Below are 102,153 nucleotides of genomic sequence, written 5' to 3'. Positions count from 1 at the left end.
CGTAACGTAGTTGTTCATAATTTTGCGGATCGATTATTGATATGATTAAGGTGTACGACGCGTCTACACATACCTAGAGCTCAGACCTGTTATTTCTAAAAAAAAAAAAAAAAAAAAAACCAAACGAAGCTACTGACAGACCAATAATAGTAATTGTGTAACTTGTGTATAGGCAATACACAGAAACAGAATAAAATTATGGAACTGAGTTGCCTGCCTTGTTTTTTTCTCTACGCTACCTAAAGGAATTCTAATTTCCTTTTTACTTAACCCGCATTAAAAATAATCACATTTTTCATAAATATCCGTTTTTTTCACTCGAGAATGATTAATGAAATATTAGGTATGAACATATTACACCAAAATTGAAAAAATCACTACAGGTGTCACTGTTCTATGCGTACATTACGATATTTTTATAATATTACAAAAACCTGATTATAAAAGTTGGAAAAAGATAAAATATCACAGTGTAGTGTTTCTGTAATGTTTCTACATATAATATCATTGTTGAAATTTATTCATTAAGTGTCCCTATTTTTGGAAAAAAATGTTCGTGTTTTTTCCTCAAGACAAAAAATCGAATTTTACTTCCCGAGGAATTATTTAGATCATTTTGCCGATTTATATCTTGCATGACTCTCCATGAGCGTGTTTTGAGATCTGAGATTATATGTTCTGCATATAATTAGTTGTTAATAATTTAGATGAAACTACTCAAAGATGTTCGGAAACAGGAAAAAATCAATATGATTTTCGTGGTAATCAAGGAAAAATCTATGTTACCCGTTCAAAGGTATTCACCGTGTAGAATATTGGCAACGAATTCAAACGCATAGTTCAATTGTTTAATAACAAATGTTGCTGTAGTTTCGATCTGCAGCCGTCACTCGCTTGATGACCTTCAGTTACAAAATTATGACATATTTTGAAAAAATGACATAGTCATTAATGTTAAAAGTACTCCTTGTTTTCTACGTACTCGTGTTATCTCTTTAAAAATTAACCTTACAAATGAATTTAAAGTGTAAATTAAACTCAATGCGTGCTACACCAGCGCGTTTTCAACAACCTCAAGGATTACTAAATACTTCTGAAAATGCTGCCGCAGGTGATGCACCGCACGGCCAAATATCATCTGATCTACAATTTGATTCGTCGAGAGAAATACTTTCTATGGATACTTCGTTGATGCAAATAGTATCTAAAGACGACACAGAAGCAAAGAGCAGGTCTGGTGATCCTTCTACTTGTCCAATTAACAATCAGTCTTGGAGTGATGCAGTGGAAGCAGTTCATTCTGCCAGTGAAAAAGACTCCCCTTCTATCAAAACGATACTACCCGAAGTGTTTGAGAGCATTCTTGCCAAAGAAGCAAGGTCTGTCTCAGTTGATTACGTAGCAGATAATCAGAAGTATTATAAAAGTCTCCTCAGCAACGAGCGATGTGGCTTAGATGATTCTAAATCAATGAACATGATGATGCTGGATGAAAAGGGCAACGAACATTCTGGAATTCCTGGAAGAAATAGTAACGGATATACCAATGTGGAAAAAATTCTATCTCCAAATCATAAGATTTCAATGTTCTCTGCTGAGATTTGGACAGAAAAAGAACTTCCAATTGAGGCCTGTATTTACCCTGAACCAAAAATGATCGACAAGACGTACCTTGACAACAACAGAACAACGAATGAGTTTAATGGCTTTATAGGGTGCAACACTGAGTCCAGTGACGTACCACTGATACAGATGGATTTCGACCAAGAAGTATTCGGGCGAAGTACCATGATCAGTCCACCTTTGTCTGCTAGAAAGAGCAGAACGTCATCACCGGGTCGAAGAACCATTAATTTTGATGGCGAAATATGGCCTGTATGCTCAAACTTGATACCCAGTGGAAAAGAGTTGTCGTTTTTTACATTAGGAGATAAATCTGTGTCATCAACAATTTTAAACGAAAACAATGAACGAGCAGACACTTCTCTCGTTTTTAGTGGATGTACAGGTAGACAAGAAGCATCGTCGAGATCCAGGACAGATCAGTTAGTCCTGGAAGATAGTTCAAAGAATGAGAAGCTAATGGAACCAACCCATGAAATCGAGTATCAGAACTTCAGCGTGAATTCAGCTGAAACCCCACAGAGACATCATCATGATAAGCGCAATTGTTGCAACATCAACTCAGGCATAAGTAGACCAGACCAAACAGTGAATAAGAATTCCACGGACGTGACTCTAAATTTACAGCCACCCGTCGAAGAGTGGGGTAAACAAAGATCAGAATTAGTTGAGCAGAGGAAGCAGAAGATGAGAAAATGTGTATTAAATAATTCAGAGGCATGTGGAATAAGAAATTCGCAGAAGAATGCGTTAACTGAGAGTAAGAATGAACCAGAGAATATCGATCTGGAACATGTTTCGAAAGAAGAAAGAATCGATTCTTTATTTTGTGAAAAAATATCGCCTGCTGTAAAATGCAGAGTAAAAACATCCTCGCATAAAAATAAGAGTGAGAATTTAGGACTTACAACGAGCTACAGCATTTGTACAAGTGCCGACCAGACCACCTTTGGTCGGACCAATACTTATAAACTTTTTGAGCAACCGGAAAATTATAAAAGGCCGATAATTTCGTTACCAGTTTCCAAATTACCAGCTACAGAACTGAGAAATGTCAGCGGGAGCGTTAAGACACAAGGCTTTGTAGAGGACCGGGAAAACGTGAAGATATCTCATCTCAGAAAGTGTGGTAAACGAAACGATTCTCCAAAGAACATACTAGTAACACAGCAGGCCAAAAGTCTCACAGATGCAGTCAACGATGAAAGCCAAGACAAAGTCGAATTAGTTTTTCGCAATACCAGTTTAGTACCAGATTCTTTGAGCATCGGAAGCTTCGATCAGGAAATTGATCGGTTAGCTGATCAAATTTCTCAACAAGTCAAGATGGACCCAGCATTGAGTGATGTGGTTGATACTTTGGCAAAAATAAAAATGATCGTAGAGGCTAACCATCACACGATAGAAAGACTGCAGTACCGACATCAAAATGTTCTGATTCCGTGTTTGACGCCTTTGGATACTGGAAAATCATTAGCCAAGGCACTGACCAGGTTACGGATTAATGATTATGAGTAACAACCGCAAGTCTTATATCATTTGTGTATCGCTTTATCTTTTTTGCAATCACTCATTAGCGAGCGGTCACTTATAATTAAACCAACAATAAGGGTGAGAAAATGGCCTCAATAGAAAACACTCAATTTCACTAGCAAAAATGTTTTTCCAATAAACTCTGTAATTTTTAGATATTCTCAGCAATATTTGGAGAAAATGTAGAATTTATTGGAAAATTGTAAGTCGAATGATCCGCAAATTATTCTTTCAATTTCTCCGCACTTCTCGGCAAACATTTCACAGAATATTTCCGAAATTCTTTGATTTTTACCGAAAAATCTCCAAACACTCTAAACTTTATTGAAGTAAATTGGTACTGCAAGAATTATTTTATTTTCTCTTCAATTTTGTACTTTTTCATACAATTGTCGAATAGTCTCTGGAAATTCTTTTATGACATTTAGATACTGACGGACTATCTGTGACTGTATTTCTCCGCCAAATTTCTCCCAGTTTATCTGAATTTTTTTACATTACTCTTCAAATTTCCGATAACTGTAACTATTCCGACAAAGTTTCTGACGTTAGAAAGATTTTTGCCAGGATTTTCAGTTTTCAAACTCAATTTCGAATGCTAGCACCGCTTTTTAAATCTTAGTCCGAATGTTGAGAGTTCAATCTTAGGAGACACACATATACTTATATATATATATTATCTATTTCAGATGCAGAAATTATATTCGGAAGAATGGTGAGAGCTGTGAAGCTATTAACACCGTTAACAAATTATTGAAAAGTCCAGTACAGCACTTAAAGCATTCGGTGGAACGGCAGAAACTGGCACTGGCAAATTTAGGCGAGAAAATTTTTTAGCAGTATTAATTTATTTAGTATTCTAAAGTTCAATCAACTCACAACTTCTGTATATATATAACCCGTAACATGTATAAGTATTTGGTTCTAGGATGAATTAGATTCACCTCTAAACTGTTCTTATTCTAGCGTTTCTTTACCACAGAAAAATGTTCTACGGATCTGTGCCGTGAGAGCCATTCGAAGAAATTAAATCAGGAATATTTCTTACTTGCTAAACAATTACAAAGTGCGAATTCAAACGAAGCCAATCACGTAAAATATTTAATCACAAATATTCTCGTCATAACCGAGAAAATTATACCCAAGTTAAACGGAAGAAAAGTGGAAGAAAAATCGACAGCTGCAGGAAACTACTCGCCCAAAAGTGTGACAAACTTCAGTAAAACAGACAGGTTGGTTAGAAAAAGCTTTACGTGCACACGCTTTATTAAACAATCATATATAGAGGAAGAGTATAGAAGATGATAAATCTATTGGAGTCATCTCAGATTTATAACAAAGTGTCATAGGATCTGCTTTGTAGAAGGTCTTACTAAGCTATTTTACTCAGGGAGCAAGTTTTTTTGAACGAAACTCTAGATCGAACCAAAACTAGAACAGATCAAATCGCGTTTTTCGATCATGCTGGTTCATCTGGATATCAAATGATGAAATCGCTGTTTTACATATAATTCTTCCAATAATCGACATCGTTTTCACACACAACACATTGGAGAAACATACTCAAATGTATATCTTTACCAACACCATGTAGTGAATACGTAGAAAATATATATCCGGATTTTAAGATTTGCATCAATTTTCAGATCTTTCGTCGCTAGCCCTTTCAACAAGTCGAGCAAGACTTCAAAAGATCTGATAATTGGACTAACACAATCGAACAGAGTAGTGGAACCTCTTGGTAACGCAGAACTCAAGAGAGCCATTGAGCCATACGAATCGACGTCCGGAAACCCAATAGCAGAGATAGATCAAGGTTTACAAAACCACAGAAATTATGAAGCAATTACTGCATTTGAGACTTTGAAATTACCTATTTCAAATTCTGCATGTACTAAGAAGTCGATAAACCGCTGTAAAGCGATGCTCCGTAATTCCACTGTCAATAACTCGACGAACAATTCTAGATCAGTTGTATGTCCGCAGACTGTTATAAAAAATCAGAAGCTACCCATAAAAAAATATTGTGGTAACGGCATTGTTCAGTCGAGCATAAGCGATGCTTTGAACAATGAGAGAGTTTATTCACTGCCATTGTCCTCTCTAAAAAGAAAGAAGAACACTACTAGTGAACATGCAAGGTATGCACAAAATATGATTAAACGAGTATTCCGACTCCTAAAGTCACGAATCATGTGCTTTTACTTTGGTATGCTTTGAGGCGTAAGGGATTTCGTTTTTCTTTTTGCAGAAACAAAAAGTTACAATTGCCGGTCACATCAATGCCCAATACTGTCAAAAATCCCGCAAACGTAGTAACGAAGTCTGTAATAAAACCGTACGATACAACTTCACTTGTTAAGATGAAATCTTCCCCAACAAGAGAGCTGGGAACTGAAAAGTCAGAGATGGTGTTTGTGAATAGAAGCAATGTCCAACCGACAGCTGAAGTCAGCAAGTCCAAGGCAAGGAAACCAAGATCAAAATCGAAGACACGGACTAGAACTTTGAACAAGATTGGAAGAGTCAGAGTTACCGAAGTTCCATTGGAACACACCATTGATTATGCACCACTAACCGAGTCAAGGGTACCAATCAATCAAGATTTGCCATTACCTAAGAAAACATCTTCACCGAAGCATATTATTCAACTGCTTGAGGAATTAATCAAGTATTCAAACCATGAAACTTCAATCCCTAGTATCTATTCTGTCCCAGTTATCGCTCGACGTAACGGCCATGTGGAAGATACAAAAAATAGTATTTCTAATCTTGCACCTTCAAAAGTAAGACCGGAGACCAATATAAGATCTAATTCACAGCCCTCTGAGTTTACCATTGGCGACGACGAGGTTAAAGAATCGACAAAGGCTTACAGCGAAACTAATTCGAATGATGTTACGACAGGATACAGTAGAACCTCAATATTAAACATAGGATGCAGAGCACACTTGAGTGGGGATCCTAATTCAATGAGTTGCTTGTCTTCTAAATATTGCCAAGTCTCATCGACCTCACTTGCGAGTTACGAAATGTCAGAAGAGATTATTTCAAATCAAATTTCAGACTCCATATTGACGTCCGACGGTTCTCAGAAAGTTTTAAATGATTCCAACGAATACTTCGATATCGGAGAAAATACTCGACAAATTTCAAACAACCGCATCCAACGATTCTGTGAAGATGAAAATATAACAGTAAATAGTGATGTTATACCTAAAAAGAAATTTGTCAACAAACATGCTAGGGCTTTGGATATGCTTAAGAAAATTCTCAGCGATCATGGTGTGAGCAATGAACGTTTAAGCAGAGCCGAAAACAAGTCAAGGGACCGATGGGGATTTGATTCAATTAGAAAAGAATTGTCTGTGACGAAATCCTTAGATGCAAACCTCATAAATCAAGGAAATTCCGATAAAATAGTTAGCAGAATATCATCTTCTGACAGGAATTTTTCACGACTGCTCGTTAGTAAACTTGCTACATTATCTGAATCAGAAAGTGATCTTCATTACATGGAAGTTGCCACCATGACTTCCGTGAAGGATTTGGACGTAAAAACAAACGATAATACTAAGTTAAGTAGAATTGAATCCATCTTTACTAATAAAAAAGATGCAGATTTGAGTGAATTTGTGATAGTTGAAAATTCAACACAATTTGATATTATTTCAAAATCCGATAAGTCTTTGGGTGATCTGACGATGTCTGACACCTTGGTGTCTGGTGCTTTGCAAAGTACAAACACTTCGGTAGACAGTTCTGCGGCATCATATACTTCACCATCTACGTTCCATTCGCCAAGTACCATCCTAAAGGTAGTTACGCCAAAGATAAATGAGTTCTTAGAATATGAATTATCGAATGACATCATTGAAGCTTTCAGATTAGCTTCGATCAGAACCGCTAATTTATACGCCGCTATTGATCTATTAAAAAAAAATGTACCATCTGATAGTAAAACAAAGTCACATTCTCTAGCTATTCAAAATACTGATGATATTCCTACACGCATTCCCACCAATATAAATACGTCAGCAGTTATCGAAACTTTATGTAATGCCAATCGTACGGTGCCAGATCATATTCAAAACTCAAGTAAAGATTGCAGTTCTGACATCGGTAATAGATCGTTCATTCAAACAGGTAATTCGAAGACCATTCGAACAAAAATAAGCGAGCAGATAATGGCTACCGAAAAACCGGAAATTGATACTGAATATTCAGCGGTGACAAAAGTGCCGGAAAAAACTTTGAGCACCGTAAAAGTAGCTAAGGAACATACAACGAATGGTAAATTACAAACGACATATAACCATCACTTAGTTGATTCTACTCAGCCTGAAACGATCCCAAAAACCTGGACAAATAAACAACCCAAAGCAACAAAATTGGCTGGTGTGACCATTGATAGAAAAGCAATCGCGGAACCACAAGGCAGCAATCTGGGGCAATGTAGTACCTTCAAAGGAAAATCTATTCCGTCTGCAGAGATTCCTTCGGAACCATATTGTTTCGTGAAAGAAGCTAGTCAACTAGGTGTGAATGATAGATCTATAACTAACAAGTGCCTTGAAACGTTACACTTTGCCGGAAAAGCCTCAAATACGGGATCGAGACATTCGGACACCGAGTCCAAGCCGAAATGTTCGTTTCCAAACGCTAACACGACGTCGAAAACTGTAACGAAGGTTCAAGATTCAATTCCTGGATCTCGTATCAAAACTTTGTTAGAGAAAAATTTGCAGCATTTCAGTATAGCCTGTAATTCGATAGACGATGAAATGGTTTGCGAAAGTGAAGAAGATGACCGTTTCATCGAGTCAAGTAATGATGACGAATCGATCAGCACAAATTATTCCGATACAGCCACTTCGACAGCCTGCATATATTCGGCCAATTGCTACGTAATTCCAGAAGTTACGTGTGTTTTAGACGATCTATTGAACGAAGTTGTAAAAATCTGCGATCTTCTGTCATCAAAGGACCAAAACTCCGTGAACACCAAGTCAATTCAATGCTGTGATCTGAAAAAATCTCAACGAAAATCGAAAGTCTTCAAGTGCGGAAGACGCTCGGTGCTTTGTGAAAAATCTTGGAGTGCTGTTAGCGGTGCAATCGTGTCCAGAGAACGTATTCTATATCTCATTTACGCAGTCATCTGTTCATTTGTATTTTTCGGTCTGCATTTTTCAGTCTATTGTGAGCTTCAGTAATGGTTTAATCAGCGTTCTCCAAGCTCCTATATTTTATTTACCAAGAAGGAATTCTTGGAGGCTTGACGATGCAAATTCCAGACGTAACTGCAGTTGCCTATCTGCCAACGAGGCGTCGATCGCATCGTTAACCCTCAAGGAATCCTCCTGGTGTAATGTTATTTTTGTACACTAATAGATTATTTTGTCCTCTTACAGCAATAAATATAAATGTGTCAGGGATTTTAAAACACTCACGCGTTGAATGCTTTATCGGAATACGTATGGTAATGCTATTCGCTTTAACTTTTACTGGTTCATTAGCAAACTGGCCGATATCGTCCAATGCTTGCATCTAGTTGTTGATACTTACAATAAATGAATGAATGTGATGAACGCTTTCACTTTACGAGCACGCAACTGTATTAGGCAAAACAAAAATACAAAATTCTCTGTATTGGTTGCCTTATGCGGTGGTTAACTTATGAAAAAATTAACTGAAAATATTAACCAAAGTCTCACAAACAGTGTCCGGCTGGTGAGATAACTTTAGAGGACACGTTAATGAAACGCCAAACATTTTTGATAAACGTGAAATCTCTATAAAATTTGATAAAGTAACAATATCAAAATCAAGATAATAGATTACGACTATTTACTACATGTGAAACAGTCTGGTAATTTGTGGTAATTTATGGTATGGTAAATGACTACAAATGACTGTCCGAATTTCAGATAATCTTAAAGTTGCGAAGGACGATTTATTATAGAAAATTTATTTAGAATACGTGCAGACACAGATTGAACAAAGAATATAGAATCTGAATTGGTCCCTGTAAAAACCGGACTAATTCGCCTATGCGATAATCTGGTTAGGGATAGTAAAAACAGTTATGTAATTATCTATCGTAAGAACTGAATGAAATGCTGAAAAATATTACGACGAGTACCTATTTCAAGGCTCCTTTGTTCTTGCCACTCCATAGCGGATTATGCCTATGGATTTTGATGTAGATTCAATTTCCAGAAGCCGTGATCAACTTGCAGATGCCTTAATCTTTTACTTAAACTATGGAATACGAGCGTGACAGATTGCCCATTATAAATAGGTATCATCCTGACACTATATTGTTATATCCTGAATACTACCCCATTTATTCTGAGTGTGTCATAGAAGTATAAAATGTTACAAAAATCAAGTAATAAGAACTATACTAATATGAATGGAATTAGTGGAAATAGCTACATATTTAAAGAGCTAACATAAGTATGATCTGCGCTATGTACTACTATTTAATCGCAAAAATTAAGTTTCAATTACGCAATTTCTATGAGGATAGTATCATATCCTCTTACAGGATCAAAATTATGGCACGATTCGGTTTCCTAAAAATGAAACTCGAATATTTATACTGTACTTACTGAAATTGTTTATAAAAATAATCTGTCCCCTACCGTACAAAATTCCTGACTATGGGACACTGCAATTGTCGTAAGTAGTGACTTCTCAACAATCTGCCAAAATGTAGAAGCAATATAATATTCGCAGTCTATTGTTTTCGGCGAAGAAATTTTAGAGTGATAATACAATGCAGAAAAAGTTTCTTAATTCTAATACTTAATTTATGGTCTGAATACTGAGTAAATATTCAATCCTCGAATACTTCAACCGACTGTGAGCCTGTGACGTCAACGAGTTGCTTGGATGTGAAAGTAGCGATGATCGTTTGTTTCCCAGCCTTCTGCGGGATTAATTGATGTTCCACATGCACAAGCTCACCTGGAGCAACGTCTCTGAACATCAATGTCTTGTTTCTCGCCAATCCTGGACCAGCGTAGTTGAATTTACACTCTGTCAAGGTCTTCTGCAGCGGGTTTGTAAAACTCAACGAAATTGCTGCTGGCTTTCCAACTGAAAGCTCGTCTTGAATCTACAAAAGTTCATCAATGACATAATATTATGTATTATATATTTTATATTATAATAAGTAAAATATACACAGTTTGAATTGCTAAGACAGAATGTTATAGTTTAATGCGCATGCGCTACAATCCGCGCGAGAGCAATTATTTGCCATCGCAGCGAATTGATGACGGTTGGTCAACCTGGCAAACAGCTGCTCTTGGATCGTAGCGCATGCGCATAAAACTTGAGCAGACGACGGATCATTCTGTCGTTAGCAATTCACACTGTACATCCAAAACTGATGATTCATACAAAGTGTGAGTTCGTAAACCTACGCACGGTGAACAATTTAACTTCAACAACCTATACTGCGACATGTCAGGAAACTGAATACCCAAATGCGCATGCGCAAAATCGAGGGATTCTATTAGTAAATTCAACTTAGTCGTACCCACTTTTCTGGGAATCTATTTATCAGATTAGCCAAGTCTGTTACGACCAGACGCGAGTATCAATTCGCAGACGTCTCGAGGTTGTGTTGCACTAAGATTTTGAGCTAGCTAAAATGTGGCGGGTCTACATTTGAATGAACATAACCCTGAACTGCTCAAACGTATGGAAGGGTTGCGTCTGTGCGCAACGAGACAGAGTTGGTCAACCTGTCTAAACAGATAAAAAACTTAACGCATGATTCAATTTCGTGAGATTATCACGGTACAATTCTGTAAGGATATGGCATCGAATAGAGCCTCGACTATAGAGCCACGTCTGATAGATCGTAAATATTGTTAATCCGGTTTTCAAATACAAATAACTATAGTATCATTGGACTACTTTCCGTTCGTTTTTCCAATCAAAGCGAATTTGGTGATACGGCTCACGGAAATTCTGAAAGTCCTTTTTTCCTTAGTATAATAATTAGTTTTATATGTCATGTGTATTACTCCATTCTGTTTCGAACAGTCCGCACTAAAATTGAGGTCCACGTTACCTTAATGGTAATAGTTGGTTTCAAAACCTGGAAATCGTCTTCTTCTGCCCACGTTTGTCTTGTCTCTTTAACTGTAGCGATAGCATACAACTTCATGATGGCATACTCAACCAACTTATCCAGGTAGTCATCGACAGTTACAGTTAATTTCAATTGTTCCGCTGTGAAATAAGTACTACCGTAAAAATTCTTTCAATAATGTCAGATAGGTGAGAATTCAAATGTCAAACTTACTGCCACCGGGCTGAACGGTAAATTCGCCAGTTGCCCTTTTCACCAAATTGGCTTTTACTCCGGTATAGAAGACACTTCCGGCTGACAAAATCGCACTGATATTGCGTGGTTGGGTAGACTTGTTTTTAATGCGAACTGTCACGGCAAAAGGCTTTCCGATGTCGACTCTGTCGATCTCAACGAGATCAAATTCAACGTCTTCCTTAGCTGGATCTGGAATTGCGTAAAACTTCTTTGCCCTCTCCGTACCACGGACCGCCCTGTACAGAGTTAAGCGCTCCGCATCGCTACCTATAAGTGTTTCCACGAAATAAACTATTAATCACGCTGATCCGAAATTTGAATTACGAAATTGAATGAGACGAAGTACTTTCAGTGATTCGTGCATTGATATCTTACCTTCCTTGGCTTTGTAATCTTTAGTGATATCTTGTCTGTCTTTGTCACCGTTTGGGTCAAAAATATACGGTTGCTTGGTCAGAATCATACGTCCAATGCTGTAATTAAAAAAAATTATAAGTCAAGTTCGCTGTCAAGGTAACTCAATATACAAATTGAAATGTAAATGAATAAATAATATCGATAATGCACACTACGTACTGGTACTTGTTGCAGTCTATTTTACTCCAACCGAAATCACTTTCGCTATCTTCCTTCCACCGCATTAAGTCAGCGTTGACGGAAGCTAGCATGAATGGAACATCGTAATTGTATCCAACGGCACCTTGCCTGATTGCTTCAACAGAAGTTGGTCCACATTGATAAAATCCATCCGAAGTTTCCTGAGGCGTAGCATCAATCGCCTGCCAACCACCGTATCCTTTGGGAAGATCTGGTCTGGCCATCCACACGTCATTCCACACGTGGTAATTCCAAATTGAATCTTCGCCCAGGGGGTTCTCCGGATCGTATTCGAGCTCTTCATTATCAGCGTTATAATAACGATCAACGGACAAAGAGGCATTTGCATCGTGTGCAGAGACCATATTCGAGATGACCCTTGAAGGTATACCCAAAGCCCGACAAATGGTCGTCACTACTCCGGCAAAGACCCAACATTGTCCGTAGTTGACCGCTTCTCCAGTTTGGAAAAATTGCTCCAGGATTGGTACGCTGCCAGTCCATGCAGCGGGGGCAGTTCCATCGGAGTACTCTCCGTCCCATCGACCAGTAAGAACACCTTTATCATCGTTTGAATTAACCTGAGAATAGAAAATACTCGTTTACAGATTATGAACGCCATCGTACGTGAATTGTATGCAAACACGTTTTTGCGTGAAACAGTATTCGTTTTTGTGAGTGTGCTGACAACAATTCAACCTGGATCTACAGATCGTGAGTTAGATTTATCAAACCAAAAAATTCGTACAATACGCATAGCTTTTAAATCGATTACTTACAATTCTCGATATAGCTCTAGTCATTTTAATGGGATCTCCACGAGACATTGTCTTGATTCCCGATCTTTCAAGCAACATTTGACAAGCCGGAAGAACGCAGGCATCGAATTGACCGAAAACCCATTCTCTGCCACGACAGCTTCCCAAAGCACCAACCCAGACCTTTCCAGTGTCGTTTGTCACGTATTCGTCCAACAGTCTTTGATTTTCCATGTAGACAAGGTCCTCTGTGGATAAGTGAAAAATCTGGCTAATCTTATGCATCAAAAGAGAATTCAACGCTAGTCACATTGTCTTCTTGCACCTACCTTTTACCCATGGATTAAACAAGACATAAATATCTTTTCCGAGATCAAAGGTGTTGGGCGCTTTCTTACTCCCCAACGTCGTTGTTTCTATATTCATTTGCCAAATGCCAACTGGACTGTCAATGGGGCTTCGAACTTCGACGGATAAATCCTCCGCGTTGGAACCAACCATACGTACATCCCAGGATTCTAAATCATGTAGATAAGTATCTCTGTTGGTGACAGTGTTGACTCCTCTGGTTCCCTTTATCACATTAGGATTTGGACCAAAGCTGAACAACAAACGAACGATGTCCGTCGAGTCGACGTATGGTCGGTTGAAACGAACAGCCAAATTGAAGGGCTGCCCTCGTCGGAGAACCGGCGTTGGTGGCTCCAGATGTACAAGTTCGTAATTTCCTGTGTGATGCGTCACTGCATTTTCCTTCTCGTACAGGAAAACAGAGTCCACAACCAATGGCTCAGTAGACGTCATCTTGGAAACCCAAATTCTACGTAAGTATTGGTCACCGGTAGGCTATGGTTATAATTTCACTACCAATTACCTTCCTGAAAAAGAAAAATACGCAAGAGTTAGTCACGATCCTAGATACAATTTCTTCAAAGAATCTTCCACGGAGATTTGATATTAAGAATTTTTTTTCGAAGTCACAAAAACTTAGTGGAATTACTGCAAAATCATTCACTAGTCCTTGTCTGCCAGCATATTACTTGTGAAATTTCAGCGTGAGATCTGAAATGAGATCCACACAGACCGTACAAATTTGAGAACTGACATCAGTCTTAATGTCCGCTACACGAAATCAGAAAAACTGTGAAAGAATATGCGAAGCAGCTTTTAGAATTATGGAAAATGAGGCACAAAAATGAAATTTATACGTACATCATAAAATTAACAAAAAATTTACCGGACAGTGTTTATACGTGAAAGAGAGAATCTGGTTTTTTCCGAAGATATAATAACAAAATAATGTAAGCACTTCCAACACAGCCAATCTTTTAACCTTGACGTGATGCGTCTTGCTGTACCAGCTGGCTTACATCTACAACCCGCCTAAATTATTTATCGAACTTTTTAACTACGCAGTCTTTGTACGAAACGTATGGCGTGAAAAAAAAATTTAAAGCAATCAAGTACCGGTTTTTACAATTTTTAATGGTAAATACCTGTGATATTACAAACCTAAAATATTTTGTCTGTGAAATTGCTGTCAACCAAACGAAAATTCTTCACGGGAATATCTACCGACCTTCAAAGTCAAATATACGTTTAAATACTGATGATGAATTACGTTACGTAAAACCGATTAGAATGTACGACTTTTTGGTGGATAACCATTGAGCGGATCATTGAATGAATGACCTGAACGATAAAAACAATTAACCAGACGAGTGAAATGTGTGACTATTTTCTGAAAAATTATTGGCCACTCTCAACTTCACCCACTTCTATTTTTCAAATATACCCAAATGAATGAACTTATTAAAAATTTTTTTTTTTTTTTTGCTATGCTCGTTAATATTCGAGTTAATATTGATTCTATACTATTTATAAATTACTGTTTGAATAGTTACCACGTTTTCAAATGTTCGCTTTTTGTACCGTAGAAATTCTTTCAAACATATTTCATAAAGGAAACAAGATTTTTGAAGCTCAAACATTCTACGAAGAAGATAGATAACAAGCATAAGAACTTGAAAAGGACGCAGATTTTTCATCAATTTTTAAGTTCAATTAAATTAATCAGTTAAATTCTACATGCACGCACCGCCGAGTGATTTTCGCAGCCTAAAGTTTCAGAATCGAAACGGTGTTTAACAAATACTTGATGTCAAAATTATTCCGTCAGCAAAAATATTAGGCATGAAATAACTATATTATTACACAATTTATTTGATGTATTTAACATTATTAACAAAAAGTTACTATTCTTTATATGCGTCAGATGGATTCGAACTTTGATCAATATGGTTTTCGTTAGACACATTTGTAATTTTATTCCTACTCTAGACTAATTTTCGGAGCTCGTAGGGCGTTAAACGTTTAACGCCAAATAAAATGACAGCTACAGTAGCTCAAATATAATCTCACCTTCACAAATTTTAATCATTTGTATTCGTTTACATGTATTGAAAAAAAAAATGGGTTTGGTTGTCTAAATAGATTTCATACTTAATCACGATTATATTTCTGAGCTTTACCCTCTACAGTAATGACAGATTGACGATTAAAAACTAACTTTCATTGCACAAACTAGCAATGGCAAATATCTCACAGAAATTTTTAAAGCTTGAAACACTGTTTTGCGACGAAGATCTAACTTATCAAAGTTTAGTAATATATGAAGTGAGAAGACTATCCGAAGCTCAGCCGATTCTTCTCACGCACAGTGATTAACTCTGTACCTTTACATAAAGTACAAAGTCGAAGATTACTAAACTATAGATATTAGCTACGTGTGAGCGATCCATTACCCAACTAGCGAAACAGGAAAACTCGGGGACCGGTTTTATTCCTCTTTTTTTTCCGTCTTCTTCTTAACAATATATTTCACCTCGTGTAATTGTTTGTGTTTGTGCGAGTCCTTGACTTGTTCCAGTACATGGACGGTATATCCCAAGTTGGACACTAGCCACAAAAAACTTGTCTGTTGTTTTTTAGATTTGTCTTACAAAAATGCGGTAACAAATATTTGTGTATACACTAGTCTGATGCTCTACTGTTTATCAAAAATATCAATCTACAGTCTAGGAACAACTAGCATCCATTTAGGAACAGGAAAAGATTGAGCATTCAAAACTGCAGAATAAGTTGTAAACCGATTAGCAATTTTATACCATATCTTGCAAAATTTTGAATACTCCAAATTTTGATTGAGCGCAGACTAATTCCCCGGACAACACAAAATTTAAAGGTTATCTACGTGCCATTTTCTAGCGCCTAAAAAATATCTTCACGCCTGATAGAGGTCAGAAAATGGTGCATAAGACATCCTTTAGACGACTTTTTGATAACTTCAAGTTTTGTGCTGTCTGGGTATTTGCGGTCGGTTAAGACCGATGGTCTTACAATTAGACCATCTTAGACCAAAAATTTACATTATTTATCTGCTTGATTGATATGCTTACAAGATGGCGGACTCGGAGCTTTTATATGGAAATTAAGTGGAAGACCCCCAGACTGGAGATTTTCAGAATGTCGACCATTGGAGTTCCTAGTTACGAAGACCCATCGGTATGTACTTATGCGTAACTAGTTTCGTATTCATTTGAAAAAACAATTACCATAGCAGTATACGCACGAGCCAGGCGTTTTTTACTTTTCGTTTTCTGTTTGATGGTTCAACAGTGTATGTCAATAATTCTCAGTAAAATAAACATTGTTTTATTTGCAAAATACTAGACTCAGGTATTATCAGGTGTACTCAGGTAACATATAGATATGTCGAAAAGGTGGTTGATGCAAAAATGCGATAAAGCTTATAGAATTAAATTTTCGCAGCATGTCATGAATTCTCCATACATCATCCATGTTAGTTTTTAACTAACAATAACGTATTTATTGCTAAATCACAAGTTGATTGTCTGTAAATTATTGGACCAACTGTATGGATGATTTTGTTTAAAAAAAAGTATAGTAATGCTTTTCGTTAACAGGCAGTTTACAGTTCAACTTGAATGTTTGAAAATATTTTTCTGTATAACAAGGACTTTTTAAATTATAGGTATTCAATTTAATTAATTCAATTTCACTTTTTAATCCATTGGTTTGGTATATTTTTTAACTGCTTTTATCTCCCATACATATGTAAGAGCCGCCAGTTTTATTACTCACTGGTCTTCACTTGTCCGTTAAAATACATGAGATTCAAAAATCGGTAGGTAATATACTATAAGTACGTTGATGTTGCATATCTATAGTTACTCGGAACCAGGAACTAAAAAACAATTACTTTCATTTTCACCAAAGCAAGAAAAGTTACTTGATTGAATGAAAAAAAAACAATGAAAACAACTCAAAACAAGTTTTGAATCCAGCTGAATCCAGTTTTGGGATCCCGAAATTTTAATATAAAACACTAGCTTGCAATAACGATAGCATTTTGAATTTAAATTACCACAAGAAGTATCCAATAAAAAAAACAGTCAATGCTTCAATGGTATTGTCAGAAGAATTAGAAAGAGACGTTCGCAGATCTGTAGTATCCGGAAAAACAAGTCCTTAGAAAACTTCCACGATGATATTGAAAATAGCTGAATGAAAAAATCCAAAATCACAATTTCTTATTCAAATTATGAGCATGAAAAATTGTCATATCCTGTTTTCCTTGACCGTATGCTTCTGTTGAAAAAAAATCATACGACTCGAAGGACTTCGACACAGTTCATTCGATGTTTATAGAAAATTTTATAAAAATTGCTATAAAATAAATAAAAGAATGCAATAGAAAACAATCTCATGAAAAAAAAATAGAAATTTCATGACAAAATATAACAAATTACAACTCTTGTGTCCCAATGATTTTTTTTTTTTCTTTTGTTTTTTGTAGCATATATTTTCCAAGGTACGTTTACTGTAAAAAATACAGCATTTAGCAAACGGTTAGGTTTGAAAAACTTATTGTAATATAATTCATTCATTCACTGAAAAATTTTTCGGTTATGTTGCTATAAATGTGTAAATTTTTAAAGAATTGCACGAGGTCATCGAAAATAAGTTCTTGATTTCACTAACAATGGCCTTTATATCGCCGTACTCACAATCAGCTACCTTCATACTTGTGCCAATTACCCTTATGCCCTATCAAATTGCTCGTTATGGTCTTAAGATAATACCTTTGGGCAGTAGTCTTCAGAATTCCTTACTTAATGCAAACATTCACAATTCCTTCCCAGTGTAAGATGTGAGCAAACAAATATTCTAAAATGTGTGTAAACTACGTTTCTATATTTATCTTTTAAAAACTACACGTGACTTTATACTGAAAGCGAAAGACCAGCATTTTGTCTTCGAAAGTGTTTCTAACTTGGTCTTCACACGTGAATGGAAAGTCCTTAGTCCATTACCATTGCATGGCCTTGACCTCATATGTTTGTTTCCAGTGAACCTGCAGTTTATTGTCATATCAAACAAGATCTTTAACAAACAATGAATAAAAGAGGGAGTGCTAATCGTAAGTTCTTATTCAATCGTTTCTCAATGTCAAGAGCGTCAGTTACCTAACATCAGGAAACACCTGGTTGTTTTTATATTTTACAACATTTTAAGGCAGTCTCAGACTAATTCCAAATACTGTACTTTACATAAACCGTTTATATGTTATTAATCGGAACACAATTCCTTCGGTGAAAAATAATAGAAAGGATTATAATCATAAGCATATCCAGGCAATGAAGTACACAAATATTTATCGCCTTTCAGCCACAAGCCTGAGTACCTTTTGCAGTTCACGTTATTACCATATTCATTGCTTTGCCCAGAAATGGACTTCGCATATCTACTATAGGCACAAGTTACGCTCATTAAACTGAACTTTGAATAAACTTTCAACTAAATCACGGAAACTATACCGTCAAACCTACCAGGAGTGATTGTGAGTTTAACTTGACTATGTTTGGAACAAGAGTAGCTTATGGAGACATACCCTATCGAGTGTGGCAAGATGGAGACGTTATTGTTATTATTATGGTTACTAATTATTATTAGAGGAATATATTTATATATCGAGAATTTTGCGTAAAGTGAGCCACCTCCAGACCTCAAAATCTTTCGATTTATTTCTCTTTTATAGATTTCTAACTGCATTTAGGAGTATGGTCCCTGGTTTTTTTTCAAAATTTTTCAAAGTTTGGTGGTTTAGGGGCCATTCGTTGATTACGTAAGGACGATTTTAGCCATTTTTAACCCCCTACCCCCATGTAAGAACACATAAGATTTCTTGGACTCCCCCTCCCACTTCTTACGTAAGATTTTACCCATAGTTTTCCTTTATAGTTAAATGTCGTTAAAAGCTGAGGATCAGTTGTACGAATGCTTATAATTTGAAATAAATTGAAGATTTTTATTTTATAAAAGATGATTCTTTTAACAGTGTTCATCTATAAGCTTCAAAGTGTGTAAGTATGAACACATTCAATGTATAAACGTGATCATATTCAATGTTTTGAATTATTATTATATTAACGAGTTACAATCGCGTGTTTTAAGAGAAAAATCAGTATTTTATGTGCGATCATAAGCATAAATTTATACAATACTTGTGTACAGTGGCGTAACAATAGGGTGGCAGGACGGGCAAAATGCTACGGGCCCCCAGCCCGAAGGGGCCCCCGGCCGTCGGCACAGGAGAATCACAACATTTAGTAAAATTTATTAGTTTTATCTTCAATTAATTTAAGTTATCTACGTGCTTACACAAATTAAACAAAAAATGTATCAAAATTACAATGCATTTGTTGGTAAAGATATCACCCAGTCAGTTTGAGAACGTATCCGATAGATAAGAAATTCCTATCTATTCTATCCATCGAACATTCCGTGGCCTGATATTTGAACTTTGATGATGTCATTAATACTTTTGCTCAACAGAAAGCCCGAAAAAAGGAATTTTTATTATAAACATTATGTACCTAAACAAAAATTGTGATTTGAATCCAGTACGATCTTCAAATTAAAATTTATTACAAAATCCACTAATTATAATTACGTTTTATGTACCTACTTCACGTACTGATTCATTATAAAATGAAAAAAAAACTTTAACGTTGGTTGACCTTCTTTATATTGGATGGAAGAGGGCCCCATCCGATTCATTTGCCACGGGCCTTGAACGGTATAGTTACGCCACTGCTTGTGTACAACGATAAGCTTTTTTTGTGTTATGCTGATTTGGTATCGGGGAAGAAACTGGAAAAGTCCACTTACAAAAAGGTTAAGAATGCCATTAATATGCTCACTCAAACCTGAATCGGCAATCAGAATATTTATTTGGATACGCATGTTTTTACTATATTGCAGGTGAATATTTACATATATACATATATATATATGTAATGTAAAAGTAACAAAATCTGAAAATTTACAACAAGTTCAACTTTAACCGTGAATAACTTTTGAAGAAGTGAATTAATCGAAAAATTATAACAGACCTTTTTTGTAGAGCATTCAATTTCCTATAAGAATTTGTCTTTTTTATTGCTGTGTCTTAACTTGTTCAAGAAAAAAAAAAATAATTGTAAAAAGTGGCAAATTCCCATGTAATTTAAATGGAAAATGTATTGTCTTTAAGGCAAGGTTTAATATGAATATTAAAGGCTTAAATTGTTCTGATATTTTTTCTATTCGACGATAAACTAAAAATTTACCGCGTATCGCAAGAAAAATAATCAAATTGGTAAATAACGGACACCCTAATATAAATACATAAAATTAGCTTAGTTTTTTCAAACTCAATTGCGTGTCAGTTGCCATAAAACTCAAAAGTGAAATAAGTAAATAAAATATCTTTAAGAACGCTTATTTTTTTTACAAAACTTCGGTTATACCTACATATTACAGATTGAAATAAACTATGAGAAAAAAAAACGAATGACATTTTGTATTTTGTAATTAGAGTGAAAAAATATAAATCACACTTGTAATTTATAATTAATTTCCGGGTTTGCAATTCTTGAAAATAATCGATATGTTTATTCGATTCAATTATAATTTTTCAACATAATCAATCACTGCATTAAGTTTAGAAATGATGTTCGAGTATCCACAAAAATATAGAGCTATTAGTGAGTTAATTGCGTCTGAATTACAAAACGAAAATGCAATTTGCATTTCCGTAAGTGACTTCAATTAAATGTAATCTATATTTTACTATCTTAAACTTAACTTATATCGTCTCACCAACAAATAACATTTGTAAATTATAAACTAGAAATTGTTGGAAAAATTAGACTCAACTAATTACAATTTTGCCCATAACTGTGACAAATCAACCTTATAAACAAATTATAAAATAAGCTTGTATTTGAGAAAACTATTTTGTCTTTTAGGTAGGCGCGTTATATCTTTCAACATAGATAATGAATTATTCATTTCGAGCAACAATTTATGTTGAATCTTCGATACAACACCAGACGTAGTCTTTCATTGCCCTTACTATGGCTCGAGAGATGTCGTCGTCGAAGAATTGTGAAACGCCCAGTCGCGTATCCGTGTTTGATTCACCTGACCATGTTACCAACGCATTGCGTAAGACCGGAGCTGATTTTAAGTCGTAGCAATTCCTGAGGCCTGATCAGCCCAGAATCAGTATCAGACATTCAACATCAGTCGACAACTTTGTCGACAAGGTCAGATTGCATTCTGCGATGGTATCGTGAACAATAAATCATCACTGCATTTCGGATGATGCTCTAATTCTATTGAATGTGAATCACCATTTAAAACCATTACACAGACTTCCGTGCCTGGCATTTCAAAATACACACACGTGACACGCATGCTTGATAAGTCATCGAAAGCGAAGAGGCAATGCCGGTAACTTTCTGTTATTAATACTGATCAGTTTCGATGTCAAAAAGCTCGCGTGATGTTTTGATAAACGTTGATACTAATTTAGTACTTTTATGTGCAGTTACGTAGGATTGTATAAACGAATGAAATGCTGTATTTCTCAACAAGTTAAAGCGATGTTAAACATATTCCATTCCATCGCTATTAAAACGGTACACAAGATGTTATTCCGAACTAAACATTCCACCGAAGCACAGCGTATACTTGATCCGACCTGAGCTGCTTTTCAAATGTCTACACCTTACTGGTTACATGCTAGACTCATTGACTTTTCAAGAATCACAACGATCATTTAAGGACAGAAAAAAAAAAAAAATGCTGCTCGCGGTGAGTACGTAATATCAATGGTATGTCGGGCAAATGTGATGTGGATGGAAAGGATCATCGATGAAACAATTTCCTCGGGCAAAGAACAGACTCATAAGTTACAGGTACTGAACAAGAACTTATGAAATACTTCAATTTATTCTATCTGACGATTTAAGAACATTTTTTCGATCAAGAATTATCAACGTAAAACTGGTTCTACACAAGCAATGGAAACTCACATTTCACCGCTGAATTGATAGTTAATGAACAATCTTTTCATCTTTCACGTAATGAGACAATGAGACTATCCATTGCTATGTTGAAACGGTCATATTAAATAAAAATTTGGAAGATATCTGAAGATTTTTTGCAGTAAAAATACATCGCTGTAATTTATCGTTATCGTATTTAATAAAAAAAAAAAAAAAAAAAAATTGTTTACCAACCTTGTTTGAGATTCTTCGTTCGACGCCTGAAGAAAAAGACAGGAATTTTCAGTGTCACGCTAGCAAGATACGTAAATGTTTAAATCTTTGTTTTCTCGGATGAATTTGTTGTATTCGAATGTTTGCCGCAATCTCACTGCCGTTTGGGGACGCGAACAGCCTTTTATACTAGTTGCAACTTCCTTCCATTTAACCGCAACATCCCCACTATACTGTTTGTCGACAATCTGTACCTGCAATTCCATTCCGTGCAGTTATAGTAGCATATAGATCGTGGCATAAAATCAAGCAATGTCCCAAGATTCAAGGACGACGATATGGTTTGGCTCTCTATTTAGCTAATTGTTGATTATGTTGAATTTCCGAGTAAACTGAATCAGTCTTTGGCATTATGGTTAACGATTCCCAGCTGACACATGCATACAATGACGTCATAATTTACAACTTGCATTAAGTCTGGCATATCATATACATACCTATAAAATATTGATACTGATTCAATAATTACGGTGTCTGAATGTTGAAGATTTTCTGGGGGACCATAAAATCTTTAATCAATTTACATAGAATTGAACACCATTTTTCAACAATGCATGTCCTGGTTTCATTTTTACAGCGCTTCGATTTACTCTCATCACGTTTTCATGCCGTCTGGTAACAAAATTCTGACACGAAGTTGGCCATTTGGGATCATAATTACTTATGGTTTTGTTAAGTTTGTTGACTGTTAGTGTTTTAAATTTTGATTCAACTAATTGAGAAAAATGTGTTTCGCGATGATTTGAAATTTGTCAAGATCCACGATTTTCAATCATTTGTCAAAGAATTTGTTACTGAGTCATTCCACGTGAATCAAATCCACCAGGTTACAGATTTTATCGGTTTTTCGCTGTAATAAAAAAATATTACAAAAAGCACTAACAGTCAGTAGCATAAACGCATCTACAGACCTACTCTTTGAACAAAATACAAGGATTGCTAAATTGGAAAGGATTAATGATAGAGAATTGATGAATATGATGATCTATTGCGTATAAAGAAGCACGAATGTTATAATGAAATATACAGTTTTTGTTTCCAGTCGACACAAGGATATAATCTTCATCTGCATCATCGCCGTTGTCGTCCTAGAACAACGTCCTACCTAGCCCAATAGCAACCGAATTAATTGACGCATCCACTTGGAATGGTAGAATTAACCCCATCGAAATCTTGACTCCATTCGATGTGGGACGGAACAAGACGACAAGTATTGCGAAAGAGAGATTTTTTCTCTCTACTCATGTGCATGCAGAATATATGAAAAGATTTAAAAACTGGAACAACTTGTAGAACAGGAAACAGTTCCTGCTCATTTGCAAGATTGGCTTTATCAATCAGACATAGGGTAATTAAGACTAACCGCATATCCCACATGAGTGGGTGGATGCTGTGGTTATCCACAAGCTGCGGAGCAATGTAATATCGCCGCGTTTTTTTATTTTTTTTTTTATTTTTTTAATTATAAACGGTTATTCAAACACGTAGTTTATTACGTATTTCATGCCAAATCAACCTGTCCGAACCTGCACTTTCAGTTTTCTTACAATAAGTACGTTGTAAAGGTGATCGAAAAGCGGGTACTTCAATATTTAAATTTTTTTTAATACACTGTATAGTATATACACAAATTCGTAGCCATGACAGGTTCAAATAGCTGATCATTTCTACGTTGTTCGAAGAAATTATTCACCTAAAAAATATTGTATATCACGAAGTGAGACTCTGTGACGGAAAAAGTGTTTCTGAATATTTAATCAAGTCGTTAAAAGAGAAAATTATTCGCACAGCACTCTGAAATCATTATTTGACATCGTTAACCATAGTCAATTTTTTACGAATATTTCTATTCAATTGTTAATAAGAACATGAACGTTTTAAGACCTTACCAACGGTAACTAATCTGATTAAGAATCAAGAAATGCAATGAATGCTGCAAAAATTTGTTACAAAACTCTTTACCTTATACAGCTTATATCTATAGTATATTCATAACTTACGTCAGATTCCGTTGAGCTTTGACGCACAATCGAGTCAGTTTTACTGAGGTAAGGTGCAGTGGTATACCTATACTTACAGGTATGATCGGCTACCCGCGATCTAGTCGTTGCCTTAAATATTAGAAGTCTGCAGATATTCGAAGTTCAAGCCAAGTTTTTCAAGAAAAATAACACGGTGTAGTTTCTTACATCATTAATCTCCGATCCAATCGATCCAACTAAATGTTCAAACGTACGATTATTTATGGACTCCATAAAATCATTGTGCAAATAGTCGACTATATATAATTTTCGATCTAGTATATTTGATCATGTAATAAATTACTCGCTGAATTCTTTGATATTCATAGTAATTAAAATCATAAATAAAATTCGATTTATAGACTTTTGAAAAAACAGACCCTAATCGAATAGAATGATTAATGATAGCTAAAGGCAGCAATGAGTATTCTTTTTTACGGGTATCCTTTGGGTAAAACTAGTGAAAGGGCGCCCAGGACGTGAAGTTTATAGCAGAACCCTACATTTATCGACTTGCTTATGGGACAGCAATATTAATATATTATAGTCTATAAAGGTAGAAAATTTCTGACGAACTTCAAAAGTTCCCATTTAGCTAGCTGTCTTTTAAAAAAACCTCGATCAACGTGCCTGACAATAAAAATAGAAGAAAAAATCCAAGAGACCGCTCACAGTACGTAGTCTCAAAAAATCTGCTCATGTTCATTCATTTTCAATATCCAAAATAGAAAGCAATTAATAGTAAGTGCCATTTAAATAAAACAAGTCACAAAAAAACGTATTTACCGATGTCATCACTTGACAGACCAATTAATCAACTGTAAGTACACAATCAAGAATGATCAAAATAGTTTGGCATTGCTACTCGATTTTTTCGTTCACTGGTTTTGTGTAAATATCAGAAGAAGGGGAAAGGGATCGACGAAAAGATCAAACGGAAAAGCAAGTCAGCGACAAACTAGGCAGTCAGCCTAGATCCTCTGAACAGGATAACGCCACAAGATCATACACTGACAAAAAAATCTACGCAATCCAACAATCCCAAATTGTTGAGAAGAAACAATATCCACTAAGGCTGCATTTCGCCATGACTTTCTCCGAACCTGGTTGGATTTGACACGTTATTCAACCACGATCTGCCGTATAATCAGCTGATAAGCAACGACGAAGTCCAAACACTGCCCCCCCCCCACCCCCACCCCCCCACCCCCACCCCACCCCCGCCCCACCCGCCGCACTTTCACTCTACCGCCCATACTGACTCAGGTACTAGCACTTGAGTCTACGGACCGGAAGGACTCGGGTTCAAGTTCCCGGCCTATCAATAAGGCTCTGAACGGCAAGTCGCAAAAATATTAGACGGGTGACATGCCGTTCAGACATTGAGTTGCTGGTCGGTGATTTGGAATTTTTGGTGAACTGCATATTGCATAAGCTGCGATCGCGTCACGATTTTGCTATTCGATTAGTTTCTGTTTTATGTTTTTTAATAGAAGTCAAATTAGATGCTTAATATTGTCTTATGCGTGAGGTAATAAATTTAGTTTGATCATCGATAATCTCCAATGATTCGGTTATCTCCTTTTCCCGATTCGACATCTCCGATTTTCTCAATTTTTGTGGGTAAAATAAGTAATGTAGAGAAGGTTCTAAAATCAATTCTAGAAATTTATTTTCTATCGCATTACTTTATTCAATTTTACAAATAAAATACCGCTTATCAACTTATCAATATCTTACAAATTGTGCCGAAGTGCTTCCAATTTTTCAAATACTGTTATTTCTTTTTCAAAAATATACATTAAAAAAAAATGGGAAATTACTATTTTCCATGCTGATCATTTGAATGTAAAGTCATGTCATTTCAGATTTTTTCAGCCCCTACCCCTTGTCGGAATAGACGAAAAAAATAACGTTACAATAAGATGTAACCAGCAGGTTTCCTCAAACTTCAAGAATAAGTGTAACAATAAAGTATCACCGTCGGATTTCACTAAACATTTCATATTAAATACATTCTTTACATTATCAGTTCGTATTTTGCAGTAAATCAAGTAACAAGGTAACATCAGCGTTACGATTTAATTAAATGATCAGGAATTATCTTCACAATATTAAACGTTTCAAATGGAACTTCGCCTGCTCACAGAGTAGAAGATAAATTATTTTCAATAGTAATTTCTAAATGACGTTGGGTTCATCTGTTGATGCCGTTGTAGTTTTTACTGCCTTTTTTGAATGCAGTCTTGTATCTCTCAGAAACGGTTCATGCAATGTTTTATGGAGACGAATCGCCTTCTGGAGTCCGAACCCAGGACAAAGACCCAATGCTTCACTGGAGGCTTTGACGACCTTATCCACAGAGCCAAACGTTGACAAAAGAGTCATTGCGTCCGTTTTATTCACCGATCTTACTGATGTCAGTGCACTGATGAGCTTGAAATAAATAACGGCCATATGTAATTTATGTATCTCTCGTAATTTATTAATGTTATCAAACACCAGAATTTCGATTTGAGACATAGTTCAATTAGAAGTAATTTAAAATTGGATTAAAATCGTGTGCCTTGTCAAAACTACAGTATTAAAAAAGTGCTAAATATGACGGTTGAATGCCTCTGATGATTTGAAATTAACTTAATACTTCATCTTGTTTCGAAATCTGAAATCACCAAAATTCTAACATTGAAACCCTGCTTACTTTCTCATGTGGCGATACATTCCCTCGTTCCATAATCATGTCAGGAGGTTTATTTTCATAGATCTTGTATGTTTCGATGATCTTGCCAGCATCTTCAGCATTCCAGGCTAGCATCAAAGTCAAATCAGCTAAAATACATATTCTCGTCAAGTGCTTCAAAGAATGGTGAGGCTCGGCAACATCGACCTGATAAAATTGTTGTCAAAGTCTGTCAATATGTATTATCAAGTCTAAAATCTACTTCAGCATTTACTACTTTAATTGTGAATTAATTAATACCGGGTTATAAACAAAAGTAGGTACGCTGAGAATAGAAAGATTCAATTTATTGGGGATAAGTCTTTATCAATTCAAATAATTTTTGTTGTAGTACTCAAAGTGCATTTGTTCAAAACTATCCATCCATTCTGGCTCCACCCGCGAATATCTTTAAATGCTTCTTGTGACAAAACTATTAGACATAGCCATATACTCTCGTGTACACTTTTGTAGAGCTCATCGAGACTTTGAAAACTTTTGATAAGAATTCCGATTATGAGAGTGAAGTTAGTAACGTTAACGTAACAATAAATGAGAAGAAAAAATTATTATTGTGCAATTTTAAGATGACTTTCAAGGAGTTGGCTTTGCAGAATTAGAGTTTATTTTGTTTATAACGGTTTACTAAATTTCGTTAATCTATTGCTATGAATCTTGATCGAAGTATCTCACGTAAATAATGTTAAAAAAAATAATCATTTAAGCTGTTTTGAGCATGGTGTCACGTAACTGATTGAAGAATACTTACGAGAGTCGAAATCATTTTTTTTTTTAACTTCGAATCCATTTAGAATTTTTCGCAAGACGATCGTGCTATTAGCAGAAAATGTGCTTCGATTTTATCTATTTATTTCACTGTGAGATGGGCTTTGAAGTTATATTCTACAAATCATTCGATTATTAAGTCGTATGATAAAATGTCTCTCCTAGTTCAATCGATCCATAATTGGCCGACACTTCCGGGTTCATATGCCGTTAGTATTCTCGTTTAAGGGTTAAATTTTAAATATACAAGTATAATCACCTGGGCCAATAGAACTCGGAGATCATACGCTTTGCCTAATAACTTGAGCCGGTCGTGGATGTAATCTGGATTCAACTGGTGATAGCGTATCGAGAGGAAGAGTGCACACGTTCCTCTGCCCATCACGTAGTCTGGAACTATATCATCAAACTCCCAGGGAACACTGGTTATAGACTTCAGCAAAGGATTTCCTTTCTAGAAATGATAAGTGAATTTTTATTTCAATATGTTTTATGACTGATTCCAATTTTGCGCATTGATTAAGGAGTAAGACTGGTACATGCGGTGTTCCATACCAACTCATGGTACGGCCCAATTGAATCACGCAAATTTTTTTTCATTTTTTTGAACAACTCTTTCACGACCTGTACATTTTGAAATCTTTCTCAAAAAAGTCCCAAAACCACAAATCGAATTATTTCACAAAAACTTCACAAACTCAAGACAGAAAGTAAATGTTGCTTCTTTAATTAAATTTTTTATTTTAATACCAATGCACCGCACGTGTAGAGTACAAGATATATTACTGTAGTCTACACCTGATATTTAAAGTTTATGAAAACTTCTACTTTTCAAATTTCCTACAGAACCGTTTACATGGAAAGCCAGTTCACGTTAATTCGAGTACATGTCAATCCTGAACACCCCAAGTTTAATCGCTGAACTTTTAGTAGTATATTGTGTTACATGTGCGGAAAGTGGACGATTTCCGGTGAGTGTACCTGAGTGACCTTTTTCAAAAACATAAATTTGCAGAAACAAATTGATTGAGTGTTTTCGGGGCATGTTGAAAAAGTCAATTTTTGAATACATGACAATATCGAAAATCCACGCGCTCAAAGTACCTAAATAATGTTAAAGTCTAAAAATATTGAAAACAATCTCATTAATTTTCAGCCTTCAAGTCGTTGGGTCTGCTTGATATGAGCATGTTTTTCGTAACAATTACTACGGTTTATTGAATTTCAGATAATCCTCACGTTGCGAAATAACAGTTTTTCCTAACAGTGCATCGTTGCATTAACATCACGATTGCATTAACGTCATTTTAATTACTTATAGAGATTACATGGTAAATAAATTTTTCTGACATTGTGTATAAAGATTTTCTAACTATTATATACGTAAAGGATAAAACCACCTGGTAATATCTTCGAGCTTATGAAAATCTGATTCTGGAAATTGCTTCCAATAATAACCAGCAATTCTTGATAGTAAGATCTGTTAAAAAATATATTTTCAAAAGGAAATCGCAAGATCTCAAGAATATTTGATTTAAGAATTATTACTCTGATGATAATATTATGCGAAAAATAACGTCCGACAATTATTTATAATTTTAACCTCGACTTATTTTATGGACTCAGTTATTTGCATGAGTGAGTTAAACGCACCTGTTTAGGACTAACAAGGATAGCATTCAACTTCATCGCTCCTTTAGGCTTCGACGGTCCAGCTACATTATTCTGTGGTAAATCTTCTTTGAAAAATTCTGACTTCTTCAAGTTGGTGAAAGCAGCTACCGGTAAAAAAAAATCGTAAAATCTATGGGAACCAAAACCAGTTGAATTTTTAGAAATGGTGGATTGAAAACAGCTCGTCGAAGCATGTTTAATAATAAAATAGGGAATCTATAAACGGAAACAGGTAACAGGCAAATATGATCCAGAACTGCTGTGAAGTGGTAAAAACGTATGAATTAATCGCGTTAGCTAATTATTATAGCCCTCAGATTTGCAAATATGGGCTAAGAAAAATTTAGGTTACCAACTTTTCACATCCCTGAAACAGGCGTAGTAAATTATACGCCGATTATCCATGTCGGTGGATATTTGATGACTTTGTGCACTGCGAATACCGAAATTCAAAGTGATGCTCTTTCACATGATAGAAATATCGAATAGAGAAGATGTTTGGCCGAATAGTTTTGTCGTTTAAAACGAGGCACAACCGCGCACGGTAAATTCGTTGTTTACTTACATGCCTTATTTTCAACCTGTGAATATGAGCTCGTCTGAAAGTTGGATGACGCTATTTTCAAGGGTGAATTCTCTTTATTCCGGAATAATGCATTATGTAACAAGGGAATAAAGTCGAACATTATTCCCGGGGGTGTGTTTTTCGCTTTTCTCAGACAATAATCACCCCCGGGAATAATCGACTTTTATTCCCGTATTTCATGTAGGACTATATTCCCGACTTGACTGTAATGTAGCCATTTTATTGGCTCGAAAATTGGGACCCACGCACAGAAGCGAAGCATTTTAATTTTAATTATCCGTTCATCGTTATCGAACCTTATATCGTTTTTAAATCAGTTTGCGAATTTGCGCGAGTTGCAATTATGCATTCTTTGACGTGTTAAGTCCAGACTATTGTCTCCCGATACCGTCTGAGTCACGATTTCGACAAATACTTCCCGATCGGCTGGAAAAAGTACATGGTTTGAGTTCTTCGCTCTGCTGAAATGCTGAAGCACACCTGTAAGCTCGAGTTCCGCTAGCTGCAATTAACCCTTATGCAGGGGCGAGGTTCATAGCCAAGAGTGGAGTTCAGTTACAGTTTCATCATCTTGATTTATTAAATAAATACTCTACTACAGAAATATTCCGAAATAACATTTATAAAGAAAATACGGTGGTTGAAATATAGATCTACATTGTTCAATAAGGCAAACGACAATGCGAAACAGATGTTAGATAGTTCGCAGACTATGAATGGATGAGTCGAGAGTTGAGTGCAACCTGGTCATCGCTTTTTACTGGTAAGGGTGGTAGCACGCAATTCACCGTACAGCCCGTTCTTGGGTGTCCTGGTGGAAGACTGTTAGATGCTGCTTTGCCAAACCGGCATGATGCGGATCCCTATATGCTCCAGTGACAAGGTGCAAACGTACCATAAAGCAGGGACCTTGGCGAGGATTCTACTTAACCGCCTTCTGGATATTGATTGACTTTTAGACCGCTTGATAGGTTTTCCTGAGATCGGCCAACCACCGTGGAATTTGGTAGAAGCCATTGGACAATCACATGCTGTTCAACTTTGGTGTGGCATTGCTCAACCAGGTTGAGAGTTCGTCAAATTAAAGGTTATTGCGACGTGAAAGAAACAGTGGTAAGAAAAGTATAATGATCTGTATTGCGCTGTATGCAATTTTTTTGCGCCAATGATGAGTATAAGGATTTGATGACGGTCAAAATAAGTGACACTTTGATGCAATTAGTAAAATAGCAGCCAGAGTTAACGGCTAAACGTGTTAAACTTATTGAAAATAGAAAAATGCAGTTCAGTTTTATACTCATAATTCTATAAAAGTATTAGGGATTCAAGGTATTTCACAAAATTTAGATTTTGGAACTTAATTGCCTTATTCGATTGACCATTAGAACGTTTGGCTGCTAATTCTGGTTGCTAGCTCGTTAAAAGCTAGTTAATATAGCAATTCGATTCAAATCTGACCTGCAATACGAAAAATGTCTGCTGTGAAAGCGAAAACTGAAATGAAGCTGTATGTCACTTATTCTCCCTGTAAATAACGCTCGATTGGATTTTCATCATGTAACAATTAGCGTTTACGGGTATACAAAAATTACTAATTCAATACCTTATAACTGTTTCAAAATCGTTACTCAAAACAGTTAGTCACAAGCTTGTGTCATTTACTTGTAGGACCGTTCTACATCACTATTCGGAAAGGGTATGGCGTGTTTCAAAGTAATAATAATCTTTATTATTATTACCATCATAATTATTATTATTAACGTTATTGTTACACGCATCAGTTGCAGGAAAAAATTGCATATCGCGCATGTTTACATGCAATAATGCTGATCACATACATGTAAAAAATTATTTATTTCGCGCCACTGTAAAGCCAAGGAATGCATACTTGCAATTAGCAAGGTCAGTTACATAAATAGGTAGATTATGAGATAAAGGCAAGGAAGGCAGAGAGGGTGGAAAGAGGGTGAGCCCTCCTCCTCTCACTGCACCTCTACTCCCAATCAGTACTAACCATAAATAAATGAAGTGTAACTTCAGAAATGGATATTTTGTGAGAATTTTGAAAAATTGCAACCCTAAAATGAGGTGATTTTCACGCGGCAAAGACGCAATTGAAGACGGTGCTAATTTGATTTGACTGAAAAGGTAGAATGCATAATTCACACTTGAAAATGGTATAACCGATTTTTTAGATGAACTAATATTGCGAGGCTGGGAAGCCCGTTCGACAGTAGAAAGAACGGTATCAATGCGCGAAATGCGTTTCTTAATGAGATAAGAGTGATATCAGACTCGGAAATAGGGTTTCTGATTGTGACTTTCCGAAGCTAGACTTCTCGGGAAATCTGGACTTAATCGAAAGGAGAAAAAAGTAGCGAGAAATCGCATCTTGATTGTATTCAACTGTGGATACTGTATGTAACATTAATTTAAAGATTGTTTTTATGAAGATACTTCAGTTACCAACTATTTGTTTAATTAAAAGACTGCGTGATTAATATTTTTACTTACCTCGGAAGGGAAGCTAAGATACATATTCAAAGTACCTACTTTTTAATAAAAAAAAAAACGAATTAAAAGTTTCCTACGGAGATACTCAAAGTAGTCTAATTCAGTTAGTTTTGTTAGAATAATGTGTAAGTCATTAGAATTTTTATTTAAACAAGACTGAATAAATAATAAGTGTTGATGATTATTAATAAGCCTAATTTCATTTTGCATTTAATAGTTTCATGATTTTTGAAAAGTTTTTAAAATTTCGCGTCAAACTGAGAACTTCCGAGAATTCCTAATCACAAATTCTCGAGTCCCAAGGAAGAAAATGAGTTGAGAAATCAGAAACCCTACTCGGAAATAATAAAGAGGGCATAATTCGCACAACAATTAGAATTACAAATTTTTTTGATTAGATGTAATTTGCAAATTTCTTCATATCGAAGACATCTCAAGATATTTTTTCATGACGAAAACCATTGTAACAGAGATAGCGCCAAATTCGGTCGAACCATCATAAGAGTGTGTAATTTACTTTTCCAAATGACGTCGTCAATTCTCCGAAATTCCCGAATTTAAGGGGTAGGAGGGTTGACTGTGGTGTTTAATCAGCATCCCACCAATAACAATTTTCTTCTTGTTACCAAACAAAGCATAAATTTTTCGATTACGCCAACAGTGCAACATTTGACATTTATTTTAAATCTCGAGCAGGGGGGGGGGGCGGATACTACAGTGATCTATCTTTACTCGGGTAAGAAACTAGACATGAATCAATGCAAGAACGGAGGGAACTTGTTTTGAAAACACGTTTTATAACCTCAAATACGAAGACTGCTCATCGTTTGGCATACGATTCAAAGGTTACAGTACTTTGATTCACTCTCAACGAACACAGGGCAGATCTAAAGAAAAATTAGACATGTTCTAACGGCGTAGAATTCTGTTCTATTGGATACGGAGGTATGGGTTTGTTTCTATGATTGTTTCCAGCGTGCACACGCAGAAATAACGTACCGCTTAGCGTAGAGCTAACTTTGGGTTGTTTTGGAGGCGACGAAGTGTCATCTTCGTCTTGTTTACTTCGATGCATGACGTTTCACTGATAGGTTTTTATTTGGCTGAGGTACAATATATCACTGAATTTTAAACATCCGCACGTGTATATTTAAAAACATGGAATTCTTTGTTTTGTCTTTTGTCTTTGAGTGCTTTTTGGGTTCAGAAAATAGTAATCTAGCGAAATTGAAGCATTCGGGTGACGTGAGATTTTCACGGTGTAAACATGAACTATAGAGTCATAGTGTAAGAACTCTGATGTGACACCCATCATCATGCGAGTTTCCTGACTGCTGAAATACAGTAATACTGGAACGCTCGATCGCCGTGACGCGGCGTTGCCTGAGAGAGTGTCGCCGGAAAAGATAGAAAACTGGATGGTCTCTGTCTTTCTCAGATACTCGTTATTGATTAGCAACGAAAGAGATAGGTGAGTAGTACTTCACCTCTTTTTTAAAATGAGGAAAATAGTTCTATCTTTGTTTATATTTTGCGGCACCTATTCACACTGGAGGGAATAGACTGGCAACACGTCTTTTGTACACGGTGCGCGTTGCAGTATATTTTCAGTGTTCCTGACCTAGAATGGGCTAGATATTATTTCTAAGATATTAGTGAACGTTATTCAGTATAGAAAAAGCTTGGTGTACTCTGTGAACTTTATATAGGGTGCGTTCCGATAGCTCTCGATCTCTTTTATCTCCTTTGCGCTCCCCTAGGGAGTTTTTAGTACATACATACATACTGCCAGCTAATTTCGGAACGCACCGATAATACTGGGCGTACGCAGCCTATGCGAGAAGCAGAGAGAGAGAGAGAGAGATCGGTGTGTGTGCTTGAAGCTGGTACGCTCTTGTTGCACTCATAGAGACTTCCAGCGTCTCGTATACATAAAAAACGTTGACCACTAGACCAGAATTGCAGAAGAAGCGGTTGTTTGTATGCAAAATTTGATAATGGTTAAATTGTGTAGCATTACTCGTGTAAAGGCCAGCATGCGTTCCGAAATTAGCTGGCAGCGGTAAAAATTCCCTAGGACAAAGGCGAAGCTACTCAAGAATACACCAAAGCAAAAGAGATAAAAGACTGCTGGGTCAAAAGTTGATAGCACTGGGAGCTAATATCGAACCAGCCCGAGTATCGAGAGGCTGGCAAAACTGGTATGGTGAAAACTGGCGTAAACATGAAAGTGATCACCAGTAGTCACCAGTAATTTGAGTGAGTAACACAAATAAAAGTAGAAATCTCTTCGCGATGTTATCGCGGCTTTGCGGTTACTCGATGAACAACTAACGATCTCCCAGCATGTAATAACTCATCGATACGTACAATTCAGTTGGAAGGCGTGGCTCGAAACGTAGAAGATATCAAAATTGTATATGGCCAAGTAGTGAAGAACAAGTTAAAAAACCAGCAGTACTTCAAGTGCACGAGTGACACGGCCTTATATCCTGAGGGGAATCCGTCTGTTATACACGCATTTAAATCAGCCGCTCAACGCACGGCTGTCAAAAACATGACTGTAACACTGGCGAAGCACCAACATGCCAAATACTTCAAGAGGTTTATTCATCTACTGCCCAATCAGTTAGCAGTGCACGATTCCATCAGGTTAACGATGGCGTTTTTCGCCCTCTCTGGCCTTGATGTTTTAAACTCATTGGATGTATTAAGCGAGCGGAAACGGTCTGAGGCTATCGAATGGATATACCGCCTTCAAGTTCGCGGAGCTGGCCCAAGGTCTGGATTTCAGGGATCAACTTCTGTTCCTGCGGATGCCACCAAATACCAGAACGGTCATCTTACCATGACGTACCTTGGGCTTGCCTCCCTTTTAACTTTAGGGGATGATCTCAGTCGGATAGATAAAAAATCTATCATCGAAGGTGTTCGCGCCTGCCAAAACGACGACGGTTCATTCACAGCTACATTAACCGGTAGTGAGAGCGACATGAGGTTTATCTATTGTGCTTGCTGCATTTCGGCGATCCTTGATGATTGGTCAGGCATTGACAAGCACAAAGCTATTAATTATATCCAAGAAAGCATTGTGAGCAATAAACTAAATTATTTCGACATAAGACTTGGCTAGGCATTAGACATTAAGTACTTTGACAAGTCTTACTATAGAGCTGAATTACGTTCAGTATACAGAAACTTGGAATTTGATTTTCCCAATATGCATGAAAAGTGCACAAATTCTAAATTTTCAAATCTGTATTACCATAATTTACTTTCACCATCGTAATTACGATATTAAAATTCTCTTGATTCCAATCAAATTTGTTGACAACAACCAAGACTTTACGGTCCATTATAGATAGCTTATGTCCGTATGTAAAAAATGTATTTCCAAACTCATATTAATTTTCTCCACAGTACACCTTTATTATCTTACTTTTATATATTTATATACATATATCAAAATTGTTGTACAGAAAGATTTCATGTGACTGAAATTGGTATTTATTTTTAGTCCTATGATGGAGGAATCGGCCAGGGTCCGGGTCTGGAGTCCCATGGTGGAAGTACTTTTTGTGCAGTAGCAAGCCTGCTCTTGATGGACAATCTAACAAGTGCCTTGAGTGAAAAGCAGTTGAATAAGTTGAGATATTGGTGTCTCATGAGGCAAATTGGTGGCTTTCACGGAAGACCCAACAAACCCGAAGACACTTGTTATAGTTTTTGGGTGGGAGCTACACTACAAATTTTAGGTGTCAGACATCTTACTGATGCCACAGAGAATCGAGCTTATGTACTTACAACGCAAGATTCAGTTTTGGGCGGTTTATCAAAGTTTGATACTTCTGCACCAGATCCTTTACATACCTACCTAGGTAAATTTAAAGTAACATATTACATCATACTGTTCATTCGTTAGACTACAGATTAGTATAATTGTTCATCTTTGTTTTCGAAAAATTAAACAACGTGGGCATTTCAAACCATTTTGACTCACAATTAGGCATGAATCTCACCATTTTCAATTTAACTATCATCTTAGTATACTGTAAGGCGTGACTAAGAAATTTTTTTTTTCTGATTGAATATCCTGTTAGTAAATCGTGTGAAATCACGAATAGCCATAATTAATTTTGATCAAATTTGTATAGTAAATTTTTTGTAAACAGATGACAATATTGAGCCCTTAGAAAAGATGAATATTCAGTAACTTCAGAATACCTCATCCCATAAATTAAATAAAAAAATTTGAAATGTAACTGTAAGAGAAAAATTAGAGAACAGAGAACTCGAGAAAAATTAGGAAAAATCTCCAGGTCATTAATCTTGCAGCCCATGTTCCAATCTTGATAAGAAATTTCCTTCTGTTGACCTTTTCATGTACCTTCTCCTTTTTTAGTCAATTTTAAGTCAATTTCCATTTCATTTGCTTGCGTCCCATAAACGAAACTACCCACAATTTCGCTCTGGGCTCAAAACTTCTATCTCTTTACCAAAAATGGGTCATCTCGATTTTTTCAGAAATAGATATTTTGCTAATCGTTACATTGTTAGAAGATTACGTTTTATTCTACAGAATTGCAAATCGTGTTTTTGTGACGCTGTGCAGTGTACCGGAAAACTAACTATATTGAAAATGGTCATGTCCAAGTAGAAATGGCCTGGATTGCCCCATGTACTCTATAAAACTACAACTTTTTCTGGCTACTTTACAAATTCTGGGTTTGATGATGGGTTTTCTTTAAGTAATGTCATATTAAAATCAACAGGCTCCTGACCCTCGACCTCTTCAACATTTCACAAAATAGTTATATAGGTAGTTACAACTTATTCAGCCTCATAAGCAATTGAAACTCTACCGATACAAGTACAACTAAAATTTTTCTGATCATTTTTGATGATTTTTTTATCTGTAAATTATTGCACTCTGAATGCAAAATGGTAAAAACATTGATGTTGAAGAGCAAACAAGGCAAATACTAAAGTCTGGTTGGTCTAAATAGGGTTACCCTAATAATCATTCATTTTTACAGGACTTTGCGGTTTAAGTCTTCTTGGAGAACCTGGCCTTCAAGCAGTGAATGCAGCCCTAAACATCTCCCAGAGTGCTTTTGCTCGTTTAGAAGAGATCCATAAAATTTGGGCTGGAGACTGATTTCTGTAGTGAAAAATGGGACGATTAGTTGATGAATATTGAGTAATCATTATGTTCATATCAAGCGCACATGTCAAAGCACACCTGAATCAGTGGTACTATCTACTTTGGTACAGAAGGCATATATTAATGATGTGATGATGGAGAGAATACACGTATCACAAAGCATAAAAATATTGCGGGTTAGACTAATTGTTAAAACTATATTATTGCAATGGCCAACTGTTGATATCTCCTGAATCACAACAAAATGCCTACGATGCCATTCCATCTATAATTTTTATATTATACAATTATTAGGTATAATGCATAAGTATGATTAGACAAAGGAATATTGTGTATGTACTTGTCAATTACCATTATCATTGTTACTGAGACGATTCTAAAGTTTCATTACCATTCATTTATTAAAGTGATTATTTAGGAACAAGCAATCACGTGAATACTTCATATTCAGGGTGCATTCTGCAACTAGTTTGCAGCGCTAAAGACACCCCAGGACAGAGGCAGAGCTACTCACGAATTCGACAGCGCAAAAGAGGAACTACCATAAGTTAGATGCACGAAGGCTCGATAAAGTCCCAGGTCAGGCGATCTGTGTATGTAGAAATTAGTGTTCTTCCAATATTGTATGCCTAAGGGTGCGTTCCGAAATTAGCTCTTAGTGCTGTCAACAATCTTTTATCTCTTTTGCTCCGCCGAGTTCGTGGAAAGCTTTGCCCCTGTCCTAAGGAGTTTTTAGCGCTGCCAGCTAATTTCCTACTATGAGTGCGTTCCGAAATTACCTGACAAAGCTAAAAATTCCCTAGAACAAAGGCTGAGCTACTAATGCACTTGATGGAGCAAGAGAGATAAAAGATTGTTGACAGCACTGGCAGGTAATATCGGAACGCACCCTATATAGCATAGCACAGATTTCCTACTGAAGTGGTTACGATTACGGCTTCGTAAATTGTAAACCGTTCTTCAAATCATCGATAATTCAAATCTCTCGTTCCCCTATTTTTAACCAATAGGAAAACTGCAATCCTAGGGAACCCACACTTGGCATGCACGTACAGTTGTCCTAGGGAATTTTTTCTTACAATTCAATTTTTCTTGAATGGCCGCCATGCGAATGGTGTATAGTTATATTTCAGTGTGTCAGCTGGTGATTATGGCGATGGTAGTGTGTGGTTTCACTGATTTCCCCCACCCATAGACTATTCCCCCACCATTTGACAGGATTCCATGGTAACCGAGCGGGACGTTGATCACAACAGGCGACACTCAGCAACGAATACGTAGTGAGTGACGAGTGAGCAGTGATCTCTCGCGTGTGGATTGTGGGGCTTTTGCGTGTTTTCAACGCTGGACGTAATCGCAAATTTCTTTGAAGTGTCATATTTGGTCGTGGCAAAATAATGTCCAGGATGGCGTAGCAAATACGGATTTCCAACAACAACACATTACACGTTGAAGTATCTGAGGAATTTTTTCAGCCGAACCGTGTCGCTATTTGCGACTTAAACTGCATCCGAGGTTAGTTGTAGGTATAAACCAGTATTTTGAAATTTTCTATTAGTTCTACACATTAGTAAGTATATATCATTTACCTAACCATATTGACGTACAGCTAAAATCTGTGCGAATTAATAAGCATGACCCTGAAAGTATCGAGGTATCTTAATTGTTTACTCAAGGCATGCAAAGACCCTAGAAATTTTGCAAATTTGCATGACTGTTGGTTCTTGATCGGTCCGGGGATAATTATATTTTTTTACACTTATTTAACACATCGTTTAACGAAATCGTAAGCCACGTTTTAACGTGTTTCGAACGACTGCAGGATACTTTGGAGCAGTTTTTGAACCATCTACAATTGTTATATGACAAAAAAGTACGCAAATAATTTTTTGCAAGTTAGCCCAAAAGTTGGAAACAAATGATCGTATTATGCAATTTTAGTTAATCGCAAAACAATATAATTTCCGTTGGGTCCTCACGCTCTTCCGTGGTTTAAAGGGATCGCACGTCTGGCCCGCTACACAAGGGTTGACGGTTCCTAATATATCTTCAGTCAACGCCCTAAAAATATGTCGCATTTATTTGTGCTGTTACAACAGCTCCTACAAGTATGTCGAACGTAATTCCCGCATACATGACGTCGAAATGAATATATATGAGTCAGGAGAAAAGGCATCTTACTGGTGTAAATTATACATATTCTCAAGCTTACTCTAAGTTTGCTTTTTGACAACTGCTCGAAATATATCGCGAAATATATTTTTAATCCGAAACTTGATTTGCACGTGTATGTCAATTAGGAGGTTGAAGTTACGTTATTGTGATGAGCTACGTTTCGGAAAATCCATCATTTTTTAATTTTAGGGATCTGAATCGCAGTAATTTATAATAGGGCAAAGCGGTAATTCATATTTTCAAAACTTAGCCACAAAATTGTAAAATAGTAATTTTTCTCCCAATGTTTACGCTAAATTTACTTACTTTAGCCATATTGAAAATCTGTTAACTTACACGTAAATGATTGCAGCTGCGATTTTAATATATATATTTACCGAAATACAAAAGTCCGTTAAATTTTGAATCTCTTAGCAATACCGCTTACGCGAAACATGTTGACCAATTTATTCATCGACTTTCACCCTCTACTCTTTAGCACTTTATGTGCGTATAAAACACAAAATGACCCACCGTATTATTTGTGTTAAAAAATTCATTTTCCGACTCAAGACTTTCGTAGTGGGACAATGATAGAATCGCCTGAACTGATTTTATGTAAAACTTGAACACACTGACTAGGATTTGTCACGTGCAATGGCACTGCAGTAACATTTATATATTTTTGCTTTGTTCAACACATCACAAAAAAAAATTTTCGTAAACGCTCCGAGGCCTAACTTTTAGAGCTTTTCATATCTTAACGTGATGATATATCAAAATAGCAGCCAAATCGAAAGATTTTCATCTGATTTTTAACTTATAATTGAATTCTGATTTTTATTTTAAATAATGAAATCATACGATTACTCGCCCGCTCAGACGAGAGTACAAGAATGAAGTGCTCTTGCAACACGGACCAATGCGCGACGTAATGAACGAAAGAACGCGTTAGTCATAAAACGGACTCATTCGTCCGGTTGTGATATCAGTAATGCCATTCAGGCAATGCTATCTATACTCGAGTAAACTACCGTGATTGTAACAAAACACAATTTTTTTTACCGTCCAATTCAATTTAGATATCATAGAAAGGCGCTTGTTGCATATAATTTGCAAAAAATTATATTTTTTTACCATTTTACCGACAATGAAAAAAGTTTTACTGAAATTACAATCGATTTCTATAGCAAGAGATCATGATTCACATTTTCTGCTGCAATTCTGCTCTTCGTGCATAATTCTTCGTACTTGTTGGTCGAAATTCGAAGCGACGTGCCACACGACAACTTTATAAATTATACTCTGTAATAATGTAAGTCTGTAAGTTAAATGTACCATTAGTACCATAAAACTTAATTTTGCATAAACTGAATGCGTCTCGATTACACAATTTCATTCTCGCACAGTAAAATCAAAGTCGCTACATATTTTAATACTGTAAAATTATACTTCATCACATCGCGTTTCAAAGTCGCGTGAGCAATGCCAGAGCTTGCGATGTCGTCTTTACTTTGATACGTGAAAATTTTTCAAAATATTTGCTCTTTCTAATTTGTCACAGTTGTTATTAAGCTATGCTCATTCAAAGTACCGCACGAAATTTACAGCAACAATAATTGATTGTTGTATACGCTCGAATACGCGAGCTGTACAATAATTGTGAATCATGAAGAAACTGAATGAAGTAGCTACTCGTATTGCCAGCTATACCCACTTGCATGTAATTACACGGTAAAAAGCGATATACATTCATTTTTATTACTTTCACTGTATATACAAGTGTAGGTACTCTAAAAATGCTCTGCATGCTTCATACATGAACAAAGAAAACCTTGTTTTCTATACATAGCACAGAGTTAGATTTACAAGATTTCTCGCAACGTGTGATGTTGCCGGTAGAAAAGCCATCTCATCCCAATTACACCAAATGAACATTCTTAGTACATTTATTTTGTGTATTTTTTTATAAATTAAATATTTTATTTAATATTTTGTTATCACCTCAAATTTCAGCAATCATTTTATCCTATAGAAGATTTTTTATCAGTCCACAGTTGACGAATAAGTTTATTGCATGTTTGCTAATATCGTTGTCTGCAGACTAACAACGTTATGTCACACAGAAAATGAACCTAGCAATATTGAGCTGCATCACTTATTTACCGTTTCATCTTACACAAGTGATCAAATTTCGGAATAAAGCCCCGGGATGAAAATTAATTTTACCATGCTGTTTCAAAAAGCTAATTGTAATTTTGCTGATCACAGATGTTACATGCAGATTATTATTATTATTATTCCTGTTTCGTAACTCGCGGAAGCCTAAAAAATTGTTGTTGGCCTTGGGTACGATCTACGGTAAAATAATAGAGCAGTTTGTTCTCGTAATTAGAAAAAATATACTTTTTAGAGAGAGATAGACGTTATTACTAAAGTAGCGGTGGAATTACTTGACCGACGTATAGTTCAACTAACTACATGCGAAAAAGTTGTCGCAGATGAAATGCAATGTTTTAGCCGGTTGAATATCATTCAAACGAGAATTGTTTACATAGCAAAATCTATAAATATACTTCATCATTTCTTAGCGTACAAAAGTTGGACAAATATTATATACTTTTTGAATTTTTTCTTCTCAACTTTAACTTTATACTTCACATCGCTGTTATAATTTTATCCACTTGGTTATTTACGCTCAAGGGTCCCATGTATATATGCAATGAGAGGAAAGATGTATTCAATTCACATCGTCCAGAGCCAGGTGGCATGGGGTGTCTTTTGAAAAGTCTTGGATATTAACGAACGAGGGGTTCTTACCAGTTGCACAGCTGCCGGTACCCCGGCAACAGCTGCATCTTCGCGGTGCAAACCGTTGGTGATACGTTCGTTTTACAACGCAACTTTGGAAGCGATCAGATCTCTTCTTCTTTTTTTACCTCACGAAATAATAATTGATATGATATCTTGTGAATACAATAGTCCAGAAACATTGGTGCGAAAAAGAGTAGAAATGTGTTCCTATATTATGTTAAGACATATCATCTGGTTTTACATTCCACGTACTAGAAAATTGACGAGATACGTGCACTGAATAAAAAGTAGTCAAACAGTTAGACAGAAACTTTTTTATTATCGTTTGATGCTTTGCACTTCACTAAAAAAGGTTGCAAATTTTTATGTCTTCGCCAATTGAACGTCAGTAAATACGTTTAACAGACCGTCGTTTCAATCAATATTATTGTTTTATTGTCACATTATTCGGTCATACTTGAAGTATATATCACAAAAAAAAAAAAAAAACACCATAAGGTGTTTTCTCAACTTTTAATATGACCCGTTGAATAAGTACAAAAATGTCCAAGAAACTGAGAGGAAAAATTAGTCGAATTTTCAAAGAATTCTCTATGTTTATGTCTACTCGGCATATGTAGGACATTATTAGTATGATAACTGAGTCACTGCAGCGATTAACTGTATGACGTCTCGTCACTATTCATTGCCAACGGCACCCAATTAGTCGGAGCCACAGCAATTGCCGTTCCATCTTGGTTCGTCAAATTGTGGTTGATAAAGCTTTCCGTTTATATTTACTGTCGCATGAATCTTAAATTGTATGCTATAGTGATGTGAATTTATTTCTTCAAGCCTGGGTCAAAACCCACAAAGAACATCGTGCAGAAATTTTCAGTAAATCTGAAGGAAAAGGCACGCAAAATTTCAAGAAAAACGTAGACTTCACGATATTTTCTAGTACGTGAGATTTTTCTGCTGGAAAGAATTTTCCTTCACGTCGAACTATGCTTTGTTTCTCGTGAAAGCACGAACGTCTAGAAATATTATACTCGGATGTGGTAACTACGGGATTATGACTAGCCAATTATGTAAAAAAAGCCTAGAAAAAAATCAGGAAAAACATGTAATTGCGTTATACATTCTAATGCACACAGAGAGAAATTTTCTTAAAACCAGAATATACATATGCGTACAATGTATATGGCAATAATTGTGTCAAGGCTATCATCCAAAACCTTATATTATAAGTATTTGCTATCCGATTTATTTAGGATTTCAGAAACGTTCAAATAAGGCACTTTGTAATCCTCGTAATTTTTTCGATTTGGTATAGAGAGAGAAATACTTTCAACTTTGTTGAAATTTGCCAAAAATGTTGTTCAGATATAGGCAAAGAAATTTTAATTCAAAGTAATGTTTAGTAGGAAGTAAAATTATTCGATTCGACAAAAAAAGTGATCAACACCAGCCATTATTAGGTTGTCTTATTTTGTAAATTAAACTATTTTTTTACATGTATCAGTGAATCAAAGTATCGATCAATGTTAAGTAAAGTAAAATTCTGGAATGCATTCTTTCGGAAGTCTAGGTTTTCAGTTGGTATGTACATATCACTCCTAGTATCACTACTTTCTTCGAAGTTTCGATTACTCTGAAATCCACTCTGTTTCTGCATCAATCCATCAGATATTCACAAACGATAACTTGAGGAAAAATTGAATAATTATTTATTCATAAATTGGGCGAGCTTGTCATACCACTTGAAAAATGCCAATTCGCTAATCTAGTGTTTCCATTTTTCATTCCTGTCGGTTTCTGCAAAATATGCAGATTTTTTGTTACTGTATTTAAGCAGAAGCAAATCACTGTTTCTGTAATATCATTTAATTACTTGGAAGAGCTTCTACACACACACACACACACACAAAAGCACACTACTTAATTGGCACATTTTCGACTGGTAATATAGATATTAGTGTACAACTATTTACAAAAATAAAATAATTTATTTTTTCAAAATTGCAATTCTTCCCCAAACACTCATCGATTAATTATTCAGAATTGATTTTTTTTGTATCTCATGCGTCAATTCTAGAATCGAAAAGACAATAAAAATTAAACGATTTTTTATAAATATATTTCGCATCACTATAGCTCGAAGTCCGCAGGGATTGGCAAGAAAAATGTTGAGTTCTTCCCTGTGCGTGCGAGAGTCCCTGGTTTACAGAAAGCTCACGCTATAATCCGTACACATACCTCCTTGCATCGTCGTAATATAGGTGATGTTGCGTGTAGTATTGATTTTCAGCAGCTCTAGGAATGAAGACGTTGCATTATACTTCCAGTTTGCCTGAAGAAGTACGTATAAGCTCGAGTGTGTGTAAATATATTTAAAAGATTCGAGTTGATTGTCCCGAGAATAAGATCTTACACTCGAATTCAATACTATTGACATATTCGCTGTTCTAAAATGAGCAAAATGAGACATGAACAATTCTCTACAATTTGTCTGAGCATATGGGGAATTGAATGTTTTGGAAATGTTCACTTTTGACAATACAATTTCATTTTTTAGTTAGAGTGAAATATTGCGATGGAAAGACGTTTGATTATATGGGTCTCATGACATCCTTCACAATACACCTTAGGTTCAAAAACACTCATCTTTATATGAACTAGATGCCATGTAGTATAAGCAGCTTTGTAACTCTTATGACAAATACAAGTCATGCTGCTTGTGGTCAATTTTTCAAATACAACATGGCGATTCACCCGAACTTTTATATATGTAATGTGTGGCTCAATAAACTCGAGTGCAATAATTTTATGCGAGGTACTTTCGCTAATGAAAAGAAAAATCGTTTCCAACACACGCAAAATATCGTAATGGAACTGTTTGTATACATTGTGGAAAAGGAGGTGGGGCAGAAGGGAGGACACTTACAAGCGAGTATCGTGATATACCGTGTGTCCATGAGGAAAGTGCGCATCTTATTATGCGCGTGCGTCAAGTCATTCGAATTTTATTGGCCGACAGTTACCGCCTGATTGAGCAGCCGACGCAGTAGGTATCAATCGCGAGTGTCAGATAATGTCCCTAGGAGCCCATAGCTAACGGTGGCCTCCTAGGGACATTTTCTCTGAGTTTTAGTTTTATCTAAATAAATTATAGCCTCACGGATAGTTTAGCTTTCTATTAGTGAAAGAATTTTTATAATCCGTTCAACAACAAACAAACTATTCCTCTTTATATCATTAAGTAAAAAAATAGTCATGGTGGGAGTCTACAGAGTCGACTATTAACTAAAATGACTCGTCACAGAATGAAACGAACGAGTAAATTTTTCACTGTTTTAAAACGATTTTAAATGAATAATCGATATTCAAGGATTTGTTCATAATTTCAGTCTCTTTTTTTACATTCTTAGGGGAGTTACTTAAATAGAAGTCTTAGAATAATGAAACCGCGATGTATATGAGACGTTACCAGAAGACAGTAAAACTTATCCCGTCTGTTGAGCCAAGAGAAATAACGTCAACTCAATCCGCCTAGTCTGCAACGTAGTTGACTAAGTCACAACTCACGATATAGACTTGTCTACCTGTGCTCACTCGATCGTACGTGTTCGATAAACCAGGTATTTATTAATTTAGCCTGAGGTGCAGTATGTCGGATTTGGCGATGACGATTGCCCAGGCAGTTGGCCATCGTCCGTTACAACACATAATCATACATGTATCTATGAAGCTGGTGCAAAATTCGAGTCCCTCTATCTTATGGTTAATAACTTGCCATTATTTCACAGAAACGTAATCGCAGACATGAATTCATTGGTCTGAACATCAATGACCTCTGCCATTGAAATAAAAAGTTAGAAAAAATCGAGGGAAACCAGCGTTTAAAAATCTCCACCATCATTATTTGCAACAATGATACAACGAACACTAATGAAATAACACCTTCACTACATTGTATGCAATAGAAGTGCAATTATGAGAAAATTCGAATAACGGAAGCTCGGATATCAACAATTTGAGAAAAGTTTTCGTAATTGGAACGTTCATTATGCTTGAACTCTAATGTTTTTTATTCGTTCATAATGTTTTGGGGCTTGTTTTTATTGTATAGAAATATTCAGGGATCACCTAAAATTTTTCTTAAAAAAAGTAATTTACAAATTACTTTAATATTTGATTAATACTTACACCTATTGCTTCTACAAGTCAGGGACTTCACACGTGTCAGATCATGAATGCATCAGACAAATTCGCACGAAATGATGTGATGGCGGATCGGGTCGTCGGCTGAGATCGGAACAGTGCGGAAAGATTCGGTAGTTTTTCAGGAGGTTTTTTATATAGTCGTTTAGAATGTCTCTTATAATCAAATCCTAGTTACGGAAAGTATAAATGCCTTTCAATTCAATACGCGTTTTTATTGTGAATATAAAAGTTTAACCTTGGACAAAATACAAAATTAAATAACGCATGTATTTCAAATCGCTACTCGATACTCTCATTTGAATATTGTCGTAGAAAGAGGCTGTTATTGAATTTTGGGGGAAAACACACTAAGAATTGACAAAAACCGTGACCAGTTTGTTCAAATTTCACTGTTAAAAGTCGAAATCATTAAAATTTCTGTTACTGCACTCATTGTCAGACAATTGAATAGTTATCAGTCGCTTTACTTCATGTTTTTTGCATGAGATGGGAAGCACTCTAGTTTGTAAAGTGTACTAATAACAATCGCCATTATGTTCGTGACTTTGGTGTAATTCATACGGCATTGCGTCAGTGTCTGCATTCACACCGTAGAGAATTCGTATGGAACTACATGTGAGAAATTAAAGTTGGTTAGAAATTTCATGCTTCATGTGCGTATCGAATACTTCGTCTAAATGGGGCCACAGAATTCTTATACACACACGATCTACATTATACTCGTATTATCTACTTGCAAATAGTCGTATTTCATGCTAATCAGTTGATAGCTTATATTTTATAATTAGAAAGTGTTCCATACCAAAAAAAAAAAAAAACTCTTGTGCAGAGTAAACGTGGCAGCTTTCGTTGTTTTTCGTGTTCCCGAAAAATCCTTCAATTGTACACCGCAATAACTTTACCTCCGTGTAACGACTATCCTGTTATATGGGAAACAAGTTGTTACAAATAAAATACGCTAAGATTACATTATTTTCAAAACGTTGCACCAAAACGATGGTAATGCTGAATTGTAATTTCTAACATCCTCTTTGCATCCGATTATCCAAAAAGCATTTTTTATGTTTTTATAACATCTTGCATATTTTTTTTACGTTGAAGCTATGTCCTTTTTTGACTGGATCAATTCTTGTTGCCCAAGTCCATTATTATACATTCAATTGCTCTTCGTTATAAAAAGTTGTAGTCAATCAAACCCCAATTTAGGGATCTTTCGGAAATATTTTAGAGATATATTATATTTCATGCTGTATGGTTTTATTAACGGTTTATTTAACATAACGGTAATTTTTTTAAATAATTTTTGTTTTAGCTGGCGTGGGGAACTGCAGTTATGGAATTACAGAGCTGGCTACTTTACCATCTCGTAGCAGTCACCGACTGTAATCAAGGTAGGCAGCCATGATTTTGAATTTGTTCATATTATAGATCCCGACGGTAACAAAAAATATTACGAAATATGGGAATGAAAATTCAGTCAGTCGCAACAATTTTCAGGAAAGCTATGCAAAACATAGCTTTTCTTTTAATCCGTATAGCTCGACTGTTGACATGACGTAGAATACAAATACAATCTTGATTTACTATTTTTAAATGCACATAAATCTAGTACAGTGATATGGACGGTTTTTCTAAAATGACTTTTGAATGTCTTTTGGAATACATATTAAATTATTCCCCTTGTGTTTTTATTCATAATTTCAAACTTCGATTTCAAATTCGATTGTAGCGCTCTAATTAATGCTTCGTGGTCACTTGGGGTCCAAACGACCCCACGCGTTCTTGGCGAAGGTGACTGGCCTACCCTCTACTGCTGCTTTATTTTATTCCGAAATGAACCCTCCAGATAGCAGAATAAATACTTTTTTTGGAACACCCTCTATGGAGTTACTTTCTGCCCTCATAGTATCATATCTCAAGAGTATAACCCTGAAATTATATGAAAAATTGCTCTTTTATCCTGAATTCTTACGAGTTATTCGGAACGATACGGTCTTGATGTTCATTGCGTCTTCGTGTGAGCAGCGTGTTACAGCCAGAACATGTGACCACGGAGGGTTAAAAATCAATTTTTAGCCATTTTGAATCCAATTTCACCGAAGTCCATCCAATCAGAAATCTCAAGATTAAACGATCAAGTTTGAAGATATAGTAAAGAACTTTGAGTTAATTTATATCAGTTTATCTTACAATAATATTACGGACAAAAGAGTCTGAAGATTTGCAAGTTTTGTTAGTTTGTTATATATCCCTGTTTATTCTTAAATATAAGGAGCGAACATCGAATTACACGTCATTGTACTTACGGATTTTCATAAGTTTATATTTAATTCTATCTTTATTACGCTTCAGTTTTATTTTTCGACCTATGATTAATTTGAATTTTGTTTTGGTTTATTAATCATCGCCACGTTTTATTTTGAAAAGCATAATATACCCAGTCGTCTTCAGTTCGTTTGGTTCATTTTCCTGGGTTTTGAACGACGCGCGACTTGCCTTATCTGCACTTTTTCTTTGGATTCCGGTATCAAGAGGAAACTGCGGTCTACCAATGTTTGATGGTAAGTATGGGAACACTCTGATTGTTAATTACGCTCGTTGTTGCAGTTGTACGTCACATTTCTGTAGGATATATGTCCGGTACGTTTCGTCATGCCATGTCATCGTTGCAAATAGATTGAAATATTCCTATACTGAGTAACTTAAACTGTTATTGACTACTGGCCTAATTTTTTATAGTAAACTAATTCAGTGTATTAATTTTGACAAGAAAATATCATTTCACAAAATAGTGCACAAATTAATGAGAGGCACGATATCTATGACAGCGTCAACGCAGAGGTCAACACGACAAACGGAGTCACCGTTTCGTTTGCACAAACATATTCTTACGGTATACGCAATTATATATCAGACATAATAGACATAAATATTTTCATTCATTTATTGTAATACCAAAAATGAAAAAAAAAAAAAAGAAAAAAACAAACAAGGAGGTACAGTATTATAGGATAACATGTAGATCTTGTAAAGATAATCTTCATTATCTGTATACATATAGGTGTGGCTGATTACAATACTTATATACTAAAGTATACTAACGAAGAAACACGTGTTTAATAACCAGCGCATAATTCGAAACATCAAGTTAGAGTATCGTAGCTTTTGATGATGCGTTTATATTAAATTGAAAACATTCAGCAATGCAGTAAACGATATTTGACAAAAGTTATGAAACTAATTTATGACCCGAGATATAAAAGTCTAAGGTATTTGTCCTAATTACAAACCAACGAGGAGAGTTCTTAAAATGCTTTGAAATTTTCACACAGTGATGCAGTCTGCAGCTACGGGAGGCGGAGGATTTTCGGCTGGTAGTAGCGGCAGCAGTAGGGCTCGCGACCTGGGACTTCGGGCCCAGAAAAAGATCCTGGGACGTGTCGTATCCACCGGAGCAGGAAGATCGTTGCTGATCGATGACGCGACTACATCCTTGCTTGACAATCTTTATAGACTTGCCGAAAGAGCGGCGAAAAACAATCCCGCTTTGGATAGAAAACAGCCAGAGAAAGTTCTGAAAAATATCGTCAAGTTGTCCATCAAGGTGAGACCCCATCACTGTCTTGTCCTCGGTAAAGTGAATAATTGGAAATTTTATTGTTTTCTGCAATTATCTATTTTGAAAAAAGTAAACGTGTACAGTATATGCATACACGGTGTCCATTTTGAATTACGCGCCTGAATATCTCATCAGGGGAGCCACCAATTCGAAAATAACACTTACAAAAGTTGTTGGGTTAAGTAATATATACTTTCAGTTGCCGAAATTCCGACGGATTTAACTTACGTTAAATATCTGTTCTGTTAGATATTACTAAGAATGAATGAATCGTAGTCCCAAGAACAACGAAATATTCGGCATGGGACCGCCTGACAGTTGGCTGTAAAATTCAGCTAACGCCATACGCGAATAGCTGTTGATCCGGCTGTTAGTTCCCCTCACCCTCTGGATCTGACAGAGTTAGTCGGCAGGTGGCCCATGGTCCTTACTGCATTCTTATACTCCTAAAGTCTTATAGCATTGGTGTTCATAACAGGTTGATTAACATTTTCTAAACAGGTTAATCAACATTTTTTTAATTCTCTTTTTTTCTGAACGGTTTATTTTCAGATTGGTCTTTTGCAACGTAATCAGCAACTGGGAGCATCAGATGAGCCAAAAATCGTAGAGATCAGAGCAGCGCTCAGAGCTGTTGCAATGGCCGTTGTTTCTTTTCACGAGCTGGAGTTCAGCTTCGATAATTCTTATTTGACACGATCTTTGGAACGGTGTAGAACAGCTGTACAGTCATTGATAAAAGTTCACCTAACGGACAAATCCCAGGATCGATGCGATCAAGTTTTCGACTTTTTGACCCATCCAGAGTTTCTTGAAGCTGTATTCGGACAAAATTCAGAACTCAGACCAACTCTTGAACTCCTAGTCAGTGATATTAATAAAGCTCTCGATGCTGGTCACCTATGATTTGTAATACTCGGGATATTACAAGTGAATAAGCATAACTCAAATGTCCAAGCGATATTGTAAGAATAAGGTTGAATCAAGGGTTTCAAAGAGGTATGAAGAAGAAAGAAAAATCCTCAAGGTATAAAAGACAAAGCATATGCCTTGTGGCATAGCTTACCAAATCTTACCGATCTTTCGCGAGGATGTAAATGTATCCGGATTTAGTCAGACTTATTTATTCACTGGGTTTCGAGCGTTAGGCGTTTATCGTTTAATCCACACTGCAGGGTATAGTCGTTACCGTAAGTGATTTATAACGTAAACGTGCTCAATAATTCGGTATGCAATAATTATGAAATACTCCCCTTTCTTCTAAGTAGATTTATTATACTTTATTGTCTCATATTTATTCAAGTTGTTAATTAATTAAAGTTACTTGCACTCGGTGTTAACAATACCAATTATAATGAAACCAAATAGGAAGGTGAAAAAGAAAAATGACAATGAAGCCCTGGGACCTCGTCCCCGATATCAACGCAACATTCAGGGTTTCGAAAAATGTCTTAAAAGACGTTGACTCGCTTTTACATACCACATAAAAAAACAAAAAAAAAAAAAAAATACACATATCATTGCATATCATGTACACAATGCATTGAACGCGAAACTTGGTGTGAATTTTTGTACATACGTTGGCACACCTATTTCGCATAGTCATGAAACACTCGCATTAGTCTCACCACATCACATGCACTATAAAATTTCTAATATTAGTTATTAATATCGGGTCTAACCCATCGGTCGAATATACATTTACATGTTCAAGGTATATTGAATACATGTATATTCAATGAAGATTTGAAAATAATGGCAAAGAAAAAGAACACAATTTTTTACACAATATACACCCACTTTACACCTTACTTTAAGTAATAATTATTAACGAAAAAATGTTGTATTGACAGACCGTTAATAAATTATTTGTAAACATATTATTAAGTACGGATTGGTAGCGTCAGTGTTTCCACTAACCTACTATTACTTTTCCTCATAAACAATATTTCCTGATCAAGAGATGATGCTGGTTCATAACGCCGAAAGTAAAATGACTTACGAGAATTCTTTTTTAAAAAAACGTTGAGCGAATCTGTTTAAACTTTTTCGTATATTTAACTCAGTATTTAAACACGTTCATTTCTTATTGGTTTGAAAAATATGAAGTACGATTAGTGGACATTTATACTGATGTTTGCACGCTCTATATCATGCGGAGAAAAGGAGTTTGGTATCGGCATTAATCGAAATGGTTGAAGTTCTGTTGGTTTCACTGTCAGTTCTTCTTTTCTACCATACTCATTGGCTGTGGGCTACGGCGTTTACCGGGCTTGTACTTCCGGTCACATTTGATAAACTTCGTACTTCCATGCCGGGTGTCGCTTGAAGTCATACTTTCAAAAAACTTGTTGCCGCATCATGATTGAGCTCCCAGAATGAAGATTTCATCTGACGGTTCGAGAAATTGAAGAACAGAATTCCGTATTTCTCGCGTACGTAATTGCATAGAATTTTATATCAAATGTCAGTTGCTGCATATATTGATGAAAAATGTGATGACATAAAATATGAATTCATAAAGCATAAAAATGAAGCGTGCGTTTGACCGAGCCGCCAGACAGATGTTATTTTAAGGCAGCTTGAGGTTTGTTAAATTTAACGACGGAACTTCGTACGTGATGAAAAACATCATTTGCGTCAAAGTGAATAGATAAATCATAATATCGGTAAGTTTTAGCCAACATATACGGTAAACAGTAACCACATAAATGATTAGATTGATATAAATCGCCTCGATACACAGTCTAATGCATACTTTGACATTGATTGTGAATATGTTTTTATAATACGCAAGCCGCAAACCCCACGTGGAAAATTGATAAGTTCTTCATGTTTGACGCTTTATAAATAACTGCAGTAATTACTTGCGTTGATTAAGATATTTAATTTGATGCGGTATAATACATTTGTTTCGAATACGAAAAACTTATTTTACTGTCGAGAAGGAGAAAAAATTTCAGTATTACGGTAAAAATGTCAAATTCCAGCGTTAGTATCATCAACAGCCATCAATGATGAATATTGAAAGTTATAGTCGTCTGGTTAGGACGACAATCTGAACAACAATTCCCGAGTCGGTAAATCAACTGATTATTTTCAGTTTTACTGGGCAATGTAATATTGTAAAAATTCTAATGTTATCCGAAATTGCTATCGTCAACGAAGACCTCAAACAAGGCGAGATGGAATGGTGAGTGTTCCGTTTCGATATGTCCAGATCAACCCCACTGTAAGAAGGTTTCGCAATCTAGTCAGATTAACCCGGGTTGAATTTCATAGTCTGGAGCCAGTCGGGAATCGGTCAAGCTGTATTTTGTAAAAGTACCTGGCCCTTTTGCAAAAAAATTGTGTAAGGAAACAAGGTGTGCTCTTGCGCATCCACTGCCGCTTCGGCCATTGAAAATGTGCCCGCATATGACGTCATTTATGTTTAACTATGATTGTCGTGACGTCACGCGCGGGCTATCACGTGACTTTGCTGCTGCGCATCTCCGTTTAGAGCACATGTTTCCAAAAAGTTCATCGAATCATTAAATATTGATGTAAATTGACTTATTTTCAATTTGCTAGTTTACTACTTTTTTGGTGAAAAACAAAACAAACTCGTAACGCATAAAATTATCATTCAAATTCAGTGCCAAATCATCTACGCTATCTGCAAGTAAAAAATAACGTTGACGCATTATTTTAGAGGGGTTGAAGGAAGACCCTAGAAACTTCAGAGAAACGAACGAATTTGTAGAACGGACCTGTTCGCGCTTTTAAGGCGTAGCTCCATCAGATTAGGTTTTAGTTCCAGCGCTCATCGCGAGAGCGCAGACCTGAAGCCTCTTGATAACTACGAACGCACACGATTAAATCAGACAAGTTTTGACCGTGTGCGGGGTAGGACGTCATTTTGTTCGTTTTCCGTAATTCGCCATATCCTCCCTCGGATGACCCTTTTATTCGGACGGCTCTCTATTATGGTCATTCCCTGTACTTTGGCCGCACCCCAAACAGAACAAATCTTAAAGTCATCAAAAAGACGTTTACAGAATTTCTTATGCACCATTTTATGAAGTTTAAGAGATATCTTCATGCCTAATTTACAAAATATCCTTGGGGCTTTATAGACGTCAGAACATGTTGCACAAGATACCCTCTAATCGCCTCCACTTGTGGATTTTTGTTATTATTATTAAAGTAAATTACCAGATTCAGGCTAAGTATATAGCGATAGCTATTGCATGAGCATCAATTTTCTTTTGCATATATCCATTCCGTACTTATATTGTAATTATTAAATCTTGCTTTCGATTTTACACCAGAACAAAGCTTATTAACGACTTGTACGGATTAACGGATTGTGACTTCACAATCCGAGGGACTCCAGGATTCGAGCCTCAAACTTTGCCACCAACAAAATCGATTTGGGTTTTCAGTGTCCAAGAAGTTCGAATATGTCATCGATGGTATCAGTCATCTAATCAAGTTTTCGAAATCAGAGTTACGTCAAACTTTTACGTAAATGATCATATTTTGAAGGGGCTATTGCCGACGATGAGGTAAATCACTGGCGAAATTGTATACACCACATTTCCATTTTCCAAAAATTGTCACATTACCTGATGATATTGACTTGCAACATTTTCAAGCTCACCTAAAGAATTTTCAAATTCCGTCTTTATTTACAAAAATTCCTAAAAGCTTCAACAATGTCTGATAATTCGCCAAAATTTTCCTGAATCATCTTCAAATATCTCCTTATATTACCTGCCCATTCATTCCCAGATCATTCCATCGTGCCCACCTAAAAGTCGGACATTCTGATTGGGTCTTAATTTCATTTTGGCACACAATGAAGAACAAGAAATCAACACACTTGAATTCAGAGAACAGTCGGCCCATCTTTTCGTCTTCGCCTCTCTCCCCTACATATTTAAAACGGCAGCCGCCTTTTATCACGTAAAAATTTATCGCGCAAAATGTTTTCCCGCTGCAGCGTTTACCGCGCAAGTTGCTTCAGCGGCACGACGAAATCTTAGGATAAGTCAGGTCCCTCTCTGTCGAACACGTATCCAAAACCACAATACACCTATTTTGAAAAAAGGTCGGCCACCGGCTTGACACACACTATTCCGTACGAACAATATATATCTTCAGTCAACGCGAAAGGTTGAAGATTTGTGCTATAATTGCGTTTGCGCAGGATATGATATTGAAAATTTAGCGCCGATATAAGCTGCGCGCTACTCGTTCATGCGCGGTAAGTGTCCGCAACGAAAATATATGCGCGTGTTATTTGCGCGCTGTAAAAGTAAGCCTCCGTTTGAAACTCAGCATCTCTGTTTTTCTAGTATGTTCGCTTATAACTGCAGAACTGCTGAACCGATTTCGATTCTTTTTTTTCTGTGGACAGCTACGGCGTCTAGCCAGATTTTGGGCTTATATTTTGATACAACCAGATCAATAGTTCACGAGACATAGCGATATTTGCAAGGCAAGTCGAAACGGGGTCACACAGTTATGCGAATACTGACGAAACTCTGACAGATAGAGGAAAATTATGTTGAAGAGTTTTTAAGACCTCGATGAGCTGCAAAAAGTTCTCGAGAGCATATGGCTATGCCTAATAGTTTTGCCAAAAGAAGCATTTGGAAATTTTCTCGAGCGGAGCCACAACGGGCTGCTAGTTAAATACCAAATTTTTTGGCCAATTAGGAAAGCTATGTCGGTGCTTGATTAACATAACATTTTATGTCGGGAAGGGTAGAATGATTTGAATCTGAAGATCACGTTCGAACGGAGTGGTGGAATGAGCAATTTAGGTTCTCTAAAAGGAATGGTTGGTTAAGTTTGGTAACGTTCAAGTATGTCGTCGAAAACATGAGCAAACGAAGTTTTACTCAAATACAATAAAATTTTGTGTTATCGGTCGGCCATATCGTATCCGCCATTTTAACGTCAGATTTGTGACGAGCGACCTCGATAATATCGAAATCCGACATTATGTTATTATCACAACCTTGGTGTACTTTTGCCGACTTTTTTGGCGATTCCGACCATCGAGGGACGTTGGAAACCAATTTTCCTATAACTATGACAAGGCATTGCGTGTGCAGTACACCCTCGCAGAATAACCTTGAAATTACCATTTCGTGGCATTTCTGACTCGCAAGATGTCTGCTTTACCTTAACTGACTTCTCTAATCGAATTTTAGTAAGGTTATTTGATTTATTAATCGCACAAAAATGGGAAAAAACACTGTAACTTTGATCGTCTTGAAGAAAATTTTGCTTTATCGGTTGAAACAAGTGATGACTGAAAATTCAAGTTTTTTGAAAAAAGCGTAAATTTATTGATTTTACGAAAACTAGTGCCAAAACACTTTTATTGAATAATGCAAAATTCTCCGAAATGGTTCACCAGTTTTCGTAGTAGTCACCTGTAGCTATAGTTCTCAAATGATAGCTACAAGGATGAATGATTTTTCTTCAGCAAAAATTCATTGCTGTTAATAATCTTACCAAAAGGGCAATTGGTTAGGCTGAGATTAGTTTGAGATAAGAGCTGAACTTCACGGCCGGTAATAATTGTGAGTTTCTTCCTAACATGGCATGCATACGGGATTATTAAAATTACATCAAAGTACATTCTTGATATGTCTGAGGGTTGTAGAACTTCCGAATATAAAGGAGAAAACATAACTTCTGCTCAAATAATAATTTTACTAATAATCACTCATTTTTTCTTATAATCGTTGGCATATGTATAATATGATAATTTTTACAGTCTTACATAATATTATCTTATGTATAATAACAGACAATCTATTGCGTGTAACTCAACATCAGTAACCACAGATTCAGTAGAGCCTATTGAGTTACAGAGAGGTGGCCTGAACATTGAATATCTTAGAAGATTTTAGCATAATTAACTATGACTAAATATTATAAATCGAAAAGTACTGAATGCAACAGAAATGGGAATAGCTTTTGAGAATTTTTTAAACAGAGCTCTACGCAGTATACAAAGAAAGATAAAACATATTAAAATGTAGAGAAAAAATGCATTCAGCCAGATTCAAATTTTGTGTTTTAAATTGTTTTTAATCTTCTTTCGATTGCCAGGTAGGTTGTACGTTTACCACTCAAGGGTTATTAATTTTTTCAGCTTTACATCTCATGGCCAGTGGGAATTGCCCATTCATTGACGATGTAAGCAAGTAGAACTATAAGGTGGATAAAACTGTACAACTCGTATATGATGGTAAGCTTGTAATTTTTCAACACTGATTTTCAGTGATTAAGTTAAGATTAAAAGCTAGATTGTGAGTCCTTCACATGCCACGGTATATTTCATGTCACGTACAAGTTAGGCAATTGTTCCTACAATATAAGTTTACATATCCATCGAGCTGAAAATTCCGCTAGTATATCAACAGTTTCCGTTTACGGACAGCAAAGACTGACATACATCCGGAAGTCGTAAATATGCATTATAAATATTTTATCTAAGGGAATAGTACAGAAATACTTTCCAAGTCATACAATTGGACTCATTGCCATAGTCCAGCATAGTTCCCATAAAGGTTTGCTGGAAGTGGACCACCAGCTGTGAAAAGACGTGTTCCAGATGCGTCGTAACAGTGAGTATATATTGCTGGCGTATATTTCACATTTTGGAAGCCGTCCATGTATTCTTCGTCAGGAAACTAATAAGAATTTCATGCGATTATATCACAAATATTTCATTATATCACAAATATTTCATTATATCCACGTACGTACATGTGATAGATTCATTTTTATACAAGTCAACAACCTCTTGATAGAAAAACGTAATTTCATGAGCATGCTGTTCTTTTGAAATTTCTTGTGGTTTTGAGGATAAGCATGATTATAATATGTGTTATTCTTACCACGTAACCTTTTGATGCTTTCAGGACCACCGTTCTATTTGAGTTGATAGATGATTCTAAATATTTTTGTGCTCTGACATCATAAAACATGAGCATTCCAAGACCTGTTCCAATTGTTAAGACGGATCGTTGGAAACTAGCTGATCGTATACCGCACCCGCTATACCTGTTCGCATGTAAGAATGGTATCAGTATATTCGTAGTGCTACTATTTCTAAAAGGAAATCAGAAGTGTTTAACGTATGGGTTATCCTATGTTACGGATAAAATACAAATATTATATATAATATGTGATCACTATGAGATCCATCGTATCACTCAGTCTTTGCTGAATTTCAGTTTGTGTCATCAAATCTATTTTAATGGTCAATCTTGTAGAACTTGCCAAATTTAGTACAAGTTATTGCCCACATAAGTCTAAAGAGCATCACGTTAATATTCCCAACTTTTAAACTAATTACTAACCTGGATGGTATTTTTTTGATAGGCTGTAATGTTCGAGCATCCAACAACAACGTGTACGATCGACATCCAACTGCGTAAACTCCGTCATCTTGAACTGCCAGGCAAACATTTTCTTGACAAGCCGGCAACTTTCTTGATATCTTCTGCTTGAATGTTTCAGCTGACCAAATATGAATAAAGCTGTTGAGGGAAAGGGCAGCTATTTCCTTGTAAGCCTTATTAAAAGCCAAAGCTCGAACCTTTTGAGCTGATCGACATTCTTTAACACATACAGGCTGAATTAATCTGTGGAAACAATTGACAGTCTTCATGTTACCAGTTATTCATATTTGTAGCGTGCAGGAATGTTACATATCTGAAGTTCTGATCGATCAAAGCTGATTGAAAACTTAGGTAGCCTGCACTAATATCAAATTTCAATGATGAATTTTTGAGAAGTAAATGAAACCTGGTTAGCTATTTGACAGTATGAAATAATAAAATTATGGCTAAGTAGTGCAATGATCAAACAAAACTTTAGGAATATAAATTGTTGATTCCATCGAACTTCATTGAATATGGACGATGATTTCTTTACCTATGGGTTGGTATTTCCGCCTTGTCTGGGGCATCTGCCAAGTCACTGTCAATCCGCCATAGCGACATTTTAGTGTCTCTTGATCCAGAAACTAGGAATTCGTCGTCCAACCAACACATGTCAAATACCCAGTCTCTGTGACCACCTTCTCCCACGCAAACAGGATCTAAAGTAGGTAGTCTATATATTGCTATTTCGTTGCTGTTTCTTGCTCCCGTAGATAATAATGTTCTGAATGTAAATGAAGACCGATTATAAATCTTTTCATTCACAAACGATGAAAAAAGGTATGTAACTGTATATGGAGTGTTCGATCCCAAATCACCTAGCCAGTGGCCTTGATTCTTCTGTTTTTTTTTTCTTTATATCATAGTTCTCATTCAAAAAACTACAAAACATTTTTCTACAGATTATTCTAGATAATATTAAAATCCATCGTTTGATTTTTGAAAATATTTAGGCAAACTTTATAATGTGAAATGATGATTCTAGGACCGAAACAGAAGTGAAATACCGGTATTCTCATTTTTTCCCAGAGACATCTAACTTTTCCATTTCAATGACTGCGATATAATTAATTTTGTTTTGTGGCGTGCTATTATTTATTTTTGAAAGATTATAACGAAAATTGCCGCAGGAAAAAACTTTTCTACTACTCATGTCAAAATTATTGATGAAAAATGTAAGTCGTTCTAGAATAAATAGAATTCGTATAAAGTTACTAAAAAAATGAAATCATCATCATTTTTGAAACAGGTCAACTGATTTGCAAAAAAAGAATTTCAGGAAAGGATTATTATATGTGTACAAAAAAATTTTACATTATCAAGGTCACAGGCAGGATGATTTGGCGTAGAATGCCACATATATAGAGTAATTTTCATAAGTACCCATTATACACATGTTCTTTCGTTTTCATTCATTGGAAATATTTATATCCGTTAAAATTATTACTAAAAAGAACATGCTCGGAAAATATTGCATTATTTTTAACAAAGGCATGCTTGCAAGGATCGATTAGGACGTAGTCAAAGGAGCAGTTTGAATACAAAAAACAAGACTAACAAGACGTTTTTATGTGAAAATCTGTCGGTCCCATCGTGAAACAGAGATAACCACAATAGATCACCAGAATATGGCTCTCTCTAAGGCGATGCAGCAGTCCTACCTTTACCGACCGAGCGAACTCGTCCGTTTTATTTCTATATTAAATCAACAATCGAACGGAATAGGTTAAAATTTCGACGGTGCATAGCTCTTTTGTAACAGAATCGAGGAAGGTTACTCATATCCAGAAAATCGCCACAAAATGTGTGGTTTTTTGACACGTATCACTATTCCCACATTTCTCAAATTTCAGGGGCAAAAAAGCGCATATGTAAGGGACCTTTCAACAGAGCGAAAAGAATGAGGCGTAAAATGAGCCATCGTGAGATTGTTTTCATGAAATATTGAGGCCGCTAGATGAAAACTAGCGATGAGAATAATTTCGTAAATAAAAGATGCTCTCGCGATCGGCTGGGCGCCTTTTTTTCATTTTACGCCTCATTCTTTTCGCTCTGTTGGAAAGTCCCTTAGATCTGCACTTTTTTGTCCCTGAAATTCGGGAAATGTGGAAATGGCGATACGTGTCAAAAAACCACACATTTTGTGGCGATTTTCTGGATATAAGTAACCTTCCTTGATTCAGCTACAAAAGAGTTATGCACCATCGCGAAATTTCAACCCATTCCGCTCGTTGCTTTATCCAATATAGGAAGAAAACAGATGAATTCGCTGGGTCGGTAAAGGTAAGACTGCTACATCGCGTTAATTTACACTATTTTATTTAATGCGCTTGTATGTACATACAAATAAACTGCTTATATAAATTCAATTTTGTCAACAAGTGTAATTGAAATAATTGTTTCACAACAATGATAGGCACGTGGTAAAATATGAACGAAGAATGTACCACCAACATTTTTAAACCTCAACTACTTCCAACATCGAAATAGCGACAATGAAAAGATTTAGAGATATTCGATTGCCATGCTCTTATAAGCTAGTCAATTCTTTATTGTACAGGATATAGCAGGATATTTGACTATGATTTTATTGCTTATATTAGCGTCAAACCCCCTAGGACAGTACCCTTTCAAATCAAAACTTTTGTTCTCCTTTGAGATGGCTGGATATAATAATATATTGTATATAAACAAATATAGATATAGTGTGAGTACAAAGATATCATAAGTAAATATCCAACCGAAGTGGAAACTCAGTGTAAAACCAAAATGAAAATACAAGTGTGTCTGACAGTGGCCTTGCTTGCTAATTCTGCGCCAAAATTGTAATCCGCCTGACAAATATCGCAGAGACTGTTTTCCCATGATATTGCGAAACTTAAACTATCGGACGTTGTTTCGGATCAAAAATTTTTATTAAAGAATAATTTTTATAACAACTATTTGACAATATTAACAATAACAATAATGGTGGTACTTTTTTCAAAGAAGGATGACAAAGTCATCATTGGTACTGTGTAAGTAATACTTCTGAAGAATATACGCGCCACACGTTGCTAACTTAGCATTACAACAAAAACACAAAATTTGGATATAGCTACCATACGCTGTAATAAAATCATTCGGCATAAACGAAGTACTTGATCGTGAAAAATTCTTCATTCCTACTTCCGGTCCACGATAATTCCACAGTAAGCCTCCCATGGTGGATACCCCAAGGTGATAAATATTGGTAAAATTTTGAGAAATCGTTACCCCTCATCCAACATGAAAAACTGCCAAATATTAATGTAATTGTAAAAAAATCCCGCGGCATTATATGTATTCGTTTTTTTGTGAGTTTAACACATATTTTATTCTGTTATTGTTCGGTGAGAGAAAAAAATGAATATCGATATTATAGCGTCAAAAATTTAAGAGGCTGAAGCTAGTAACATTAACGTAACAGAACATCAGAAAGAAAAATCATTATTATAAAATTTTAGAACGACTTTCTGGGGATTCGATTTTCGAAATATGAGTATGTTTTGTTTATCATGGTTAACTGAATTTCGGACAATCCTAAAGGTGTGTGAAGTAAATATTTTTCCAAAACATACGTCGTTATAGTAACGTTACTAACTTCAACTCCATAAAAAATTTTGAAATCCTTTGAAATTAAGGTTTCAGTTTGTAACGTAATGGTGACGATATATTTTAAGAACAACTTGCAGTGACAAGGGAGCCTCAACTCCAACAAATACTCTTTCTGCAGCTATGAATGGCTTATAACTAGCTTATTATATTATATAACAAAGTCTATTTTGTCAGGTATCCTGATGAAGTAGGTATATTATTAAAAATTTGAGAAATTGCGTGATGAAAACGCAGTTACTTTTGAGAACCGAGGATTACTCTAATGGTTTTGCGCTTTGAGTGACTGCCTAGCGGTGCGGGATTTCATTCATCATCTCAATCGGCAAGTGGTTGATGGTTACGATAAGATAAAAAAGTTCGGTAAGAATTTGGAAACCTCCGTCCTTTCTCAAAATCTTTGTCGTCTTTCCTTGCATCATCCCTAGGTTCGTGATATGCTATAATGTTGTTAGATTAATACTAACATGTCTTCTACCGAAAAATCCATTTTGATCCAAAAATTGATTCCATTTTTGCAAGATATCAGATATGAGCAACATCATGTCCGTTGGCAAGGGCGAATAAAAAAAACACACTGTATAGGTAATATCTCTTTTTACATAGTGCCGTCGTCTATTGATTTAGGTGAGATTGCACAGAGAGCCAGCGTTATGATGAAAAAACTAGCGACACAGCTTTCCTACAAACAGGTGTTCTGAGTTAGATTCTCTGCCCTTTTTAGTTTAGCCACGGAATTCAAAGGGCTCTATTGGTAATCATCAACCAATGATGATTGCAAAACGGTTAGAACCACATAATCAAGGTATGGAAGCAGAATTCAAACTGCAGATATGATATCGCCATTATTTGAATCCAAAGAAGAGGCTAATTGATTTGTCAATAGTAAAGAACTTCTTTCTAATTCTTCCTGAAAGGTTTGTATCCCAGACTCCAGGGTCTATCGTCTCAGATAAGTGCGAGGTGTCGTACCTGTATTTGACGGGAATAAAGTGTTCAAAGATATCGTTCAAGAAGTAGTGTTCGCTTCTACAGTGAAAATCGAAAGGATCAAATGTAAGTATAGCGAGAACAAGAATGGCACTGTTTCCACTGATAGCTTTAGACTTCCATCCCTTGGGAATAATCCCAGAATTTGTAACAGTCTGAAAAAGGCAGAGATTCTTCCATATTTTTACCCAATCAGAAAATGCAACAAGTGCAGAGATTCAGCGCAGAAGTGAAAAACCGGCGTATGATCATTGCGGTTTGCCTCATTAATCTGAAGCCTGCTTTGGATCTAACAAACCCTATTAGATGTAAAGGTGAGCATCGAACTTCGTCCAGGCATACAGTACCGGTACCTTCCTTTTTTATAAAGAGGCGAATCGCCTCCGGGCCTAGCAGAACCTTCTAACTACGGAAACTATTAAGTCTAGTTAAAATCCACTTGAGACTGGTACCTAAAGTTGCGCACTCCGTCTGGGACGATGTCATTATTCGAACAGTTTGTTCAATATCGGCCGAGACCTTTCCTGGTACTAAACCAAGTTTCACTGACACTTCCCGATAATCTGTTTCGATAGGGGTGAGCTCTGCACGTTACGACACCGGGATGGGAGGTTCAGGACCAGTAATGAGATTTCAATTTTTTTGGCCGAAACTGTTGCCATAGCGAATGATCTCAGTTTTTTTCAAGTAAAACATTGTAACCCATACAAGCTAGGGTGATTTGCTCAGACTTGATGAGTGTGCTACAAAATTTAACTTTGATAAAAAAAAATTACAATACAAAAATAAATGACAATAATTTTTAGACAAATGAACAAACAATGAAACAATAAAGAACAATCGACCAACTTAATACACCAGACATTAAATACAAGAAGCGAAATAATAATCATTACACGATACATAAACTGTAGAAAGAAAAGTGTAACAGACCGAAATCTGGGTAATTTAGTATTATTCTTATTTACGCATCTAGTAGAGTCACCTTATTTAATTGTTAATTAATAGTCAGAGAACCGGTTGGTTTCGCTTTAATCACTTGTGCGTAGTGATATTCATTTATTTACTTGCTTCATCTCTATTGCCGTATGCTCAGCGCGTAAGTGCGCAATTGGGGCATAAAATATGTATATGTAAAATGGATAAGTAACAAGGGAGGATAAGTCATCAAACATCAAAGATAGACCTGTCACATAGGGTGACTAAAAACGGTCGTCCGCCATAGAGGGTGGCGGCAAGTTTGATCTGTTACACAAGGTGGCTGAAAGGGGTAAGAGGCTATGCACAATGACGGTATCATTGGCCCACAGTATAACAGACCTGAGTGAAGTGGGTCAACTTATCGAGACATCGGCTGTTAGCGAGAGCAGACGGCTGAGCGCATGCGCCGAAGATAGCCGAGCGCATGCGCCGATGACAGCCGAACGCTTCTGGAGAGTGGAGAGGGGAGAAGATTCCCGGAGCTAGCGGCGGGAGGGCGCTCAGATTTCAGTCACAACACGAGTGTATTGCGAAGCGGAGCTCAAAATAAAACTCTAGAGCAAATACAAATGCTGGGTCTTATCGCCCTCCTCCGCCTTCTCCTTCGATTCCGCCCACGCGCGGTTCGGTCGAGTAACAAAAAGAAAATCGTAATAAAAGTCGAATTCTGAATTGGTATACGGGTTCCGGTAGAAAATCCGATAACCAATGAAAAGGTAGAAGAAGAACCTCAAAGAACTGTCGCCGTAATAACTTGACAGCTGGTTTATATAATACATATACACGAGACCCAAAATCATGCTTCTGATGAGTATGTTCTTTTTTATTTTTCCGATGGTAGCCAACGTACTGGATGATTATAATTTCTTAATTATTAGTCAGCTTTGGGCATTGTTGTTATATATTGTATTACATTTATTTCTTTTAATTATACATAATTTTTATGTTTTCAATACATATTTTCACCTTGTTCCATTACTATTTTATATTTATATTATCAAGACTTGAACCGTGGCTGGCAACTTCTTGACGGACACCGAAAAAAATGTTATGGACGTGTTTTCAAAACACATATACCTATCAGCGCTTTCGGTGGCGAGAGTTTGAACGATAACACCGGCTTCAAAATGACGGTCCCCCTCACCACTTACCGTTGCCAGTCCTGATATACAAGACTGTGAATGAGATCATGGATTTATAGACGGAGCCCGTAGTGTGAGTATACATGGTGTGTCTAGGAGTGCAGCTTTTTCTCCAAAAAAGTTTCTCTCGCGCTGGACTGGATTAAAATACCCTAGAACGGTAGTGATTAATTGTTGTGACGTTGAATCTGCGTGGGGAAAAAATGAGCGGGAATTTAAATGACTCACACCACGACTATAGATGATGGCATTACGGATCAGGGTAGCCTTCGCCAGGAAAAAAATTCCCTAACAATATAGGGATTTTTTTAGGCAGTTGGTACACATCTTACTTAAAAGCTTTGACCTCGAAGACAGGGGCGTGTTGTCGAAATTCCAAGCACACCGTGTATACTCACGCTACGACGGAGCCAACCGCGGCAAGGCTGAAGCGAAAGACGAAAGGGAAATCAAGACGGTCAGCCATGTTGACAGGAACTATCGATATAGATTTACTAAGTATTCCACGGACTTAATCCTCACCGCCGAAAAACCGCGGAGCGTTTTTGAACCTCTATATAAGACGGTACCTTGTAATCAAGTTTTTGCTTCCGTTATAAAGTCACAGGACGGAGATAAGTTAACCAAAATATGCAAATGCTAATCACTTTTTTCTTATTCTTACATTGGTTTTGAACGAACTAAGATTTCAAAATATTAGTTTATTTCGTTTTATTACGGTTTACTGAATTTCAGAACGTTCCAAATATGCGAAATAACGGTTTTCCTCACCATGAATCGTTACGATAACGTTACTAACTTCAACATGCTCTGACTTCACGTTGTGACTAAAAGTGTTATTGGCCTCGTGCTAAAGTACGGCTAAGTGATAGAGAGAAAGTGCAAGACGTAAGAGACTACAACCTGTGGGTTGTCAAAATTGAATTTTAGCGAATTTTACAAAACCATCGTAACTTCCAGATAACGCTACAAATATTTCAAAATTCATTTTTGCCAGATCGGAGTCATTCCATACCTATCGGTACGGTTGAGTCTCGGATTTAATTGCTTTTTTACTACCTTGTTGCGTTGACTAAGAGTATGCGAGTGAACGACTGAAAAAGTGGGTGAGTTTCGGAAATTTTCATGTCGTGACATGTTTTAAAATGTGCTGTGGTCAGCGGCCAACCTACTATTCGACAACATAATGGCTTGAGTCATGCGCAAACATAAATTGGCAATAGTAAAGACTTTGAAGTGCGGTGGAAGGTGTGTCAACTTCCCAATGCCTCCCATACTCCAGATGTGGACAGAACGATGTACCAAATTCAGCCGCATGTCCGCGTTGACAAGTGGGGGTAGGATGTGAACAAAAACGAACATGCTCACAAAACCATAATAGTAATCATCAGGACCTCTGTGTAAGTATCGAACATTCATTTTAGCCGTTTTGCCAAACGATATAGTTGAGTTTCAATTGAAGTCTTTTTTTCCGTTGATTATCGTACTGAACTGCCGTTAGATTCATTCTAACGTTAATTAATGAAGAGTGAAGTATGAATTTATTGAGAATATGGGTAATTTAAGTAACGTGAAAAAAGTGTGACTGCACTCTGTGTGCACAGATTGGAACTTCGCTACTTTTCAGCCAATAGCAGAAGCGAAACCCTAGAAAAATCGGGCTCAGTGCGAACCAAATGCAGTCTGTGAAAAACTATAAGATTTCGATTGTGCTTTTGGTTGAAAAATGAGAAAATCGCACCCAATGCGCACTAAGCACAACCAGTGAAAACCGCAATTAGTCAACTCATTGCACTTTTCTCGTTGTATATACTCTAGCTAATTTCTTTTCCCCCGACTTTCGTTACGTGTGCCCCTGACAATTATTCATTTTTGACCACTGGCACATCCTCATAGTCACGTAATAGTGAGTGCAAAAAGATACTATTTCGTATGTATGTCATGACCAGGAAATGATAAGCCAAAATTTCTTATGATGTCTGAGCACCACGTTGTTAAACGAATCTTCGAAGTATACCGAGACGTGGTAACGATTACTATTGTGTATCCGTGAGTGTGTCCGTGTTTGTTTACATCTAACCCCCAGTCGCTATACGGATAGAAAATTTGGAATAGTTTACATCGATACACTTTGACTGTATTTACTTCAATCACATTGCCGCGCCAGACCTTGACGATCGACGCGTTGTACTTGAACAAATTGGAGTGAATTCTGCGCCAGCTCTAACTCTGTGAACTAGCAAAATTCACTCGCAATCTGTTGAAGTACGACGCGTCAATCGTCTAGGTCTGGTGCGCCTTTATTATTCACCTATTTTCTGTTCATCGTCTACTTCTATTACCTCGATAAGGAGTTGACGTTATTTATTCCAAACTACTTGACGTGGTAAACTTCAAATTTTCTCTCCGTGTAGTGCAACCATGCGGCTGAATTCCGAATGAAGTACGGTTCTGTTCGGTTACCGATCCGTAGTACTCACACCTTCCTCTTTACTTATCTATTTATTCTTTTTCGCGAATGCCATTACCGGACTCGATACGAACTGCGCAAAATGTCCGCATTGGGCATTTCCAATGTATTTTGAATAGTGCTAATGAAGTCCCACAGCTCGTATCAGAGCTTTGGGGTAATTTATTCGTTATTGCGCATATATCGAAAATCATGTCAATCAAGTCATCTTGACTGATAGACAACGCAGGATTTATCAAATCAATCGAAATACGTTTGGCAGATGTTTAAATAAGGAAATCAACCCTAAGACGTGTTCGCGTTAGAGTTGAGATAGAAATCTGAAAAAATTAGGGTACTATTTTTTGATTATTTGGAGCCGACTCGGGGGGTGAGACAGTCGAAATTCAAAAATGACTTTTTTAAGAACCACCCTAGTGTACATACAAAACGAACAAAAGACGCTAGTAAAAGCGGTAACTTATGCACTGCGTTTGTACTATTGTACACTTGAATCGTAAACATGGGCTGTGACAGAAAATCGACTTCAAAGATGTCTTCAGGAATCATTGACGAACCAAAATTCGAAATAATTCTAGGATGGACTGGACATCGGCTTTATCGTTCTACCTTTTACGAATACATGGCAATTTTTCGTGTCTAAACGACAATAACAGTTTCGCAGTCTTCAAAAAAATAATGATATTAATATTCCGTCACTGGGATAGGGTGACCACCGTGGCAGGATTACTGTCAAAGCACCTTTCAGTTTTATAATTCTTTTACAAACAAATACACAGTTGGATTTTCATCCAAAATATGAGACAGATTGGTACAAAGTATATAGAAAGGTATCAAAAAATTTTTCAACTTGCGTCTGATTGCGATTGCGAAAACTATATCGTCTTTTCACGCAGGCTGGCCACTTCAAGCATTTACGTTTTGGAAGTTTTCACTGCAGGATTACTGCCTACAGGGGTGACACGAGTTTAGCAGAGTTTTAAATTTTCAAAATCTGTAGATTCGAAGGGATTTTGTTACATAACTCGACATTAAGACAGACTTGCGTGCAAAGCGCGTCAACTACGAGACGAAACAAGAATCTTTGCATGGGAATCCATAGTTTTCGAGATAAATCATATTATAAAAAAAAAAGCCAAACAATGAACAAGCGTTTCAAATCCGAATCAAGCCCTGTTTCATTGGAATTTCTCAATCGGACAGAGACTATAAAATAAACCTTATTAAAAACGGCGTCGAATAAACTCACCTCGAAGGATTTATTTGTACAGAGTGAATGCCGCACTGTTGTTCAGGAATAGCGGCACCTGCTGGGTTTGTTTGTCTCCCATGTAACGACGGTATTTGGTCAAGTTTTTGAGTTGCGACGTCATACACCATTAGCTTATTACATTTAGTTCCGAATACAACTTGTCTGTCGCTCAACCATTGCGAACAGAACACTTTATTCATATTATTTAAACTAACCGAATATTCTTTGAATAAGTCGTGGGTTAGGATATGACGTGAGCCATATTCTTGGTTGATTTTTCTTACTTCTTTTAAATTCGTTTCTCTAGCACGTACATAATCCACAAAATTAAAGGACGTTCTCAAATACTGTTTTCCTTCAGTCACAGTTTCCTCTTCTTCGTCGCTGGATTCGTAGCATACGAAATCTTCGGGTTTTTCTGGCTTTCGATTTTTCTCCAAGCGCAAAGCGAGCCTAAGAAACAAAAAATTATTGTTTGTGGTTTAATGGTAGTTTGTGGTTGTTACTACCTGTTATTCCAGGTAGTAATTTGCCCCTGTTAAGAGGATTCCATAGCCAGTTTTTGTGAACAGATAATATATAGGGTGATCTTTTTTAATCGCCCCAGGTGAATATCTCACTAATTAGTAGAGATACGGGAAAAAGTTTAATACGAAACTCGAAGGATTTCGTAGAGGGATGATAATGCCAATGTGCTTTGATTTGTGGATTACGCGACTTTCTCATTTTTCGAGTGCTTCGTGATTTTACTTAGGGAACACATATTTTGACCGGCTCATACTGAGTTTGAAGACGAATTCAAAAACGTGAAAGTAAATATTATTTTTGAAAATTTTCAAATTTTCAGAAAAATTTTTCTCAATGTTCTAAAGTGAAATACTCAATAACTTTCAATAGCAGCGAAACGTTCTAACTCGAATAAGTTGGTGAAGTCTAAAAATCAAAATTTTGTGAAATACCTTGAACCCCAATCCTGTATAGAATTATATGAGGATAAAACTGAACTACATTTTTCTAATTTCAAAAATTTAAACATATGTGGCTGCTAACTCTGCTGCTAGCTTCAGCTTTGTGTAAAACTAATTATCATTTTCAGTACCCTGAACTATATTTTTCTGGTACGGTAAAAAATAAAAAAAATTAATGCTTACGTAGCAACCACAACTATGAATTTTAGAAACTCAGGACTGTTTAAATTTCATGCGCCTGAAGTTCTGATCGATCGAGCTTGATCGAATACTCTACCACTAAGACTGAGTTTCAGTAATAAACTTCTGATGAATGAATAAGGTCTGGTTAGCTATTTGAGAGTACAAAATAGTAAAATTATGGCTACGTACCGCATTGGTTCCCTCATTAAATATTGGAACTCTCTTCAATCATGCTTGATCAATCAAAACTTTAGGTACATTGAATAAATAGAAATCATATGATGAAGTAAAATGTGTTATAATTTTCTTTCAATAATTTGTTACATTAACATCAATAAATTTGCCCTCATTGCATACAGTCACTTCTACCAGTTTCCATACAAATATGGCTTTGAAGTGATCTTTTAAAATTGACCTTGTACTGCGTACAGACCCGCTACTAAAAATTAGGCCAACCAAAGTAAACAAGAATCATTGTACGCATATGTATGGCAGTAAACAGATGGTTGATATGGTATCGATAACAATGATTTTGATGATTCAGAATTGTTTACAGACTGCTTTCAATTTCTCATCTGATCTATATACTCATATCAGGTTGGTCGCTTTGCCACTTTTTCTGTCTTTCGCTCACTGCTTAATTTATGTCAATTGATACCCTTCAACACGAGATGATTAAAGTTAGAGATATTTTTTTATTCAAAGATATTATAATTTTTTTATCTACAGGCTATGTTCTCGAAATGTTGTTAACCTCATTGCGAAGCGATATCACATTCGAATCACTAAATTTAACGAAATCTAAATATTTAAATAATCCAGTATCATACGCATATGCATGAAATTTACAACCAAATGTAAACCTACACTGTTCTGTGCAGTTTGACAACATAAGATGAGAAAAAAATATGAGACCAGGTAAACACACATGCAATACCCAGTTATGGATACATAAAGAACATATAAATATAGAATTATTGTTAACATACCTTCGGGCTCTACGTTCTTCCAAACGGGACCCAGTTGCACAAGGAGGATGTCGACCATACACAGGCATTCTTTGTGTTTCTGCCATTTTAAATAGTTGTATTTAATTTCGAAGAAAAGTATATAAGTTATTTACGCGATTTAACGACGTAGAAGTTTATTTATCTATTTAATTATTAGTAATAGTAGTTGAACAAGAAAAAACTGAACACGGACTGATGGTATTGAGCTTTTCTGTACATGGTATTTGAAACTGTCGCCCGAGTTACTGCCTTGTCGTCACTTTTTGACGATTCACGTTCACGGTGCAACGGATAACCACCGACAGCATTCATAAATATTTCGAACCTCGCCAGGCGAATGTGACAATTAAACACGAAAATATATAAGATAAGTTGAAGAAATACATGATAAAGACAGCAGAGTGTTCACTGCATAAAAGTAACCATCGCCATCTTGGGAAACCCAGCGCACACGATATAGGTATGTATGTATACCATTATCCATATACTAGGTGACTGATAAACAGCAGTTTATCCGTCCGTTTTGTAAGACCGCAGCTTTTCTCTCCACGCGAATTCCGTGGTTGAAAAATCCTATATTATATGATAAAAGACAATTGATTGAAACCGATTTCGATTGAAAATGAAACGAATACAGTGTGGGGTTCATGAGTTTCATGCTAAGTTTTCAGGTTATTGTAAAGAAATCAATAAACTAATCTTAAAGTTTATCCGATTTAATCATATTGATGAATTATATTTTTACGCGAAAATTTATTTTGGAATTTGAATTATAATCTATTAGAATTATAATTAATCACCATTAAATGACAAATGTAATGTACAAAAATCTGATCGAATCCACTCGAAAATTTTTATCTGTTTCATAATTGTTTTGTGGTAAGAGTCAGCATTAGGTGCACGAGATACATAACAATGGGAAGTTTACAATCAATTGTAACAAAGCCTAGTTGAATAACAGTCGGGCTACACCTACAGTCGAGGATTTGGGTTAGACTTAAATGACATAAATTCTATGAGTTTACTGTTGGAAATTCTTAGAATCCATGTAATTTATTTATTTCTATGCCGACTGCAGAATTTTTACGTCAGAATTAAAATATACTCAGTAAATCACATTCTTAAATCCCAATTCCAAATCCTTTTCTCAAATAAATTGGTCTGTGATTGGTTTGGTAATGCCTGATTTAACGTATTAATTAATAACACCAAAAAATAAGCTTTCATTATTATATTTAGCAATACATGTCATTCGAATTTTAATTAACCCTTGAAAACAATAGGGTACATACTTCAAATGCTTAAAATGATCATCATTTGTTGAGCATAGAAGTTCTCGAGCATGCCGATACGTCGGAAAACCGGTCGATAAAATCGCACGCTAACATCCCGAGCGGGTCCAACATAAGACAACACCAATACGCGCGATACCGAAGTTACCATATGGTTCTCATCAGATTTCATGTATGAACGGTATGAACAAAAAACGTGTGCCCCAGATACCCATTTTTTCCGACATAGTTCAAACGGTGTTCAATTTTTTTGGTATAATTTGGAGATAGACTGAACTTAGTTGAAACTTCGATTAACGTTGGAGGAATCGGGCCTGAATCGGTTAAAATCTAACGCGTCATAGTTCTAGAGAGAGAGAGAGAGAGAGAGAGAGAGAGAGAGAGAGAAGGAAACACACGCGTTTTTCTTCTCTCTAACGCTCTACTTACCCTTCATTGCTCGCTTTCATTTCTTCAAAAAACATAACACAAAGTGATTTCATTGGCCTATTCCGTTGGATCCGACCATCTGATTAATGAAATCACTTAGGGTCGATTTATATCAGAAAATTGATGCAGAAGAAAGGCGCCCTTAGCCTTGATGTAAACGACATGTAAACAAACATTTGCGAGCTCTGATTTACCAATAAGAGAAAAAGAAAAGTTACCGTCGTTAGCAGAAGAATATTTCAGTTGACGTTATCGCAAACGGCATGGCCTCGTTCAAAAAGACGAACGTGAAGATATTCGCTAAAACTGGGCCAGAGTTAAGTCCCGATAATATATATTGGAAACAATTTACGGTGAGTTACGTTACTTCAATTTCTTCTCTACGTTTATCGGAATACAGGTATATGCACGTTTTTTTCTGTGTCGTTACCACGTGTACTGAACCTAACCTCGAAACTAGTTTGACGTGCGGCCTTCGCCTTTAAACACAATGTGAAAATGTAAACCGAAAATGTATGTGGAAAACAAAGTCACTTATTAATCATGAATTGATCTGCAATATTGCAATAAAATATAAACAAAACGCCCGACTTGGTTTCCGTTATTGAGGATTTAAACAGTAAACTGATTTAGTTATTTATTATGTAAATATTATCTAAATATGCTTTTTTCTCTGTCCGATAGGCGCCTGTTTTGGTCAAGGAATTTGGGCCGATTGATTACATTGATTTTTCACCGATTGAACCGCACTACTTTGCCGTGACATCCTCGGCGAGAGTACAAGTTTACAACCCCATAACAAAGCTCGTTGAAAAGAACTTGAGTCGGTTTAAAAAAAATGCGTACGGTGGATCTTTTCGAAGTGATGGGAAATTGCTTTGTGCCGGAGGAGAGGAACACAATGTCAGACTGTTCGATTTCAACTCAAAAAATTTACTTCGTCTATTCAAAGGACACACGGCCCCCGTACATAGAACATTTTTCACGAGTGATGGAATTCGGATCACTTCATTCTCGGATGACAACACAGTTGCTTTATGGGACATACCCAGTGAGAAACAGTTGATCACATTCAACAAACACACAGATTACATCAGAGCAGGAGCTGTAAGCCCGGTATCTCCTGACATTTTCTTATCTGGAAGCTACGACAAACATATACAAATGTATGACACCAGAACAAACAAAACTGTTTTCACGGTTGACCATGAGGCTCCTGTAGAAAGTTTGCTCTTCCTTCCTTCTGGCGGAGTATTTGTATCTGCCGGTAAGATAGAGTTTATTCACAATTTATTTTAGTGCAAGTTGATGGAAATGTTACAAACTGAAAATATCTGAAGAAGCTTAAAGAATTATACATCGTATTTAATATATAAATTCTTTGAAGGTGGCACTGAAATCAGGGTCTGGGATGCGTTAGCTGGAGGAAGATTACAAGCAAAAGTATCACAGCATCACAAGACAGTAACATGTCTGAAACTGGCTTCAAACGGTCGAAGAATTGTATCAGGATCTTTGGATAGACATGTTAAAATCTATGACGCTGGCACATATAAAGTTGTCCACACTTTGGATTATCCTAATGCAGTACTCAGCGTTGGAGTCAGTGTGAGTAATTATTACGATTTCAAAAACATTATATTTTCATTGAACAAACCTGTGACTGTAGCTTCAACTATAACTCTAGCAGTTAAAAACAGCAGTTACGTATCAAGCTCTGTATGTTATGGCGGTACGCCGTTATGGTCATCGAAGTAGCAATGTAATGTGCTTAAAACATCAGAATTTCTAGCTTTCGTATGTATTCACGTTAATATTTTGAATTGGTCAGGGTGATGATGAAACCGTGGTAGCTGGTATGGTTGACGGCATGTTATCAGTCAGACGAAGGGACACAGAGGTGAAGGAGAGCAAAACTCAGCGGAAAAAAGTATCTTATAGATATGCAGATTCACATTCACATGTACCCAGTACAGACGCGATTGTTCAAGAAGAGACAAAAGAGGTCATGTCTAAACAGGATGCCTTTCTTAGAAAATTCCAGTATTCCAAAGCCCTGGACAGTGCTCTCCTGGCATTCGTTGTTAATAAGACACCACATGTCACAGTTGCTTTGTTCCAAGAACTCACCAGACGTCAAGGATTGAAGCAAGCTCTGGCAGGACGTGATGGAAAATCACTATCATCTATTCTTCGATTTTTGATACGCCATATCGGGAATGTTCGGTTTGGAAAAGTTTTGCTGCACGTCACTAGTGTCTTAGTGGGTGAGTTGTCTCTTTGATTACGTGAATATTTTTCGAATTAAGAATGAGAATTGAAAACCGCAATTTTATTCTGTATTTTAATCGGTGCAATTCAAACTAGAATAGCATCTACATTCAATCAATTTAGGTGAAAGATTTTAGCTTTTTGCATTGTTCAGTTCCTTGGTAACTTCAAGTGTATTTTTTTGAATCTGTTGATGTATTTTGGTAATTGCATCATTATTGATCAAAGTTGTCCACCTGCTTAGTTCCAATTATACATGATGTTAAAATTAAAGGAAGCTTTATATGGTACTGTCATTAAAATGGCTAAAAATTTGGGTTTCATAGCTTACAGGTAACCAGTTGTTATAGTATATATACATAAGAAATTTAGTTCATTGACTAAACACGTTAGTGACAGAATATTTTGCGTTCGTTTGTTATGAAAAAAACGGATTGATGAAATTTATTACAGGAAAAGGATGCTTTTCTCAGAAAAAGATGTTAGATTATTACTAATGAATTTTTTTTACACATTCTGGTTTAATGTATTGCAATGTTATTAGAGTAAACAGTGTGGTGCTTAAGGTGAAGGTGGTACAGCTTGAATGGTCTGAAATCATAACTATTTTTAGGAGTTAAAAAAAAACAAAAATGAAAACACTTGAAGCCAATTGAGTTTGAGGGCTTTATTATTCATACTTTCAAGAACATATTATAATTTTGTCATTGAAATTAATAATAGAATAGTGGCATCGCGCATATAAGTAGTGAACGACTCTGAACTTGAGGGCTTTTGTGGTGGCACATCTCCTGACATCACTCTCCAATTTGTAACAGATATAAAAAAATTTTTCAGTTAAAAACACCTTCTCAGGTTCGAACTTGTCGCGCAAATTTAAAAAAAAATAATTTGTCATATATATACGATTATGAACAAAAAATTTCATTTTACGATCAAAGATTTAAAAAACTTTTTTTAAAAAAATTTTAGGATTGAAATTCAAAAATCTATCCATGAGCTCGAATTGATAAGCAAGTTTTAAAGATTGTGTTGAAACTTCAACTCGATAGGATATGTATTGATCGAGAAATTTGCGCCACTGGATTGAAAACGTAGTCGTTCATTACTAATATACGTTATACCGCTACTTTCTTATTAATATCAATTAAAAAAATTCTGAAATGTTCTTGAAACTATGAATAATAAACTCAAATTACTTTGTTTTCATTTTCTGAAAACAAAACTCCGAAAAATAGGTATGATTTTAGACCGTCCAAGTTGAATAATCCCCCTCCCAACATGATTCAAACATGCATTCTCATCCCTCATAGATGTTTATGAAGAGAATTTGGAAGAATTGAACGACGAGGCACGAGTTATGTTCAACCAATTAGCTAAGAAGCTGGAAGAAGAAGAGAACTTGACCAAATCATTACTGGAATTGCAAGGCGCCCTGCAGATGTTAGTGACTGGTGCTGAAACTGTATCTTCATTAGCTGTTCAAGGTAATCAGCCTTTAGAGGCATCAAATGCTGCCCTAACAGAACTCGTCATAAGTATAGGATAATTTTAGACCTTATTCAAATGTACAGTTTATAATAAAATTTCTACATTTCTGAGATTTTATTTAAATGATTCTTATCTAGTTTGTTTATCAAATTTTGTGATAACTTTTCAATTAAATTTTGAAGTCTTACGGTAACACGTCAACGAACTAAAAATCCAAAGCTGGGTATAAACTGACCCTGGAAAACCGGGAAATGAGGGGAAACTTGGGGAAATTGAAATTTTCAAGAATTTTATTTTGTTTTGCACTACACAAGTACCGCGACGTTTTTAAATAGGTACATAATACATGATTAGTATAATGCGTTGTGTTGTTGTTTTGTTTGCCACGATAGTGAACTTGGGATTGTATGTACTGTAGAGGGTATAGTGGCCCTGAACGGGTTCTGAACAGCTTCTTTACGTTATAGTAACAAAATTTGAATAAATTATAGCCGAACAACTGCGTGTTCATTTCATAGTATGAAAGGACCTACTCAGACAGCCCAGGTTGAATCATACTTTTTTAGACACTGAATTGTATACATAAGTGTGATTTTCACTCATGCACGTGTGATTTCGAAGTCTCTAGGCATTTGTGGGAAAACACTCCGGCGACAAATTTTTTGGAATCCTATTCCCTTAACCGCCCTGACTATTGTATACTATTTTGGTACCTCTGCTTAGTAAGTTCGATTTTCAAAGCTTTCGGGGCGTACACAAAGCGTCCCGCTTCCAAACAGTGTACCAATCTATACTACGATGAAAATATCTACAAGTATACCTAGATAACGGTAATGAAAGAAAGCACAAGATACGTGGTAAATGCATTGACACCTATGAATGTATACCAAGAAATAGTCTCAGAAGATAGTGTATCCCGAATCAATCAGCAGGTTGCCAATGAAGACGATAAACCAATTACTACGCCTGTATTGCTGATATGTGACAATGTTATTGCGCTGGAAGATCAGTAGATGTGTTTATTATCAAGACTATGGATACAAGGCTCTAAATAGATGATATTGTAACACTTACGGTCTACATACCTGGCGGAGACATTATATCCATACTAACAGAGTTTAACCATGCTGTGATGGAAGTAACGGAGAAGAGACGCAAGGGACAAATGACTCTATTGACGATAAAGCAGCTGTGGAATGTACGGATCAGACCAAAATAGAAGTATTGGAGAATGATTGAAAGGTATAATTCAGAAGATCGGGTGATATTATATTGTTCTAGCCACTTCCTCTTCTTCTTCTTCTTTTTCAATCTTATAGTCAAGCTGGTACCCATGCCCAATCAAAAAACCACCAAAATTCATAAATCGTGATATATGGTCCGGCTAAGCAATTAAGGTATATGTTGTTCAAATCAGAATGGAAATGTAGCAAATATGGTTAAATGTTCAACTAGTATTATTCTGATGTTGAAAACCATAAGAAGCAAAGCTTAAAGCATCATTTTCATTCAAAAACATTTTTTATGTGTAGTGTAAAGCAGAGATATACGAAATAATTGATTCGTATACTTTTTGTTTCATAATGATGTTTAGATTGTTATGCTACTCAAGAATTGGAGTTGTGCACATCTTGTAGTTGTGCTCTCGTTGTGTTCTCGTAGGAACAATAAATTACAAAAATTTGGGACCCTGTAGGTACCAAAAAGATTTCATGCTTTTGCACTGTATTGACAGTAGAAATTCTCATATTGACCACCAGTTAAACTGTTTATCCCGCACCAAGCTTTTAAGATAGATGATCCGGGATAACAACTTTAATTACAATGATACATTAGGGTGAAAAAAATGTGAGCCAAAGTGTTAATTGAATGTAATATTAACATTATCTCATAATACAAATAGTTTTACATTAGTGGTAAAAAAGTGATTCATTTTTTGAGGTACTTTTGCCAGGCAGCAGATGAAGGTGGATCTGGCATGACCCAGCCAATTGGTATTGGTGAACCAAGTTCGTCGCAGCTGATGTATTTGTCCCACATAGCTCTAACGTTGCAAAAACAAAATTGAAGAATCAATCAAAAAGGCATTGTGTTATCATGTTTTAGCACTATATTAAACATTGTTGAATACCTCATGGTAATGAATCCATGTATATTTCGTTGAAAGATATCCACAGCTGGTAGTTTTCTCCCAAACAGTGCACTTTCCCAATCATCGAAAATATTCCGCTTCTGGTTTTCAATTTCTTGGTCATTACTAGTTTTCAACATGAGCCTTAATCCTTGTTCCTCGATTGAGTACTCTCGGTCCATCAGTTTCCATTGCTCCAGTAATTTATCTACGATAGGTGACAAAATACAGGCAATCGAACAAAATGCACGTACCTTATGTTGTATATGCACAACATGTAAATTGAGATATAATGGACTATTTTAAAATTTAGTGAAATATATTTTGTCTCTAGGAACAAGGTCTAAAGTTTGATTTTGATTGAAAAGAAAAATATTTTCGAAGCATAAAATTTTTAACTCAAATCTAAGGAATTCCTGTGAGGAACATGTAACTTTTTTCTATCCACATAAGATGTAAATGAAAATTTAAGTATACGAGTTTATTGGAAATTTAAAATAATACTTACCAATAATATTTGTAAATGACTCATCAGCTGCAGTCGATAAATGTTCTCCCCTCGCTCTGGCGATGTTGGCTTCAATCCGTCTCAGATTTTTCAATTCATGCAATAGTGCCAAAAATTTTTTAGCGTCGTTTCGCTTTCCTCTGACTTCGGCCAGCACTATGTCAGCATTTCTCCGCATATCATTTTCCTGTTTTTCTTTTTCAATTATATCTTGCTTTAGTTTTATCCAAGCATCTGCTTCGGCATGGAGTTGTATCCTTCTTTCGTGAGCAGTAAGTTTTTCAATTTTCCGTAATACTCTTTGCTTCTTCTGACGTAATCTCTTCTTCTTTCGCTTGTTTATACACGTTGTAAGTTCACTCACAACCTTGTCATCTTTGAGTTTACTAAGGGTTTCCAAAATTAACAATTTCTTATTTTGGGCAGCGTTTATTCTCTCGTTCCATTCATGTTCTGGTAAATTCCGATTTTCGGCAAGACTGGCAAAACTTTGTTTCAGTTCTTTATGCAACTTTAAAACAGATACTAACGCACTACGTGCCTCTGAAATTTTTGGTAGGCAGTTAGAACTATCTTTCTTTATTCTATTCACAGGGTTCTCATTTTGCTTTAAGAAATTATCTATCATCCGTTCATCCTGTTCTCGTACCTCTAGCTTAGCAATCAGAACTGATTTGTTGTTATCGACATTGTTACACAGTGGATTAAAGTTAGTAAATTTGATATTAGTAGATTCAGCATTTGCAATTGATGGATAAATAAAATTTTGTTGCATTTGCATCTCGCGAGTTCGAAGTGTTGGATCAAGGTGGTATTGAAATTGTCTATCATAGTAGGGAGGTGGCATTTGTGAAAAATCATGATTTCTATACATAGTTGCCTCAACAAAATTTAAAATGAAAAAAAAAAAAAAAATAATAATAGAACTAAAATTCTTCGAAAACTTATCACTATGTATGGGAATATCAAGTGTAGATTAACTTAGTTTCTACTTCAATGGAAAGTATATCAAGAATGCAAAAAATACAAAAATTTGGTAATGATTAGTCGTTATTCAACTGATGTTAATATATCTTTTACGATTTAACATGTCTTTAAAGCTTCTCCTGGCTGTGGAAGCTGTATTTCTGCATCGAGAATCACTTTTTCTGCCTCAGCATATGCTTCTGTCTCTTTTAAGTCTTGTTCACTTTCCAAGGTTTTTTTTAAGTCTTCAAATGCTTTTACCAGACGACGCTGACAGTCAGGAACCATCATCAAGGACTCTTGAAGAACCTCTTCTTGCTTACGTATATCATACTCGTCTTTACCTAGAACAGATAATTATGGATTACTGCTCTTATTTCAATTGCAATACCTAAACGGTATGTATGCATGACTATTAGATAACTATATATGGTATAATTCCGCTAATTCATTTTGTGACATAGATTATTATTAAATCATTAACTTAGATCTTACAGATTTCAGAAGTAAACTTTGTGGCATTGTAACTAACAACAAGTATCATTCACCAAATTGTATTTCTAAGGATTGTTTAGAAAACCACCAGATTTGGTAGGTATATTTGCGAAAGATTGGTGGTCTTCGCGTTTCTTCAACAAATGAGTAATTATGATGACTGTGCTAGCTTGTGAGCTTCAAATTCTTGAGAAATGTAAGAGAATAAAATTTGACAGATGATTTTCGTAACGTCATATACCAAACCACTATGTTGGTTTTAGCCTTCTTGTTACTTTGAATTTTGACGCCTGAGAAAAAATAGTGTATCCAAAAATTGCTGTAGGTTAGGTATCCTTCCAGTTATCAAATTGGGCGGCTCGCTTTTAGAAAGTCTGCTTTAATCAAAATTCTGCACCACAAGAATGCCTCACGCCGTGGCTTCGCCACTTGAGTTAATTGATTAAAGAACACGTGAATATGTGATCTCACCCTGATCTTTGAATTTCTGTATTCTGTCGCGTTGCTGGGCAGCTTCTTTTTCGTAAGTAACTTTCTCTTTGGCGAGCCGCTTCACTACTCCGGTTTTTATCTTTAAAGTGCGAATTCGAGGGTCGGACATCGTATTTAAGCCACTGACAAGATAGGAGCCTTAGATCACTCACGATTTGAATTCTCTAATATCAAAAAATTTCAATTAACACGGTATCAGGAATCGTGACAGTAGTAGATTTTGATAACGCGTGCCTCAAGACTTGAAGGTTATGTACAATGTCATAGTGACAACGGTGGAAATTAATCTTCAACTATTTTTCATAAGGTGTGTTCCGAATTTCTGATATTCACCAGCAACACCGATGGCAGTCTCATTGCTGCGTTCCAAAACACACACTAGGAGCACACAGCACACACCAGCCAGATAGACGGTGCGTTCCAAAATTAACTGGCAGCACCTAAAATTCTCTAGGACAGAGGCAGAGCTATCCACGAACTAGGGAGCGGGAAAGAGATAAAAGATTGTTGCCAGCACGGGAACCAATATCGGAACGCACCCAGAGTTGGCATCCCAGTGCCGTTGACTGAGGAACAATTTAAAGAACAGTCAGTAAGAATGCATCCTGCAATACCGGCGTGGTAAACTGACGGACCGATATCAATGACTCATCCTTTTGTATCTCATTCTTTAAATGAAGGGAGCTAATCTGTTAAAAAAAGTGTTATTTTATCTTGAAACACTGATGAGTCTGAAGGTGGTAATATTACCGAATCACCCAACGCCTGCGGATCTATCATAAAAAGTATCCGCGGCTAGTTTTTTCGTAATAGTTCAGTGCTCTTACTACGTTAACTGAAGATATTTATAGTGGAAATTGAGTCGGTAATAATGGAAAATTTCTGTACCGAAGCTCCCCTCAGCTCCTTGGTGGCTTTCTCCGAGCTTCAAAATGTCCCATTAAGCTGGCTATCTTTGGTAATCGTCAGTCAACGGTAGAGTTAAGCGCTAGCTGGCGGGGTCAAAACGAGTGTATCAAGATGGCGGACTCGAACGAAAAGTTGTTAGCAGAGCTCCTAAAAAAACCTGGAAATAACGTATGTGCTGATTGCGGAACTAAAAGTGAGTATACTCACTGTAGACACATAGAATATTTCAATCATGTTCATTCAAATACATTGACTTGAAAACCTCGCGGTAAACGTGGAAAAATAATGAGGGATGTTACTACACTGCGTACAATGCGTGTATTTTACGGGGAGGCGACTGCTTGTCAAGCTGTCAAGGAAAATTAAAAATTAGGAAAACTAGTGGTTCACTTCATATTCCATTCTAAACTTTTATCGCTGCGTTCGTTATCAACTGACGACTACCGGCATTCAATGCATGTGTGGTTTGACTATCTTGTGTTCAGATAAAAAATGCTCAGTTACTGTACAAGAAGATTGTGAAGAGTCCACTTATGCCTGAATGCATTTTAGTGATATGATTAGCTCAATCAAACTGGCACTTTTATTTAATTGAAGTTTTGATAGGTATCTTGTACAGCATGTCTTTAATCCAATGCTAGAATGTGTCTAGAGAAGTACTTATGATAGCTAGCTAAATCATCAACCTTTACATTTTGTTCTTTGCGGAGTTGCATATAGTAGAAAATGTGATTCAGCATAAGTAATGAGCATTCAGAAGTGAATCATATCATTTGAATCGTCATTGCTGCTCCATTTTATCAACACCAGGTAACTTCGTATAGCCAATAATATTTTTTTTCCAGACTAGTTGTGTTCAAAGTCTCATTCAAGCTGTAGTATATAAGAAAGATTGTCAACAGCTATAAAATAATTAACGTACTTAAAATACAATTAAAATTGTCCATGAAATCATATGTAACCTTAAATTAAGATGATTTGTTTCTGGCAGAGGCTGAATTTTGCAATGGCTTGTTTATCTGCGGTCAATCGCTATCAATATCCATTGCGGAAAGGAAATGTTGATACCAGATTAACTTATTTCATATTATTTATTCTTTTTTGTACAAGTTTGCTACAAGGTTTTTAACATAAAAAATTAAGGCGATATATCGTAGGCTGCACAAATTAAAAAAATATCAGTCATAGCAGTGTTAAAAAAACTTAATATTTTGGCATGTTATAGTGGTGAACCCATCATCTTGACTATTAAAACCGTATTAAAAAATACTGTTTCTTCAATTCAATTTAGTATTTTAAATGATCTAAATTTTCAGATCCAGAATGGGCTTCGTACAATATTGGCATCTTTGTATGCACAAGGTGTGCCGGTGTACATCGATCTATGGGGGCACACATATCAAAGGTGAAACATTTGAAGTTGGATCGATGGGAAGACTCTCAAGTAACCCGCGTTCGCGAAGTTGGTAATAATGTAGCACGACTTCATTATGAAGAACGAGTACCTTCTTGTTATCGAAGGCCCAATCAAGACGCACCACAGTAAGTAACTTTCCCAAATAACAGGTGTGATCTCTAATATCTTTGCAGACTATTCTCATTCTCAATTATCCTGTTGAGTTACAGTGAGAAAAATGTAAAGTATGGTTGCAATTGTCGACTATTCAGCAATAATTTTACAATAGTTTGACATTTTTGCAGAAATCTATGTCTTGAATGTCTTGAATTGAAGAGCCCTAAACACTGTATGCAAATGTTGCCCTTTTTTTTTTTTTTTCTTATATTCTTTATGTCCCGTACTTGGGAAATTTATCTCAAAGTTGACGTCATATAAGTACCAAGAACCAATAGGAAACCACTTATCTAAACAGGACATGGTTTCATACCACAAAGTACATGCCAACCAACGTCAAGCTTGCCATTATGACATAAGCTTATCTTGAGATTTATGTGATTTTAAATATACAGATGTATTATGATATATACCATTTGTAAGTGATATTCTATTAATTACAACTCAAATTATAATTTTCCAAGTTTTATAACCAGCCAATAGCTAATACTTAATTTCCAAATGAGGCCGAAGTTTGCAATGTTAATGTAACTACGCAGTTTTAGAAAAATTTGTTACTTCGCCACTTTAGGATTGTATAAAATTTAGGAACCCATAATACAGCATTGAAGTACTAATATTTTGAAAATTCAACTCCTTCAAAGTTATTCTTAAGTTACAAAGTGGCAGTTTTTATTTTCAACGTTTCATTACAATCATGTTAATAACTTTAACTTGGTATTTCCATTTATCACGAACCAACAATCAGTGAGGAATTACGTGCATAAAATCTTCTTATTTTGTAAAGTTTGTATATAAATTTATACCATTGGTTTGATGAACATACAGATAAAGCTGGAGAATTTTGAGAATATGCTATCAAGATTCAACTGGGTATACTGATAAATTATCTTTAGTTGTTAACGATCATGTAATGGCAAATCTTACGAGTGATGCTTGTGTTGAATAGAGTACTAGTGGAGCAATGGATACGAGCTAAATATGAACGTGAAGAATTTTGTCACCCAGAAAGACAGAATCATTACGTTTCCGGAGTCATGGAAGGATTCTTGATGAAGCGAGGAAAAGAGGACTCAAAATATCACCCGCGAAAATTTGTTCTGTCAGAGGCCGATGACACGTTAAAATATCATGTCAAAGAGAACAAGGTGAAAATGATTTAATTAGGTAATAATAGAACAAAAAAATTCTCTATAAAGTAAATCAGGTGGATTTGGAAATATATTGATATATATATCGTCATATTTAAAAAGGCATTCAAAGTCGTTAAATATCCTAATGTTATAAGAAACATGATAGTACATGTTAATGCAATTACACAAGGTAATTGCCAATTTCTTAATTTCCAGGAACCAAAAGCTGTACTCAGGATATCAGAATTAAATGTCGCATTTGCACCTGCAAAAACTGGCCTTCAAAATAGCTTACAAATTTCTTTTATGAAAGACGGGACCACAAGACATCTTTACGTGTATCATGAAGATCCGGAAGTCATAACAAACTGGTACCTGGCCATTAGATGTGCAAAGCTGCATCGCCTACAAATAGCATATCCTGGAATCTCAGAATCTGAATTACTCTTACAACTGACGAGAGATTTTGCGCGAGAAGGATATTTGTGGAAAACTGGTCCAAGGCATTCGGATGCATATAAGAAAAGATGGTTCACTCTAGATGGTCGGAAGCTGATGTACCACGATGAGCCTATGGTGAGACCATGTTTACTTTATGAACTGTATTTTCTCCATTGAAACTCAGCAAAGAATAAATTGTTAATTAATCAACCACCGCAGAATGAAAATCTGGACAGAAAATGTTGGTATAGTTGGTTGTTCATGGAAACGATGAATTTAAAGGTTTAATGCCAGGTTGTAATGTGTGGAATTTTCATCCTGAAAGGCGATGATGAACAAGGCACTATATGAGTAGTACATACATCCTATTATTCCTTAGCTGCATATTGAGTGCACTTTGAAACTATTTTTCACACGTGGGAACGTTTTCATCTTATCATTTTTAGTCATTAGGTTAGTTTATAATTTCACACAGTACTCAAAATCAAATGTCCGTGTTGCTCGGGCCGATCCTGATATCGAAATTATTATACTTATTATATTTCTGCAGGTTTTTTGTGTCGAATGTACGGTTGTCACAACGTACGGTAAGATTATTATTGATTAGACCACAATTAAGGTCGCATTTCCTTATTCTTTCCAAAGATGAGTTATGTTTTACTGAATAGAGGTAGAAGGTTTTGTTTCAATTTAACTGATTGGATTACTTGAAGGTACAATTTTGTGATAACTTTGCATTTCTTATGCACACAAGTCCCAAAAATCAGTAGTTTCCGAGATATAGGCTTCGCAAGGGGGCTCTATGGATTTTCGGATATCTACGGATTACGCGATTTTTAAGAATTACAGAACTTGAAGGTGGACTTGAAATTATCAAATATATAACTCAAGAACTGTACAGCCAACTCCCACAAACTCCATACACGCATAAAAAACAGAACAAGCCTACTATTGTAAAAGTCGAAGTTTCTTTCTTTATGCAAAATCTGACGTTGCAACTCCTTCCAGTAAACTAATCAGTTCATTGATGGAATCAATTACAGCTTTCTGTCTATCTTTAAGAATCAACGGTGCAGTTTTTTGAGTGATTTGTTTGGTTTCAAGTCCCCTTGAAGCTTTATAATTGATGAAAATCACGAAATCCGTACATATAAAAAACTCTGAACATCTTTCTTCCGAAGCCTATATCTCAGAAATTAATGATTTTTGGAACTTGTGTTCATGGGAAGTTTTTATCGGGAAGATATGTACAATAATATATGGAAAATCCAACCAATTCTACCAGGAACCAATTTCCGTAAGAATTCTGCGGGGTCCTTCATTGTAAAATTATACCTTAGGCTGGTTTAATCAGTTACATTAACGCGTAACAGCTTTTATGTCGACCTGCTGGGACAGAATAGAATTTCTGATCGATTAGCAACCTGCATACTTTAATTGGTTGTGATGGAGTCCATGGTGATCCCAATCTACAAATTTGCCTATCCTGCATAAGCACATCCAACGAATACAATAATTTGGATACCAGAATGGTCAACTTGTAAAAAAAATCATTTTTCACAATAATTTGTGCCTAATTTTAAGCACTGTTCTGAATGATGAACGAAACATTGATATTCATATTGAAAAACTGCAAAACTTTCACATGAGAATATATTTTACAGCAATTTTTTGGTCAACTTTATTGTATTTGACAAGATATTTTTTCGCAATTTCATGAAATTCACAACAGCGTCGCAGTCAAATTCATTTTACTACAGTTTCAGATGTATCAAAAAGTTTAAAAAAATACACAACATGGAGTTTTAACACCTACTAAGTTTTAAAAAAATCTTTGACACCAAAGGTAAAAAGTATTCCAAGTTTAGAGAAAATCAACTACATATGCTGTTGCGTTATCGTATTCTACATTTGATTGATTGATTAATTGTAGTGTTGTACTGTGATTTAATGGGAAAATCATTATAATATTCGTGGATTTACTGTGTTAGGATGCACATCCGAAAGGAGAGATATTTTTGGGACACATCGCGGATGGCTATGGTGTGAAACTGGGTGTACCAACCGGTGCTAAGGATCAGGGTTTTTCCTTTACTCTTGAGACACCTGAGAGAAGTTTTTTACTTTCGGCTCAAAGCAACGATGATAGAACGCAGTGGATGAGCATCATTCAAAGGGTGATTGAGAAACCATTGACTCCACACGATATATCGAGTTAGTACCATTTTCAATGTTAAATTTTGTGGTTTAGTTATCAAAGTAAAAGACAATCTATAGACAGTTTGGCGACAACAACAAAAAAATGGGAAAGCGGAACTAGTCAGGCAATCTTGCGGGGAAGCTTCAATCCTATAAGTTCAGTCTTACACAAAGTTTTCACAATTATACTACACGCAATTCGACCTACACAGAATCATCGTACATGTAATTAAAGCTACACCATAGGTTTCTACACACCTCAGTTTTATACTGTTGTATTCTGCATCGGTCAGTCCTATATGGTTTAATCCTGCATCGTTTAATCCTATACAGCACAGTCCTGCATCATTTTGATCCTACATGATTCAGTTCAGTATGGATTCGATCGGATTAGGTTTAATTTGAAAAAGTAAAAAAAGGGAGGACAAATGAGCCAGTATGAACACGGATAGCGTACGAATCAGTAGTTGTATTTGCGATGCAAGAGTCTAGACTATCTTCTCTCGAAAATCCGTAAAATAACAGTTTAAAGATTGTGATTATTATTTTCCTACCTTCCTGAACCACTCCTGCATCATTTCGCGGAGGTTATTTTTAACGGGTGACACCACTGTCAAAACCTAAAAATTTCGACTCTTTGAAAGATTAATGACTCTGTAGTAAGGCTGTTGCTAAAAATTTAACATATAAATCATTTTAGACATTTTTTTGCACAACAATAATTGTACAACTATAAGTTGAAATTCTATGGAGATGTTGAATTTTACAAGAAATTTCTGCATGTCTAATAATTGAAAATATATTACAGTGCAAAATCATCCATTATTCGTAATCTGTTTATATTCTACCGGAACTTTATCAATGTTGCAATGTTTCACTATCCAATGATTAACATTTTTCGTTTCTTGAATTTTCAGTATCAGCACGTTTAGTGAGGAAACGCACAGCAAGTGGTACCATGAATATTTTCTCATCGGTGAGGTAGGGCTGGACCCCCTTAGTTATCTGTCATAATTAGTAAATATTGTTAACTAGGAGATCGAATTAAACTAGACGTAACATGAGTTATAATTCATTAAAAAAGGACTATTCAGTCCAGATTTTTATATTTAATAGATGCCTCATTTTACCATACTGTGCTGTACTGAAGGGTCTTTTGAAATCTGAAGATCTCTATGTACAATTTATCTAAACCGAAAATCGGCTTGCGGTAGCAATTTTTCAATCGTACTATGAGCCTTCATACCAGCTAACATTGTTTCTCAGCCGTGATTGTAAAGAAGAGCTTAAGTACTAAAGCACGAGGGCCAACACAAAAGTTACATGTACAGCTGTTTTTCAGAATAAGCTTTAATAGCACATGAAATTTGTAAAATATTATAAGACTGGTAATGAAACTATTTACATGCAGTATCGATGACCGTTTAATTTAGAGTTTTTGTATTATTATGTTATTACAATTGGGAAATCAGAGAAATGTAAATGCTGATATCTTGAAACATATAAGGTTTAGTGAATATATAGTCTACCTTTTATAGACATATAGATCTAGTTGCTTTGCGAAATCTTATTTTACAAATAACACACGATATGAAAATAAATTAGCGTCATTGTTAAAATCATGTCTTATTCATTAAAGTAATAATTATTTCAAGATATCAAATACACAACAAACTTTAGAACAAATTCAGATCATACCTACGTCTGTTTTATGAGTTTGACACACATGTATGTATGTTATGTGTACAAATAATATAGTTGTGTGCATATCGACGGGTCCTAATAAAAACGGTGTATCTCCTGATGGTCACGAACATTTTCTGCATTAAAAACCTGCTGTTCGAATCATATTCAATTCGATCAGGTTCAGTTACAATATTTAAACCTTTGCATCGTAATGTTTTTGTTTGAACAGTTCCAGACAGTACTGTCAATATCTCCTCAATTTTTAATGCGAAGTTCATCGATGAATATCCAAGTATTAGAAGTTGGCGAACAGCCAGGGTTTAAGGGTATCTAATATCTTTTTTTTATTCATCTCGCTGAGATACGTTTTTATTATTAGGATCCAGTGATCGTATCGATTGCAAAGTAATACTTATAACGTTATCATTATTAACGCAATAATGCTATTTTTTAATTCAGTACGTATGGTCAATTGTGAGGGGTTTTCGAACAATGTAGATATAATTATTTTTCATTGTATATTTGAATTAATTAGTAGTTATAAAGGAAATGTAACATGACCACATTAACAAAATATATAGTGAATAGCGGAAGAGAGAAAATAATCAATTAGACAATAAGAATGATGTTTTGCAATATTATTGAATCTGGCTTTTTTCACATGGCAAGTACCATGTTTCTTGCACCAAAGTTTTATTAAGTGTTAATTTTAATTCATCATTTCACTATCTGTTACAAATAGATATTTTCAATTAGAATAATGACACAGATAGATGGATGAGAAATATTGCTCTTTTACAAATAGATAATGCATACTGTGTGTTCACGATGATCTAGTAGATCAATACATTTTTTTGGGATATAATTTGCCGATTCACATTTAATCCGTGCAATTTTCGATTTGTTACGTGCTCCTTAATATCCAGTATCTATGGAGGCTCGGAAACCTAATTCAATAAACTTGGAATTTGCAACACAATTATGATACTAGTTTCTCCGAAAGCGAGCTGTTTTGGAAAAAGAGTTTCTGTGTAATTGTAATTGGTGAGAAAAATCTATTGTATAGTGGTATTTTTTGTTACACGTACATGAATGTATCTATCATCCAATTCATATCTCGGCTGAAACTAGACGTAAGTGTACAAAAATTTCTAATTCATAAGAAGTCCTTGACATTGTATATGGGGCATTCTATGTCACATAGACCAAGTCCTCACCCTTACGTTTCTTGCTTTTCCCGAAATTTTTTGTCGGTGTAATAGGACTTCTGCAGCACCTGAATCAATTTTTTTACATTTCTCTAAAAAAAACTAAATTCCCTACGAGCAATAATTAAAAAGTTGTAAAGAAACATCCTAATTGTAAAATGTGATGAAAAAAAATACCAGAAACGCTGCATTTTATTCCGATCATTTTAGCATGAGGCCCATGATGATAAATCATCTACTTTTAGGTATCTAGACATTTACAACATTTTTTATTCAACTAAAAGCAGAAAAATTTTATTTTTTTATAGTAATTATAAAAATTACAATTCGAATGTTTTTCGATCACCAGAAATTCTTTTGAAATTCCTTGATAAGTGAAGTGACGATGTTTAAATTTTTAAAAGACAAGTTTACCGACTTCTTGAAGTGTCTTAAAAAATCTGAAAAGTAGCAACTTTACCCAAGCATGGAAAAAATTACATTCGTGGTTATATCAAATGTTCTAGGTGCCTAAACACATCAAAGGACGTTGTTTACCATCATAGGTCTTGTATCCAAATGACGGGAATAGGGTGCAGTACTTTTGGTATTGTTCCCGATTTTGCAACTAAAGCGTTGTTTCACAACTTTCAATAGTCTTTGCTCGTTGGAAATTTTTCAGACAAATGTTTTGAAAAATAATTCTTGTTCACGTGTTCTTGAGGTCTTACCACACCCAGAAATTTTTTTTGGGAAGAACGAATAATATGAGGGTCAGGATCTAGTGAAATTTACACGAAATGCTCCATATGTATTCTTACTACAACCATTGCGGTAATCAACGAGTCCTAAAGAAAAAGACGTATTGTAAAGCTCTGGACAGAAGTGTTTTACAGAGATGAATATAAAAGTTGTGTTTTAGAACGATGAATACTGTAAAGATTCTGTGAAGTGGGCTCTTCGTGTTTTGCAAGGGGACTATGTGCTTTGCACTGAGCGTTGTGACTTGGTTTTACCATTAGCATGAAGAACCATCTTTACTGAATTCTCACAATGTAGAAATATATCATTTCAAACCTGTATATCGATAACGTGGGATACAATTTCTCTTTTCATCTGATCAACGTACGTCTTACTATCAAGACCCATTTTAATAGAGACGAAATTGAATAACGAAAAAAAAAATCGATGGCTTGCAACAATAGGTATACAATAAACGACTGAACTATTTTAAAAAATTATATACTTGGATCATAAAAACTAAAATAAAATAAAAACTGATGGAAAAAAACAAGTTTTAAGAGAAATTGAAATTTCAAATTGATTTAGCGAAGTATGAACTATATTAAATCGAGAAATAAAAATGTAATGTAATAATGTTCATATAGATGTACACCCGTTTTCTGTACATAAGAATATTACCGCATATTGACAATGAGAAGAAAGATTGTTTGGCTCAACAACACCTTTTTTTTGGAAGTTACAAAGAGAATATTTTAGCTGTTGAATCAAGACGTTTTCCGTTGCAACAAATACAATGTGATTGGAAAAAAAGAACTTTATTTTGCCACCCATGATAAAACTTCAGTTGATCTAAACAATTCTTTTTCTCAGTGTGCTGTGTGCGAATGGTTTCCAAAGAGAGTTACTTCTTGTCTTTGCAAAACTCGATCTTTCAACTATTTTATACTCAAACTGATAAGTATATTGTTGAAATGACGATACATAAATTAGATTACAAACTGAAATTATAGTCATTGTACACCTAGTTACGTACTACCTAGTAAAGTCGATTCTTACTTCCCTTGTATTAGCTGATCAGAATGAGGGTGGCTCTGGTACGTTTCAACCAATAGCAGTAGCCCATTTAGTTAGCACGGTCTGTGTTATTCAATGCACGCAAGTCAAACACCAGCAAGAACTACCCAACTTCTGACTCGCTAAAATTAGGAGGGTCAGAATCGTCTTTACTAGGCTGTATGGTTAACTTGCAATTAATATTGTTACTATGTGATGTTATTGTATACAAACACTCTTTAAATTATTTTATATACACAGCAATTATTATAAATTCGATAATACAGAGGCGATGCCAAAAAACTGTTAATCTTTAAACTTGATACTTTTTTAAAATCCATATTTAAGGTGGCTCCGTCACCAAAATGTTATGAAGTACGCACATTTCCATATGAAAAATTTCAGACCAGATCAACTACTGAATCAGATGAAAAAAATTTGAAATTTGAGTTTTCGATGCAGGGCTTATGGAAGGATTACCTATGAATAACTTATATCAATAATATCTCTACATTCATTCAATAGATGTTTACAAAAACTGAAATGTAAACTCAAGTTTATTCACGTTCCAATACAAGTAAAGGTTTTACGATACAGAAAGATCTATGTTCTATCGTATCCTGGCAATTATTACTAATATTTCACGCAAACGAGAATTCCGAAAGCGATTGATTTCCAAGCCAGATTCGAAGATTAGATCCATAAATAGTTTGAAAGTTAAGCTTACAAATACGTGCCAAACTGGTCTTACTGTGTCACAGGCTTCATTAGTTGCTTTAGTGGCAAGTGCGCATAAACAGAATAAAATTCCACGCAATTCTCGGTGAAAAGAAGCCGCCGTGGTGACAGAGAATTGACGTGATGCTTGATGAGCCAGATTTGTGTTGGCTGAGTGATTTATCCTACTTCCCTGTTGTCTATAGTTCGAACACCGATGTGGCATCTTCCTGGAATTACGAGTTTTGTTCCTCACATGAATGGGAAATCCTTTAAATATCCGTATTAATACACGTGTTAAAATGTTGACGTGCATTCGACTTATGAAAGCAGCAAAATATAAGTATAGGATTGAAAGATCTATGCATTATTGGTATTTAAAAATTTTGCTCGATAAAAATCTGAGAAAACTTGAAACAACTGGTCTATGTGCAATTTCCTTGTTCGTAATCCCTGGTTGAATCACTCCATGTGATGCTTTTGGAAATGAATCAGATCAAAACACGAAGGCTTACAAATTATACATAAAACTCGTTGATAGAAGTGATTAAAACCAAATAAAATTAAACTGTTAAATAAATTTGGAACATAATAAATAAAAATTAAAATATAATACTTTGGCACATCTCGTATTTGGAGATAACCATTTGGAAGCAAAAGACAAAGAGGAGGAGGTAGAGACCGGGAGCAGGAGCGTGCCGCATGGGAACAAAGGGACCAGAATCCTGTCTTTTATATACTGATCCTTATGAGTATACACTATACATTCAACAATGTCCCTGAGATATACGTCTATAGGGTGCCGTTAATGAAGTAAGTTTTGACATTTGTAATTCGTTTAATTGAATTATAGTTCCTCACAATATGGTACACGAAATTTTCTTACACGAAATCATTCTACATAATTATATGCAATTTTTCTATATGTTTAAAGGATATAGTCACTAAAATATATAAGGAGTTCTCTGTGCTGAATTAAATGTCCGACTTCACGACTGTACGTGGGCACTAAGATGTGTGTGGTCATGCACAATTCCATCTCATCCTATTTATCACACCAGATATAATATAAAAAGCGATTTTCGGGTTACATAGTACTGTGTGTTTACTAAAATGATATGAAATTTTTTCTGAAGAATATGCACTACAAAAATTATACATGGATTCCTTTCCATGACGATTCTACAAAATTTATTTTCAAATCCGACTATCGTATTAATATAAATGAAAGTTTTTTACGATTGAATTGTTTATTCGAAAAAACACTATGAGTTTGTGACTAATATCAATGATTATATCGTAAGAAAGTACCTCTATAGTTGGGCGTGATCGAGTTGATAAATTACGTAGATATATGTGCAAGGTCGTTTGGCGTGGAATGATTTTGTTCAGAATAATCATATGTGGAATAATTTTGTATAAAATCAGCCTGTGTACCGTTAGTGTATGCTTGGATATAATGAATATAAACACACAAATTGTTTTTTCAAAGCAATCCTTCCATTTCTTGCATAAACTGCATGTAAGCGTCATCCTTTGTTTTGGGTTGCAACAGTCTTTGAGGTTGGTTCTCAGGAAGTCTGTCAGGCATCTTGGGTATAGAACTAGGTTTCTTCTTGTCATCTCGCTTAACTCTAAGCGAAGTTGGTAGGAAACGAGTGATATCTGCAGCCAAATTTCTAATTTGGGGTTTAGCTTCAATTGTACTCAAGCCTTTTCCATCCTTATCTTTTCTGTTAATCAGTTGTGGAGCAGCTGATAATACGTTCGGAGTTTTAGACTGAGATCCTGCAGCTGTTTGAGTCTGAATTTGGGAATTCGCTATGTTGGCCAAGCTAGTCATATTTGCGATTTGCATTTGCGGTGGAGGCATTCTTGGCATGCCAGGAGGTCCTGGTCGAAGTAATCGAGGCATACCAGGTGGTGGACCTGAAAGTAAAGCATTAATTGATATCAGTTTACAAGCAAATTATCACATCACTGCAGTGGGACAGTGAAATGAATGCAACATTTTTACATATACCGAGTTGTACAAGTATTTCAAATTAAGCTTTTTCAATTTGTTTCTGTAATTGTGAAATGTGCATCTTGTACTCAACTATTTGGCAATGAGATACACATACTTCATTAGGACCTGTCGATGGGATCTCAATATACTTTGGTGGAAAATTTATAAGCCTATTAACCCTTCGTTTTCTCTTGACTTCAACTCTTTCAATTTTGAAGACAAATGATTTACTAGAAAACATTGCGAGTCGACTACAAAACACCACCAAACAATTGATACAAAAATGTGGGGCCTATATTGAGCGCGAAAATTTGGTTGTAGAAAAATCATTCTGGCATGCTTCAGAAATGGTCAAATAAACGGTTTTTTAATGTTACGTATAAGAAATGGTCTAATTGAAATAAGCAGATTTTACATCCATTCCTATTCCAATTCAATACCCAAAAAAATAATTCTAATTGGTTGTGAAATATTCAATTTGTCTCTAGTTCTACCTATGATCATGACACCTCAAATAAAATAATTTTCACTCAAGATTTTCCTAAGTTTTCACATACATACTGAGTACATGTTTTTCGATTCATTCTATGCCTATGTCGTGATACTGATTTCAAGAAGAAAATCTTTGATTTGCTTACCTGGTGGTAGTCTAAGTCCAATACGTGGTGGAGGTGGTGGCGGCATTCGAAGAGCGTGCATAGGTGGTGGTGGAGGACGATAAAGAAGTGGCGGTGGTGGAAGGCCAAGGGGCGGGAGTGAATGTTGGTGTGGATGCTGAGGATGATGTGAGTTGTGTGGCGGCGGATGATCCATTAATCCGGGAGGCTCAATGTTGTCATCCTGGTCAGATTTTCCATTAGAATTGTTTTTGGAATTGGTATCGGCATCCAGTAATGTTAACCGTGCACTCAAATCCTGTGCTCTCTCTGTTTCTCTTTTCTTGTGTACAACTTCCATTTCCCGCATAAACTGATCGATATCTTGTCCAGCCATTGCCAACATTTTCTGCTGCAGTGTTGTCGGCTTTACCTGTGATGATTCCTTTTCCTTTTCTTTCTCAATTTCTTTATCTTTAACTTTTTCTCTGGTCTCTGATTCCGTCTTCTTATCCTCCTTGTCATCAGCAAAACGAATCGTTCTTGATTTGAGGTTCGAATCTTTGTTCTGTCAAAAAAGTATGAATCGGTAATTTGAATACTTGTCACGAAATTTGAATATGACAATTAGATGATTTTGATGTTATTTCTATTAACTTTTCACATTTGAAACCGTTGAGGTAGTTTAGCCACAACCTGGCTTAGGATAAAAAGAAAAAAATTGTGATGTTTTAATACATCAAAGTTGAGCAGTTTGTTATTACGTAAGCAAAATTTCACAATTGACCTAATTAGAAAAACAAAATATGAAAAATCTGATTGTATTATGGGTCTTGGACATTGTATGCCATTTTTAATATGTGCGAAACACTAAATATAGTTTTAAAACATTTGTAATTAGCAGGAAAGTTACCATTTCAGCCGATTCTTCATCGTCGCTGGATAAATCTGGTGGAGGAAACGGTGGCACTCCTGGAGGTTCTTTGTTAAGTGGTAATAAGGGAGTGGCTGACATAGCTGATGAATAGGCACTAGTTTTTTTTAATATGCTTTGTGGTATAGGAATATTTATTAGAGGATGATGATGGGGCATAAAATGAGAATGGGCAGGATAAAGATGTGTAGCTGGTTGTGGCATATCAGGTAATGGAATCTGAGATGTCAAAGCTCCTGAAACAAAGCAAATAACCCATTAGGGGCATTCAAACAACTTGAAAGAGTGCATGCTATTGAATTTAATTAGTTAAGGATTATCACTTTAAATGTCAAGTGACGACAAGATCACCTACACTACATTCGATGATATTCTTTCAAACAAGATAAACAATTTATGAAGTTTTTAAAAAATCTATGAGTAATATTGCCGTATTAACGAAGATTTAAAGACAAACCATCATTTTAGCGTTGACCTTTTCTTATTAATTGAACTCTGCACAGTATCCAATGATGTATTGAATAGAACACACAATAGATATTCCTTAGCCTAAATTGTTCTGCAATTTGGAACATTTCTAATGTGCGGGTCAGTTGCATATTTTTAGAAAATTTGCTGCTACTTTTGCTCATTAATTGAAACCTTACACTGATAAGAAAAACATCTTGTCTGACGAATGAGTGTGAGAATGATCCTGCTATATTTTTTAAGTTTGTACATAATATTACAACTAATTAATTAAGCAATTAAAATATTAAGTCCATACCAGAATAAATCCGTGTGACATCACCGCCAGCTGAAGGAAGTGGGATTTCATCAACTTGGACCTGCTGTGCATGCCTAACAGCCTCGAAATAAGTGACCAAATCTATTCTTCGTCGTTCATATTGGATCAATTGTTCTTTTAATTCAGTCCATTTTTCTTGATCATCCTTTGCCTGTTGGCATTAAACAGATTTAGGAAATTGTTAGGTAAAAAATTTCATGATTTTAGCATCAAGCTGTGCTAGTTATTATTAGTGGCTATTGACCAAATATATAAATAAATCAAGATTTACTTACATACATTTTCAAGACTCTGTCTAAGGTCTCTTTGAGCTTTTTTCGTTTGTCTTTGAGAACTTTTTCATTCAAAGGCGGAGGTTGCAGGACATTGTATTCTGTACAAAACAAAAATTTGAGGTAAATGAGCACATGAAATCATGAGCCGAAATAAAATCAGAATCATGTAAGTTGTAAACTATAAGAAAACTAATTCCCAACTTACCCATCTGATCTATTTTTTCCATCTCCTCAATGATCTGAGCTGGGTCTTTGCCCTTCAGTACAGCAGCTCTTACCAGTTGACGTTGTTTCTTGTTTTTTTTAAGTTCTTTCTTACGGGCTTCTTTACCTATAATAGACAAACAATATTTCATTTTCCAAAGTCCATAGGATTGGGGAAAATGGGACATCACCAATGGTTAGTACGTTTAGTTTTTCTTTGCATAGATATATGTGGAAGATCAAAGAATTTAGCTCAGTTTCTCACAACTTTTCTAAAACTAATTTTACTAATTAGTTTTTCAAGACTAGAACCTATTTTAGTTGTCGATGGCTCATTATGACGGAATAACAACCCAGCATTTATGAATCCTAAGAGTATAATTGAACACTTTGAAGAAAAGAAGTTACAAGTAATCTGATTCTTGCTGTTTGTATGTTTAGCACAGGCTCTACAACTACTTAACGGATGATTTGTATTTGGTTTTTTCCGAATTATTCAGTTCGTTTTTTGGGATGCCAACATTTCTTGGGGCAGAGTAATTAACTTCGAAACTAATCAAAGTAAGATACAAATCATTGAGTGATCAAGGTATGCGGCGCCAAGACACAAGCTATTACAATAAACGGGGTTGGCTAGACAAGTAAGAAAAAGCGTAACCTTTGTTGGAGTTAACCGTAATACAGTGTACGGCACTATTTGATACGAATAAAGTTTACTGCACTTGGCTGAAACTGGTTGCTAAACTCAGCTTCAAAGTTAATACGACTCTATGTCAGTAGAATTTGTTAGCCAATGAGTTAGTTTCATATCTTAAAACTGTTTCTGTACATTGAATGATTACAAAATCACGTTTTCAGCACTTGCAGAAAATATATGAAGAAATCCATAGCCAGAGATGCAGAATGAATTACTTCCACTTTAATTCAAGTGAATAACATTATATTGAATTGAGGTAAGTTAGAATCGGTAAGGTTAAGTCACAGTTATAGGTTATAGTTATACTTACGGGCTTGGTCTGTGGGATTCATGTACTTTCCACTTTTCGTGGTATTTATCGATCTTCGACCCATATTTGATTATTTTTCAATACACACTTCAAAATTAATGAAGCTAGACTTCGTTATATTAACAAATTCTAATAATTTAGTACACAGCTCGCCAGACTCAAGCCAGACTCACTAATATATGTTGATATGAATATCAGTCGTCAAAGTATTTACGGATGGACATTCAGACGTTGGGTAGAAAATACTAATAGACACCCAGTAGCCGTATTGTATACAGGCACTGTATACAGACCACATCCCTGATATATTATATCCGTGGACCACATGCAGGTACTTATAAACGAGGAGCAGAGCAAAGGGTGCCTTCGTTTACGCCGTTGACTAAAGATGTATAAAGACTGCTAGCCTAATGGGGCTTTCCTAAACCAAAAATGAAAGAAATGAATTTATCACCAAGCAGCGCCCTATCAAATCAAGTCGGTAAAGATCGGTAAAGTATGTAGTACAGGAGGGAGCCGGTCCTATGCTGATCCATAGGCGATGAGTGTCCAATGGATAGAGTACCCTTCTCTCTCTCACGGAATGTGAGTAGTCGGTTCGAAATAGTGAAGTGACTACGTCAGAGCTGCGCCTAACGATGCGGTAACGGCAGACGAGCAAACTCAGCGTGTTCTTCATATATTAAATGAACAAACCAGCGGAATGGGTTGAAATTTGGAATGTGCGTAGCTCTTTTGTAGCGGAATCAATGGAGGTAACTCATATTCCAAAGTTCGTCAATGAAATTTGTGGTTATTGACACGTGTCGCTGTTCCAACATTTCCCGCGTTTCGGGAGAAAAATGTTGAATATTTGAGGGACCTTTCCATTCTAAAAAAAAGTAGAAGTGTCGTAAGACTGCCTTCATGCAATACTGTATCCGCTAAGAGAAAACGAGTGATAATAATGAATTCATGATTCAAAATGTTTTTGTGATCAGCTGGGCAGCAGTGCGTACAAACATCGGCAAAGAAATTACGACCGAAACTTCAGCAGCACGAAAATGGTCGAACGTACATACGTTTCGTTTTTTCGCTATAAGTCTTGATTCGTTGCTCGCAGCGTATTGGAGCTGCGCTCAATCGAGTTCTCTCGCAAAATTACGTCGAAATAGTGCCCTAAAGAATTAATTGCAGCACTTTTCGAAGTCGTCGAAATTTTCGCAAAAAATCCAAAGGGGTTAGCCTTACTTTTTTTGGGATTTTTGGAGCTGAAAATTTCAGGTTTCCGAATTGATTTGTATGACCGTTTCTTGGCTAACTGGGACCCCAGGAACTCAAGAAACACATTAAGAAAAGCCTGGGACCAACAGCAGAGAAATGACGATGAAAATCTGCAGTTTTTTGGCTGTAACTTTTGATCCGTTGCTCGCAGCGTATTGGGACTGCACTCAATCCATTTCTCTCGCTGAATTACGTCGGAATAGTGCCCTAAAGAATTAATTGCAGCACTTTTCAAAGTCGTCGGAATTTTCGCCAAAATCCAAAGGCCTTACTTTTTTTGCGATTTTTGGAGCCGAAAATTTCAGGTCTCCGAATTGATTTGTATGACCGTTTCTTGGCTAACTGGGACCCCAGGAACTCGAAAAACACGTTAAGAAAAGCCTGGGACCAACAGCAGAGAAATGACGATGAAAATCTGCGGTTTTTTGGCTGTAACTTTTGATCCGTTGCTCGCAGCGTATATGGACTGCGCTCAATCGGTTTCTCTCGAAAAATTACGTCAAAATAGTGCCCTAAAGAATTAAACGCAGCACTTTTCAAAGTCATCGAAATTTTCGCAAAAAATCCAAAGGCGTTAGCCTTACTTTTTTTGCGATTTTTGGAGCCGAAAATTTCAGGTTTCCGAATTGATTTGTATGACCGTTTCTTGGCTAATTGGGACCCCAGGAACTCAAAAAACACATTAAAAAAAGCTTGCGACCAACAGCAGAGAAATGACGATCAAAATCTGCAGTTTTTTGGCTGTAACTTTCGATTCGTTGCTCGCAGCGTATTGGAACTGCGGTCAATCGATTTCTCTCGCAAAATTACGTCGGAATAGTGCCCTAAAGGATTAATTGCAGCACTTTTCAAAGTCGTCGAAATTTTCGCAAAAAATCCAAAGGGGTTAGCCTTACTTTTTTTGCGATTTTTGGAGCCGAAAATTTCCGGTCTCCGAATTGATTTGTAAGACCGTTTCTTGGCTAATTGGGACCCCAGGAACTCAAAAAACACATTAAAAAAAGCTTCCAACCAACAGCAGAGAAATGACGATGAAAATCTGCAGTTTTTTGGCTGTAACTTTCGATCCGTTGCTCGCAGCGTATTGGGACTGCGCTTAATCGATTTCTCTCGCAGAATTACGTCGGAATAGTGCCCTAAAGAAGTAATTGCAGCACTTTTCAAAGTCGTCGAATTTTTCGCAAAAAATCCAAAGGGGTTAGCCTTACTTTTTTTTGCAATTTCTGGAGACGGAAATTTTCAGTCTCCGAATTGATTTGTATGACCGTTTCTAGGCTAATTGGAACCCCAGGAACTCAAAAAACACATTAAAAAAAGCTTGCGACCAACAGCAGAGAAATGACGATGAAAATCTCCAGTTTTTTGGCTGTAACTTTTGATCCGTTGCTCGCAGCGTATTGGGACTGCGCTCAATCGATTTCTCTCGCAAAATTACGTCGGGACAGTGCCCTAAAGAATCAATTGCAG

At 36.0% G+C, this 102,153-nt stretch overlaps 12 protein-coding genes across 18 annotated transcripts; 6 read left to right on the top strand and 6 right to left on the bottom strand.

Moving 5' to 3' along the window:
* Positions 1-748: 748 nt before the first annotated feature.
* Positions 749-3,993, top strand: LOC124406811. Its single transcript, XM_046882423.1, has 2 exons — positions 749-3,116; positions 3,846-3,993. Exons 1-2 carry the CDS (start codon positions 1,015-1,017, stop codon positions 3,991-3,993), a joined length of 2,250 nt encoding a protein of 749 aa, XP_046738379.1. The 5' UTR covers positions 749-1,014.
* Positions 3,994-4,062: 69 nt separating this feature from the next.
* LOC124406468 lies at positions 4,063-8,493 on the top strand. Its single transcript, XM_046881894.1, has 4 exons — positions 4,063-4,077; positions 4,123-4,388; positions 4,803-5,297; positions 5,408-8,493. Exons 1-4 carry the CDS (start codon positions 4,063-4,065, stop codon positions 8,370-8,372), a joined length of 3,741 nt encoding a protein of 1,246 aa, XP_046737850.1. The 3' UTR covers positions 8,373-8,493.
* Positions 8,494-9,489: 996 nt separating this feature from the next.
* LOC124407324 (hemocyte protein-glutamine gamma-glutamyltransferase-like) lies at positions 9,490-22,656 on the bottom strand. Of its 2 annotated transcripts, none has more exons than XM_046883358.1 (8): positions 22,524-22,656; positions 13,191-13,672; positions 12,883-13,109; positions 12,083-12,684; positions 11,882-11,979; positions 11,483-11,773; positions 11,249-11,409; positions 9,490-10,282 (listed from the first exon to the last, which is right to left on the bottom strand). In XM_046883358.1, the coding sequence occupies exons 2-8, from the start codon at positions 13,663-13,665 to the stop codon at positions 10,001-10,003; spliced, it is 2,136 nt and encodes a 711-aa protein (XP_046739314.1). In that variant the 5' UTR covers positions 13,666-13,672; positions 22,524-22,656; the 3' UTR covers positions 9,490-10,000. The 2 variants fall into 2 exon arrangements, with proteins under 2 accessions (XP_046739314.1, XP_046739313.1); XM_046883357.1 differs by having other exon boundaries at positions 13,191-13,739; positions 22,515-22,653.
* A 3,819-nt stretch (positions 22,657-26,475) lies between these two features.
* Positions 26,476-34,117, bottom strand: LOC124407329 (DNA excision repair protein ERCC-1). Of its 3 annotated transcripts, none has more exons than XM_046883364.1 (5): positions 33,853-34,117; positions 29,733-29,857; positions 28,339-28,533; positions 27,276-27,461; positions 26,476-27,010 (listed from the first exon to the last, which is right to left on the bottom strand). In XM_046883364.1, the coding sequence occupies exons 1-5, from the start codon at positions 33,926-33,928 to the stop codon at positions 26,756-26,758; spliced, it is 837 nt and encodes a 278-aa protein (XP_046739320.1). In that variant the 5' UTR covers positions 33,929-34,117; the 3' UTR covers positions 26,476-26,755. The 3 variants fall into 3 exon arrangements, with proteins under 3 accessions (XP_046739320.1, XP_046739322.1, XP_046739321.1); XM_046883366.1 differs by having other exon boundaries at positions 33,872-34,116; XM_046883365.1 differs by lacking the exon at positions 29,733-29,857 and having other exon boundaries at positions 33,872-34,117.
* Positions 34,118-35,108: 991 nt separating this feature from the next.
* LOC124407328 (geranylgeranyl transferase type-1 subunit beta) lies at positions 35,109-38,393 on the top strand. The gene is made up of 3 exons (XM_046883362.1): positions 35,109-35,944; positions 36,371-36,731; positions 37,890-38,393. The coding sequence occupies exons 1-3, from the start codon at positions 35,411-35,413 to the stop codon at positions 38,009-38,011; spliced, it is 1,017 nt and encodes a 338-aa protein (XP_046739318.1). The 5' UTR covers positions 35,109-35,410; the 3' UTR covers positions 38,012-38,393.
* An 886-nt stretch (positions 38,394-39,279) lies between these two features.
* On the top strand, positions 39,280-52,688 carry LOC124407330 (tumor necrosis factor alpha-induced protein 8-like protein). 2 transcript variants are annotated; one of them, XM_046883368.1, is made up of 5 exons: positions 39,282-39,532; positions 48,504-48,582; positions 49,619-49,752; positions 50,524-50,795; positions 51,363-52,688. In XM_046883368.1, exons 3-5 carry the CDS (start codon positions 49,743-49,745, stop codon positions 51,714-51,716), a joined length of 636 nt encoding a protein of 211 aa, XP_046739324.1. In that variant the 5' UTR covers positions 39,282-39,532; positions 48,504-48,582; positions 49,619-49,742; the 3' UTR covers positions 51,717-52,688. The 2 variants fall into 2 exon arrangements, with proteins under 2 accessions (XP_046739323.1, XP_046739324.1); XM_046883367.1 differs by lacking the exon at positions 49,619-49,752 and having other exon boundaries at positions 39,280-39,532.
* A 4,819-nt stretch (positions 52,689-57,507) lies between these two features.
* LOC124407326 (DDB1- and CUL4-associated factor 12 homolog) lies at positions 57,508-72,343 on the bottom strand. Its single transcript, XM_046883360.1, has 6 exons — positions 71,875-72,343; positions 69,732-70,187; positions 59,760-59,990; positions 59,183-59,467; positions 58,718-58,883; positions 57,508-58,510 (listed from the first exon to the last, which is right to left on the bottom strand). Exons 1-6 carry the CDS (start codon positions 71,958-71,960, stop codon positions 58,355-58,357), a joined length of 1,380 nt encoding a protein of 459 aa, XP_046739316.1. The 5' UTR covers positions 71,961-72,343; the 3' UTR covers positions 57,508-58,354.
* Positions 72,344-73,829: 1,486 nt separating this feature from the next.
* Positions 73,830-77,487, top strand: LOC124407325 (U3 small nucleolar RNA-associated protein 15 homolog). Its single transcript, XM_046883359.1, has 5 exons — positions 73,830-73,969; positions 74,301-74,883; positions 75,004-75,224; positions 75,448-75,883; positions 77,201-77,487. The coding sequence occupies exons 1-5, from the start codon at positions 73,880-73,882 to the stop codon at positions 77,434-77,436; spliced, it is 1,566 nt and encodes a 521-aa protein (XP_046739315.1). The 5' UTR covers positions 73,830-73,879; the 3' UTR covers positions 77,437-77,487.
* Positions 77,488-79,241: 1,754 nt separating this feature from the next.
* LOC124407327 lies at positions 79,242-80,891 on the bottom strand. The gene is made up of 3 exons (XM_046883361.1): positions 80,018-80,891; positions 79,510-79,717; positions 79,242-79,422 (listed from the first exon to the last, which is right to left on the bottom strand). The coding sequence occupies exons 1-3, from the start codon at positions 80,889-80,891 to the stop codon at positions 79,308-79,310; spliced, it is 1,197 nt and encodes a 398-aa protein (XP_046739317.1). The 3' UTR covers positions 79,242-79,307.
* Positions 80,892-81,097: 206 nt separating this feature from the next.
* Positions 81,098-82,247, bottom strand: LOC124407331 (tubulin-specific chaperone A). Its single transcript, XM_046883369.1, has 2 exons — positions 81,950-82,247; positions 81,098-81,327 (listed from the first exon to the last, which is right to left on the bottom strand). The coding sequence occupies exons 1-2, from the start codon at positions 82,077-82,079 to the stop codon at positions 81,101-81,103; spliced, it is 357 nt and encodes a 118-aa protein (XP_046739325.1). The 5' UTR covers positions 82,080-82,247; the 3' UTR covers positions 81,098-81,100.
* Positions 82,248-82,969: 722 nt separating this feature from the next.
* Positions 82,970-90,009, top strand: LOC124406780 (arf-GAP with dual PH domain-containing protein 1-like). Of its 3 annotated transcripts, none has more exons than XM_046882368.1 (6): positions 82,970-83,072; positions 84,196-84,421; positions 85,402-85,600; positions 85,802-86,161; positions 88,018-88,203; positions 89,143-90,009. In XM_046882368.1, exons 1-6 carry the CDS (start codon positions 82,991-82,993, stop codon positions 89,155-89,157), a joined length of 1,068 nt encoding a protein of 355 aa, XP_046738324.1. In that variant the 5' UTR covers positions 82,970-82,990; the 3' UTR covers positions 89,158-90,009. The 3 variants fall into 3 exon arrangements, with proteins under 3 accessions (XP_046738324.1, XP_046738323.1, XP_046738322.1); XM_046882367.1 differs by having other exon boundaries at positions 88,018-88,240; positions 89,146-90,009; XM_046882366.1 differs by having other exon boundaries at positions 88,018-88,240.
* Positions 90,010-94,358: 4,349 nt separating this feature from the next.
* Positions 94,359-99,633, bottom strand: LOC124406779 (WW domain-binding protein 11). The gene is made up of 7 exons (XM_046882365.1): positions 99,424-99,633; positions 98,418-98,543; positions 98,213-98,310; positions 97,917-98,088; positions 97,130-97,386; positions 96,259-96,784; positions 94,359-95,541 (listed from the first exon to the last, which is right to left on the bottom strand). The coding sequence occupies exons 1-7, from the start codon at positions 99,485-99,487 to the stop codon at positions 95,099-95,101; spliced, it is 1,686 nt and encodes a 561-aa protein (XP_046738321.1). The 5' UTR covers positions 99,488-99,633; the 3' UTR covers positions 94,359-95,098.
* Positions 99,634-102,153: the final 2,520 nt, after the last annotated feature.

Source organism: Diprion similis, chromosome 6 (assembly GCF_021155765.1).
Source record: "Diprion similis isolate iyDipSimi1 chromosome 6, iyDipSimi1.1, whole genome shotgun sequence".
NCBI classification, from domain to species: Eukaryota; Metazoa; Arthropoda; class Insecta; order Hymenoptera; family Diprionidae; genus Diprion; species Diprion similis.
Note: the sequence above shows the minus strand (reverse complement) of the source record. Positions and strands in the feature narration are given on the sequence as shown.

What these genes read in the sequence shown, in the direction of transcription:
- LOC124406780 (XM_046882366.1), top strand. Translation starts at nt 82,991, where the DNA reads ATGGCGGACTCGAACGAAAAGTTGTTAGCAGAGCTCCTAAAAAAACCT. An exon ending in CCCAATCAAGACGCACCACA is followed by an intron (nt 84,422 to 85,401) that starts GTAAGTAACTTT and finishes TGTGTTGAATAG; the next exon opens with AGTACTAGTGGAGCAATGGA. An exon ending in GACTCCACACGATATATCGA is followed by an intron (nt 88,241 to 89,142) that starts GTTAGTACCATT and finishes TTGAATTTTCAG; the next exon opens with TATCAGCACGTTTAGTGAGG.
- LOC124407331 (XM_046883369.1), bottom strand. Translation starts at nt 82,079, where the DNA reads ATGTCCGACCCTCGAATTCGCACTTTAAAGATAAAAACCGGAGTAGTG. An exon ending in ACAGAAATTCAAAGATCAGG is followed by an intron (nt 81,328 to 81,949) that starts GTGAGATCACAT and finishes TATCTGTTCTAG; the next exon opens with GTAAAGACGAGTATGATATA.
- LOC124407325 (XM_046883359.1), top strand. Translation starts at nt 73,880, where the DNA reads ATGGCCTCGTTCAAAAAGACGAACGTGAAGATATTCGCTAAAACTGGG. An exon ending in TACTCAGCGTTGGAGTCAGT is followed by an intron (nt 75,225 to 75,447) that starts GTGAGTAATTAT and finishes TGAATTGGTCAG; the next exon opens with GGTGATGATGAAACCGTGGT. An exon ending in CGTCACTAGTGTCTTAGTGG is followed by an intron (nt 75,884 to 77,200) that starts GTGAGTTGTCTC and finishes CATCCCTCATAG; the next exon opens with ATGTTTATGAAGAGAATTTG.
- LOC124407324 (XM_046883358.1), bottom strand. Translation starts at nt 13,665, where the DNA reads ATGACGTCTACTGAGCCATTGGTTGTGGACTCTGTTTTCCTGTACGAG. An exon ending in GTTTAATCCATGGGTAAAAG is followed by an intron (nt 13,110 to 13,190) that starts GTAGGTGCAAGA and finishes ACTTATCCACAG; the next exon opens with AGGACCTTGTCTACATGGAA. An exon ending in ATAGACTGCAACAAGTACCA is followed by an intron (nt 11,980 to 12,082) that starts GTACGTAGTGTG and finishes TTTTAATTACAG; the next exon opens with CATTGGACGTATGATTCTGA.
- LOC124407329 (XM_046883364.1), bottom strand. Translation starts at nt 33,928, where the DNA reads ATGCATCGAAGTAAACAAGACGAAGATGACACTTCGTCGCCTCCAAAA. An exon ending in AGTTAGCTCTACGCTAAGCG is followed by an intron (nt 29,858 to 33,852) that starts GTACGTTATTTC and finishes TTTTACCGGTAG; the next exon opens with CTGCTTTCACCAACTTGAAG. An exon ending in ATGTATCGCCACATGAGAAA is followed by an intron (nt 27,011 to 27,275) that starts GTAAGCAGGGTT and finishes ATTTATTTCAAG; the next exon opens with CTCATCAGTGCACTGACATC.
- LOC124407328 (XM_046883362.1), top strand. Translation starts at nt 35,411, where the DNA reads ATGACTGTAACACTGGCGAAGCACCAACATGCCAAATACTTCAAGAGG. An exon ending in ATTATATCCAAGAAAGCATT is followed by an intron (nt 35,945 to 36,370) that starts GTGAGCAATAAA and finishes ATTTATTTTTAG; the next exon opens with TCCTATGATGGAGGAATCGG. An exon ending in TCCTTTACATACCTACCTAG is followed by an intron (nt 36,732 to 37,889) that starts GTAAATTTAAAG and finishes TCATTTTTACAG; the next exon opens with GACTTTGCGGTTTAAGTCTT.
- LOC124406468 (XM_046881894.1), top strand. An exon ending in AACTTCAGTAAAACAGACAG is followed by an intron (nt 4,389 to 4,802) that starts GTTGGTTAGAAA and finishes ATCAATTTTCAG; the next exon opens with ATCTTTCGTCGCTAGCCCTT. An exon ending in ACTACTAGTGAACATGCAAG is followed by an intron (nt 5,298 to 5,407) that starts GTATGCACAAAA and finishes TTCTTTTTGCAG; the next exon opens with AAACAAAAAGTTACAATTGC.
- LOC124407330 (XM_046883367.1), top strand. Translation starts at nt 48,525, where the DNA reads ATGGAATTACAGAGCTGGCTACTTTACCATCTCGTAGCAGTCACCGAC. An exon ending in AGTCACCGACTGTAATCAAG is followed by an intron (nt 48,583 to 50,523) that starts GTAGGCAGCCAT and finishes ATTTTCACACAG; the next exon opens with TGATGCAGTCTGCAGCTACG. An exon ending in TCGTCAAGTTGTCCATCAAG is followed by an intron (nt 50,796 to 51,362) that starts GTGAGACCCCAT and finishes GTTTATTTTCAG; the next exon opens with ATTGGTCTTTTGCAACGTAA.
- LOC124406779 (XM_046882365.1), bottom strand. Translation starts at nt 99,487, where the DNA reads ATGGGTCGAAGATCGATAAATACCACGAAAAGTGGAAAGTACATGAAT. An exon ending in GAATCCCACAGACCAAGCCC is followed by an intron (nt 98,544 to 99,423) that starts GTAAGTATAACT and finishes TGTCTATTATAG; the next exon opens with GTAAAGAAGCCCGTAAGAAA. An exon ending in TGTCACACGGATTTATTCTG is followed by an intron (nt 97,387 to 97,916) that starts GTATGGACTTAA and finishes GCTTTGTTTCAG; the next exon opens with GAGCTTTGACATCTCAGATT.
- LOC124407327 (XM_046883361.1), bottom strand. Translation starts at nt 80,891, where the DNA reads ATGTATAGAAATCATGATTTTTCACAAATGCCACCTCCCTACTATGAT. An exon ending in GTCATTTACAAATATTATTG is followed by an intron (nt 79,718 to 80,017) that starts GTAAGTATTATT and finishes CACCTATCGTAG; the next exon opens with ATAAATTACTGGAGCAATGG. An exon ending in CATGGATTCATTACCATGAG is followed by an intron (nt 79,423 to 79,509) that starts GTATTCAACAAT and finishes TTGCAACGTTAG; the next exon opens with AGCTATGTGGGACAAATACA.
- LOC124406811 (XM_046882423.1), top strand. Translation starts at nt 1,015, where the DNA reads ATGAATTTAAAGTGTAAATTAAACTCAATGCGTGCTACACCAGCGCGT. An exon ending in TTAGCCAAGGCACTGACCAG is followed by an intron (nt 3,117 to 3,845) that starts GTTACGGATTAA and finishes TATCTATTTCAG; the next exon opens with ATGCAGAAATTATATTCGGA.
- LOC124407326 (XM_046883360.1), bottom strand. Translation starts at nt 71,960, where the DNA reads ATGGCAGAAACACAAAGAATGCCTGTGTATGGTCGACATCCTCCTTGT. An exon ending in GTACAAATAAATCCTTCGAG is followed by an intron (nt 59,991 to 69,731) that starts GTGAGTTTATTC and finishes ATTTACATTCAG; the next exon opens with AACATTATTATCTACGGGAG. An exon ending in GCGGAAATACCAACCCATAG is followed by an intron (nt 59,468 to 59,759) that starts GTAAAGAAATCA and finishes TTGTTTCCACAG; the next exon opens with ATTAATTCAGCCTGTATGTG.